Source organism: Gymnogyps californianus, chromosome 3 (genome assembly GCF_018139145.2).
Source record: "Gymnogyps californianus isolate 813 chromosome 3, ASM1813914v2, whole genome shotgun sequence".
NCBI lineage: Eukaryota > Metazoa > Chordata > Aves > Accipitriformes > Cathartidae > Gymnogyps > Gymnogyps californianus.
Window position 1 is genome coordinate 91,852,370 of NC_059473.1, and position 144,179 is coordinate 91,996,548.

Consider the following 144,179-nt stretch of genomic DNA (forward strand, 5'->3'; position numbering starts at 1 on the left):
AACTGGAGTGCGTTGTGGAGGCCACCAGGATGGTCAGGGCTGGAGCACCTGCCCTGTGAGCGGGGAGTTGTCCAGCCTGGAGAAGAGATGGCTTCAAGGGGGACCTAACAGCATCCCCCAGTGCCTACAGGGAGATTATCAAGGGGCCAGAGCCAGGCTCTTCATAGTGATGCATGGAGAGAAGAGAGATAACAAGGATAAGTGGAAACAAAAGAGATTAAGACTGGGTAAGGAGAAACATTTTCACCATGAGGCCAACCAAACAGCAGAACATGCTGCCCAGAGAGGTCATGCAGTCTCTGTCCTTGGAAGTTTTCAAAACTCAACTAGATAAATCACTGAGCAACCTGGTTTGTCCTAGTTGACGCTGCTTTGAGCAGGAGGTTGGACTAGACCTTTTGAGGTCTTTTCCAACCTGAATTTTCCTACAGTTCTAAAAACCATACGGACACCTTTTGGAGATTGACTAAAACTCTGAAAAAACAGAGGAATGTCACAAAATAGTATTGAATACACAAGTTCAGCATATACTACTTTTTTACTTAACTATAACCTAGTATATTTACTACTTATGCATAAAGTTGTATTTAAAACTGTCAGCCAACTATATGGCCTTCAATAGGTTTTCTGAACTCTTATTCCAGGGAAGGCTAGAAAAACAAAAGCTGAGCACACAAAAAAGCTCCACTTATAAAGAACTCCTTGGACACCTTATTTGTCCCTTAATCTGCCTTTTATTGCTTGCCAGTTGCATTTTTCTTTACATTTAACAAGCTCTACTTGCAAGGGCAAACAAGTTTCCTCCTAATGATGTTCTGATGGAAGAAACATAATTGCACACCATAAAATCTTAGTAGCTATTTTAATTGCTCCACAAATTATCTTTAAGTGCTGTGCATGATTTATAGTAGCAAACCGTTCCCCCCTCCAGCAGCTAAATAGAGCTGACTGGGAACTTTCAAGAAAACATTTTTTTTTTTGTAGAAAAATATCCAGCTGAAAGACAAGCCTTTTTTCAGGGAAGTTTTAATTAAAAAAAAAAAATTTTGCTGGGAAAGGTTTCTTAAATTTGGGTAGAAGTTTTAATCAGATTTAAAATACCAGGTTAATTAGATCTTAATCACAGCAAGAATACCTGAGTTGTGAGAGAGAGAGAGAGAGAGTCAATTTGTGATTTGTGTCAATTTGAGGTGACAGAAACAGGTTCAAGATCTTGCCTCATCCAGATTGCAGAAGAGCAAAAAGCTTGAACGTGGGTCTAGGCAAGAGATCTATCTTGGCTGAAGCTTTATCTTTAAATAATATTTAGAGCCCTATCTTTAAATAATATTTAGGCAGCTGTGAGACAATAAGTAAACACATATACTTCCATAATTATAGCAATTTCCACACCCCTCATCACCTCAGCATTTTATAACAGTAAATGAAGTGGCAACTTTGATGCAGAGCAGCATCATTTTTAGACAGACTACTGCTAAAAGTAGAAATATAAAAAGATTAACATTTTAGAAAGTGAAAGCTGTTTCTCTACAACAAAGCTCTACACTAATTAGGCCATAATTTATTGAGTAGGAAATAGAAATCAGTGAGGCATTAGGAAAAGCTTTTAGAAAGAGACAAACTTTGTAGCTGTTCCATCAGAGGATTATATTCTCATATAATTACAGCTTACTTATTCAGAGTTGTATATTAATGGGTTCCAATTCATTAATGAATAACATTTGTTTCTATAGAATTAATTGTTGACATGTCTAAACAACTTTGAGCTGTACTTAATGGAATCTGATCTGCTGAATGAAATCCTTAATTATTAGTACTTTATTGGGCCACTTGCAGCCTAAAGCTTTTTTGAATACAAAGTACTGAAACAATCTTGCTTTATATTTAAGTTGGATTAATTATTTTCTGAATCAGACGAGTTGACTGGGATGTAAAAAACACCTACAGAGTTTAAGCTGGAAATATATACGAATGCTAAAACAAAACAGACCTGAGAGATAATAGGTAATAGGAAGTCTAGTAATTCAAGTAAGCTATGCAAACTTCGTGAGTGTGAACTGTATGTGAGAATAAAGATCTACGGACATCAGATCAGTAGTAAGTACTACTCAAAAAATCAAACTTGGAGACACATACTTTTTTGCTGTTCCGTGCCACAGACCTTACTTAGGAGACAATGACTTTAGAAACCCCTCAAGTTTCAAACTGGAGGTATCAAAGACGAAATGACAACACATTTCAAGCAGAACTGAACGACAGCTGCTTGTAAGTTTTAAAACAAAGATAAAGTAACAATTCAAATAATAGAGGTTTCAGTTGCTATGGCATAAATAGCAAAATATGTTTGCATAATATATGTACCAAACTATGGCATGTAAAAGAAATAAGTCTAAAATGAAAGTAAATATACAAGTAAAATATAAATTAAAATATAAAGTATATGTATAAATATACATGCATATATATTTAAAAACAGAAATAAAACAAATATAATATAAAAGTGAAATTCTGAGGTAAGATTCCAATAGGGGAAAAAAAAGACAAACTGCAAAGTTGCAGAGATTGTATTTCATGCAAAATAAGTATTATCAGAATTTCATTACAACTCTGAATTAAAGCAAATTTTGATATGTCAGCACTTTCAGTTCACTCCATATTCATCTTATGCTTTACATATTTTCTTTGAAATTATTCATAAGTTAAGTTAGTGTGCTCATACTTTTTGTCTTTGTAAGTTACAAAGTTTCTGTGTTAGTGGAGGATTGTCCCTAAACTTCTGGGCAATCTGAAGCCTTCAATGTGTAAAAGTTGGTACTGGGTATAGCTGGCCTTGATTTTTAGAAATTAAAATGTAAGTTTCAAAATCTGCTTCCTTCTAAGTAGTAAGAATGTTATGAAGTTAGTGGGTTTTGAAACAAACAAACAAAAAATCTTACAAAAACCCAGATAAAAATAGAAATTGAATGCCTGATAATGAAGTTCTAATAAAAGTACAGAATATAATAGCTTCATTACAAGAAATATAGACTACTAACTCTAATCTATCAACCTTACTTTCAACATCTGTAAATGAGAATTTCCCTCTCCTGATTTCATGCTAAGATATCAGCACTGTAAAGGTAAATCTTTAAAGTGCTGTGAGCAGAAGTTACCAATAACATAACATTCACAATAATCACAGTTTTAACATAATTGCTAATCAGCTTATTAAAGCTGAAGAAGTCAGTATTACTTGTACTACTTACTTTTTTTGTATTATGCTTATTTACCTTCTGGATTTCTTGCACACTACTGAGTGAATCCATCTTCACTTTCAGCTTCTCCCTTCTTTAGTATTTCAGCTGCAGCTATTTCAGGAGACACTCTTTATTGAAAACAGGTAACTTCTATTGTAACTTTTTAAATTATCACAGATTTTTATAAAAGTTTCTTTTTTCCATAGTATACTTTGAGGCCCTATGCCCACTAAAGCTGTCCTTTTGAAGATCAAAACAAGATTCTCTTCTTTTTCTGAGTGATTTCCCCTCCCCTGAGTCTTAATTCCTTTACTGTCAGCTGCTCCCACTTACAGTTACTATTTCCTTCAGAGGATAAACACCAGAGTTAATGTAAGGATAAGATCAGTGGTGCTAGCAAAGATTTAAACAGGTGCTGGAGATGGAATCTGAATATATAACGGGACCCCCTAGCTTTGATGATCCCCTCTCCAAGCCTGGCTCATTCTTGTCTGCCTTGGAGACCTTATGCTGACTGTCATTTAAATTTACCCTTGGAAGTTTCCCCTGGGTCCATAGCTGCTACAACTTGAATAAATAAAAAACTGACAAAAGCAGCATTAGCAAAAAGTAATGATAAATATTGGTGAATTGACTGCAGACAGCTATCCTGGTGTGTATTGCAGAAGGTGGTGTTAAGACTGACAATGTTTGATACTGTCGTAAGTGATCTGCAAGAAGGAGTAAAGATTGTGTTAGTGACACTCTCAAACATAAGCAGGGCATAAGGAGAGAACTTACAAACGACAAACAAGGCAAAGAAATCAACAGGAAACATTAGTCAGAGGAATAAATAAAACATAGAATTCTTCAGTTAACAGAAAAAATAACATTACTGCCTCCAGGAAGAAAATAATCTCGAATATACTTGAGGTTTCAGCCTAGGATGATCTCCTGCCTCCAGTTGCTGAATTGTGATTTAGCTCTCACATGCCATGTACTTTGGAAGCACAGGCACTAGCTCTACTTCTCAGGAATCCTTTTATTCTGAGTTCCCTTTATTCTCCGTCCTGGGAGTTCAGGCTTTCTGGCTTGTCACCCATCTAAAGCTCTGCTCCCCTGCTTCCTCTAGGACTTTCCCTGACACCCTCTCCAGACCTTCTGAGAACCTCTGGTGACATTTCCTTCTGGGTAGGATGACGTTTAAAGCAAAGGGCACAAACCTTGTGATGGAATTTGTGAAAACACATGTGACTAGATGTTAGGCAAAGCATAACATATATACACAAATTTCTGGCAACAGGCATGTCTGTGCAAAAACCTATTTCAGTCTCTGCGTGACCTTAGAAACCTGAGGTCAGGGCAGAGAAGTTAAATCACCCATCATTGAAATGCCAGAACGGTCCCCGGTACCCTTTTGGCACTGGTCATCTAGCACTTCCCCATGTGATTCCCTACAACTCAGCCCGGGTGCTGGCACAGGCCAGGGACTATCCCACAATAGCTGCTCTGGACATGGCAACCCTGATTAGAAGACTCTGAGAGTTTAAGTTGGCTTGATGGCCAGAGGAAGGCCCTGGCGCTGGTGAGGCGGCTAGTACAGATGCAGCCTTTGAATCTTGGGCCTCACCAGGGTGGCACACATCTTGCACACCTCAGAACAGGAATTGCAGCAGGCAGCGCAGCAGGCAGGGAGCCATCTAAAGCCAACATGCTTAGCAAGGTCCTGCTCAGTGTTAGTCACTGGGAGAGTAACAAGAAGGATGTGTCTTAAATGTAACCCTTTACGCAAAATGGTAGGAAAGTACTTGGGAGCCACAGATTATATCTTTTCCGAAAATATTTGTCCAGAAGCCTTTCTTTGAAAGACTGAGCAGGGATCACTGATTTTCCACACTTGGGTGAGTGACCCACCTGGATACTGCATAAGAAGAAAGAATGAATGTCCTTACTACTGCCTTCTGGGGCCACCTTTTGAAACAAGGTACCCGCAAACGCATTTTGTGAGAAGACCTACAGATCCTATTGGCTTAGGATAATTCTTTGCACCTATGTGGTAAGTAGAGCAAATAAAACAGGTATCTACCACAAGAAGAAAATGAGGAAGGGGAAGGGGGGAAGAGAGAAAGGAGTCAAGTGCACAAAGAGGAAAGGAGAACCCAGGAATCAGTAACGTTGCAGACACACTTATTTTTTCTGGATTGTAGCTGAACTGACTGAAAAGGTTGCTTCTCAAAATTACTTCCAGCTGCTCATGACTGCAGTTGCCTGGGATCATGATGGCCTACTAAACTGCTCTCGTTCACACCCACAAACCCATCTCAGTTGAAATGAGCTACCATAAAGAGCACATTTGTGCTAGACTGACCCATTTTAACTGAAACACCTATTTCAGTGTGATCAGAGACCGGTTAGAAGAGTTTAGCCACTTCTTTCACTGAAAAAAAAGGATGCACATCTAAATCTTAATGCACAAAAAACCCCAGTAGTGTTGTTAATGGGCTTAAGTACCTAATGTATCCAGCATAATGTATGGTGTTTTTGTACAAGCAGCTGCAACATGCACAAGGAAGGCTGCAATCATACAAAGCAGAACAGGTACAGTCACAGCTAGAATTACTACTCTCCAAGCATAATAATTTTATCAGAAAGTTATTATCAAATCAGCTCACAGGATATCAACACAAATAATACTGCCTGGAAAGACTGAATCATAGGGGACAGTCAAGAGATTTAAATGAAAGCAAATGAAGAATATAAGATCTGACCAGGGACATGGAATATTAAATGGATGTATTCCTGTTTATCAACACTTGGTAGCACATTACCAAGACAACATGTAAAATGATCTGCTGTTCATCAGTCTGGAAATTAGTAAGATATTTGTTCACTTATAATTTCTAATCTTCCTTTAAAGTGCTGCTGACATAAATTCTGTCACTGAGCCTAAAAGTGGATTTGATGGTTTGGTTATGATAAGCATTTTTCTTCAAAATGTTTTTGAAAATAATCCATCCAGAAGAAATATAGAACAAAAAAGGAAAACTACATGGGCTTCTTCATCATTGTCATCTATAAGGTTTTTGTCTTTTCTGCTCTTTGGGGCAGGAGTGCTATGGGAGCTTAGGACTCATGCCTCTGCTTTTCTGTTGATTCCTGCATCATGTGTGCATCCTGAAGTTAAAATAAATTAGTAAACCAGAAACAGGAACAAGAACCCCCGCCCTAAGTTACCATGAGTAAGGAATGTAAAATCTAACCCCTAGTTATGTCTGTGTGCTTGCAGCAACCAAAATAAAGGTGAAATATCTTGCAAAAATAAAATAGGTAAGAAAATCTCAGGAAAGTTTCATTTTAAAGGTGATCACACAATTTCAGTACTTCACTCTTGTTAACTGCCAAACAGGTGCAGATAAACTCTAACTGTACGGTCTGCCTAACCAAAGCTGAAGACAAGGGAAGGTGTTAACAGTAAGGGTAGATGGGATACCTGTGTGCAGTCTAGTCACAGAATGCAACAAAGCCTTTCAGCCATCAACATTTTCCCCTGTTAAAAATGAAAGCCCTTAGTTTATCTCAAAATAACCATAAGGGCACTTCGTGTGGAACAGGATCATTAACTTAGCAGCGTAACCTTAGAGTGTAACCTGCCTCTAGTACCCTCTTCAACTTTACTAGAAACTAATGAGTGAAAAAACAGAAAGTGTCAAAAATAATTCCAGTGATATACATGACTGGCATGCATTTCTTTAACTTATTTGTTTCAGTTATTGCCTTAAGTGATTTTCACTCCACAGCATAAATTATTTTAAGCAGATTTTCTTTCTCATTTGGAGCAAACAAACTAGAAATGCCAAACAGAATCCTAAGTTCATAGTCAGTTTACTTCTTACAGTTTTGGATGTCAGTTTTGGTTTATATAATCATTAGGAGGAAAAAAGTGAAGTAGAGTATGCTGCTCAAGAGCATACATTAATATTACACAGAAATGCTAGCAACAACACCTTAGTGCAACAAGGAATTTGGAGTCAAGTGGTATCCACATGGAACAGGCTTCCTTTGTGCTTCTATTAGCTTCTAATATATGAGTAGGCTTCTAAAGGATCAAATAGTACAATCTGTTTTCTGAATAGTAGAACAAATTGCTGCACCAAAAACCTACAAAAGAATCTATTCTGTTATATTCTAATGGTGGCAGACTAACATTTGAAGTGTTGCATAATTTCTTATAAATTCTTTCTACTCAAAAGAGCCTTTTATACAAAAACAAAAAGAGAAAAACAATGTCTCCTTTGAAATAAAGGGTTTGTTTGCCTTAAAAAGCGATAATTAACAGGAAAAATTAACACTGAATGGGATTTTAGCAATCTTCATTGCCCAGTTATGAAGGGTTCCTTTAATTTTTTTTTACAAAAACATATAAAAACCTGCAACTGGCTCTGTATTTAGGAAGCAGACTATGCTTAGTTTTTTTAAGAGGACCTCTAGTGAACTGCCCTGCTAAGTGTCTGAGTGCCTGCCCTGGTGATCCAAACCAGTTAGTGCTGCAGATCCCAGAGGTGCATGGTGTTGAGGATGCTGCACTAGGTTGTGGGAACATTTTTCCTACTGCCCGTGCTAGCTCCAGCCTAATGGCAAGGACCCTGCAAGGCACGATTTGGACATGCTGCTTGGACCCTTAAAAGGATGACACACTGCTGAAGGCTTTCAGAAAATTTCACTGGAGTTCGCACTTTCTGGGAGGTCTCATCAGGGTTTGTCTTTTTCTCAACTGTCTTTTTTTTCCTTGTATTGTGAGAACAAGAGGGCCTCAGAGTAAGGTCAATGTGGAATTATCTCAGCCCTTGGAACCGTTTTTATGGACAGCTACTAAAATACATTGAAAGATTAGCTGAAAGACGCTCCATTATCTCTAAGGCCTGAAGAACCTTGATCTTGATAGGACTCATTACCACAAAAGTAACGAGTACCAGTGAGGTACCAGTGAGGAATCCTGATAGCCTATAAAATTCAGAGTCCTGAAAACAGGTACTGAGAGCCCCCCTGTGGAAAGAGTTAGTCCTCTTCCCTCCTCTCCCCCACCTCCCCGGCCCCCCCCCCCCAAAAAAAAAAAAGAGTTCAAAGGAGTCAGTCACTAAGAAAAATAGTAAGCTACAAGATTAATCTTTCATTCTTTCTTTTTCTGGCTCAAGACATATTTCCTCATCTCTGGTATGAAAAACAAAGCTCAGAATACCCAATGGCCAAAAGTAACAACTTCCCAGAGGAAGACACAGTGAAGGGCTGTGAAGGTCAGAGATGCCCCAGTATCTTCCTCAGGTAACAAAAGGAGTAGTATATAAGTGTGTTCAAAGCCTTCTGTGGATGTAAACTGTTCTTGTTAATTCTGTATGTCGAAAAGATAATAGAAAATTAGGCTGACACAGTTTTTACTTGCATTCAGCAGAAACATGAAGTAAATGCTTTACTAAATCAATGGAACTCATTTACGTTAAATGAAAACAGATTAGACTCTGTATTTCCCTTGTAATACCTTTGCTTTCAATGTTTTATCTTCTTACAGTACATAATAGTCATTTACAGGAATTTCAATTTCTGTTGTTTTCTCCAGAGTTTACACTTCATAATATTCCTCTGGCTGTACAAACTTGGCTGAATGTATCAGAGAGTAAGTTTATGAAATTCGTAGGTGTCATCATGCCGGGCTCAGGGGAGGACGGTTACTCTGGAGGACAGAGACGAATTTCAATCTCCATAGGCTGGAAAGAAGGTCTTCAAAGAACATAACTAGATTCAATAATGACAACTGCAATAAGCTATGCTGTGACAGAAGAAACACCAGAAACAGCAGCTGACAGGACGAGACAAGAAATGACCACAACTTCTTGGAGGAGTACCCAACATCAGTGCTAAAATCTGCAGTATACAGTTTCTCATGCTGTTGTGATGGAGAAAATGCTGATGAATGCATGTGTGCTGCTTTTTAAGCCTCACATGCTGAAGAGCTGTATTCTGTAAGGTGCCAAGAGTGGCCTTCATCAAGTCACGTGAATCTCTGGCAACTACAGGAATAAGAAAAGAAAGAAGACTGCCCTTTTGAACAACCCCAAAGGTCTTGTCTTGGACGATTTTCCTGGCTGGCAGAGGCTGTTTCCTCAAGTATAATTTGAAAGAGTTGTCTCAAACATGAACTCAAGCCTGGTAAGTACGTGATATGTAAACAGTGCTCTTCTCAAGGATGAGCTTCTCTTTAGTATAACTATTTTAACGGTGGGCATAACCCCAAACAATTGGGGATGAATTTGAAATCAGCAAGTTTAGAAGAAACTACGTTGAAGGAATGGCTTAATTAAAGCAAGGATGAAAACTAACTTCGCTTGTTCAATTAAAGAAGCAGGTACAGACTAAGTGAAGATACTTATAAGAAAACAGGGAAAACTAAAAGGAAACACAGTTAAGGAGGGTGAAACAATGTATATAGGGGGAGGTGATTTAAAGAAAGTCTAAGTGAAGCACACCATCTGGATGAAGTTGCAGAAATTCTATCTCAAATCAAGGCAAATAAGAACTGCAGAACAGAAAAAGACCCTTTCTGGCATGTGACAGACGAAAAAGCACAAACCAGGAAAGCTACAAGTACGTAGCTGGGCAAAACTTCTCTGAGCTCTGAAGGGAAACGTACATATATGGACAGCTGCTCAGAGAATCAAAAGAAACACTGAAGGAAAACCTCTAAAACTTCATCCTTTGCTTTTTCTGTTTTTGTGCTTAGCATTAGGAATAATTAAAAATATTTAAAACCTTGCCCTTTTTTCACTATTAAACTGAAACAGATTAAGATGCCAATGTTAATGTAGCCATATGATTATTATCCAACTGTAGTTCTTAACTACTTCTCTCTCAAGCTGATCACTGAAATCTGTGCAGGGACACTAAGGTACAGAAGAGAGTTTTTTAAGGGGTTAGAATTGAAGAAGCTGAAGTCGGAGTCAGATTTGTGGCTGTGAGGGAGCGAGGTGACAATGCCTTAGCTTAAAAACAATCTAATTTTGCCCTTGTCTTTTCCCTCTTCTCTGTGAAAAGAAGGTTAAATGATGTTTTTTTACAGTACCGATCTCTCTGCACATTGTGTCTCATTTTGTCACCCAGCCATGCGATATTCCCATACTCCTCATCTCACCTAGCACCCCCAGCAGTGTCAAAGGCTCCTGCCCATCTGTACCTCCTTCTTCATCTTCTCCCCAGTCTATATTTTGGGTTGAGCTGCTTCTCCCCTTGCTGCTGGATGCTGAGGATAGCTAAAGGAATTACTACTGTGCAAGAGCTACAAGAGGTTCTGCATGTAAATACTGTGGTTTTAGTACCCTTATCAGAAGTCACTGCTATTTTACCTCGCAGACAAGCAGCACTGCAGCGTTCCCTTGCAGTCGGGAATTTTGGAGAATGCCCTGCACTTCTGTGGTGTAAAACAAGTTATGAGTATGGCTTTCCACCTCTGAGAAGTAAACGTTGTTTTGGTCCACTTAGTTGTCCCTGCAGGCCAGACATGCTCAGGGGTTGTGGAACTAATAAAAAAGCAGAAGCTGTAAGATTTTTTTGGTTTGATGAAACAGTCATTCTGAGTCTTCTGTTCCCAGACCAGCAAGAGATCTGAAGACTAAATTCCCTTGTCTACATCAATAAAATATGAATATATATTAATCACCCCCAAACCTATAGCTTTTTAAAACAGGCTAAGCTAAACTGAATTTCAGATTAAATAATTTTATACAAATCTGATGTTAATTCTGAAATTTCAAAGCTAGATCTCTTGGAAATGGAAAGATAAACTTAATTACATTACTGATGACTTTCAAAGTGATTTACATCACTGTATTTCACAGATGGCTTTCAATCAAATTAAGGATTTACAAAGGATGAAACTTCTAGTGACAGCAGACACAGATAAGGCTGAGGAACTTGATGCCTTTTTTTCCTCAGTCTTCAACAAAGTCTCCTAGGCCTTTCTGCTTAGTGAAAGTGTTCAAGGAACTATTAGGAGTAGCTGAAGATCAAGTTCGGGTTTTTCTTTGTGAGATTTCAGCCCATATACGTCCATGGGATCAGGTGGTCTACATTTATGTCTACATCTACATTCTACTACCACAGAATTGGTCAGTGTCCTCGCAAAGCAAGGATAGGCTGTGTCTGGATAGGTTAAGAACCAGGTGGGTAAAAAAATTATTTGATGATCAAGCTCACAGTGTAGTGGTTAATGGGTTATATTTTGCCTGGATGCCTGTCACAAGTGGAGTATCACAGGGAGCTATCCTGAGATGTGTCCTGTTTAACATCTTTATCAGTGACGTGGAGGAGGTCATGGAGTGCACCCTTATCAGACTTGCAGATGACACCAAATTGGGAGTCCTAATTGACATGCTTGCGGGCAGGGCTGTCATTAGAGGGACTGACGCTGGCTGGAAGAATGGGCTGATGGAGACTATGAAATTCAGGAAGGACAAGTGTCAGGTGTCCAACCTGGGAAGGAGGAGCCCCTTGCAGTGATACAGGCTGAGAATGCCTGGCTGGGGAGCAGCTCTGCAGGCAAAGCCCCTGGGGGCCCCAGTGGGCAGCGAGCTGAGCATGAGCCTGCAGTGGCCCTGGCAGCAAGAAGCACCAACAGCATCCTGGGCTGTGTCAGCAGGAGCACAGAGCAAGGGAAGGGATTACCCCCCTCTACTCAGCACTTGTTATTCTGCATCTAGACTATTACCGCCCATTTTGGGTCCCCAGTAAAAAGATGTCGATAAACTGAAGCACGTTCAGTGGAGGGCCACCAAGACGGCTGGGGTTGGACCATCTGCATTGTGAGGTGGGTTAAGGGAGCTGGGCTTGTTCAGCCTGGGAAAGATGGTTTCAGGGGGATCTAACAGCAGCCTCTAGTGCCTATGGGGAAGGTATCAAGGGGACAGATCCAGGCTATGGGTGGTGGGAAGACTAAAGACACTGAGCATAAAATGAAACAACAGAGGTTCAGGCTGTACAAGGAAAAAAATTTCCACTATGAAGACAGTCAAACAGAAGAGCAGGTTATCCAGAGAAGTTGTGCAGTCTCTGTCCTTGAAGGTTTTCAATACCTGACTGAATATTGAACCAGCAACAGACAACTTGGTTTGACCCCATAGCTAACCTTGCTTCGAGCAGGAGGTTGGACTGGAGACCTTGACGTCCCCTCCAACCCAAATTCTCATATGATCATGTGAACGTCAGCTGAACGTTGTGCCACAGTAAACTATGAACTGTTACTCTGTATCAGCTAGTAATGCATAGACAACTGAAAGAAAAAAATAGAGATTATTACAGGATTAAAATAAGATACAATTTCATTTCCACTATTACCAACATATACAAGCAATAACTACCTCAAAAAAAATCAGTAAATCACAAACAGATTATAAAAAGATTCCAAATTAAGTTTACAAAAATATCCTGAGACAGTTCACTTCAAAAATCCCACCCATTGCTGTCATTAGTAGGCATGTAAAATTCTTTAGCGACTAGAACAGTCAGTGGAACAGCACTAGAATAAAAATTCATTTTCCCTGTCTCATAATTTTTCTACTCTCATAAAAAGAGACACTCTACCATAAAATTCTTTTTAAAACAGATGGAGACAGGTACAAAACAGTCACCTGGGAAACTAAGAACGTGGCAGAGTAACAAATTACAAAATCATAAACTGCTATTAGGCTACCAGTTAATAAGCACTGCTAATTCAACCATATAAACATACAATTCAACCATATGTGTGTGTGTATATATATATATAAAAGCTTGAACAATTTGCATTTGTGGAACATTAGCATTTTGCCAAATTCTAAAGTATATATATTTACAAAAAGGAAATCAGCAAGACAAAACAAATGTCCTTGAACTGTTAATTCTAAAACTGTAAGGGTAACCCAGGTGAAACACTCCAGGGAGCGATGACAGGTCAGGCCCATTTCTTTTTTTAGTGTTTCCTATTCTTTAGGTCTACGACATGTTATGCGCAGCACATAGGACTTTGAGATTGTTCTTTTGAGACCTCTAATCTCCACTCAGCAAAGACCGTAGTTACTTTCTCTGGATTTGGGATTCCTCTGGAGGCCACATATGTAAAAGCTGGGTGTTGATATACCTATTTAGTAAGTACTTTAAGACTTAGTTAAAGTCCAAGCTGCAGGAAGGTTTCTTCCAACCCAGTCACAAATCCTCACCTGTAATAGCTAACTCCAGGGACTGCCTCAGTCATCCTGTTTTATTTCAAAACTAAAGACAGCAATGTTTACTCAAGTTACATCTAACAGTTATTGGACAAGAGCAGAAATTGTCTGAAGAGCATGGACTTAAACCTAGGATTTCCTACTCCTAAAAACAGATAAGATATCACACGGATGGGATTTAGTTCTCGCATTAAGACACCTAAATGCATGTTTGTGTCAGTGAGCTACAGATCTAAGCTCATGCTATCATCACTGCTCAATTCAGCTGCCTAAGCAGACACATTTAGTGACAGTGCCACTAAAGATGCTCCAGGGTATCAGAGGCATCTACATGAAGAGAGAAAATGTGACACAGGACTTACAGAAGATCTGCAGTCCTTTGCGGTAGCAGCTGGACACCCAGCCCAAAACATCAGGGTACTTTGTAAGCATTTCATAGGTTAGACATCCCAACCACATGGAGACATCTAAATGCACGTCTACCTTTGTGCATCTTCATCTTGAGGCGAGTCCCATCTTGGTGAAAAACCTCTTCAAGAAACATGAGACAATCTGTCTAATAACTATTCTGGTTGCAGAGGTTATTGCTCCCACCAAAGCTGAGATATGCTTATTAATGTGGTTCAACTGCACTATTTAATTATGCACTGAAACAGAGAAGGAGAGCCCAGGCGACCAGTTAATAGCACTTTTGCAGAGAGGCTAGAGCGTGTCTAAATTGCTGCAATGGCATTATAAGGGGAACTCTCACTCTGCCCCAACACATCCAAAGCTGCATAACAAACTGTTTCAAATCCTTGTCAGAGTGCAAGTGCCATGTAGTTATTCCATCTCTGGACACAAGACCCCCTCTCTCTGTATGTTGTGAAAAAGATTTCAAAAATCATGTCTCAAGTCAGCAATTACTTCAAAATTTATCAAGGATGAATGTATTTCCCAAAATATCCATTGCTCTTCCAGTGGCCTAGAGAGCTTGCTGGTGAGAAAATGCTACAAACTGCAAAGAAGAAAATATGTGTCCCTTTGTGCCCGGGTTGCTTTACTAATAACAAAAATATTTTTTGCAAATGGATCAGCAAATATGCAGTGGTGTGCAATCCAGTGTTGAAACTGTTCTTTAGAACAGGAGTCTTGAAACAATATACATTTTGCTGTTACACAGATTCCAATATCCTCCTGTGTTTTGTGTCTTTTCTTTATAAAATACTTCTGAATGAAGCTTTTTTAAAAAACGAAAATGAAAATTATTACATCAATTAGATACTAGTTCCTTTTGTTTATTCCTTTCCTTGCTCTTTTTGTAATCATGCTTTCAGTGCTGTGGAGGGAGGTGGAAGAACTGATCTTCTACCTTAATGAAACAAACAAACAAAAAAGTAAAGCAGTAACAAAAACGGCACAGTAGTTTCTGAGTGGCTACCAAACTTACATACTTTTTAAACTTGATTTTCTTTAATTTGGCTAAACTTATCTAATTTTCTGTTGTCAATATTCAGGAACACTTGTTTTGCAAATCAAACATTTCTGTTGAAAGAAAGTTTGCTAAAAGAAAGCCTTAAACAAATGTTACCAGATGACATACCAAATACGAAGTTTAAGAAACAGAACAGTGCCCAGTGTCTAAACAAGTGTAAGAATCACTCTTTGGGGAGCCAATTCAACATCAAAGTAACTTGTTTTGTAAATATTAATATATTTTACATATATATAGAAAACAAAGGTTTATTATCTGAAATAAATGCATTCAAATTGACAAGATAAATTATTTACAGTATTAAAAAAAGTGGTGTTTCAGAGAATTTCTCTGACATAAAAATTGATCTGACGAAAAAAGTGCAAGGGGAAGGATAAGGACTAATGCTAAAAATGTTTTATATTTACAGTGAATATGCACTACTAGGAGACATAACAAAACTAAAACGTTGTTTATCTATTAGAAAAAAATGCCATTCATCATAAGTTACCCTCTAAATTTATCAAAGACATTGGATCAGTTAAGGTATTGTTGAACTTGTATTTTAAAGGCCTTTTATGTTTAAGATGATTTCTGTTAAAATATGTTACTTGAATTATTACTATGAATATAATTCCATCACACAGAAATAAAAATTTAAAAATCAGATAATACATAAATATACAAAGGGGGTTTTATCAATATTCATTAATTTTGAATAGAAAGGTTTAAAGTAATCACTAAAGGAGTTAAATTTATTAAGACTAAATCTTTGAAATCATTAGTCAACTCGGAGTGAATTAGGCCTACTGTGCCTACACTTGTGCATACACAAGTAAAGCCAAGAAGTATGCAATGAATGTAAGAAAGTTGTAAAACTGAGCACCAGATTTTATTTTGCTCAGGTAATGATTCTTTTGATTAAATCAGAAACTAAGTCTGCCCTATAAGAATTTGTAGTGATAAGTTACCAAGTTTAAAAATAAACATTTTTATTTCTGCAACCAGCCATTGCCTCTAAAGCACACAGAAGCTATACAACTCTTAAAATACAGGCATTAGTTCCCTAACTTGGAAGCTGTACACACACGTTATGTCTTGACTTTAAAATTCATAGCGCTTATTTTAAACATCACCTGAAACAACTTTCTTTGTTGCCATTTTCACGGTGTATGCAAACACCAACATATTGTTTTCCATTATTAGAAACAACATTTATTCAAAATGGCACCTGGATTATTACATTTTTTCTATACTTAAAATTGGAAATAAACTGCATTATCTCTGAAACTGCTGTATAGCATAGTAGTTTAAAGTAAATGTTTTCCAATAATGACAATTTTCCTGTCTGGCTCAAAAATTTTCCAATGCAATCCCACAACAAATACACTGTTAAAATGTAGGCTGCTTGTTTTAATCAATTTGTATTTGAGCTGAGTTCAAAAGAACACTTACTCTCCATAAATACAAAGAAAACAAAGGGAATTCATCTGAGAGATGAAGAATAATTTGATCAAGGTTCTTCAGAAATTTGATTTTTTCTTCTCCATCATAGTCTGAGCTTGAAATGTTACTTTCTTCTGTCTCATTTTGAAGAAGTTGTTCCAGAATCATGCACAAAGGAAAAATATTCTCATACTGGATAATGTCATACATGGCTTGGATCTGGGAATAAAGAAAAATCGATACATAAGCACAGAGTGAAAATGTTTCTGCAGCCCACCATCTCAGATGACAGTTTAAGGAATGTTAAAATTTGCAGTAGTATTTATATAATCAGAACGTCTATACAGTCAGTATGATTACTTCTAAGAAATGTTTTCCTTTTTGTGATAACAGCCAAACAACTAACTCTCCGTCATAGTACCAAATGAAAAGTCAACATAACCTCCTGTTCATAAGTCAGAGGGTTTTCTCTGCCTAATTATCCAAAGGCTGTGACATACAATAATGACCTACAGATAAACAACAACAACAAAAGCTTTGTTTGTTTTAAGCATATAATTAAAATCGGTGGATTTCTGAGAAATAAAATAACAAGTAAAAAAATAATTTTTTTACTCTCAAATATAGACAATCTTCTATTCAAGTGACACCTCTAGAAAGCAAATAAAAAGTCCAAATTCTCAATCTCAATAGAAAATACACAAGCCAGTACTAAATATCTGAGTCAGTTAGAAAGTGGAAGAGTCAGTTTGTCAAATAAGCTCACTGACCAAACTACAAATTCATTAAAAGCCTTACAGCTTTATCTAATATAAATTTAGCTGTCCTGTATTTGGAAACTGTAATCTCAAACTGAAGCTTTCAGAACCTCTGCCGTACATAGGGAATAACTGGTAAGATAAAAACTTAAGCCTTGGGGAGTTGTCTCTCTGGAATGAAATTCTGTGTCCTCCTTAACAGCAAAATCTACCAATAATATGAGATGACCTTGTTCTGAAAAAGGCTGCAATTACAGTAGATAGATGATCAGAACTGGAAGGTAAAATCATAGCTGCTAGAAAACTAATTATATATTTTAGAGAATGGACCAATATCTCTAATGAGCCTAAACAAGTGTTTAGGGTCTAGGCTTCGACATGGGTTTATGAATCAGTATCAAATCATTTTATCCACCCTAAACCGCATACTGCTAGACTTCCCAAAGTGTGAAATTTATTACATAATAGTTGTTTTTACAAACAATGTAAGTTATTTTTGATTCCACTAGAATCTAACAAAAAGACGGCACTTTACCTTCCTCAGGTAAGGCTGCTGCTATCTACCTCTGCAGTAGATGGCAGCTCAGGGATTGCTCACTTTGTCTTTCTAAGCTAGTAGTTCTTAAACCTAAAATCTGTGTTTGAAGCTCCCTAGGGTAATGTCTTTCAGGTAACCTCACACCTTAGGGACAACACTAAGACACCATAGCCATCCTATTGCAAAGCCTCAATATAGCAAAGTAATTTTGCTGAGTTTTCTAGACATCTTGAAAATTAGGTTAATTACTGAAAAATATTATCCCTAGTCTTGCATGCTCCAGTTCTGTCGCTCTGGAACTTGGTAAGAAAAATCTGCAGTTCAAAGGCTGCTGCCAAGAATTCGATATTGACATTCTTATGTCAATTCTTATTTGCTGACAACAGACAGCAAAAAAATATAAACGGACAATATCAAGTATTTGCATGCTTTTAAAGTCCAATTAAATAAAACTGTATAATTACGGAAAACCTCCTTCTAAAGTAGAGGTAACAAGACAGTCTGTTTCTTCAAATACCAAGCATCTGACTTGAGGACAACCATGCCTATACACCAATTGTTTTGACTATTAACTAATACTGGTGAGATGAATGTACTTATTTTACTTATTAGACTAAATTACAGCTTTCTAAGTTGAGAAAATAACTGGTATTAATAATTTCCTGAATTTCTAGGGAACAGATGATGCTAACGGCCTACAAAGTCTGCTCCTAAGACTTCCAGTGCAGGAGTCATCTGACCAAACACAGGCATCAACAAGCTGAGATAGTTATCCTTGGTTCCTGTTTTAGTCAACAGAGGGAAGCAGGGGGTGGGACTCAGTTGCTTGAATGTAGATATCTACTGCCATTTTGGATGTCCAAGGGTATCCAAGGCATGTGCGTGAGTAGAGCTTTACATAAGAGTCAGCAGCTGTAAGCCAGGAGTACCACTTTAGGGCATCCAGTGTGGTATTAGATGTCTGAGTTTTGGCAACTGAGTTGTTCCCAGGGTCTTTCAGGATGTAATTCATCCCATTCTAAACTAGATCCTCAGATGTACCATGTCCTGAAACTCTTTACAGTGATAAAGTATGATTGTGCCGAGAAAAACGACTATGTAGAAACATAAATGGAAGTTCTATGCCTTTAGTTCCTGTGATTTGGATATTAGAAGTACAACGTTAAAAGCAAAAACCTTTGTTTGATCTTAAGCGTTGGCCTTGTAAATTCACTCAGAACTTCCTTTTGCATGAGGAATCAATAGAAAATGTTTTAGAAAGGCAAATTATGTCACTTCACTTATCCCCTAACCTCAGGCTCTTCCAAGCAGTTAAGTAATTATGTTACTTTCAGTGGGTCTTGAAAAGTGCAACTAATTGCAACTTAGTAAACTATGTAATTGATTATGGATAATAGAAACCACAAGCTAATTCTCTTTCCTCTGCAAATACTACTGCAGTGAAGGAAAGTGATTTTAGCCACACAGAACTGACTTTGAACAGAAAGGGTAAGTCTGATGGCAAGGAGGAAGTATTTTTTTTGAGGCAATCGTTTTTCAGGGGACAAATGCACTTTGAAATATTGTTTTATAAAACCAGGAAAAAAAAAAAATCAGTCTAGAACATTTTCTGGCTCAAGGCTTATTAACCTTTGCAACCCATTTAATAATCTGAACAAAACATGTCTCCATTTCTTTTGTTAGATGTCTTTTGTAGCACTAATTGATGCAATTACTACCAATGGAAATTTATGCCACAGAATTTGTAGAGGAATACCTTTACTGTTACCTAATGGTGCAGTCAGATAACAGACCTATTCATCTTGCTCACCAATGTGTGTAAGTAGGTAGCGGCATATGTACGTGTACATACACACACACGCACACAGCTAGTCCATCCAGAAAGTTCAGAAGGCATGCCTGTAAAGCAAACCTTATATATAGGCTACAATTCCAGAATATACTAACTTTAAATAACTTTAACACTAACTCTGTTTTCAGAAAGAATTTTAAGATAATTACTCTTTTTACAGATCAGATGGGTGGGCAATATGGGTTTTGGACACTATTTTTTTGAGAGATCAGTCCTTGCCGATTTTTCCTCACCAAGTATTTGGAAATGTGTTTCTTAGCAGTAAGATGCATTTTACACACACCTCAGTTTTGAACTTAACTGTTGAAATTATTTTCTTATTATGATTTCTCAATCCAAACAAACTTTTCAAAGTTAAATAATTTTTAAAAAATGATTAATTATATGAGATTGATCTTTACATAAGATAGAAACAAGGGGTACAAGGATCTCCTAGTTGGATTTGATGATCTGCTAATCAGAATTCATATATTTACATCACTGAGTTCGGAATGCAGGAAGTGTCAAAAGCTTTTGGCTGAAATGAAGTCTCCAAGCTTCTCCTACATTACAGGGTGACCACCTGGAATAGCACACATATTTACTACATAATCTAAAAGCAGGGAAGAAGTTCTCTAACCTGTCTTCTGTACAATGCTATCATAAAACCCAGTACTAATACGTTAAAGGAAACTGCTCAACAATATACGCAGCAATGACAGTTAGAATGCTAAAAAGTCGTCTGTGTTCCAGGTCCCTGGGCCTTTATTATACTTCCTCTTTGCAAAGCAACAGATCAGATGGCCCTGGATCAAATTCCAAGCCACTGCTCTCTTATTGGACAGATTTGGAGTTGGGGTCTTCAGCAAAATTTTGAACAAAAAGTAGGGATCTGAAAGCACAGAATTAATTGAAGTAACCTTCACAGAATGGTGGACATAATTTCTGAAGGTTATTCAATCACATTCAGAAAAAATCCCAAGTGATATTCTCCATGTGGTTCATGCACATTTATATCATTTATTCAAATGCTCTCAATAACAGCAATATAAAAAAAGAACAGGAGAATAAATATTAGCTTTGAAGAAATCCTCTACAATTCTTAAGCCATTTCCCAGCCGCAACTAATATTTCTAGTGATGCAGTCTGTTGAGGCTGGAATTTTCACATGCAGAAGACTGATGCTACCTTCTAAGTATAGGCAAATAACTTTTATTCCTTTTATGTCTCAAAGGACCTACAGAATGGAGACAATACTTTACCAGTGCAAATACAAACTAGATGAAAAGAAAGAGATTATGTTCATGGCAACCAGTATTTGCTTCCATGCAACTCAGATACTTATGTAGGCTATGGACAAAGTGTCAGCAACACCTGTATGCTTTCTGGAATAAGCCAAAAACAGCTCTAACTCAGGAAAACTTCTTTTTGGTTTAGAATGGAATGTTGAAATGCTGTAACTTCTGACAAAATTAAAACAATTAGAATTAATCTAGACAAAAAGCTTTCCTCCTTCTATCCCTATAATTTAGTTAACACCTGTTTAGGCTTTTTTAGTCCTATGAAGATACAAAGTTTAAATGTATATTGCAACAAATAACTATACACAACATAATGCTATATAAAATACTGACATACTGATACAAATTTGAATCAAACTGGAAAGATGAGTGTTTATACACCTCTGCTGTTAAGAAAGTGATAAAATTGACACTTCTAGAAGAGTGACACTTAGCAGGAAAGTGTTCCACCCAAATCTCCTCAATCCATCATATTCTAACAGTTTTGCTTCTTGTAAATTTTTTCTTGCAACTTTTGCCACTTCCATTTCTTGGCAAACTTTTACTATTCAGCAGGGATATAACTTTTATGCTAGCAAAGTGTCTTTTATATGTCCTAAGAAATTCTATTTCCAATTTCACTGAAATATCAAGTGTTAAAAGTTGGTATTTCTCTTCTTCTACATGTAAAATTTTCAGAGAAGCAAAAAGGGAAGACTGAAATAAACAACAGGAACTTCTAAAGCCTGGCTAATACTGCTTTTCAATGGAAGCAGAGGCAGTAGGAACTGCAGCACAGCCAGCTGCTGGGCTGTGGTCACTTGCGTAGTTAAGGAAGGCGGAGGACAGAACAGAACCAAATCTGCCATCTAGCCATTTCCAGCAAAAATCCCCCATGGCCTGTCCCCTCCTCAGGGAAGCAAACGGAGCCAAAGCTCCTAGAAATTCTTTAGAGCAGGTGGAAGCAGGCAAAGAGCATATATCATCCTTGAAATAGTCTACCACCAACCAACACATCATCTCAGCAGTAGTCCCAGTACCCCTTGCTTCCTTGCAGAAGGCTACTGGTACAGGCAGGTACACGTGCAGACTGAATTCTTGGCAAGAAAATTAAAATTCATGGGCTAGGAGGCCACAGAGCGAGTGTAAGCTGATGTCCCATGTAACACAGAACGTGGGACTTTTACTCACACTACTTCAAACTGTTTGAAATGGAGCATGCCTGTTAGAAAATGTCTAAGCTTGATTTACATGTTTCTAGAGATACACAATCCTGGGTATGCTGTTTTATGGTCAATTACCCCAACTCTTTTTTTTTATTATTTATTTTATTTGCTGCCTTGACTTTCTGGAAGTAGGAGGGGTTGCTCCTTCTAGCACTAAGAGGAAGGCAGATCTGGGACTAAACAACAAGGCAGTGATAAACTAAATACAGCCATTGATGTCCACAGAAATGAAAAAATTATTTCTGTGCTCACTATGCCTGCATATATGGATGCTTCTCTGAAACTGTTTTCTGTATTTTAACACTACAGTTGTCCTAACAGTATATCATTATAAAAACAAGTCCCTAAATGGAGACATATTGACAGCATCACTTTTTAGGAAAAAAGTTTCTAAATCATCATAGTGAAAAATAAGAAAGAAGTGTCTGGCTGGAAACGCTATCAACAAGTGATCAGCATTTAGTAAATTTTGTATTTGCTAAGGTAATGCTGACAAACTTAAGTTTTCAGTAAAATCAACACTGTTTTACTCTACCTGTCCTGTCTGAGTCAGAGGTTAATGGAAATATATTTCAAGAATGACTGAATTGTTTCCCCAAGTGGCAATATATTCTCATTTTATGAACAAAGAAGATTAATTCCCACAGGGAATTCTGTTCTTGACCCTTCATTTTTCCTTTGAGAAATCCCTATCCAGGCTACTCATTGCTGTGTTCAAGTCCTAAACACAAGACAAACATTTTTCAGAGCACAGCATGTACGTTTGGATAATAGGCATTTTACTTCAAAACAACATGGAAAGTCTTTTAACTGGATGTTCTACAAGCATGTAAATAACCTCTACATGGATCATTAAAATTTACAAAACTAATAATATCCACAGTATAAGAAAGCACGCAGTAGGATAAAAGAGGTTATCTCTAATTGCTGTTTAGTGTTTAAATAACATGCTGATAAGCATCTCTAAAATATTTAAGGCAGGCATGCATGAAAGACGTTACTAGAAATCTTTTTGTTCTGATTTTAATACTACTGTATTTGGTTAAAAGGTAGTTAGCTTACAAATTGCCATGACTCAGGATTCAGTTTTTATCTGATTAGCATTTCTCTTTAATTGCTTTTTGTCTTGTGAATTGAAATGCATACTTCCCTAACATCCTTCCCAGTAATCATAATCCTCATTAACCATGTCAATGTTCACCTGCCAAGAAAGTTCAAACTGATTTACACCATCTTTCAGTATCTAAAGCAAAATTCACATCACCTACAATTCCTTATTTAAATTTATACCAATCCCCCCCAACTTTCAAAGTATTTTGATCTTTTATTCAATGGGATCTGAAATTCTAGTTGTGTCGTCTTTATTCATACTGACTATCACTTTATTCTCAAGTAGCTCCCTAAGATTCAACAATTGTGCTTACAGATCAAGACCAAACGTGCCTGCAGAAAGGGTCAAGGAATTACTAACATTTGTGAAAGTTAAATTCCAGAGGAGGGAGCATCAGCTAAACTCTTGGAACAAATGAATCTACAGCGTGTGCAGTGACTACAGTCCTCAGCAACATATTGTCAACAACACTTTAGACATCCCAGCCAGTCTCATGCTAGAGAGGTTTCAGAAGCAACAGTAAGAATCTTGCAAAAATATTGTCTGCCCAGACACGGTAATTTGGCATACCCTGGAAAATACTTTCAATAGCAAAGAGCACAAGCACTTTAAATTCTAATCACCCAAGGGGAAGACGCTTATCCCTGAGACATCTATGCATCGTGCCTCTTCCACATATCATTTAGCAGGGTCATCTGTTACTAGCCCTTAATATGACACACTGAATTACAAGAAATTCCCAAGCCATCTTAAGCAATATTATTCTTATCTAGTAATATGATTTCCACAACATATTGTAAGAAATTAAATATACCAGCAGTAGAGCATTCAAGCTTCCATCTTGGAGTAAGAATCATAACAATTGCCTTGCAAGTAACATAACAAAGACACAGAAAGCTTTAAAAAGTAAATTCTCATCTCCGTTATCCTGTTAAAGAAAGCTAAAATATGAGCCACTAAGAAATCTCATTTAGAGAAAACAACCAAAAAAATGAAGGTATGAACCTTCTTGGGATAATGGGAATTTATAAACCTATTTTACTCCAATCTACAAGGCATGAACTTCAACTGTCACTTCTGTCATATATGTTATTTTTGAAATCTATTCTAGAATAAAAAAAATTAAATTCTTCACAAGCTGAAGCATGGAATATGTTGGGTTTTAATTATTTTTTTTCAGAAAAGAATCTGAAATAGAGATTGTGAAAGTATCTATCATAGTATGGGTCCTTCCAAATCAAATGGGCTACTTAAGCATAATTCTAATTAAAAAAAAAGGTAAAGTTCTAGACCAGACAGTCGTGTGCAAAGTCACTATCAGGTGATGCCTGTAAATGTGGAATTTTCCACTTACTAGAATTGTTGTGGCTGGACCAAATTGGATTTTTACTGTTTTGGGGAAGTCAGGAAGGCTCTAAGATAAGAGTCTCCTAAATAACGTCACTAGGACAGTTTGACCTTAGAGAAAACAGTTGCGCAAAACCATAACGATAAAGAAATTTTACAACAAGCGCCTCAACCAAAACAGACTACCCTTGAAGGACATGATATACATGATCTCAGAACTGAGTATGCGCAAAAACAGAGGTCAGCCAGGGGACACAGTGAGGAAGAGTATATCCTTCATCCAGAGACCCCTGACGACCACCCAGAGACATAAACAGGCATGCACAAGAGACATTTGCATATGATAATGAGTTCATGGAAATCTGATGAATATGTATAATAAGTTCCCGGAAATCTGATGAATATGTATGTAGTGCTTGTATATAAACTATGCAATTAACATGACCGGACACACACAATAGGAGGAGATAACCCCTGTGTGTCCAGCGCTGCAATAAAGAATACCTGCTTACTAGTCCCTAGACTATTGAGTCTTTGATTTCAGCCTTTCATGGCAACACAGGGAAAAAGGAGAAAGAAAACAACAAAAATAATTCAATGAAATTTCTCAGTTACGAACACTTCAGTATTAGAGAAAGGTTTTTGTTGTGTTTTTTTTCCTGGTTGAGGAGGAGGAATTGCCTCCATTCCTGTAAACTCATAGGAAAATAGAACTGTGGGAAAGCGGAGGAAAGAGGCTTATCAGTTCAACTATAAAGCAAAAACCCCATTTTAGCTCCCTCAGATGTATGCTCCCCTCCAAAAAGGAGCCTTAATACAATTTACATTGACTTTCAACTCCAATCAGTCATAAAAAACTGACAACAGACTGTACCACATACTTTGTTCTGCCTCACCTTCCACCCCATCTTCAAAGTCCTACCTTTTATTTCTCTATCCATGTTCTGTTTAGGTTTCAGGGAGTTAAAGGATGGAAGACGGATGATAATTTAGATGTGGTTACGAATCAGCTGCTAATTACTAGTGGAAACTGAGACAATGACAAAGATGGAGGCCTTAGCACATAAGCATCCAGATTTTATGACTAGGAGGTCAAGTATCATGTCAAAGTTATTCTAACATATGAGAAAAACAACCTAAAAAAGCAGGAAGAATATAAGCTGTCAACTCATCAGTTTCCCCATTTAGTAGCTCTTGCCCATAAGAAAAGCAAGGAGTAGGACAGAAAAGAGGTCTCATATTCTTTCTTCTTTTCAAATGTTCTTAAAAGTGGTAAGGAAGCTCCTCCTGACCAGAAATCCTACAGTGCTTTGATTGCAGCTGATGCTTGAATGGGCCTTCCCAGACAGAACGGTATTCTGTTCACGGGCAGATTTGTCTGTCCTTCAAGATTTCCACTCAATTCCCCAAGTCAGCCTTATACATACCAAGCTTCTGTTTTTAGCAAAACGGCAAGAGGTAAAACATTCATAATACCACTTCACTGTCTGATGTGCACTTCTTTCTTTTACCACAAGCAAGCGTAGGAGTACCATATGCAATAACCGTATCATTAAAATAATAGACAGTTTGTTGACATAAGAAATTATATTCTCATCCTACAGGAAATGTCACAAAGTATACAGCAATGCTAGTAATCTAAGCAAGTCTTGAAAGTAAACATCATACATATAACATTTTTATAGGTAAAGAATGACACTAAGGTAATAAAATTAAGTTTTGAATAACAACAACAATAACAAGTCCTCTATTAATTAAAATCACATCAGAAAACAATGGATTGCTGAAAAATACAGCTATATTAGTTTCAAAAGATTTATTGACAGAAGTTTACTTTAGAAAATGCACAGAAGTACTGAAAATAAACATCAATCACTTTGCTTTAGTGGCTCTAACAAACACAATCCTGACAGTAATGCAAAATACATGCTTATTAGTACTTAATCATAATTCATTCATTTTTTAAAAGAAGCTTTTGAACATGCTTTTCATCTCATAAGGCTTTTTTTGTTTTTCTAAAAGCATGATAACCTTGCCTCACATTCAGCTTGACTTACTAAAATCATCTCTTCCAATACTAGGGATGGAAAGTATCAAATGAAACCAGCAACTGGCAGATGGCTGGTCCGAAAACAAATCAAAGTAGTAGGTTATCACACAACGTGCATTGAAACTGCTTGCCACAGGATATTGTGAAAGCTGAAAGCTTGCATGGGGTGAAAGGAAAGTAAACAGGTGTATGATAGTGAAATCCACTGATACACATGTAAAAAAAGTCACCCTCAACCTTAGATAGCCCAAATTGTTGGACTACTCCAGACTGGGGGAATGTTCCTGGAAACACCTCCAAACTCTTCCCTGAACGTCTACTATAACCAGTCAGAAGCAGAATATTTGACCTCTGGTCTGACAGCATGGCCATTCTTGTGTTCTCCTATCTCCCAGCCTACTTTGCTGCCCTACCCACTACCAACATTAAGTTACTTCAGAGAAGAAAAATCTCCTTCCCTTTTCCAGGCAAAGTAAAGCTTGTTTTCAGCTCTGGAAGCCTGCAACCAATGGCTCTATATGCACCCCAAACTCTTCAGTTTCAGTGAGTTCAGTTCTTCCTCCAAAGCCACAGACAGAATCCACCACTCCAGGTTCAGAATCACAGACAAAAAAAGCCTGAACAGAAGCAAATCTAGGAGGTTTTGGACTAACTGAAAATGCAATACATACTCAAAGCTTGTATTTATCTGCTGCAAAACAAGACAAAACAAAACACCTAACAACGAGCAAGAGGAGTAATTCTAGGCACTGCCGTATGTGAAGAAAAGGACAAAGCTGGTTGGAACACAAGCTGAAGATCTGTAAGAAAAAAAAGTGACATCTGCTTTCTGAATCACTTTCATCCAATGAATCAAAGTCTCTGTATACTTTTCATAAATAAAAAAGGATAATGCTAAAGAAGACAGGTTTCCTTCTAATTATGCAGTTATTTTTCCATAGTTAGAGGCTGAATATTGTATAACTGTTCAAGGCAATGTTCAGCTAAACCAGTCTTTGTCTTTGGTTTAGGAAGAAGTGTTTTATTTATCTACTTATCCTTCCCCTTGTTTTGGAAAAAAACTTATATTTTATTGTACAGAAAAATATCTGTAGGAAAATATTTGTATTTCATATAAACATAATGTTTTCACAAACTAGTTCCCTAAAATGGATTAATATTTCCCTTAGATATGACTACGAAACAAGACAACAAAATATGGTGTTTCAATGATTCTAGCATCTGCCTAAACCACCAGCTTCCCACTACAATTATGTCACCAAATCCCATAATCTCCTCCCAATTTTCAGAGAATACCATCAGTCTTCCAAATTTTAACTGGAAGACTCAAGAGGCATGGTAGGATATCATAATTTCATGAAAATTAGACAGGATAGACAAGCAGTGCTACTTTCTTATTTAATGTATTTAAAACTATGTGGAATATGTATGTAGAATAAATCTTGAGTGGATTAATAGAATTTAACAATATGAAAATGATGTTGCTTATTCAGCTTAAATATGTGAGAAATTACAGCAGCAAAATATTTAATTGAAAATCATACAAAATATAAAATACCATGAAATCATGAGAACACCACAGTGTATCTAAAAGTTTATATACATGCTGTAAAGCTTAATTTCAGAAGCAATTACTCCTTTGACTAAAACATGACAAAACAGAAAATGGAACAGATTGCTTCCTACAATCTTTTTAGGCTTTACAGAAACTAAATGGGTATGACTGTGAGCAAATATAGTTTCTCTTTCAAATTTTACTTTTCCATTAATTTTCCATTATACTCTTCTGGAAAATCCCAAACCAGTAGTTTTCTAGACATTTTCACATTTTTAATTTGTTTGTTTGTTTTTTTCAAATGCTACAGCAGCACAGTAGTGTAAAAAGACAGGTTTTTAAGAGCTTCAGAGCAGCAGTTTAGAACTTGTGAGCGTCAGTGAAACTGGTGCTGGAAAGCAGTGATAGGCAGTTCAAGATTGGCCCTCTAAAATTCAGCATGCCAGGAGCAACTCTAAAGACAGTTACTTTTAGAAAGATCCTTTTGAAACCGAACATTTTCTGCAGCTTGTGTGAAAATTGCAGCATCCTGACAGAACACAAAAAAGCAAAGTAAACTTGAAAGGGATTAAACTATAAATTGACCGACAGAAACCAACTAGCTTTTCTTTCAATTTTTGAAGCAGAAAAGAATGTAAAAAATATACAGGAGGGATTATGTACAGGAGAATACTTACAATTCTAGAAGTTATGATATCATCTGAAACAAATCACGGAAGAATTATTGAAGAAAGATCTGTGGTCTGAGCATTATTATTATTATTATTATTATTATGTGAAATATACTAGGTCATACCAAGCCAACCCAAGTCCAAGGGCTTCCTATACCTAAATCTGGAATAGCGTGACTCCCATTCAAGGTAGTTTGGGGAAAGTTCTCTGGTATGCAAGTCACAGTTTGTGCATGGCCGAACCTGTCATCTGGACTATTCTGTAAATCTCAAATGGGTCAGTCGGCAATGGCACAACTGGCCTTAACTAAAGGAAAAGATTCCGGAGAGTGCAAAGTTAATCAAAATTTGGATGTATAGCACCACCATTTTCAGCAAGCACACACTCATTTACAGCAGGCCTCATTCCTTGTGCTAGCAGGATGCCATTGAGAAATGATGAATCTGGGAATGCCAGGATTTGAAACAACCTAGAAGAAAGCTGAAGAAAATTTAGGAAGATTTACATATGGCAAGACAAGCACGTGATTTTTCACTCTTTGGTATCATTTCTTATGCCAAAGTTTCAACACAGCTCAGCAAGACTACCTAGAATTGACAAGTACTGGAGAGGTACAGGCTCATCTACCCTTCATAGAATCTGTTTGAAGGATAATGTTCTGCAGCTGAGCTGGATATCTAAGAGCTGAGTACTCTAGCAAAAGTACAGATGATTCTATCAAATGGCTGTGCTAAGCCAAAGACTTAAGAACAATAAAGCTAAAAATGACCAGAAGTGCACTCTGTTGCACTGAGTCCCCCAAAAGGAGACTATTGCACCCAAACTACAGAGATATCATAGAAGTTGAAAGCACTTAAGTTTAAAGCAGAAGCATCAATTCAAGAAATAATTAGAAACAACAGCCCAATTAGAGCTCAAAGTATGTTCAAAGTCAAAAAAGATCTGAATAAAGCCCATTGAAACAACATCTGCATTGAGAAACCTAAAAGATAGTGTTTTAGGCAAATGACTGAGGTATCTTGTGGACCTGTTAGAGAACGCTGACGTAAATGTACCTGTAGGGGCCCATATGGGACCCTGATAACATTTAGTAAGATAAAGTTTCCAGAAACAGATTGTCATTCATGTGAACATGGTACAACAGATGCATGAAAGAAATGTCATGGTATCAAAAAAACCAGCAACTGCAGCAACAGAACAGTGTGTCAGTCTGTGACACCACTGGAAGTCAAGAACACACTTGCACTTGGTGGAACTGAGTTTTGTAGAAAGAGAGTTCAAATCCACTTTTCAGCTAAGGTCATGACGTCCTCTAATGGCCTGAACCAGCCATAATATTAGGTGAATTACATCTGAAAACCTCTCCTGTCTTCCTTAGCAGTTACAACGTGCCTTGCCATTCCTTTCCCTGCTGTTCCTCCATCTCCAGCCCTTTGGCTCTTCTCTACTTTTTCCCTCCCCCATCTCAGGAAAAAAGAAGGTAAAATAAAGTGTCCCATTGGCATGACCATGTTCTGGGCCATGAGTGAAACCACACGAATCTGAAATACACAGGAGGTTGTATTTCATCAAACACCACAAACTCTTTTGCTCTTAATGTCTCTGAATTCTGAATCTGGATAAAATACAATTTTTATTTGATTTGAACTTCCCACAAGAACATGGTCTTGGAAAAAAAAATAAAATAAAATCAAAGAGTAGAAAATAAGGAAATCTGCAAACTGAAGAAAAAGATACAAATCTCTTTACATTCACTTCAGAACTATGGATGTTTTGAAGGGGACTGGACTAGCAGAATAATTAGCACTATTTAAAACACTGCATGCCACTTCTATAGAAAGTAGAGTTTAAAAATGCAATTAGAATGTGGTACTTACCTAAACAATTTCAGAGCTTAATACAGTTTCAAGAAGATTACAGAAAACATTCCCTAATCCTCACTACCATTAAGACAGCACATGACCTTTTCTGTAAAACAACAAATAGCATCGTACTAGCAGAATTAACGTAATTGACATTCAGAACAGATTCTCAGAGATGATTCTGTTCTTTCTGCAGGTGCCAGAGCACTTGCCAATTACTAAATGAGCACACAGTAGGCGAAATGCAATGCTAATGTCAGATTTACTGTGCAATCAGAATGCAGTGTTAGATATAGCATGGTATTTATTAAAAATTTGTCCTGAAAAGATTAGAAAAATTCCAACACTTCAGAGGATGACTAGTCTTTCAAAAGGATAGCTAAGCTTCAGTTTGAGACACATTTTTTTTTTTTTAAATTAAATGGTCTGGAACAAGAAATAAAGCATCTTCCCAACTGTGGACCAGATGTAATAATTCAAAATACCTGCTACTTCATTTTACACACAAAGCTATTTACAATCAGCTAATTCTATTTAATAATTACCAGTAGGCAATACATACAAGAATGTACCAATGCTTCTTTAAGTGCCTTTAGTAACACAATAGCATTCCTCTTTTCTCTTTGCTACTTTAAACAGATATAATGCTGTAAATTTAATACAATTGAACATAATTGCTTAATTTAGTAGGCAGGATTAAAACCACTGTGAAAGATATTAAAAGATCATATTAACAAATCATACTAAATACACAGGCCACCTAGTTCTTCAAAATTATTTCAGATGACTGCAGGAAATACATTAACAAAAATATGACAGAAAATCATTACAGATAGACTCATTAAAAGAGGAGAGAAGAAACAAAATAAAATCCTATCAAAATTAATGTGCACAGATCATCTTTGTTACGCTGTAACTGACTCGTAGCAAATTTCTAGTTATTAGAAGGTCTAGCCTACCTGGCATAGTAATCATAACATTATTAATGAGTGAAAGACATCAGCTGCAATGTAAAGAAAACCTCCTATTTCAATGCTCCAACTTACTTTATTAGATGAAAGTCACTATCCTGAATCTGAGCTTTTATACATTCCATTGCTATCAGTGCTCTTGTAGAGAATATGTATGCTATAGTAGAGGGAAAACTTCTAGGATAATACAGCAATTTGCAGACTGTGAACAAATAAGAAAGAGACTACTGCTACATTTTAATGGCTTTAAGGTAGCCATGCAATACATTCCTTCAAGTTTCCCTGATGACAGCGAATTAGCCAATAAGGAACTCATGCTGTGACTGTTTCTGCTATCGAACTTAACTCATTTAAATCAAATTCAGGTTCTCCTATACTATATTGGCACACAGCCATTGATTTAGAAAAGTTTTTAAGCTTTCCAGTCTGCGAACTCTTAAAAATTTCTCATTTGGTTTTGTCACAGGTCCATCTCTCTTCCTTAATACTGTGTATTTTATATTCCCTACTGGAGATGGAGGAGATGGGATTATCACCATGTAGAACTATGGTTCATTTAATGTGCCTTTCAGTTCTCAATCCTCTGGCCAATAAGAATTGAAAGACTTTGACTTCCTTAATCCTAAAGGGTTAATTAGACTTCTTCCACCTACTGTTCCCTCACTGGGATCTCAGTCCAGTGTTCAGAACTGTACAAGGTCAGCCTTGGGCCATTACCACTCTGTATGTTGCTTTACCTTCCCATGAAACTTTCCTGATAGCTATAATCTCTTTCCAGAATAAAATATGCCCCATGATTCGTTCCAAAGGTTTGTCCCCAGGTGACACAGGGATTTAGCACCAAGCAGAAAATCAGTTTATATATTTTTTTTTCACCCCAGCTCTTGAATGTCTGAGATTATATCAGAGTTATCAACTCAAATGCTCACATGCAGATGAAGGAACTTAGTGTCTGGGTTCTAGACTGATTTTAAATCCACTTCTTGGGGGGGGGGGGGAAGGAAGAACCTATGAGCTGCAGAGTCTTCTTTCCTTTTACAGGAAACTGCTCTGTTTTCAGGATCAGAAGAAAACTTAACCTGTTGTGAAAGATATTCATGAGCATCATCCTTGAAAAGCGGCAGAGTTAACAGCGGTTCAAGATGACAGTAAGGAAAACTAAATGGAACAGCTTCTGGCTCTGGTAATACAAATGTATGCACATAGATATAGAGTAAATGCACTTCTTAAAGAAGGGATTATAGCCAAAACTGGAAAAAGTAATAAATAAGAAGAGGAATGTATCAGGCCTCTTGGGTATGTCTACAATGTGAGGGTAGGTATCTTGTCAAACTTTTCTCAAACTAGGTCCTCATCTGGGTGATGCTAATGCCATTATTTCAGTGGATTCAACTCTGGCTGTACTTGCGGAACAGCCAAAAAGCATGGCCTCTCTAAGTATGATCCACGGAACTGGATTCCTCTGAAAAGTGACTGTCATTAAGCCAAGGGATCTTAATATGGTTCTAAAATCTTTAATGAAAAGAAAGACCTCATCCACTCATTAGAAAGAATGAAGTTCCCAATAGGTAGATGACCACAGAGAAAGGCATTTCTCTAGGTAAGCATACAGACTCAAACTAGGAGGTGTTCCTCATGAAAATTGTACAATGTCTTGCTCAACAGGGAATATCAGCACAACCATTGCTGCCTGTAACAACCTCGTGATGAATGAATAAGCTTTGGAAGGAAAATTCTTCTTGAAGTCAGTACAAAAACATTGGTGAGGGAGGGCAGTTTATGCAGAACTTTGAATTTGTATAGACAGCTTGATAATTAGCTGGAGAAGCTGATGACACAAATAAGTGTAACTTCTTCCCAATTCCATTGTCATGCTTCTGGGTCTTATCTCTAGAACTTAACTGTTTTATATTCACACCCACCAACTGGTTCCCATGTGGCCACAGAAGTAACAACAAACCTCCCCCACCCAAACTAAATGAAAAGTCAACCAACCTATGTTGGCATTTTTTTTGTTAATCTATCTATTCATTAGATAGCTTGAAACTGGAGACTTTTATAATGACTTTGCCAGATCTAAAATGGCCTTGTTAACAGAGAGATATTCTGGCCAACATCTGATGACAAAGGATGCATTCTCCAAAAGGATGTACAGGGATCTTATGATCAAACCAGACTGAATGACTGGCTGAAAGACCTCAGGGATCAACCTGGGAAAAAAATGTAGGCTCCTCCCAGAAGCATACAGAGTATACACATGCTCAACTGTGAAATACTCCCTCTTATGACTTTCATGAAGATGACAACTAACTTTTTAGAAGGACTTATGGCAGATTTAGCTGAGTGTTTGAAGCGTGTTGCTTCTCCTATGCTTGCACTTAGTAAACAATTGAAAAGAGGAAGGATGTTTCAGAGAGTTTCAGGCAGAATCCCCATGCTTGTGGGAAGTCAGAACTCACAAAAGCAAGTCAGTTGTGGCATCATGAGGAGCATCACAAGTCTGAAGACAAAGAAGCTTCTAAATACTGCCAAATCCCCAAGCCAGCTGGTCTAAACTGAGGTGAGCTAAAAGAATTCAAGCAATTCCAAGGGTAATTCTCCTGATATACCATGATCTTTGAATAGCAAGAATGGAAGAGATGCCAGACACAGTATATGCATCTTCTGCTGGTGTTGAAACATGAGACTGAAGACTTCCTTCTGGATACAGTAAATGGCTTTTGTTGTTTTTCTTTGGCTTTATTAGAGTTAACTGACAAAGTCACTAACAGCAGGAATTGTACAAAGCTTTGTGATCTCTTCTTAATGCTGAAAAAGGTAGTAGAACCTGAAAAGTCAGCTTTCTGCCTTCTTCACTCATCAGTTGGAAGTCATCATTGTTTGGGACAAACATATTTCATTTCACAGTTCTATTTGAACACTAAGTTCATAGTGCCTGACTTAAGACGCAGCCTTATCGCCAAGCAAAAGTGCACAACAGCAAAAAAGGAGAAATATATTCGACTAGTAGCAGGACTGTAATAATAGGGAGAGTCAGATAGTCAACAGAACATTCTTCCTGAACCAATGCTCTTTCTCACCACATCTGTACCAGATAAAAAGCTTAACAAATCAGGTGGGTAACACTTAAAATATTTTTATGGAAGTAATCCACATGCATTGTTCCTAAAAGCAACCATCATTTGAAGGTGGGAGACTACTGTGACAAGGAAATAGTTATTCCACTCATATCTGGTCTTCCCATCCTTGCCACCAAGTGCCCCATTTTCCTTCTGAAAAATTGAAACAGCTTTGGAAACATTCAGAAACACTAAGTGAGGGTTTTCAAGGAGCAATTTCAATTTTTGAATTCTTTAGCACATTTAGGACTTCTTGTATAAACTGCAGCATGTTCTAACGACATTTTCTGAGAACAAGATAAAGGTTAGAAGCACAATACTTCCTGAATCTACTCTTCTTACTCACCCTTTCGGATCCATTAGATGTGGATCCTCAGAGAAGCACAAAGTATTGGCTGAAAATTACTGCCTTAGAGAGAAACACATCTGAAGTGATATCAATAGTCCAAAGACAAAAGGTAAAGCAGAGAAAAAAAAAAGATTACAGAGAACTAGCTCATATGATAAGAATTTTCATGGAATATCCACACAGAGAAAGCAGTCAAAAAGTTCTCATGCAGGATCTGAAGATCAGGAAAGAAAACATACTAGATATTACTTTTGAACAAAGGTGTCTCTTTCTCAGATGCAATGTTTTTTTACCTTCAAATTGCAATGCCATCTAGTTCTTCCATAATGATAAAGGACAGAAAAACACTCAGTTTATCTTCTTTACATCATACTGTCCTGGTTTTGGCTGGGATAGAGTTAATTTTCTTCTTAGTAGCTGGTACAGTGCTGTGTTTTGGATTTAGTGTGAGAATGCTGTTGATAACACACTGATGTTTTAGTTGTTGCTAAGTAGCACCTATCTTAAGCCAAGGACTTTTCAGTTTCCCATGCTCTGCCAGCAAGCAGGTGTGCAAGAAGCTGGGAGGGAGCACAGCCAGGACAGCTGACCTGAACTAGCCAAAGAAATATTCCATACCATAGAATGTCACACCCAGTATATAAACTGAGGGGAATTGGCCGGGAGGGGTGGATCACTTCTTGGGCATCAGTCAGTGGGTGGTGAGCAACCAGTGAGCATCACTGGGGTTTTTTTCCCCTTGAGTTTTATTTCTTTTTTTTTTCTTTTTTCTTGTTATATTCCTTTTCATTACTATTATTATTATTATATTTCATTAGTATTATTGTTAGTATTATATTTTACTTCAGTTATTAAATCGTTCTTCTCTCAACCCATGAGTTTTACCTTTTTTCCCAATTCTCCTCCCCATCCCACTGGGAGGGGGGAGGAGTGAGGGAGCAGCTGCATGGTGCTTAGTTGCTGGCTGGGGTTAAACCACGACACATACACTGGTTTATATACTTCTGTTGTAATCCTCATTTGTTTCCTCTTTAAATCACAATCTTTCTTTCTTTCAGAATAGATGGCTTTACTAGTCTCTAAATTTGTTGGTTTTATCCAAACCCTTTCTATTCCATTACATATTTTCTGAGAAGATATTATCACATGACTAAGTCTGCTACAACTCATCATCTGTATCTTTACCAGTTTATCTCATAAGCCTAATAATATTTTAGAACAGTTGCTCTGCATGGAAATAATAGCTAAGAACCTATTTTCTGTACTTGGTAAATGACATGAAATTAAATTTAAAGAATTCACTCTTAAGGGTTAAACAAAATAATCATTCATTACAGTTATGAGTAAAAATTACACTAACTGCAATCTTCAAAATTTAGATCCACAATAGCTAGCACCACCTTGCTACACTAGCTGATGAAAGAATAATGACAAAATACTCGGAGTGGTTTTTAATTTGCTGCTCTTGCATGCGGTATGATTCATCTTAGGATTTAAAACTGTGCTTAATTGCATATTAAGAGATGGCAATATGTGCAACAAGATTTTACTAATACCACTGCATGTCATATTTCATATTGAAAACAATTTACACTGGCTCACCTATAAAATGAACTCATAACAAAGGCCCACTTCATGCAAAGTAGCACATTAATATTCCACACAGACTGTAATTGCCATTCTACTGGTTTTTATAATATACATGTCTGTAAGCAGTTTTGAATAGCAGTCAATTACTTGTTTGTTTGGAATGCTCCCCTTGCATTTATATTACAAGCCTTTGAGAAGACAGTCACTGACTGGTGGGAATAATTTTGCAGGAACATAGGTGCACTTTTTAGTTTTTTTACTTTGTGCAAGTCTGAAAGTACTTCTTTTGTGTTTGTTTTTGAAAAAGTTAACTAATTCAAGTACAGTGATTATGCCAGTAGCTGCAGTATTCAGTACAGAGACAGACAACTGGGTTCTGAATTGCTTTGGGAAGATGCAGCATGATAGTAACACCATTAGAACATACTGACACAGATGCTTAAAAGACTAATGCAAATTTGATAGTCTATTTTCAGAAGGAACTCTGGATGTTAACTGTGTGTGTAAGTAATAAAAGGAAAGAGGAGTAAATGCAATACAAATATGAATGACCTATAAGATGATTAGCATAAGGGTAGTACTTAAGGGTTTTTAGTTTTACCGTGAAACCGTGAGTTAGCAAGACTGGAAAAATGTAATGTGTCGGACAAGAGTCATCCTGTTCTGCTAACCCTTGAATGTTCTCCAAGTGTTGTGGAAACTGATGCAAGAAACAAGTGTTTTCTATGAATTACATTCCCTGTTTAGTCCCAGACTGGTTTTGCTGTGCTTGTTAATCAAATGTGAATATTATATAAGTGGTATTTCAAGTAGTATGGTAGAGAATTTAGTAAGCTGCGAAGAACAGCGCAATCTGTTAGTCTAAATCACTGATTAGGCTGTACATATCTATCATTTCCTAAGAAAGTAATTCGCTAAGAAAATGGGACATCAGCAGCACTGGTACATACTGACTTCATTTAAAAGGACACAGGCAAATGTCCTCCTTCCCATTTCCAACTTGAAATAAAAGACTCAGGTGCTTCAACTAAGGAAACCACTTTGGGTTTATAAACTGCAACCCTACAAGTGAGTTGCACAGAAAAACAAAATTTAAGAAACACCAATTTCTTTAACTTTTCCTACTTCTTAGAATAGCTGTCTCCCACTCAATTGTACTTACTCCTGTCAAGTCTCTTCTGAAATATTCACCTCTTTCCCAGCACTTTACCAGGAGCTTACTAAAAGATTTCACACTGGGAACTAGGCACATACAAGTGGAAGCACTCTGGTATTTTTTCAGTTATGTCCCTCTGTGATAAAGCACTTAGTCTTACAGTACAAAGAATTTCTGTTGTTTTTTAAAATCAAGAAACATACAAGATAAAGATATAAATATTTAATAAAAATAAGATTAATAGCAGTTTAGCTTTAAACGTAGTCAAATAAAACTGCAAAGTTCTGAAACTAGGAAAATCAACAGCCTTAGAGCAAATCATGCAGTGAAACAACAGGGAACAATTATTAAAAATGCAAAGTTGACAGAGTTGCAAAAAGCTGTGAGAAAGGCAGCAAAACCTGGCTGAGAGCAAAAAGCCAAACAGTGACGGTGACTCACTAGCCCACTCTGAGAAGTACACCCTAACTAGAAAATCACATCCATTGCTCAGTCTCAAATATTAGCTACAAGCAGGCACACAAATTAAGAACCAGAAGCAACAGTAAGAGGATAAGAAATCAGTTATTTCAGAATTTATAACTAGACAGTCCTTTTTTGTAAATTGTGTAGTATTTCCTTAAGTTTGTGACAGGCATTATTATTTCTATTTTGTGTGTATCAAACTGCAGAAGGCTGAAATTCTACACAGTCCATAAAAACAAAACAAAAAAGTCCTCCTTTGCTGCTGCTTTGCTTACTTAGAAATCAGTTCTCAAAGGTTTTTCTTTTTGCTGCTGTTGTTCTCACATCTTATGACACAGTTAGTTTACCCTCCCTAATTCCAAATTCATATCCATTCACTGGCACTTCTACAGCACAACTGCCCTTGAAGGGAAGCAAGGAACATGTAAAAACAAACGAAATAAACAAGCTCATATTTTTCAGAACAAATATTTTGACTTAAAGTTCTTACAGCAAAGAAACATAGACAAAGGCAGAGCAGTAATACTGTCTCTTTTTAAAAATAATTCCAAGTTCTTGGTGATCACGTACCTGAAAGTATTAAATAATGTAGTATGATGTTTTTACATAGTCTTCAATTTTAAATCTAGAAGGGACCACAAAGACCACACTGCCTGATCTGAAAGTTCAAGGAAAAAAAATCACATCTTTTTTCCCCACATCTTTCAGAAAGATATATAGCTTTTTCTTAAAGATGATAAACTACGGAAGTCACTATTTTTCCTTGTAAGCTGCCAGTATGTCAGCTGAATTTTCCAAGTATCAACATTACAAAGTATGCTGATGTAAAAATGAACCCATTAAAAGAAAATGTGAAAGCACTGATAAAACATTAAATAATCTATACATAGGGAATAGGAGGCAATTAATGCCACTGAAGGTAAGGTAAAAATTTATAATGCAAGTAACTGATGAGAGAAGCTAAAGGGATCACAGAATATCAGTAAGTAGCTGAGTTAAAAAAAAAAAAACCCCAAAACAACCCAAAAGTAAGAACTTTAAAGCATGTTTGGAATAAAAGTAAAACCACGGATAAAAACAAAGTTACCCTACTAAATGTAAGTAGGAAAACTATAAAGTAGTTACGCAAAAACCCAGAAATAGTTGAGTGGTTTCTCCTCCAGTTCTGAAGTAGAAGAAGAAAAGGACATTTCTATTCCATATGATATTGTAGATATTGCCAAAAAAGTGGGAATATGAAACATCATCTGCAACAGCCTAATACTTTATTAAGAGATGCTCTCAAGTTCTTTCCAGAGCACCTTTGTAGTATTTCTCACAATGAATATATGTCAAGACCCACATTAAAACATCGAACATATGTATATATTAAGCCCTAGATCACTGCTTGGAAGATCTATTTCAACAGGATATTGCATTTGCCAAAAAGGCAGCGGGGCCTGTCTGCTAAGGAATTTCCTTTGTGCTCGTAGAGTTATGAATTAACTGGAGCACAGTTCTGTCCCCTATGTTCACGCTGAATATTACAAAAATACAAAGTTTCCTGTGCAAAAAGTGTTATGTTCAATACAAACATAATATTTCATGGTTTGGACTGCAAATAAGGAGTATCAAAGGAAGGAGACCTTTCTTCTGCCCCAGAAAGATCCTGGCACTAACAGATATTTGATTAAATCACAAAATCATAGTTTACTTTTATATAGTTAATTAATTTTAAAATAGCATGAAGAAGTGGAAAAGTAAAATTTATTATTATGGCTAATCACTTCAGGGACTATAATTATTTCTCAAATAGTATTTGTAAGATGCCAATTTATTTTAAGTATCACAGTTCACTGGCTGTGTTCCTGAATACAATTGGCAGCTAAGAAAACCCGTCTATGTTTTATTTATTAACTTAGCAGACAGACGTGCCCTTACTAGATTTCACATTAATTGCTAGTATTTCCCTCCAGCAACAAAGCCCTGAAGGTCTTGTTAGAAATACGTCAACTGCAACTGGATACCTATATCTGAGTTTTTCAGATGCAATGCTATTACACTTAACTATTGAGGCTTCTGAAAAAAAAGAAGTTTTTCATTTGCCAATGATAGAAACAGTTATAATCTTATAAGAGAATTGTTCATTGCTGCTCCTGCAGACCCTTAATTTACCACAAGGGCAATTAAATCAATGTGCCTCAATTTCAACATAATTATAAAAAAAAAAAAATCCACAGACTGCACTGTCAACCTAGTTTTATAACTACATTGATACCTAAAAATTCCTGAAAATCTTGCTATTTCACATGATGCATTTGACTGCAAATCCTGACTCTCCTTAAACTTCCTACTGAAGGAAACAGGTTCCTTAGAAATAAGTCGGTCTTTTAGACTCTTAGCTTTAGGGTTTTTTGGGGTTTTTTTAAGTCTTCTTTGGAATTTGGAACTTAGCACAGGCTGATATTTTACAAATAAGATATTACTGATCAAATGACTACAGGCATCTCATCTTTGTGAACACAATTCTAGAAATCTGTCTCCTGCTGAGTCAAATGCAATAAAAAAATATCAGTGCCTTGTGCACAGATTACAATAAAATTTGCCATGTTATACCATTTCCTGCGTGTGCAGAAATTCATTGGGAGCCATCACTTCTGCACACATAAACCACCCTGAATTGCTCACAGTGAATTCAGATCTGTACACTGATAGAGGAGAAAAAAAAGTCATCTTCTTTCCTAATACTGCACTGCTTATTAGAGGAAAGAAGTGGCCATGGGGAATACATCTTTAAAGACAATGCAACAAATGAAAAATTGAGATCATCTGGGTGGAGGGGGGATGGTGGTGGTGTATGTAGAGTTAAAAGCAATGTTGTATGCTATCTGCTATTCTGACAGAATTTCTCATACCTGCAACAGTGAGAGTAAAGTGTCTTTAAGGCTGCCAGCAAGGATATTTAAAATGTCCTGCTTTGGTTCCTCTGCCCTCACTTTTCAGGCAGGAGAATGAATCAGAAAGCACCGCAGGATGATGAAAGATGTGCCAAGGTGCCGAGTCAGCAAATGGTCCTTTGGCTCTAAATGGACAACTGCTGCTTGCAGGCTTGGTGGCAAGCTGTTTGGGGTGCTGTCCCACAGGACCTGAGACTGACGGGGTACCAAGGTCATACAGAAAAGCAAGAGCCCTCCCAGTTGCTTTGCCTGTCACCAGAAAGAAGAAAAGTTTTGCCATGGCAACTATGCTACATATTTTTCATCTGTGCTATGTTTAGTACAGCTTATTTTGGCTATATCTTTTGGGGGTTGGCATTAAAAACATAAAATTTCTTCCCCATTACAACACTGTTAAGAAGAAATAAGACTGAATTGCTGGAGCAATCTCAAATACCTTATTTTTTGTAACCTGATAACCCCTCAAAATCTCCACTCAATTTCTTCTTTGAATATCTTATGCTGCAATTTAAAACTGTTCAAACAAGAGGAATAAGAAAATAAGGATGACATGAAAACGATCACAAAATAGTACAGACAACTTACACTATTAAGGTTTGTTCTTCTCTCTTTAAATCAGACATTTGCATTTGTTACTGAATATGTATTACTGTAACTGTTGCTTTCTTACAGGAATCAGAACAGAATTGGCTGATAAGAAGTTTGAAAATGCAAATAGAGTACTTCAGGTTTGCTAAATGTGGTACACTCTGTGAATAAGGAGACAGATAGAGAGAATCCTGTTTCAGAGCATCAGGTAGGAGAGACAACCAAGGCAGACATCACTGATAAGTGCAGGCAGCATTATTTAAGAGTTTATGTTTCATAAACAACAAAAAATGATGAAATCATGCCTTACATAGGGTCATAATAAAAATTACTGACACAAAGTAAGGGTTATGTGAAGTAGAAGAAAAAATTATAAATCCCTAGGTAAAAGGAAACTCAATTATACTTACATAACCAAATTCTCAATTCTTGTTTTAAATAATTATTCTATTATTTTAGAAGTACATCAACCCAGCAACTGCATAATGCTATCATATTATAAATCCAAACTTTCAATGTAATTTGACTGAAAAATGGAGTCCTCTAGTGATTTCAACAGGCTCTGGATCTGGTCTTTAACTTTTGAATTAACAGGACTAGCAGCATACAGAATGTGATTAGACCACAACATAGCCAGGACTGGATCGTTCCCCACTATCTTAACTGATACTGAAAATGTCAGAGTATTCTAAGCATTTGTAATACTTCTTTCAAATGAGTTCTAGTAAAAATTTTGTTTCCACCAGCTGAATTTCTTCCTCAAATAAATATTTTAACAAATACATAATAAATAACAAGACAAATCAATATTTAGTTAATACTATTGATTCAAGTTGATTCAACATAAAACTAATTGTTTGGACAATTGCTTATGCTTCATTCATAATTTATCTAGCTTACTATATAACTATATATAGCACTATATAACTTTATGTAGCTGTAATACTATTTCAGCATATTCTATCAATCTTGATCAGGGCTTTTTTTTTTTTTTTTAACTCTTATTAATTCTAGGAAATAAAATTCAGATAGAGAAAGCCAAAACTCATAAGCTATTATTAAAGAATGAGGAGAATAATAATTGTAAACAATGAACAGCATCAATAACAGCTTTCAGATTAGATGTATTAATAACACATTCTTAAATTCAGTTTCTGGAAAAATCTGTTGCGTGTATAGAAAGGAGTTTGGACTAAATATGACTCCCTCTGACCTCAGAATCCATGAATCAATAATATAATTTAACTTTCAAATGCATTTAAAATTGTTTGCAAGGAAGTTAAGAAGTACGTTCTGAAATTGAAATGTATGCTAAAATGCATTTTGAAGAACAGCTCTTATGATAAATAGAAATATTTAAAAATGAGCAAAGGCTGTTGAATATTATTTTGTCATTAGCATAAAACAACCCAGAACAGTACATATTATTTGAAATGCTATTCAAGTGAACACAGCTGTAAGCTACTCATTATTCAGATCCTTATACATACGTATAGCACCACTGTAACTGAGCACAACACTATAAGGTCTCGATCAATGGTGCAGTCCAGTCTTCAGCTACGTTTTTCTCCTAGTTTCCAAGACCTCTCTTAAAATTACCGTTTTCTCCATCTTTATAGATTACACAGGTGTTACAATGAATACTGAATATAAGTGGGGACATCAAAAGTAATCTGCCTGAGAAATACAGAATTCACAGGACTCCAAACATGAAAACCCCAAGAGGCTTCCTCTGACGCAAACCAGTCACTTTTGCGCAAAAATTATCTGTTTAAAATCCCTGCCAGGACACATCTAATCTACATCCTGAATTTTTATTACTGTCTGAAGAACAGAGTTTTAATCTCCCGCACTTTGACATCCTGATTGTGGGACGTGTTAGTAATTTTCTAAAATGAGTCAAATTTTGTAAATTTTCTGTAAAACCTCTTTCCTGACCTACTAGCATTAATTACTAAATCCTAATTATACCAATCCCCCCAAAACTAGCATCCACAAATTTAATTAGAATAGTACTTCAGTTTCTTCCAAAACTCAGGAGCAGAGGAAATCGCAGTGTAGTTTTGCCTCCTTCCCCCTCCCTTGCAACTGATTCAAATTTTGACCATAATTATCAATGTTAATATAATATATAAATAGGAGTGCAGAGATCAGATTCATGGCTGAAAGGGTCCTCAAGTGTTCTAGTCTCAACCCTCACCCTGAGACAGGTTCAGGTATACTTAGGTCATCCCCAAAAGATGCTCATCATGAATGTACTTGAAGATCTTCAGGAAAAGGTATCTTAATCACCAAGTATGTTTCTTCTTCTTCACTACAGAAGTCAGAAGGACTACTCCTTGTATAGCAACTTTTCACATTCTGGAAGACTATTACAACTGCTCTTCCCCCTCAGTCTTCTCTTTTCTAGATCATTTTATGGAAACTCACATTTTGTCAACAGTATCTTAAAATACATTAAACACGCACACAAAGAATCCCATGCAAATTACCTATAAAACATGAAAATGCGCTATTTAAAAATACAGTAAATCACAGAATAGGTCAAAAACTTTAAAAACAAAACCAAAACACAAATTACCAATAATCATTATTTTTAGTAAACATAATATATATTCTTGACATTTTGATCAACTGGCTCTTTATATCACAACTTGCTTAGTTATATACTAGCACAATTGTAATGAATGTTGGGCAACATTCCACACTCCTCATCATAAAGCACCTTTTACAGTTTGGCCTATTTAGCAACACTATCTATGGAAAATAGATGAATTTTGAGCAAAATATTAGTAAGTCTTCCATAATTTCAAAAGTTACACTTCAAAGGTGACTAGTAATGCCATATAGCAAATAACACAATAGTATTACATAAAAAAGATAATTCTGTAAGCAGTGTAATCTCCATGTGCCTCTTCTAGAACCACTATGGGAGCAGAAACCCTCTTCCTTTTTATTAGTCTTAAATCACGCATAAGGAAAGCCTCAGCAGCTTTATACCTTCCCTGAAAGTTAACTTCCTCTACTTTTTCTACAGTGGTATCTACACTCAGAGAAACAGACAGGCATTGTTTATAAGAAGCTGTCTTTCATATGATAATTAATTTCAAGAATCTGTGACCATGGAAAACTGTATCTTAAAAAACCCACAAAGTGGAATCAGCTCCTATGTTACAGACAGAAAATATAGGTATAAATTGCTAATTCATTAAACTCAGACACTAATCAAAGCATACCTTCCTCTAAGCTAAGTACAGCTGAGTGATTCTTGAGCAATCACCGTGTAGAATGAACTAGTGGGACAAATTCCAAAGAGTGGTCAAAGGATTCATTAGCAGAATCATGAAACATTGAGAAAATTAAGGCCTATGATTCAGACTACGTTCTTCAATATCGCAAATTAATTCTCTCATTTATTTTATATAGTTTCTTAATGTACTACTAGCTATCTGCTTTTTATTAGGAATGGCAATTTTAAATCAATACAATGACATTGCAAGCCTAATTTGACTCTCTTATGCCTACAGTTTTAATTATGTGATCACTTACTGTTTGGTTGTGGGGTTTTTTTTTCCTTTTTGCAAGGGTACTTGCTTCTGTTACCATAGAGGATGGACGATGCTCAATTAGAAGAAATACTAGTCAGTACTTTTTCTGTTCTTGCTATATGCATGGGCATAAAATGTGTAGCATTCAGTCTCTGCTCTGAATACAGAATTAATACTTTTTTTTTTTAATGACAATCATTGCTATAATTCCACGCATACCACAAACATTACTCTAACTTCACAACTGCTTTTAGAGAGAGAGGTAATGCTTTCATCCTTTTACAAAAGGATCTTTTCAATACTCAAAGCAGCTGCTAATGCCAATCTTGGCTGACTAGGACATGATTTTACAATGCCTGCCATTACACCGAACTGCATGAATTCAAAGCAAAGCTCCTACTGGCTTCTGTGAAAGCTGCGGACATTTATGCCTTCCTCTTTAAACTTGTACACATGCACTCACAGAAACAAAAATAAAGTAAAAAGCACAAACAAAAATGGCCTGAGGCAGACATCTACAGAAAAAAGTTTCAGCCTGAATGGTTAACATTTGCCAAAACGTACAAAATGAGAACAAGCTTTTATGACAGAAAATACTATCATTTACCTGATCTACAGCGTGGGTGAATTTTGTTGCGTGAGAGTTGTTTCTTTTGTCTTGTTACTGAGAGCGAAAAGTATTCTTTTCACTTGTTATACCTGAAAATTTATTCTGTTTTCAGCAGATGGTACAATAACATCTTTCAACCATGCAGCGTTTATCTGACAGAAGCACAACTCACTACTCTGATTTTGCTATCCATTTTGGAAATACCAAATGAAATCATATGCCATTTACTTTTGAGAAAAAACTTAGTGAATATACAGAATTACTTCTTATTTTTAATGAGAAAGAGTTTTCAAGCTTAAAAGGTCCTTGCCCTCTTTAGCCTCAGACTTCTGGTGCTACCTCCTCCTAAGAGTCTGTGAAAGACAGACAAGGATTGGTAAGTAACCAGGGCTGACAGAAGTAAAAGGAAGATAATTGTGATGGGGTTTAGGTGACTGGAAGGAAGGTGTGGTAATATCAATCATCTAGCAGTAATACAATGGTACCAGACAGAAATGACTAGGCAATGAGAATTCAAGATATCTGGATGGACACAGAAGCGAGGTTAATTACAGTGAAGGAACCACCATGTTGATGACACTCTTGTTAGTGGCAAGCACTGCTCTAGACGTAATATGAGTTCCCAGTAATCCTTGATGGTTTCCCTGTTCCCTGTGCGTTGCTAGAACAGCAGTACTATACCTCCTCCAGAAGCAGAAAGAATGTATGCTCTCCGACATAAGCAGACACAAAGGTTTGTCAAGCTTACAATTTAAGCTGCAAGCTTCCCAACTAAACTATGCATCCTGATGAAAAACAAAAAACAGCTCCTAAAAGACGAAAGTACTAAGGTTTCTAGAGAAATAATTTTGCTTTCTTGCTTGCTCAAGTTATTCAGACCCTTCTTAAAATTAGACAAGTTCTAAATTATAACAGTTTTTAGGAAAGCAACACATTAGCTTTTCTGTTTCCTTCATTAAAATAATAAAAAAAAATAACAGCAAAGATATGGAACATACTTTGTTCTAGCTGTTATTTAAGGTCCCTCTGAAATATCTTTTAGTCCTGGAAGACTAAGGGCTAACTTAGTAGGTAATGTGCTATCCTCCAGAACAGATTCCAGCCTCTGTTTCACCTTATTAGCTATACCTATAAAGGTTTTCTAGAGGGTGTTCGAGAAAAAGGAGGAGTTTCAGAGCATGTCTCAATACTCACCTTATGTTCCCACAAACTCAGTGGGCTTCATTATGAATTATTACCTTCATATAATAATGATAATTATTGTTCGTAACTCTAAGAGCATTACTGAAGCTCCTATAAGCCTTCCTGAAGAGGATTACTCCTTGGTAGGTAGAAAAGTGACTTGCCTCTATATGACTTAACACTTCTCTTAGGAACTCAACTAATTTGCAACTATCATCTCAACTATTGCTTGAAAATTTATCAAAATCAAAAAGTCGGATTGCCCCCCTGGGCACCAGGAGAGCAGACTTTGGCCTCTTCAGGAATCTGTTTGGGAAAATCCAACATGCTATGACCCTGAAGAGAAGAGGGATCTGGGAGAGTTAATTGATTTTCAAGGATCACCTCTTTCAAGCTCAAGAATGGTTTACCTGATGTACAGGAAAACAAAGGTGGCAGGAGGCCTGCATGTATGAACAAGGACCTCCTGACAAAAATAAAAAGGAAGCATACAACAGGGTCAGGTGAATTGGGAGGAATACAAAGACACTGCCTGAGGGTGCAGGGAGATGGTTAGGAAAGCCAAAGCCCATCTCAAGTTCGATCCGGCAAGGAAGGTGAAATGCATCAAGAAAAATTTCTACTGGTACATCAGCAGCAAAATGAAGATGAGGAAAAATGTGGCAAGGAAACCAGAGACGAAGAACACAATAGTCTCTTTGCCTTGATCTTTACTGGTAAAACCAGCCTTGAGGAATCCCACGTCCCTGAGACCAGTGGGAAAGTCTGGAGCAAGGAACACTTACCTGCAGTGGAGAAGACTCAGATTAGGGAACACTTAAAGAAACTGGACATACATAAGTCCATGGGACCTGGCAGCATGCACCTGTGATTGCTGAGGGAGCTGGCCAATGTCACAGCAGGTTCACTCAGTTATCTTTGGACAGTCATGGCAAGCAGGGGAGGTTCCCGAGGACTGGAAGAAAGCAAATGTCACTTCTGTCTTCAAGAAGGAGCATACAGGGAAATACAGGCCAGTCAGCCTCACCTTGATTCCTGGGCAGGCAATGGAGCAAATAATCCTTGAAACCGTTTCCAGGCATATGATGGACAAAATGGTGACTGAGAGTAGTCAGCATAGATTTACAGGCTTGGTAAGTGGACAGTGGGGTGGACTGAAATCTGCCTGAACTGCCATTCTCAGAGTGTTGTGATCAGAGACATAAAATCCAGCTGGAGGCCACTCAATACTGGTGCACCCCAAGGGCTGACACTGGCACTAGTACTGTTTAACACCTTTATGAATGACCTGGACAATGGGACTTTTGTATCATCTCCAAACACAGCAAGTTTGGAGATGATACAAAAGCAGGAGTGATGGACACACCAGAGGGTTGTGCTACCATTCAGAGGGACCTCGACAGGCTGGAGAAACTGGCCAAGAGAAATCTTGAGTTGCCACAAACGGAAGTGCAAAATCTTATCCCTGGCATGGAATAACACCATGCACAGCACAGGCTGGTGGCTGACAGCTGCAAAGCAGCTTGGCAAGAGAAGAACCTGGGGGCCCTGGCAGACAACAAGTTGAACATGAGCCAGCACTGTGTCCTTGTGGCAAAGGTGGCCAATCGCATCCTGGGCTGCATGAGGGGAAGTGTTGTCAGCAAGTTGAGGGAAGCGATTCCTCCCGTCTGCTCAGCACAGGTGAGACACACCCGGAGTGCTGGGTCCAGTTCTGGGTTCCTCAGCACAAAGGTGACCTGGATATACTGGAGTGGGACCAGTGAAGTCACAAAAATGATGAAGGGACGAGAACATACAAGGAGAGGCTGAGAGAGCTGGAACTGTTCCACCTGGACAAAAGAAGGCTCAGGGGGTCTCATCAATGTGTATAAATACCTGGTGGGGTGGGGGGTAAGGAAGACAGAGCCAGACTCTTCTCAGTGACATCCACTGACAGGACAGAAGTCAATGGGCAAAAACTGAAATACAGGAAATACCATTTAAACATAAGAAATAATTTTTTCTATGATAAAGGTGATCAACACTGGAACAGGCTGCCCAGAGAGGCTGTGTAGTCTCCATCCTTGGAAAAATTCAAAACTCGGTTATACACAGCCCTGAGCAACCTGCTCTAGTTGAGCCTGCTTTGAGCACAGGGGTTCTACTAGATCATCTCCAGAGGTCGTTTCCAACCTTATCCATTCTGTAATTCTATGATCATTTGATGAATTCTCTCTGTTTAAGTTAGTCAACAGGACTGAATTATAGTTCACATAATCAAATTGTGTAGGAAGAACTCAAAATGAGTAACTGAATAAGTTAACCTAAACTAAGCTCTGTTTATAATTTATTCCTATAGGCAGAACTACTACTCAGATTTTTATCTCTATTACCACACTCTCTCTCTCATATTTATCATACACAATTCCCTATAGTATTCTCTATTAAATGTAGTAGCTAGGCTTAGTAAAAGAGCTTTGATTAAATGACAAGGCTACATGAAACAGCGTTCTTTAAAACAGCAACTTCACCTAGAAGTTTAATACTCTGAAAACTCAGAAAGACTAGGAGTAACTTTTAATGAAAGAATTAATTATAAGGATGAAGTAGTGCCAAAATTATCTTGTTTCAAGACAATACACCTAGAGGTTTAATTGTGCTTTGCCAACTCAATTCAGGGACTGACAGATGCCAGGAAATTCAAAACATGCAAGCTAAATCTTCAAAGGCTACACTGTAATCATGCAACCTGGGATGCCATCGTTTACAAAAAAGGAGAAATACAAACACACACATTTTTTCTTCTATTTTCCCCATTTTCTTGCTCTATGCATTTGACTCAATTTATTTCTCCCTATGTGAATTGTTACTGGAATCAAGTGAAAATAATCCGTTCTTATATAATAGGAAGTTAAACTGGAGTGGATTCAAGAACATTATTTCCTAAAACTAGTTTTAATTCTGTAATGTAATACATGCATTTCAAATGCATACTTCAGCAGGAAAGAAATCATTCTAGAAGATATGCAATACAGATTGTGCTGCCATAAATTATTCTGTGACTATGTATGTGTGCATTTACAATTGTGGTTCAGCCCAGCAAAGGTATCTGGTTGTCAGTATTTCATCCAAGTCCAAGACTGCAACCAACAATGTCTTAATCCTAAATCTAATCAAGCCATATAAATCATATCCTGCCCAAGCATACTTCAGCTTCTCTTTCTGGAATACCTCCAACTTTAGCAAAGCATTCTCTGCTGCACAAATCCTGGACATCCAAACCTTGCTCTCTACCTTAACACAAATCCAGCAACTCACGTCACTAACACTCAGATCTAAATACACTCAGTTGCTGCTCCCTTTCTCCCTCACCACAAACCTAGCCCAGCATCATATTCCTGTATCTCCAAAGCCCCTATGAGTCCCAAAGGCATTAATAAGCTCACTTCTCATTCTTACGCTTACCCAAGCCCACCAATACATTACCTCCACCGAATTAGCTGTGGATTGAGAAGGCTACATCATCAGTGCCTACCTAGAACTGAAACCCCAGACTCCTAAGCCCTCAGCATGACAACCCTACATCTAGCTCTGTGATACCTTCTGTAAGCGTGTTCACCTTTAGCTCATCACATCCTATCTCCCTAAATTAAATCTATACCAGAAATCCTGTCAATCTAACAATGAATAGGAGTTGTTGCTGACACCAGTCCTGAAATTTGCCTCCCCCTCTGGGCACAGCATTAATAGTAGTTTGCTGCCCTGCCAGATCAAGCCTTAACCAGCCAGGTAAGTGCGGTCACCCAAAAGCTAGACTAAGTTTAAGAGAAGCTACTAAACTAGATTTAACCTACTGCATGTCTCAGCCATGCAAACCGTAATTCCAACACCTTAGCTACAAAAGAAACTCCAGGTAGCCAACCCTTTCATCCCAGACATAAACCTACTCTATTAATCACTTGTACATCAGTCAAATCCTAGCAACATGAGCTCTGCTTGTTTCAGAGCCAAACCTGGGACAGCAGCTCCTTCTGGATGTGGTGGCATTCACTGCAGCTCATAGGGAAAAACATTGCTTATCAAAGAAGAACATGCAAAGAACAGAAGCAGTTTTTCTATGCTTGATGGTATACCACAGCATACTGCAGAAGATATGCCACTGTGCACATGCTTAGTGGTTATAACGTCTCACAGCGAGCTACATAATGAGTTTTTAAAAGCACTTTAAGATTTTAGAAAGCACGGAACGAACATCAGTTAATCTTCCTGGTATTGTGATTTAAAGCAGTAATGGTTATGCATAAGCTCTATAGGTAGATAAACACAGCTTCAAAGGTATTTTTAGCAAAAAAACCCAAAACAATAAATGAGGCCCCAATGGGGCAAGCTGACCTTCTAAGTCATTAGGTACAGGACTGTCCCACATGTTTAGAGAGAGGCAAGTGTGTGCAAAGCTAAGAAATCCAAAGATATTAATGTGTCCTCTAAAATGTAAAAAATGTTTTGAAAGAAAGATGAAGTGATGATTTCACTAGTATCCGCTATCATTCCATAGTTTCCATTTACATTTTACTATATTTAACTAGGCTCTTATTTAAAGACAGTTTTAATTATCAACTGTAATTACTCTTCCAAACAAAAATCCATTATATCAGTAATTTCTAGCTAAAAATTCTAGGGCTACAACTCTTCCATTTTATGAAGATATGAAATACTAAAGCAGCAAATAAACTGCAAAGCCATTGACACAGGAACTGTGCATTCATACTGCATCTCGAAAAGCATTTAGTGAAGCTGTGTTAAAATTACAACGTAATGAGGACTTTAAACAATTCTCCAAAAGAAAAAAGAAAATCAGAAGGTAAATCTGTAACAAAATGTTACCTTGCCTGTAAATTGAACTTTTAAGAGCACATATGGTATATATGCTAATTCACATAGACAACTCCAATATTCAAAAGCATTAAGGAAGCGGTGCTTAATTTTCTGTAACATCATTCCATTTTGCAAATCATTGTCAGTAAGCAAGAATCCTCCATGAAGAAAGGAGGTTAACAGAAGCATTAAAACTACCTATTGGGAGACACAGATTAAGTTATAATCAAATGGTCTTCCAGACTAGCGGGTGTACCACATATGCCACAAAAATCAGATGCTTCTTCCTTATTCACATTCTGCTTTCAAGCATGCAAAAGGATTAACTGAGCTGTAAAGAAAGCAATAGGAAAAGGACAGAATTAACACTGAGAATAAAGAAGTAAAAGCAGCATCAACCCAGACAAGCTTTCATTGCAATTTTTTTTTTTACTGTATCAAGAATTCAAATAGGTAATTTTAATTTATAATCATGTTAATTTTGGTTTTTTTAAAGCCTGGATTTTGTGCACAATTTGAAACAAGAAGATTTCCAGGAATATTAGTTATTTACTTGTTGTGATATGATATATTCTGATTTCTGTAATTAAGCATTTTTCCTTTTCCAGTATTATGTTTCCATGAATGAGATGATTCACCAGTATTAAGATTAATAATTCTCTAGTCGACAGTAATACAGAGTTCTCCTCATGTAATCAATATTTGCTGCTTCTATTCCCAAACACACCTGAGGTTTTCTGATTACATGTCATCCTCAATTTTGCCAACCACCTAAGTGCAGTCAAAGCCCTGCTACCTTTTAGCTCTGTAAGAATCCTTCTAAACTCCTTTCTCCTTAGCACTATCATTTTATGATAGTATGAGAGGGAAGAGAGAAACCACATGAACTGCTTGTCATTTTCCAGTTCTGTCTGACACATATGCATCTTAAAATCTAACCTGTAATAGGGGATGACATATGCAGGAAAAGCAGGTATACACTTCAAATGTGTATGGCACTCTTCAAACATATACCAAGTCTCGACTGATTCTTTCACTCCTGTCTTTCGGGGAGAGATTTATGTTTTCATAAGTCCGTATCTCCAAACTATGTATATATCTGAGACAAAATGCAGATCCACTGATTATTCTATCCAGCCGTTATTTCCTTTGTTACCAGTAGCATCAGTAGTCACATAGAATAAAAAATAATCCTACATTTACCCAGAGCACTATTTTGCAGCATCTTTAACCATTCACAATTTGAAATACGTTGCAATCTGTGCTTACTAGCACAATAAAGAAAGAAATGACATCTTAAAAAGGATGAACAGATGTCCAGATGCAAGTTTAATTATTTTCATGAGGTCTACATGGTATCAATCTCTCTTATTTTACCTGGGTGAAGTATTAGTAATCTGCTGCGTTAGTAAAAGTCAACAGTAGAAACTACAAAAAGCCAAACATGCTGGATAGCCATTTTAGTACCTTGAACAACAGTGGACTGCAAAATGCACTTAGCTTTTCTAGTTGCATAATATTCTCAGCTATTTTTTTCTAATTTATGATTTTAGCCATTTTCTACCATATTTGGGAAAAATAGTATAGCTTTTTTCTAACTCATATAAAAGCTCTATTACAATATATATAAACTTATGGCTGAAGAGATTAGACATATTGCATAAACGAAGTAGACTTCTTGGAAAGAGGAGCTTATCTGAAGAACACTCTACATCAATCACATCAGACACACTCGTATTTGGAATAAAGCATGTGGTGGGTACCATACCTGCCCAGAGCATCCACTGGATACAGAATTGCTGCATGGACAAAGGCTTATGAAGACAAACCCTGACATTAATAGCTCAGTTCTTAGCACTTTAAACCTTTCTGTTATCTAGCTGAACACAGCTCCAGGCAAACTCCATTTTCCCTGATGGATTGATTACCAACTGAGCTAGTCCATCTTGACATTCGCAGTGTCTCTAATTTGCAGGCCTGCTAGAAAAAAAACGGCTCTCCAGCCACAGGAATATTTCAGCCCTTCATTTGCTTCCACATAGAGCTGTTGCTGTGTAGTTTGACATTTCAGTGACATGACTGTTTGCTATGCAGTGCTGAATGGCAACAAAAATCTTGGAAAATGCTCAAAATCATATTGCACCCATGCTCCTCCTTGTTCTTTTTCTTCCTAAGTACATTGCCTGCATAGACTTGTTAGTTTAAGAGAGCTTCCTATTTAGAGGCATGTGCATCAGACACACCATTGCTGAATGCAGGTTACAAGAAGCTCCAATACATGTATCCTGCACCCCAGTTCATCATCAATCTCTTCCAACGATGTGTACACTTAAAGAATTTGAATACCTGGGAACTAAGTCAACTTCTTAATTATCCTAACTGAAATATAACTTGTTACAAACATCTAATAAGATTACTGACATAAGTTTGCCGGCATTCAGACAGAACAATGCTTTGCATGACTACCTGTTACAACTGTTCTGTAGGATCAGGCCTTTCCTGGCATAACAGCTCCGGCCCAGATCATCCAAAAAGAGATCTTCAGAGAGATATGATGGGATTTTCCTCCCTTAACTTTAGATGTCTACAACATAAATATCTACATTTCAGCTGATCAACTTAAGTTTCCTTCCTCATAGCCAGAAGAGAGAAGCAGACAACTCTAGGACCAATTATCATAATTATGTACATCCAAAATAGGTTGGATGAGAAATGCCTCTTTCCCTCCCTTGGCTATAAAGGAAACTACAGTAAGCAAATGAGATAGAAACATCATAGAAACGTAAAGTTAAGTGAGACAAATCCCCCCATATGTCTAACTCCTTTCGCTCACTTGAGTCAAAGCTATTCTGTCGTAATGAGCCCGATTCTCAAGAATTTATGTAACATTCAACAAAGCCTTGCACGACTATCTATCTTCACGTTGGCAAATTTTTTAGTTAACCTTAGCTGCTTGGTTGACTTCTATGAGAAGTAGACAGCAGTGTCTACTACATACATCTAAACTAAATAGAATGACTCTCATCCTGTATCCCGTGTCAAAGTCTAACTGCACCATTCATTTCAGGAGAAAAGTTAGCACTCACATTTGGATTTGGACTTAATGCTTACATAAAACATTAAGAATTACATGTAACTTGGTGTTTTGATTAAAAAAAAACTATTCTGTGTACAGTTTTTGTGACAGAAATATTTTAAAGTTTTAAAAATGGAAAAATAGTGTATGGAAAGTAATGTGATATAAAAATGTAATGCTAAACAAGCTATGTATCAGCAATTACTGAATAACAGGGCTTTCCAAAACTTCACAGTATGTCTTCATTTTTCTATTTTCAAATCTATTTTCTGGTTTTTAATTTTCTTTTTCAGAGCTCTTGCAATTAACACCTGGGGGGTTAGAAATGGGCACTGAGCCAGTATGTGCTTTCCACTTCTGGTCCTCTGTCTTTGAAAAAGTTATCATAAAGGAAGATCTGCTATCATGGTGAGGAGCTTAATATTTGAAAAATAATCCATCTTCCACAGTATCATTCTTGAAATCTTAGTATCTTAAAATTGTATCTGCTCTGCAGTAGGAATCCAATTGGGGATCAGAAGATTTCTATTCCTTAGGAAGATAAGGTTCAGTTACTGTATTCTTATAAACCGTATTTATGAAGCACGAAAGGTTCCTATTACAGATAAAAATGAAAAGTACATATCCAACATCAGTAAAAATTAAAGGATCCAATTGAGTTTATATTAATATGCTTTTGCCTAGAAGTCAGTGTCCTCTTGTCAGCGAAGCACTGAAGTATGAGCTTCACTTCAAGCACATGAAGAACTTAAATGAATTAAAGCAAACTACTAACTTGCTTGAGAGTTTACTACCACAAAATTCATTTTAACTGGGTGAAAAAACAGGATAACTATACTTTTACATGCTCCTTAATTACTTTTATTTTCTATATTAACATGTGGGACTATTTGTCCAAAATATTAAACAAAATTCTATTATTCATATATTTCACATTAATTTGTCATATTCTAAGATTAACGGATTTAGTCAATTAGGGAACAATATAAAAATATGCAGAGTAATCTCTGTACTTTTCTGGTGTAGTTCATTAGATACACTCTCCTACAGTCAACCTATTTTTTTAATTTGTAAAGTTAGGGGCATAGATAGCTCTTTAAAACTGTGGGTCACAGACAGATAAGCTTGTTCCAAGAGGACACAGATATAAACTCACTAAAATCAGTCAGAATTTTAAAGTAAAAAATTTTCAATATTTATCAAAGGACATATCCACAAACCTACATAACCTGAGCTGAGCACACTTCCTATTGAAGAAATGATTGAATATGAAGTTGCATATTCTGGAATGCAAGCACTTTACAAACTATTTGTAGCTTAGCTCAAGACTTAATGAGGAAGTTAAAATAAAAATGTTGAGATATCTAGATCATTCATTTAGAAAAATTAAAAGGAACTTTGTTTTCAATCCAAGTCAGTGTTGGAAAACATCTTCAACTTTAAAAAAAAATTATACAAAAATAAAACATAGAAATTTGCTGGATGAAGAAGCTATTTTTTCGATTTCTGTTTTTCACCAAATGTTTAAAAGTTAATTGCAAGCTAACCTGAATACATGCCTCAGATGATTTCTTTATTTCTCCTACCTGCCAACAACAACAAAAAAAGAGACAAATAACAAAACAAAAAGAAAACAGGTATTTGCACACCTCTAATCATAACGAAAATTCAGAGTCCCTAATTTGATTGTCTTAAGTGGAAGACATGAAATGCCTTTGCAACTAACAGCAGTTTTGCTTAAGTAACAAAACAGGATTAGGACATTTGTCAGCTAATGAAGTTTGATTATATAAAGTATTATCCTTTTGCAAATTCTAATTTAAGTATTTATGAAGAATTTTTTTTAAAGCTGTCATTTGGTATATTTCAAACTGACATCGTATTGTTAGTTTTGATTGTAAAACAAGAAAAAAAATTTTAATCCTTTTTAGAATCACACCTACCAAAAGTCATGCTACACAAAGTCAAAAACATTCAGAAGCAGGCCTGTAAATCAGGCTGTCAGAAATACTAGAATTTAGCGTCCTATTGTGGTAAGTAGAAAGGTTTTTGTTGAGCAGTATTTCCAGAAATAATTATCACATACAGAACGTATAAGGGTTTGTAAATGAACACAATACATCTATTTGGACTAAATGCAAGAATGCATAAACTCTAAAAACATTGACTTCACAGCAAGCTAAGCAAACCAGAACTTCATTTACTTTCCCTACATGAACTGCAGCTTTTCAAAATCTTATAGTCCTACAAAGTGTCAGCTACAGATAGATGTACAGGTGACTTCAAATTCAGCCACCTTGAACCTTTCTGCTATTCCCAGAAAAAGCCCAACACTGTGTTGGGGGGTGAACATTTCAAGAGTACCTTGTCATTGTAAAATTAGTCACTGGAGTCTCCACCTAAGTGCCTGAAGCTCACTTATTCTTCTGATGGTCACTTAAATGCAAAGTGTTTTAAAAGGACTCAAAAGAAAGCCCCATAAGCTTTACTAAGATTATATGAAAGTCCTATTCCAGACTATGGTTTGTGGTTGGTTGATCAAGATGCATTAATCTTCCAAGAAATGCTTATAATGCTGGATGAGGAAAATATAAATAAATAAATTACTGTATCAGTAAAAAGGAAAAAAAAAAGAAAAAGAGAGAGTCTACCGCATTTCAGTAGCAGAAGGCAGACTGACAACTTAGTGGGAGGAAGCAGAAGCAGAGCAGGGAACTCTCCTTATGTAAACATGGCTCTAAATTCTTGAATATGAGAGAATTAAATTATTTCTCTGGGTGAACAGAAAGGGCTGTTTAAAAAAAAAAGGGTGAAAGGGAACCTTATTAAGCGTTTTGTCAGAGAATCTTTCTATGTTCCCCATTGCACAATAATAAACATACATTTCCTCACTTGCAAAGGTGGGAAGCATTTCGAGGCTCTTGGTAGTAGAAAGTCCGAAAGTCGGTACTGTGGACTGGTAACGGCTAAGATTTGCAGCAAGCACAAATGCAAGGTAATTAAAATGAAACAGATGGATGGCTGCAGGTAGCAAAGACTTAACCTGAAAAAGGATTTGGTCCTGAAGCTGAAAAGGTCAAGTAACAAATGCATTTTACTGTCCTGAATTTCAGTCCACATATACTGAGTATGAAGAAATAGAATAAATTTACAAGATCAAAAATATCTTTATTTTTAATTTTCAATAAATGAGTACAAGTCTCTGTCCCCCCGGAAATTGTCTCCTACTCCACAGGCACCTTCCCTTCAGTGCTAGATACAACTTTCTTCAGTTGCTCCAGGAAGTACAATTGAAGGTTTCCGTTTCTTGACGGGGGGAGGGGGTGGAAATCAAGCAGAATGATAGCTTTCCCAGAGGTTAAAAAAAAAAAAAAAAAGGAAAACTGCTGTACCATCAACTAGGGGTATCAAGCCACCCTAGTGAGACTGGCATTTAAGCAATTTATTATACTAGCTGACGTATAAGAATTGTTCAGGGATTAAATTACCAACTTCTCTATATTTATATATGAATCAAATCTTCTACTATCTTCCCATAAATAAACAAATTACACTGCCAGTAATAAAATAATTTGTAATTAGAAAAATCAAAATCACTTGTGTAGTTGAAGAGAATCTTTTACGGTTAAAATCACAGGATACTAATTTACTTCCATTTTCTCAACTGCAAGTTATAGAGTTTTAATCTCTCTTATTATGATCTTAAAATCAAATATATGATTCTTTCCAACATAAAGCAAAGTGAGGAGTCAAACTTCTTTTAGAAATTTTTAGAAATAAATTTTACGTACCAAATATGAAAGCAATACTTAGAATAATTACAGTATGGCAAGGTTAAGTAGTACCGTAGTAACTAACTCAGCAAAGCGCAATGTTCAATGTAAGCTTTTCGTCAGTGTGGAGCACTGGAGAGTTCTGTGTTGCCACTGGCAAAAACTCTGCTGAAAGGAGGAATGACTAATTCCGTTAAACTGGTGAGATTTAATAATGTTAAAAATAAGCAACTTGTTTAAACTTAAAAAACAAAACTGTTTTTTTTTAATTACACACTTCCCTATCCTTACATTTGTTTAAAGCCTGTTCGCTTTTGGCTGCCATTAATAACTCTGGTATGCTATTAGTGACTTAAAATAAGACACAGCTCATTGTCTAATTCTTTCAAGACTGGCCTTTCTGAAGTCTTTTCAGAATATAATTCAAACACACTAGAAATTTGGGTTGGAAATTACATGTTCCCTCTCCAGCAGTCAGAACTTACTCCCATATCATATCCTAGAGAGAAAAAGAATAAAGTTAAGACTGCTTGAGCAACACTTGAAACATTTGTTAAACTGGACCACCACTAGATATACCTATGATGAATGTTTTCTCTATATATCAGTAACTTTATTTGCCACCAAATAAAAAGCTGCATGCTTTCTTTTTATTGACCCTTCTAGGATAGTGTACAATCAAGTCATAATCCCAAGTGAAACTGAACGGTTTGCATTAGATTCATACCGCCACACACAAATACATGAAAAATCTATGAAAAACGAGTTTATTTCATACATCTCTTCTCCAAACATTAAAGGAACATCCACTTACTGTCTCTCTATTTTTTTAAACTCTATAGTTTACTGGAAAAAATTTAACCTAAGAATAAATTTTACTAAAAATATTATCCCCATTCTATTCTGCTCTTCATCTCCTACTCATTGCAGCAAACTAAATACAATTTTAAGTGTTGGATAACTTTTACATCATGAAAATTAATATTATAATGTGAAATATGAAATCTAATTCTGAAATAAAATAATGCAACTGTCTTTCCAGTTTTACATGAGCTAGAGATAGACAATTCTTTGTGGGTCCAGCTGGGTACCTAAGTTGTATTGCCTGCATAGCCAACAATTTACACGTTGCAATAAGTGTTTTAACTAATTATTTCAAATATTTTCCAAATTATACAGCATGATCTTAAAACCTATACAGTCTATTTATTATACAGTCTGATAATTTTACTTTGGTCCATAAGGAAATTTTCTTTTACTTTATATCTCTTTTTTTGAATCTGCTTTTAAAGTTAGGTGCTAGCATTTCCTGGGTTCTTAAACCTGCATATTCTATAGAATGATCCATTTATTACATTTTATGAAGCAAATAGATACAGACAAAACACTCCCCAACACCATTCTTCGGCCCTTCTCCAAAAGAAAAGATGACAGTACCTGGTGAGCTTGCAACAGCTGCTCAGCAAACTGACGTACTTCTGATAGTAGAAGAGATATTAAAGAATTTCTTAGTATGTTGTTCCTTCCTAGCAAAACCAGCGTGTGTGATACAGCATGCAGTGCCTGAAACTAAAGAGAAATAACAGTAAATTTAATCTTTCAAAATACTTCTCTGTCTTTGTCCAAAAAATTACCTTAAATAGAAATGGGATTTACATATTAAAATTTTAAAGAAAAAAAGTCAAATTCAAAATTTTAAAATATTGTAAAACTCTATTAATTACATACACATGAGATCCATGAGAAACCCACATTCATTACTTAGAAACGTTCCTTTCTCAAAAGATTAGCACTACAGGAAACTGTCATATGAACAAACTCCTCCAAAAGTGTGAATTCCCCAGGAGGCAGCTTTTCAGCATTAGCTGTCATCATGCCCATCTGCTGTCATAGAAAGTGGGTGACTACCCTGCACATACAGTAATTCTGTTTGTCACAGGTAAACAAATGAACAAGAGAATTCTTTGAAATTCAAACACATGAGCAAGCTAAGAGCTATACTGGAGTTTTCTGTCAATAGAGTTATCAGGAATAAACTTGATTAAATACTAACTGATAGAAGATACACTATATTTTCAAATTCAAACAATTCACTTTCATACTGTTGTTTAACAAGCTGTAACCAAGGCATTTCTCCTGAACCACAGGAGGAGTGATGTGAACTTACATGAGAATTATATTAGTAATTTTGGGGGTTTTTGCCATAGTCTTTTCTACTAAAAAAAAATAAAAACTGTTTTCTTTATTCCCTGAAATGGAAATGTATAGCTATTATGTAATGAAACACACTGCTCTACAAAGTAAACACGACATTATTTTGTAAAACACTACTAGAAGAAATCATCATTTCTATATATAAATGTATTGGAGTTCTTTCAAAGAAAAAAGTAATACACATTAAATATAATGACTATAATTTAATTTTTTATATGAATGTATACCCCTACAACATTAATATTCAGTATCTCCTTGTAAATGAGTATTTTTGACTGACAAAAGGATACTCTGACCCAAATTTGTATGTCTAAGAATAACTACCATGTCTTAACCACTGAAAAGCAGCCCACCGCGTCCTATTAACAATCTAGTTTACTCCTCTAGCCAGCTCATGTGTGTATACACACACACACACATATATATATATGAATAAAAATACTTGCCCACCATTTACAAGTTTGCATTGGATGAATCCTCCTGGAAATCCTTTCCAAACACACGAAGGGCAGGAAGGCAATCCAGTAGTAGTCAGCATGGATTTATTAAGAGGAAACTGTACTTAACCAATCTGACAGCCTTCTACAGTAAGATGACTGGGCAAGGTAAGTAGACAGTGAGGTGGACTGAAAACTTTTGCTGTAAAAACCATTAATTAGGCAGTTTCCCATTTAGTTACTGCTTGTCTGCCTGATCAGATGGTCAAACTGCCCTGCCAGTTGATGCAATGTCTGTTTACCAGCCTCTTACAGCTGAGGAGTTTGATCAGCTTGGTTATCATCTGCCCAATATGAGACAATCTCCTATTCACAGTCATAACAATCAAACTTTAATAAATCTTTGCTGTTAATCATCTTACTTTAGCACATAATCCCAAAACAAATATAAAAAGAAAACTATAAAAGACAGACAAGTCTTATGTTCAGAATCAAATCTACAGTCAGAGATACAAAGTAAACTCCTCCTATTAAAGAGAATTCATAAATTGTACACATATAGCTTTGAAACTCTGTGAGATTAAAATCATTCATAAATGTACACACCAAAGATTCTATAAAGATGAAATGTGAATGAAGGTGAGATAAAAATAGGTTTCTGAACAGTTAAAATGATATGAAAGGATAATGTAATGCATACACCTACATGTGATTTGAGGATACATGAATTAAAATCAGACTTCCATATACTGGAAATGTACACCCTTCCAAACAAAACAATGACTCCTCTTCATAAAAATAATCTAGACATTTACAGTTTTGAAAGATCTTCCATAGTATCTACTAAAACTTTATGACAGAAACGAAGTTTGCAACACCTGGATAGTTCTGCCTTGACAGCACACATGTTCCAAAAGGATACAACTGCTTCAAATCATTCCTCAAGGTTTAAACAATGCTAAAAAATAGCACATTTTTCATTAAAGTCCCCACTCATTTTTACTTCTTTTTATAAATTAAGGATGGATACATATTTTATAGTTCCATATTTTCAGAGCGTAACATTGAGTATACTTGCTAATTCGCCTTTGGCAAGCAAGGAAACTAGACAATCCACAGTAGTTTTTCAATGCTACCTCTCCCAAAGGACATACTAAATGTAGATATATATTTACACACAAACATGATCATAATTGTTCTTTTTTAAGGTCTCTTCTATTTGTTTACAAGATTTTTAGACAGATAGTGAAACAATGAATTATTTTTTTTTGTAGTTATTAATGCTAGCAGCTGAGATTTAACTAAAATAGGCTCTTTCAAAAAATTTCCATATCCTTTCTGCTTTGGCAAGAGTTACCATGTTCTAGTTGGAATTTTGTAGGACTAGATAACAGGGGAACTTCAAATTTAAAGCCTGAGCCTTTACTAAGGGAAGTAAATAGGGATTTTGTAATGACGGTACTTAGGGTACTTGAGATATGGCTATCAATGCCACTGAAAAATCCCACCTGCTAACTGATTTATTAAAGAGTATGGATTTAATATTGTATTTAGGTGGATCTCTTAGTATATTTTAAGAAAGTAAGGAGACAACAAAGAATTAAGGTTAAAATAATGCTCACAGACTGTATGCATTAAATGTATACAGAACAAATTTATAGCATATAAGCAATAAATCTGTAAATAGTAAACAGAAGTAAGACTGTGTTTCAGAGCAATGCTCACGTATTGCTAATTAAACTCTGGAAACATTCAAACTGATAACAGTTCAAATAGTATGCAGCTTCATTAAAGATAAAAGCATATCTTCAGCTCTCAAATCTAGCAAACGTTAAAAAAGGCACAGAAATCTTTTAATCCCTTGGGCTTGCTTAATGGTATAGAAGAAATAAAAATTAGGCTCCTCAGGGATTCTCAGGTAAAAGCAGTAAGAAAATTAGATTGTAAAAAACATATGATTAGAAATAAGAAAATAATGCAACCTTGTTCACTGTTCAGGAGCTGCACCATCTGTCCCTAACCCTCCTCCCACACCCTGCTTTCTGCTCTCTTCCCATGTTCCTCAGGATGCAGATCAAGAGAGAGCAATGTTGTGCCAGTAGCTGGGAAGGATGTGTGGACTGTCGACCTGGCTGTTGCCAGAATGAATATATAATATCAATGTTCTGCTTGCCTCAAGCATACTAATTTGGTCTCTCCTCCACCCAGCCACAGATTTTAAAGCCTATTGGAAGGTATTTTTGACCTTCCATGTCTTTCCAAGCGATTTCAAACTGGTTATCAGTTTCAAAAGTTACTAGTAGAGGAAAAGACTGAGGAGCAAAACAAACAGCACACTCCTATGAGCCTTGTTTCCCCAGGAAACCAGGATAAAAATCTTTACTTATGAATTATTTGTTCAGAATTCATTTATCACAATGTGTTAGACTTTTCTTTAATAATGGGTATCCAAAACTTGTGAGTTTAATTCCTTCATGAGTTGCACGACTCACTACACCCTGCAACTATGAAAACTGCAGCTTAGTTTCTGTTTCACTAGTTTACAGCTTTCATGCCAAGTAACAGCTCTCTTCCTCAAGCAACTGGCATATTTGGCAATACAGGACTAAGGCAAATAATTATTACAGGTATCCTCAAACTGTGAGGTGTTAAAAACAAAACAGTATTTTTGCCTTTGAATTCATGTCACCCTTGCCTTTTGCCCATTTAGTCCAACCTGACTTCCACTCCTAACTCATCAATGTCAATTGAAAAGTTTCACTTTTATACAGAGAGCATTAGTACCCCTTTTCTTATCTTACTGTCATGTTGCTTCCTTTGTTAATTTGATGGTTGTCATTTATCTCTCCTCCTGTTTATGATGCACTATTTCTTCTACCTTCAAGTCTTGGCATCTGATACATACTATTACAATTCTTTGCTCTGTAAGCCTCATCTCAAGCCCTTGCTCTGCCCTTACTCCTTCATAATCTTATTCATGCATCTGTCCACTCTTCTAAACCTGATATTCAGGTTAGCTTCACTGCTGCAAGCTGCCTTTTATATTACAGTATTTTGGTACTTTTTTGCAGAGCTTTAGCTGAAAAACATTCTGACAGGCAGTGTGACATACAACAGAGGCAGGTCTATTTGCAACATGTTTGGCTGCATGCACCAAAAAAGTTTACAAAAACCAGGCTAAAATGCAAAAGGGATGAACGATTTCTTATTTTTTATTTTTTTAAGAAAAGATTCAGGAAAGGTGAAAAAATAATGAAAATTAAACCAAGATATTTCAATATCTGGGAAAGAATTATTGTAATACAGCACCTGCATGCCGTGCAGAGGATGGAGATGGAGAAACAAATAACCTGTAGTCAGTCTACTAAATATTCTGAAAACCAGAACACTTTGGTGAAGGATGCTGGAAAAGCCAGAAATGCCAGCAGTAGATATTACGGTACTCACTGAAAGAAATGTGCAACCTACTGGCTTAAGTACAGCTTTGTTGAATTTGTGGAGCGAGGAGGGAAGTTGTCCAAGGAAGTGTACTACATGAACTCCTCCCAGTCATCTTTGTTGACCATGAAGCTTGTATGTCAGACTGGGAGCGCGATGGTGCAATTTTTTCTGCTCACAGATTGAAAATATCTTTCTTAGGTTTATTCCTTCATGGCTGCCTAAAAGTCACTCTCTGATTCACTGATCAGCAGGGTCCCTCTGGCTCCATGTATGCTTTTACCCAAACCAACACCAGCTCCCTAGCAAAACAGGCAGTATTTAGTGCATCTGCTTGCTCCTGTCCACAGGCTAAACTAAGCCAAGTCGGCTACTGCTGTCGGAGATATGCGAGAAACAAAACAAACGATGCTACTTAGTTAACGAGGCGCAACCTTGAGAAGAGAAACAAGATGACACCATAAGTCAGCCGGGTAAAGAAATACCAAGATAAGCACAAGGGCAACCAAAGAGCTACTTGAACTTTGAGTGAACTATCCTAATTAACATACTAGAAAACCCACCCTCGGGTAGGGAGAGCCCCCTACCAACAGAAAGCCCTTCCTCACAGAACATGCGGAGTAAAAAAGGAGGATGCTGCAACTAAGTGGAGATGAGGCTTGCGAGAACCAATAAGAACGAGGGTAACTAAGAGAAACTGTAAAAATACTGATAACTGTTGCTCAAAAGGTATAAAATGCTTTACCATGTGTTAACCGGGTGTGCTAGCTTTGTGGAGTTACCACCTAGCACCCATCTCTGCACAGACATGAAATAAACAAGTATCTCGACTCTGTGTGTGTTAATCGGCTTTTTTGCACATGGGGTGAAAGAATCCTGATTTTTGGGACAACAAACTTATTTCACTTTTTTTTTCTTTCAGTTTCATAGGATAAAGACTTATCTTGTCTTTCCCATTTTGAGCACCTTACATTCTCTTGAATTGGATAATATATATAAAACAATGACACCGAGTTGATGGGATAAAATGCATATAACGGACCCTTTTGTGAGTTTCTGTGGTTTTTTTTTTAAAAAACAACCAAAAAAAGCACAAACAAAAACCTCCAACCCAAAACTAAAGCACAACCTGGCTGTCCTTAGAGGAATTCAGGGCTGCAAATCACTGTCATGTTTCATTTAGTGTCTACCTCAAAATGGTAATATCCATTTCCATACACTAAAACCAAGTACCTTGCTTGTATCACTTCACCCCAATCACCTTTACAGAAAAGGCAACACTTTCCTTGAGGACACGCAAACACACAAGTCATCAGTTCATCTGAAGACTAAGTACAAGAAACTGATGTATAAAGAAATCCAGCTAACTACTGAAGACACTTGGGATCCTGCTGGCATCAGAGTTTTCACCAATAAATTTACTTTAAGCAGTGCTATCTTGGCAGAGACGAAGAACGTCTGCATCTTCTTGGGATTCATGAATTAGGCTTCTAAATATCCCATTTATACAAGAGGCTGGATCCAGTAAATGTTGTCAACAGGAAGACAGTATCAATCCCAGTTAAACAAACAGCATTCACAACAGCTGTCACTCAGACAACTCTGATGTTACTGCTGCCCATTTTTTTAATACCTACTGTAAATATTCTATTGATTATGAAGAAGCAGCTCTAGATACAAAGTCTTCCCTCCCTGAGAGATTAAAATTTATATTACTCTTGATTCCTCCTTCTTAACTAGTCCTGGTCAGAAGCCTAGAGGAGTGAAGAACTGCCTATCTGCCTGCTGATGCTGAGTTGCCAAGCCATATTAATGGATGCAGAAGACACTAAGCAACAAGTGTGAGCTCACTCAGAGCAGAAGAGTTATGGATTCAAATTTTTTAATCTGAAGACTGCTTAGAAAAAGTCACTGGATAAATTACAGAAAACAGGTATTCTTTAGCTTTTAAATTTTTAAACTAAAGAGTGAGTTGGTCATCCTTAAATAAATTCAGGGATGTAAATCAATGTCTCATTTAAGTGTCTAAGATTTACAGACAGTCCCTGCAAATGAAAATGGATTTCAGATGTTTATTTTCCAATCCTTCACTCTTCTTCCCTCTGCCCACAATGTGCAAGCTACTTTGAATACCACTTAAAGATGTCAAGTATCTGGCATGCATACCTAGGAAGAACAGAGGTACCTTGTTTAGGGTTGTAGATTTCACTGCAGGAGTTGAGCACTAAAAAGTTAGGCAAGGAATACTCAACTGTCTTTGCAACTGGCTGTAGATAACAGACTCTAGAGAGCTTACTTTTCATTTCTATCCTATCACCATAATGCAAACACACCCCCTATTTGGGCACACAAAAATATTTCCTAGAGAAGCACGACAAATTTAAGCTATGAGAAGAGGTTCATTAGGAAACAGGCAAAAGAACAGAGAAACCCTAAGATTCTCATTATTAAAGTATGTACATATATTTTAAGCAATGGTTGAGGACTACTATCAAAAACCCCTTGGGATATACAGTCACCTTCAAAAACAAGCGGATGTATGAGGTAATTTTCCCAAGACAAAAAAAAAAAGCACCATCTCTGTTAAAAACAACAAACTGAATTTTTCTGTGAACAGAAAGACAATCCTTCCAGCAGGAACAGCCCTAGACCTCTATCTGGAAGTGACCAGAACGGAACTAAAGAGCTGGGGTAAGTAATGATGTGATGGAGCTAAGGTGGTCATATCATCCCTTTGAATAACCACCTACTATGGTACCCCTGACACCAAAAAAATAGAACAATTCTAGGTCCTTTTGTTCAATAACATGGCTAGAATAACAGAAAACAAGGGCTAGATAGAATTCAAATGCTTTTACACAGGCATAATAAGTGAAGGACTGAGGCATGGGCTTTGATGTTGGTGTTCCACAGTCTCAGCTGCAAGTATCACAGAGATGCCACAGAAGCAAAATGACACTGCTAATGCAATGCTACAGGAAGTTAAGAGAGCTTTGACAGAAAGCGTTCACTGGAGAGAGACTGGGGGCAGAGGAAAGAAACAAACAAACAGCTTTTGATATATATTTCCTACCATACTCAACAAAAACAAGAACTTCCTGTATTCTTGCATTAAGGGCTCCCATATATGCAATTTGTAAATCCAGAGAACAGCAAAGGCCTATGCCATCCCTTTTTTCTCCTCCTAGCGGAAATCATCTGTAATACCCTGACTACTAGTTAATTACTTGGATAAAACCAGGCAATGACAGTATTTGTTATTAGGAAAAGAGATGGTCCTGACAAAACAGCATTAGAGGCAGGTTGGAAACCATGAATAAAATTTTTTTGCCCTAATGGTAAAAAATGATCCTGCTAACTTCATCCTGTAACTCTTCAATAATTGTAGCTTTAGTGCATGATGTATATCAGCTGAGGCTGGCTGAGGAGGGAAGGTGGACAAAAGTTTAAGAGGCAGACAGAATTTTCTTTCATTCATTCCTGTCTAGTTACTCCTATGATCCACTCTACTGAAGTAAATGAGAGTCAGTTTGGTGATTGCTTTAGACTGTAGTGATTTACAAGACAATGGATTTTGATTACCATTTGACTTAAATAGCTCTCTACATAGGACAACAGATTGCTGAGAATATTTCATTCAACAATCAAGAGATTCAAACATTGACTCTTACTAGACCATAAAATCCTGGCAACACATTTTAATATTCATACGAATGAACCGCTCTTCCACTATATAAGCAAAATTTCTTTGGCTGATGAAAATGCACCATGTCTCAAGAGCCATGACATTCCCCTTGGGACTCAATTAATTTAGGAAAACTGAAGCCCACTAATTTTATACTTGGGAACCACCAGTGACATGAATAACTATTTTTAAATCTTATTTGTCCCTGAGCAGGCAAGACTCTTGTAAACTGATGAGTTAAGTGCTGTCCTGGAAGTTGCTGACAAAAGATACTGCAAACTATGTATGGCTGGGAGAATTTATTGTCACCCACAACTAGTTGGAGCATCTTTAAACACATACTGTTGCATGTATTAAAACCATCAGAGTAAGTTTATGATTACTCTCTTCCAGGCAATTTCAGTCATTAACGAATCATACAAATTGTATCCTAGATAAGAAAAGATTCAAAACCATGGTTCTGACTAATGTGTACTTTTTCAATTGCACAAGCACACTTCCATACATTTCATTATATAATTGCCAATGAGATTCAAACATTTCTCTCTTTCTGCTTTTCACTGTACTACATTTCAACTTGTTATTTTCATGAAGAATTGTGAATCCTTTCTCACACAAACATCCGGTAAAGGCATTAAACTACTACTCATAATTCTTGCATTTGCTTTTCTGCTAAATATATCAACAGTAATATTTGAGCATTTGCAAAATTCTACATACAGACTTTTAGATGGAACATAAGAGAGAGAAAAATGAAAACAGGCAGTAAAGTCCCAAACAGGATAAGACAAGTTCCTAGAGACTATGTTCATGTCTCAGTATCCATTCAGATACTGTTAACACAAAACAACTTGAAAACAACTACCCTAAAGTTAGGGTAGCCAATTTCCAAAGGGGACAAAGGTTAAAAAAAACAGGAAGGAAAGAGCACATAACTTTTTTTTTTTTTTGCTTTGTTTGAACGGAGCAGGCAATTCATGACTCTTGACACCATCTTCGAAGTCAGTATTGATGTTTTAAACATAGCATGAGAAGAAGCAAACAACCACAGTTCACTGAAACACTTTTCTTTCCTGCCGGGTCTTGTTTGAAAGAGATTATAAGTGAGGTGTGGCAGATGGATGAAGTATTTGTTGAACAGGAACAAGGCACCAGAAAGCAGTGTCTTCTGAGAGCCCTACACAGCCTGACTTTACTCTAGAATCCTGAAGGCAATGTAGCATTGTCTTCTATTTTAGTGTTTTGATTAACTCCTTAAAACAAGAGGTCCAAGAAACAGACACAGATCCCTGTACAGATGAAGGCCAGGATCTTCTGGCACATAATTGATGTATTAGCAATGCTCCAAATTACAGTATCCGCTGCACCTAAGAGAAGTACAACCAGTGAACTGAACTTCTGTCAACAATGCTGATAAACTAGTGTGACACCACTAGGGATCACATCACATAAACTCATAATGAAGCACCCTGTGACTGTATTTGGCTATGACAGTTTTGAATACAGCTGAACTGCACTGAAAGAAGCCAGACATAAAAGTATTTTTCTTTTATCTCCAAAGTAACAAACAAGACTCTGAATTCCTTAACAATAATTATTTTGAAGTTTTACACAGCTGTATATACGAGAAATGTAAATAAGACAGGTATGAAATATCTTAATTTGTTATACGGATTTGACTTCTAAAGCTAATTCCGTATACTATAAAACTACAGCCAGCCCAAGTTCACCACAGAAGGCTTCCAGACAGGCTTCAGGACACTGCCTATGTAAAAGGAATTTAGTGTCCTCTCTGAAGTGCCCTACTGCAATAAGGTGTGCAAAACCTTCACCAGAAACGTAAAACACATGCTATTCTGAACAGCACGGGGAGTTGGGAATCCCCAGTGCCTCTGACTGTTGCATTTTTCTGATATAGGAGAAATAATCCCTTGTTCCAACACATTCTGGACAACAGAGACAAACATCAACAGAACGGCACACCTCAGTGCCAGTGAGCGAGTGACGCATCTAGGAGCAGGAGAGATGCACATTCGCTATGTCCCTGTGGAGGTGGATGGAGATAGCTGTTGTCAAATCCCAAATGGGTAGATTAAGGAAAAAAAATGTTCCTGTGCTTCCTTTCTGAAGGAGAAGAGACAAAGTTTCTACTCCACTGGAGCTGTAATTACATACCATAGCCCCTACGGAAGTTTGCCATGGGAAATGTTTTTCCATGCTTTGTCAGATAGTAGAGAACAGTCTATCTGAAACGTAGAGCCAGTGGCTCTGCAAACGGAATACAGTCTCGGAGAGTTTCCTTACAATACACTTCTGTCTGCTTGAAAGTAGGACTTGCAAAGAACCTGCATAAATAGCACAGGGGTTCTGCTGACAGCGGAGTGACTCAACATGAATGAACAATTTGCACACTGAAAGGCAATGCACCAACAGCAACACACCCATACAAACCTCCAAGAGTCTCAGTGCTGAGGACTCAAAAATTGGTGAGAAGCAAAGTGCTTGCTCCATAGATCACTATCTACGAGCAAGATGATCACTATGACTATCACAGATTTTGCAACATAGGAGAGCAACAGCTCACCTGTACCAGATTTAGACACAGGATCCTTACAAGCTTTTCTGTGGCAGCCATATAGGGATGCAAGACCATGCCAGTAGACGCTGCAGAGGCAGGCCTTTGAGCAGACAATTTAACCTCAGAGCATTCATGCTTCACCCTTAGCAGCCATGACTTGAGGCTCCTTCTAGATATTTCCAGAAGGCTTCTTCCAAAAAGTTGTGTGTCTGACAGCTGTGTGCAGACTTCTGAGCTGCTCTCCAAACATGGAGGGAGAGGAGAAAAATTAAAAAGGGAAATCCAAGAGGCTACTTTTATTTGTAGTTCTTTGATTTAAATGGGTTTATATTTTAAGTAATATTACTTTTTATTTTACCTCTCATATCTTAAATGATAGACTTTTTTTTTTCCTTTTGATACTTGTGTCAATTTGGAGTTTCAGGTCAAAAATTCTGTCCAAAGCGCACAGCTTTAGGCAACTGAATCCAGGCAGAAAAGCTCTGAGTGTATGCCTTTGCTGGTTCCTACAGCTTCCAGTGCTTTATAATTAGAAACATCTCAAACAATAGGACTCAACAATTACAGCAAGTAATTCTGCTGCTTTTTTTCTTCCTTTACATCTAATGTAGAGATAATTACCTCTTTTCCAATTCTCAAAGGTTTTTTAAGTTATTTAATTTGCTCTGCAAAATGCTGGGATTGCTTTTGAAGATGAGGCGTTAAGTGTAATCCACAGCCATTTCTCTCTTTGTTCACTTTTTGAAGGTGTTTCTCACAGCCCTTTGTCCTCCTTGACAGCTCCTGACAGTTTTATAGGTGAGGATGGCAAAGGGAAAGTTGTGTCAAATACTATAGCTGCATTGGTGGCTGGCTGTACAAATGCTTTTTGACAGTTAGTAAGGCTAGATACAACAAAATTCCCAATGTTTTTATACTGGAAGGATTTAAGCATCCTCCTGGAACCAAAATTCATAGTTTCCCACTCTTTCCAGATGACAGCCTTGTAATTAATGGTAATTTTATTTTAAACCTATAATCTTGATATTTCAATCACCACTTGAGTAAACAGTGATGATTCAAACTGAAGCATAAAGTGTCCCTTGGAGATATCTGGTACACAGCATATGAAGAATTAGTTACACAATTTCAACTACTAATTCTGAATTCTACATATTTATTTCCATATTCAATTCAGTTTAAAGAAAACCAAACCTCTAAAAAGGATTTTTCAATAAATCTTTATAAACATTGCAATTACTACACACATTTTCCCTTTTTCCCTAGAAATCTCGAAACTACCATGATTATCCCTTAATAATTGGTTCATACAATTTTTAAACTCTTTGAATCTGTTTGACTGAAGTAATGGCTGCTGATGGGAAGGACTTAAGTCAATATTTTGGTGGAAGCAAGATATAAAACATCCCATAAAAAGCCATCTGCTTCAGTGAAGTTATTCAGAGAAAGATGCCACTTGCAAGTTATGTGGACATACTCCACCCTTCCTGAATGATTTATAAAAGCACTTTGCAGACTTGAAACATCCCTGATCTATCAGGATATTTTCTCTCATTTAAGGCGTGACATCTGTCACTTAAGCTTTGCCAGGTTCCTCCAATCAACAAGTAATCCATCTCTGGATAACCTCTTGGTTGCTCTCCTACAATTAACATTATTTTAATTATCTATTAACTTTCCATTTGGGTAGAGGATGGGAAAAGGTGGAAACACTGGACATCATCAGCTATGAAGAAGTCCTTAATGGATGCCTGCTCAAGTTTTCTTTGTTCTGTACCCTGTAATCACACAAAAAACCAAAAGGAGTCACACCTGCATGACTCTATTCCTGATACCACACAAATGCTATGTAAGCTCACATCCTTTCAAAACACTGGCCAGGGACACTTCTAATTAAAAACTAAGTATCACACCATGGCAACACTGAAATAGAAAGCACCCTGGTATTAGAGACATAAGGCTCTAGTCCTGGAAAAGCATCAGTATATTAAGATTTCCTTCTGAACGCTTTCTAACCAAAATACAGGCATATCTGCCCCTGCCCCTGCCCCTCCCCCCCCCCCCCCCCCCCCCCACTTTGGTAATAGCATTTGTCTGATATTTACATTCTGGGGTAAATACTTAATACACAGTGAGTGGGATTCATTTTAAATTAAGTCAAGTAGGTACATCTGCCCACAGGTGTAGCAGATGTCTAGGCTCTCATTTTGCTAAAGGCAACTTTAGAGCTTGTCCTAAAATAGGGACCTAGTACCTGGTCAGCATTCTTTAGGCTCCATGGATTATAGGGATACGATCTTCATTTACTGTAATGGTAGTGTAGTTACATACATGTGGACACTAAATTGGTGCATCTAAGTCTCAAACAATTCCACCATCATGTCTGTTCCAAGTTATTCTAAAAGACAGAATGAAAACCAAAAATCCTAAGACAGACAATGGAATTCATTACTTAGAGGAAGTCTTGTGAAGACAGACTAGGGATATTTCATTTGAATGAGGGAACTAACAAGATGACACATGGAACAATGCAGAATGATGAATACAGACAAAATGCAATGCAGTCCTATTTGCTGTTTGTGCCGGGGACATGCTATTTCTGAATTCTTCACTCATTTGCTGATTTATTTTTAAAACACAAATTTGCAAATGTCTAGCGAGTGACAGAGATCTTCTGAAGCAAACCAACCTATTTAATCTATGTGCACAAGAAAGGATAAAAAAATTGTAGTCATTGCTTTGTGAATATCTACAATCTATCTTCATAGAGCAAGAGAAACAATGTGTTTTTCTGTCATATTTTCTCTAAAGTTGTTTTAATCTGCCTTTGTAACAGTTTTTAAAAGTCCTATACTCACGAATAGACTAGAAGAACTTGCATGCATGAGCAAGAACTTTTCAAATGCTTTAGAGCATTTATTATCCATATCACAAAAAAGAACAATCACAAAAATATCTGATAAGTACTCTTCAAAATATAATAAGACAAACTAATATTTTTAAAAGTGCATAAAACCAGGAGAATGTTACAGTATACTGAAATGGTGTAGGAAAGATGGAAGATGTTTTAAACTTACCCTATTGACACTGCTGTTTCTTAAAATAATCTGAATTAGATTTTTCTTAAATTCTTCCAGCTTCTTGAAACACTTCTTCAAAACATGATTAGATAATTTAGTATCAGTTATTAAACTGATCAAAACACAAACCGCTTCAGTAAGAAAATTCGAAACTGGAAATTTAGGACTGTTGTAAAAAACAGTCAGTCCATCAAGCAACTGAGACACTGAATTACATATGGTGAAAGAATCATTCTCAAGCTCTGTGAAGTCTGCTTGAAGAATTCCTCCTTCTGACAGTTTTCTTATTTCAAGCAGATGTTGCAAAAACTGCACTGGAGCAGTCAGAGATTCCTCCTTGCCAGTACAGCAAAGATTCAATGGGGGAACTCTTTCCAACCAACGTTTAGAAGTGTTGACATTATGCTCAGATTGGTGAAAATCAGAAGCTACGCCTAAAGAATCGAATGCATAGTCATTAGAGACATCACATCCAGAGTCTTCTAGCTGGCTTGAGTAACTCATAGGGTTTACACATTCCTGATCCAGAAGAGTTTCAGCAGAGGCATCTGGTTTTCCTAAAACACAAATGTAAAAGTTACGTTTGTGTAATACTTAAATACCTGCTTATGGAAAGTGTTGTATATCCTTTCTCCTTTTGCTTCCACGCAAAAATCATGTAATACACATGTATGTTTGTTCCCCAAGAACTTCCCATGACTAGAATTTAGCTGTAGAAGAAGGTGACATTTTTAAATTAAAGTTAAAACTTTCAGAAGGTAGTGTCTATTTGTGAACAAGATGTTTTATGCTCATAGTAATATGAACACTAATTTTGAATTTAAAATTCCTGATGGTTTTAAGTTTCCACATATATAACTTCAGTGGACATCACAGGAACAATTTAAGTGGACATCTATACTCCCATTAATTCCCAGGGAAGAAAATGCATGTAAATTTCTGGCCCCCCAAACATTTTCACTGCTTTTATTCTCAAGAACTCAGGCTGCTTTTAAAAGACAGTGAAGGTCTGTTACTACAACTGCATCAAATAAGATCTTCTCCTTTATGTGTACTCTTTCTCCCCAGGTCAGGTAAGGAATTCTAACAGAGTCAAAGTTGAACAGAACATTACACTTGAGTTTTTTATTACTTAACAAAGAAAAACATTCAGAATCAAAAATTCCTCTAGTCACCACGTATCTCATACTGTCTTCTTCAAAGACAGGCAAACTACGTTACAGAAGGTATGCATTGCATTCACACTATTAAATTATTTTCGTACACGATTGTACAATCTCTTTCATCCTATTTCACACATTAGATACATTTAAGTCAGTGCCTCTAGGCATAAACTCGGTACTAGGCGACAACAGACTCCCTCTCTGCTACATGCTACCTATGCCAAAAGATTACACTCAAAACAAGCAAGAGACATCAGAGCAGTGACATGGAAGACCAACACACATAAACATCTCAGTGCCACGAGGCAAGGCTAGAACCCCATCTGACCAACTCCTAGCTGTGACCTGCTTACTGGGGCACAGCCACAAAGTGCTTCTCCTCTCACTCTTAAAAAACATGCATATACTGTTCATATTTTCCACAAGGATCCAAAGCAATATCATACTCCTCTGTGTTTGTATTCTTAAATGAATAAAAAGATTTTATAAATGGTTTGGCCTGATGGGAAATAAATGTTATATTTTATGGCAAATTTAAAAAAGCATTTTTAACACAGAAAACATCACTAGACAGCAATCTACAGTATTCTGTACGCTAATGAAACACTACTTTAAAAGTTTATACAGACTATTAAATATACTATTTCAAATTGAATTCTGACCATTACTTCAGTCGCTGAAAACATACCAGATCATCCAATGAGGGTACTACTACTGAGATCAAAACTGGAAACTGGTTTATTTATTTATTATCGCGTTTCATGCCTTTAACATTCAGACATACTCAAAATTGAACAAGATTGGTACCAAATGACTCACAATGAAAGGGCTAACTGTAGGGAAATCAACCGACATTTCCAGGAGGTAGGAAAAGCTGGGCTTGTAAGGCCAGCCTAGCATTTTATATATTAATACTGTTCCCAAATGCCCTGCATACCCAAACTCAGAAAGCAAGCAAAACAGCAAGGCACACTTCCCATGGTCTGACTCACAAAAACAGGCATCAATCTTTCATGTCTTCTCTCCCTAGGGTTTTGAGCAAAAGACATTCCAGAAGCAAAAAATTGAAAGTTGTCTTCGGTGCTGTTTAAGGAAAATAAGCCCTTCTAGGGAATCCATCTACTGTGAGTTTCACTATGTGGATATTTTCTTCCTGTTCTTAATCCCATGGGGCAACATGAAAATTGCTCATGAGGATGTAACACCAGGAGTCAAAAGAAGCAAAGCAAGAACAACGTGCAAAAAAACACGTACGTTCACTGAATCTCTTGTTGAAGGAAAAAAACATAGCAGAGGTGAAAGAAAGGAGAAGGAAAGAGAAGAAAAAGGGAAGAACAGAATAATACAGAAATATCCGTAGGAATCAAACTTAAAGACTGTCCCCAAATAAGAGGTAGCATATTCAGTGAAACACTCCTATCAGTAGGAGACAATGTTGCATTTATGCTTAGGTTCCTACTCACTGAGATATCAAACTCCTGTCCCATGATGAGCTTCCAGAAAACCGTGTTATAGTAAGTCCCCAATAGCAGTATATTTCCAGTTGAACGAATAATACAAAATGCTTTAAAAATGTTCAGTCATTTATATGTTCTAGTTATTTGGGAAGGAACTGGAAGTTATCTTTAAAAAAAAAAAAAAAAAAAATCACCCACTGGGAAATACTCATTATTTCCCTCAAAATGTCTAGAAACAGCTTATCATTTATTTCTTGAAAGAAGGCAAACTAATCACTTTGTACTTACCTACTATTTAAATGAGAAAGCAGTCTTGATGTTCACACCATGTGGTTAACAAGTACAAAAAAAAAAAAAAGGAACAGCATTGAGCCTGTCTCACACTAACAATAATCTTTAAACAGTAATTTCAAGAACATTTGACTATACATATAGTGGAACAAGAAATACGAAAATTTAGTGTGCATGATAAACTAACCACAAAATTTTACAATGCGTTTATATAGGTAATGAAATATCTGGTCATGAGCAATTTTACAGCCTCCTTAAATATGTCACATCAGATTCAGGAAATATTTAAACTCTTAATTCCTATTTAGGACTTTAGCTCCTTACTACATTAAGATCCTGAGCTGAAAATCAGAATTGTGTGCTCTCCAAACAAAGCAAGATACGGTCACAAGAAAGGCTGAAGAACCAACATCCCTCTAAATATATCCACCACTGCAGAAAGTGTCTAGCCTGAAAATTAGCAGTTGTTCAAGGGACAAGGGAGTGACTTGCATATTGTGTATAGTATGTAAGCAAGGTTTGTAAGCAGTTCTGTGAAGCATAAGATCTCAAATGCACGTACTGCTTTGGGACCGCAGAACACAGAAGCTTTTATCAGGGGAGTGAGATGCCAATCAGTGTTATGATTAGAAAGTGTGGAGTCTTCAGCTAGTCCTGAGGAAGTAGAGCTCTGGCAAACACCAAAGTCCACCCCATCTCCCAAATGAATTCTGTCACTTCTGAATAGCCACCTTAATACAGACACCAAGACTCAGTTCAAGGACAAGAAAGAGAGGAGGAAGAGCCAGTTGCTTCATCAGGACAGGAAAACACCTTTTGTTTCTGAAGTGCCTGTTGCCAGCAGTACGGTCATAATGATTCTCAGAGCTGTGAAGAGACAAGGGAATGACCCAGCTCCTGGTCCTACCCAATACAGAATAAGAGAGGCAGCATCTGCAATATCCATGTAGCGGGAGCAGGGGTGGTAGAAGACGCTTTCTCAGACACCTGCGCTACTGGCTGCCACAGACCGGACAGTGTTGCAATGAGGAAGGCCACATGATTGGATTGGGTTTGCATGGCAATGTTTTGGTAGGGGAGGGGCTACAGGGGTGGCTTCCGTGAGAAGCTGTTAGAAGCTTCCCCTATGTCCAATAGAGCCAATGCCAGCCAGCTCCAAGACGGACCCACCACTGGCCAAGGTCGAGCCAATTAGCAATGGTGGTAGCGCCTCTGGGATAAAATATTTAAGAAAGGGAAAAGAAGCTACAGGGGAGTAGCAATTGCTGCCAGAGAGAGGAGTGAGAATATGTGAGAGGAACAACTCTGCAGACACCAAGGTCAGCAAAGAAGGAGGGGGAGGAGGTGCTCCAGGCGCCAGAGCAAAGATTCCCCTGCAGCCCATGGGGAAGACCATGGTGAGGCAGGCTGTCCCCTTGCAGCCCATGGAGGTCCACGGTGGAGCAGATATCCACCTGCAGCCCATGGAGGACCCCACGCCAGAGCAGGTGGATGCCCGAAGAAGGCTGTGATCCTGTGGGAAGCCCACACTGGAGCAGGCACCTGGCAGGACCTGTGGCCCCATGGAGAGAGAGGAGCCCATGCTGAAGCAGGTTTGCTGGCAGGACTTGTGACCCCGTGGGGGACCCACGCTGCAGCAGTCTGTTCCTGAAGGACTGCACCCTGTGGAAGGAACCCACGCTGGAGCAGTTCATGAAGAACTGTAGCCCATGGGAAGGACTCATGTTGGAGAAGTTAATGGAGGACTGTCTCCCGTGGGAGGGACCCCATGCTGGAGCAGGGGAAGAGTATGAGGAGTCCTCCCCCTGAGGAGGAAGAAGCGGCAGAAATAATGTGTGATGAACTGACCGCAACCCCCATTCCCCATCCCTCTGCGCTGCTGGGGGGAGGAGGTAGAGAATTCAGGAGTAAAGTTAAGCCCGGGAAGAAGGGAGGGGTGGGGAGAAGGTGTTTTTAAGATTTGGTTTTATTTCTCATTATCCCACTCTGATTTGACTAGTAATTAATTAAATTAATTTTTTCCCCAATTTGAGTCTGTTTTGCCTGTGACAGTAATTGGTGAGTGATCCCCCTGTCCTTATCTTGACCCATGAGCCTTTTGTTATATCTTCTCTCCCTTGTCCAGTTGAGGAGGGGGAGTGATAGAGCGGCTTTGGTGGGCACGTGGCGTCCAGCCAGGGTCAACCCACCACAATGCTATATGTAGTTCAAAATTTAAAAACTGAAGAAAGGTCCCCAACTGATGAAATTGCTGTGGAATCATAAAATGGCCTTCAAGTCTTTTAAAAAACTTAATATACCTGCAGTTACACCACGAACAGGGGTTGCAGAACAGAAAACAGGCTTGAAGGTGGCAGATGTAAGAAACAAAGTGAAGAGATTATTTGAATTTGGCAAAGAAAAAATTACTTCAGTTTCAAGCATTAGGCATTGTTTATATTCTCTCACTTTGTGAGCACATGCATGGATTATCACTTGAAAATCAAAAACAATGACATTAGACGTGTAAAGCTCTCTTAAAACTCAGTTACAATTGATAGGCTCAGTTCCACGTCCAAAAGAAAGAAATAAAAGACAATTAAAAATGAGACAATTTTAGAAACCTCTTTGATGATCCTGCATTCTGCTTTCCAAGTAGGTGTTCAGTCAATAACTTCTAAAAGGAAATTAAAACATATGTGAAATTATTCCTATTTTCTCCTATCGTGTTCACTTCTCCACTTCTGCATTTTTCAGGACTCTCTTTTATTCTTCACTTAATCTTCATTGATTGGTTTGTTACAAGCACTTTCCATGAACGATGAATCAAGTTTATTCTCTTCTTACAAAAAAAAAAAAAATCTCCTCACACATATTAACTGTTTTCTTTACCTTTTCTTCATGTGTAAGCCTATCTCCATTCTGCTGTTTTCATTACTAACCAAGCTGGCTGTTGAGAAAAAAAACAACTCACTCTCCTCCCTCATGACCTCCTATGTGTTTAGCACACCATTGTTGTCCTGATCTGGAACCAAGCCAAAATTCTGTATATATCAAAGCAAAGAAATAGTCTCACATATTTGAACATTTTGAAATAATATTGAAAAAATAATAAAAAGCCTCCAAGATTCTCCAAATGAAGAAATTTTAGAAGCTGTGTATCCCACACTTTGCTTCTGCATTTCCATGGTTTTTTTATAACCAGCTTGGAAAAGAAAGCTCTTCTGTTTAAAGCTAAGGTATTTCATGCTGGCATACTTTGTCCCATTTAGGAATAATTTCACAGACATGAATATAGAACTGAGTATCTAAAATTCTCAAATTAATTGTTCAATGCCAGGATTTAAATGCTTCTCAGAAGGCTTAGAAGCATATACTTCAATTTGTTAGGGATTTTGCTTACATAAAGCATCTAAACGTTTAGAATTCAGTAAGAACTGAGAAGGACTTTGAGGATATAAACATTTATTTTTAGGGGATTTCTGTAGAACACAGCACAAATCTTTTGTAGTTCAAGTCAAATAAAGAATACTTGCAGTAAAGATACGGAAGGATCGATAATCAGGTGACATACAGACGTGGGTCAGTTAATGCTCATCAAGCAGCTTTCACAACAAAAAAAAAAATCTAACATATGCTTTACAATATTGACCATCTCAATGAGATGACTGAAATCTAAGTTCTAAGCTAGATACGGGATATTTCAAGATATTAAGTTAATTAAAGTTACCTATGAAGACTACCTGTCTGAACTGGTAGTACTGAACTGAAAGTACTATGTCTTATCAAAAACGCTTTCCATCGTCAAACAAACTGAGCTTCGCTAAGAGACAAGAAGCATCAGCCAATGCAGACAGCAGTGATCTGGGTGCAACCGTAACGAGCTGAAGGCTGAAATGAGGTGGACTGCCTAAGAAATCAGCTAGGGTGTGCATTCCTAAAAACATCTCTTTTCTTGAATACCACATGGTATAAATATTTGGCTTTTTTGTTTATATATCCAGAAGCCCACAAAGATCTGCTTGAGGAACTCAAATCTAAGTTTGAGTTAGGTTAAGGTTGCCCAAAGAGGTTGTGGAATCTCCATTCTTAGAGGTATTCAGAAGCTGTCTGGTCATGGTCCTGCACACCTGGCTCTAGGTGGCCCTGCCTGACAAGGGGGTTGGACAAGATGACCTCCAGTGGTCCCTTCCAACCTCAACCATTCTGTGATTCTGTACTTCCAGAGAAAAATTTGACTGATCCTTAGCTCCCCACAGTAGACTTATAGGCAAGAGGATCCTAATTGCCGTGGTCACACTTCTTAACCTGTTTTTACCATATACATTTAGTTTTCCCCAAAACTATCATTCTGTTACCCAGAAGAAAGGAAATGCATCTACAGTAAATTATGAATTCCACTTGCTTTTATGAACCTTATTCCTAAAAATCACTATGCATCTCATCAGGAACTTGATTTATGCAGGGAATTTATAAAATAACAACAAACCCTTTCACTTGCTGGGACAATTGGGTTGTTTTTGCCTCTGAATGGGTTCCTTATACAGAAACCTGGACAGAAAAGAATGCTTCTTGGGTCCCTTTGCCCCAAGTATGTGCTTAGAACAGCTGTAGCAATGCCATCTGATAAGACAGACAGCATCCGCTTTCAAAGGGAGAAAGTTTCCACAACCAAAACAGACCTGTTATCCATGGAAGGAACAGTACTCTGAGATTTCAATGAATCATTACACTCCAGCTGGTGCTTTTTCCAGATTGCAAATCAACTTATTTAATTATCCTGAAAAGGCCTCAGCTTTCATAAAGTTCCCCATTGTGTCACTACAATTATGGGGAACAGATTTATCTCATCATCATATTCCAAGAGCCGTATTCCCATAAATCTGTGCTAAACACATTTTAACTTCATTTTTGTCATCTCACGTATCTGTTCTCAATTCCCTGCTCCCCTCCTAAAAAAATAAAATACTTTTTAGGTTGTGAGACATTACTTGCAATGCTGCCTACTTGCATTAGTACCACTGGTAGAAGCATGGGAGTACACTAGTACACTTAAGATGTCAAATGACAGTCCATTTTTGACGTACTGTCTGTCTGACACCATCATGCCTCAGAGAAAATGCTGAGATGACACTTAGTTAGACTGGGCTGCCCTTATGGATCTGTATGGAGAGAAGGCCACCTTTGGGGGAGGGGGGGATGGGGGGGAGAAGACAGAGGGCGGGAGGAAGAATCTCTTTATGCAGAAACATCACATCCCTAAGCACCAGACAAAAATAATCAGCTCTGGTTTTCACGGCGACGAACTAAGTGTTGACTGCTGCCCAATGGAGAATCCTCTCACCTTGAAAAAAGGAAGCTGGAAAAAGAAAAAAGCCAAAGATACCCCTCAGAGGCTGACAATTCCTCTGCAACTGTCATTCTTTTGCATTCCTTGCTTCCTGACAAATACCAGGGGGAAAAAGTGGTGACAGGACACAGCAATTTCTAACAGCAGCTCATTCAAACATACTGACCTGAAGAAATAGCTTTTACATAAACATATCATGATAACTTGGAAATTCTAGTCTATATTCCTCTACCTTACTACCATGCCACAGGAACTAAAATCTTTGCGAGTGCTATTCAGGACAGCTGTAAACAGTTCACACCATTTCATCTTCCTTCTGGGGAGGGAAGTAATTTCTCCTAATAGACTAATATGTTTTTATCATTATTATTCAGTCTGATTTGGACTGTTGCTCCCTCCACTAACAAGGAAGATTCCTTTATGAGGCTGCAGATAATATATTCACTGAGGAATCTGCGTATGTTTTGGTCTGATCTTTCTGAATTCATCTGACTGGTTTCTCTTTAAAAATGAGCCTAAAAAAAGATCTATTATCAATTATGTTCTCCCACCACTCCTTTTAACGTAAGCAGACAGAGAAACAAGTTAGTTATTTAAGTCACGGTGGAGAGTATTGCCCGTTCAGAGGTTTGAAATCAAATTATTCAGAAAAGATTTTGACTGGCTATTACTCTTCCTGCTCTCATCAAAGCAGGACTTACCTGATCCCTTTTTTGCCTACCGAGGAAATGCTGGGGCTTTAAGCTGAGCACCCAGAGTTTCTGCCTTTCTCTACTGAGCAAGAAACACCCAAGCCATGACTTACATAGAAGTGGAAAGGGAAGAGGTGGCTGAATTCTGTGGCCCAAAACAAGGCTGCTGGTAAACTGGAGTTGTGTATCATTTATAATCAGTTTTACTTCAGCTGATGAGCTGGTTGGTTCCAATTCTATATGCTTCTGCTTTTGCAGCAAGTCTGAGCTTCCAGAAAGAAGAAAGGAGACTGAAGTGTCTTCATTCATACTAATTACAAAGAAAATTGCTCCCTTTTTCCACATGTACAACTAAATGCCTCAAGAAACACACCAAGTTAAGGAGTGAAGCAGGAGACACAAAATTCTTTTTGTCTCTGGCTCTTATTCCCTAAAGAGATACAAGTTGCTTCAAATGTCTTGACACAGGAAGCAGAATTTAGGGGACACTATCCTGAAGAGACAAACACAGCCTCAGGACACAGTTAAAAATCAGACATTCATGTTAATCACATTCTGACTCAAAATGTAGCATTTCCCTAAACACGCAGACACACTATGGTAGGGTGGGCTGGCAGCCACATGCTACTGTGGAGGTTAAGAACACAGTAGGGGACTTCAGGGCATGGCAGACGAAGTTCTACCATAAATGATCTATAAAAGGAAGAAGAATAAACTAATTCTAAAAAAGGGTGTGGGGAGAGAATCTGATATTTTTTTTTTTTTAATTAGAGGAGCAAGCAGTTCAGTAAATTCCTATCCACTGCATAAGAAGGGAATAATGTGAACCAAGATTGAAGGTGAAGCTAAGGAAGAGAGAATACATACTTGATACAAGTTTTGCTAAAAATATACCCTGGATAACTGATTTGGAACCCTTCAAGCCTAAAGCAATCAAGGCAATAAATATCTATCCTCTAAATTGTCATTCCTAAAATACATGCTTGGCAAAAAAGGGTAGAGCATTGCATTTATGCCGCCTTAGGTTGGAGTAACAGCTGCAGGCTTTTCAGATCTCTTTAACAGAGGCTGCCAAGAAACAATATGATTGTTGATTTGATGAGCTGATAACAGCTAAGGAATTTGTCTTAGAGGACAGGTGCTTCAATCCATGAATCTATCAATTCATCAGTGCTTTGTAAGACCCTTTGTTTTTTCATGTAGCTCCAAAGCAAAGTGACAATAGAATGCTCAAATATTTTATATTCTTATTCTTGGAATAACAGCAATGAGTTTCTCTCCTCCTTTCCGTGAAATTTCAATCTGAATCAAAGAAAGGCAAGAAACTTTGATTAATACGAAATTTCATTTTTTTCTACCCATGGGCTTATTTGTCAGGACAATACTGGCAAGGTGAAAAATAATGAACAGCCAATTACAAAAAGATTTGCTTTTCCTCCTCCTTGGATGGCTGATGTACAGCCAAAAGCACCACCATATAAAAGGAATACCAGTATCCTTGTATTCACAAAGACAGCTGCACATTAAGTCAAATAAGGAACTTCCAGACGCAGCACAGTGAATATATACCACAGAAATTTTATAAACAACACATTAAACTGTAACAACCCATACTACCACACAGTTTACCTGTAGCAAAGCATGCTCCTCCCCCTCAGTGAGGAAACCCAAACTTTTTTAGGGTCTCTGAGGACAAAGAACTAGTCAGGTGGGACAAAAATAATTTAGACAACATATCTTTAAAAATGGATACTTTGTTCTTTCTCCTTCATGTCCTTGTGCATCCATACTGCATGCAACTTTATGTGCAGAAGGAAAACAGGCATCATAGCTTCAAAGAGCTCACAAATTTCTCACATCAGGGAAATAAAACTCCATGGGCAGTCTCAAATCATTCCTGAAGCTGCTGAAAGACCTACTATTATTATTACAAACAGCAGGTGGGAGAGGAAAGCTCTCACACTCAGAATGCAGAGCAGGGAAGATACAGCTGCAAAGTGAACCTTGGCTGAAGAACAACAGATTTTCCACACATTTTTGCTCTCTTACACCCATGTGGTCAAGAGAAACTGAAGGGGCAGACTATGCCCTACTCTTGAACAGCATGGGGCTGATGTGAACTCCCACAGATATTTCAAATGTCAAAAGGTTTTCTGTCTAACAGGTTTATCAACAGTGAAATCATAAATATAAACAAACATTTGAAGGGAAAAGTAGCTACACACTAATCCTTCAAATTAGCAGGGTGTTGGTTTTGTACCCTGGAGAAACTGAAGGAATATAGAAGGATTATAGATACCACATACTCATCTCTACTATTTATGATTCCATTAGCTAAAAACAGACTGAAATTAAAGTTTGGCTTCACTGAAAAATGAGACTTGGTCAGCTACCCAAGGTATGTTTGAACAGGCTGCTGAGACCATAAAAATTAAAAAGAGTTATCTATGAAGAGGAGCTTACTGAAGTGATATGGAAATCATGGGACTTTTTCTAAGCCAGTCAGCCTATTGCTAGGAGAATGGAGAGGGACATCTTTTGTGGACAATTCACCGTATCCTTATTAGTGAATATGGCAATGGGTCAAGTGAACATAAACTGTAGAGTAAGCATACTATTTCCCTGTACAGATAATGAAGAACGAACAGAAAATTTAGTGCAGCTGTAGACATCTAAAATTATACAATATTTATCACATTTTAGGTCTGTGAACAAACGTCACTGTGACTAGGGCAATGAAAATTAACATTCTTTGGAAGAGATGTTATTCGCCAGGGACAGTGGCTTTTCTCTGCCTACCTCGCAACTAGAAGAGCTTACTTTGGCAAGTGAGATATCAGTATTGCTCAGTTCAACAGCTTCGGGTAAAGAATCTTTACAAAGTTAGACTCAGAACACAGAAGTTGCAGATTAATTGATTTCATTTCTAGTGTTTGATATGTTCTGTTTAATCCACAATTAGAATATCCTCTCCAGACATTAGATGTTAATAAATCTCTCCTGATCATATACATCATATGCAATCAGTTCTTCACAACTTTAAGACACCTGTTGCAAACAGCAGCTTGAAAGTTACTTTTACTCTTAAATAAACTTCATGTTCGGAATAGGTTGCAGAGAACAGACATACAAACAATAACTAAGTATGAATAGTCATTAAATCACTTCTCTAGAGAGAAAGGTCTATTATAAAAAAAAATCATTAGAGCTTCTAGCTAAAGTCTAATACATCCATCTCTCAGTCAAAGTTAGAATCTAGAAATCTTTTCACAAGGCAATAAAGAAGCTACTGTTTCAGTACAAAAGCATTCCAGTAAAGCCTCATCAAGTTTTCTATCACGGAATCTTCTAAAAATCTCAAGTCATAAAGCAACTAGCTAGACATTTTGATTTTAGAGATTCCCTCAACAGTGAACTGTCTCTCTCCTTCAGCCCAGAGCATTTTGACCTCCATCTCCTAGGGGGAATATCTCCCCCGAGCCTGGAGACATCCAGGCTGCCTTATTTCCAAACTCATCCTGTGCCATTGATCTCTCAGAGTGAGAATGACTCACTCCACATGCACAAGTCAGAGAAACAGTGCTGTTTGAGCTTTTTTTTTTTTTAATATTCTTTAACTAACCGCTTTCCTGAATCCTACAATATCAGACTCACAGTATTTTATCATATGTCATAATAAACATTCACAGTATCCACAGTCTAAATACATTAACAGAGATACCAGACATACAGTCCTTTGCCTGCCCAACCTTCCCGTTATACATATTAGGGATTCATGCTTTCAACACATTAGGCTTAAATTCTGATTTTAAGCATCTTTAAAGTGGTAAGAAAATATGCAATATGTCTTTAAGACATGTTCCAAATGTAAATAGGGTACATCAATATTCTTACAAACTAGTATCTCCGAGGTTAGAGTGTAACACTTTGTATTGACAATTTTGTCTGGAATTATTCTGTATGACACATACTGATTCTGAACGTTAAAAATGTAAGTTCTGAGTAAGCATCAAATTCCCAAGCTCAATCCCATTAAAAATGAATTAAGTGTTCTACCACTTCAGGGCTTTGGGAAAAATAGAAAGCTGTACACTGAAGAATCTCGTACCTAGGTACAAGAAATGGTGCAGGCAACATGAAAGCTGTTTGTTTCCTTGCTACTGCAACATAGTCAGAAATTATTTCAGAAACTTACCATTTTCCAAGCAGAATCTGGGACAGATCTTGTTCAAAAGAAGTTCCTGACGTAATCTAAGAACTTCAGCTTCCAGCGCTTCAACTTTTGATTTCCATCCAAAATCTTGTTCGGATACAGTTTTGGCAAGGTGCTCAGTGTATTCTTTGCAACTCTTCCCTGGTGGTTTTGAGTGGATAATTGCAAAAGCCAATGCTAGTTTTGATATTTTCAAATACCAAACTTGATTTTCTCTTCTGCCTTTGATGTCTATTACATTAGAAAAACAGAAAACAAAAAAGTAACTTCACTATGACTCTATTAAGCAAATTACGCACAGTATTTTCTTGGCTTTGAAAACTGTTCAACAGTGAGACCAATTATTTTATTTCTACTGCATTCCTAAATCATCAAGAAAAAGAGTAGAAATATAAGCATCTGTGCACAATGTGAGAATAAAACATACATAAGCTGCATTCCAGCTACAACAATAAAATTCAGGCAGTGTTTGAGAATAACTGTGGAAATAGCAAGCACTTCAAATAGGCTTATCGTAGCAAATTTTTAAATGCAAATGTTATCTCCACTAAAACAAAGATGAAAACACTAAAAATACTAACCTCAAAAAAACCCCTGACAACCTCCCCCCCCCCCCCCCAAAAAAACCATCCTAAGCCCATGACTGAAGAATGCACATGGGGTTATTTATACTTAGCTTAAACACAATACATACACTTGCCTGAAAGTGTACCAAAAAGTCCCAGTGCTCAGAAGATAAAACTTCTGAGGTTGTTGTTAACGTCTGGTTTTGGACACCTGCTATCGCTGCACTTGCAGTTCTAAGTCTACTTTAAGCCTCAAGCCTGCAGAAAGGTCTATGCAGACAGCTTCAAAGTGATGCAAGTGGCTAGTAAGATAAGTGAAGACAGTTTTATCAGCTCTGTTACAAACAGTGTGGATGGGGCAAAAGGCATTATAAGAGTCAGAAAAAGAAAAGATTTAGCTAGATGATTATGACATGGGCAACAGCACAGGACCTAGGAACAGAAAAGGAGAAAATGAAATTAAAACTAATAATATCCAGCCTATCTAATCACCAAAGTTTTTTTTTTTCAAATTCCACACCATTTTCATTCAGTAGTTCACCATATTTTTTTTGTTTTACTTGAAAAAAATATTACTTCCAGAATAATAAAAAAATCACTTCCAATGCTTTTGTTCTGGCCTTGACATCTAAAAATTGTTCATAATACTATTTTTCTTGTTATCAAAGAAAACTGCAGGCTAAGCACTGTAATAAGTTGTGTTGAGTATCTCTGAAATAGTCACAGCACAGGTTTGAATAAGGTATTTTATGTCATCCTTTCACCAGATCACCTGTTATCACTAAGCTGATCTCTTCCTTTGACTGCAGAAATTCCTTGGGATCTATCTACCTACAGCTATGTTTTAAGCTACTGTTCTCCACTTGAAACCCTACATTCCTGCCCTGTGTCAGGGCAAAAACACCTAGTCTAAGCCACCAGTGCACTCTTAGAGCTAATGAAAGAGTAAGCCCTTAGAAACTGAACTATACCATCTGTACCCACTGCTTAAAGCAGTTATGCATTAAATAAACGGTACTTTTTGCAAAATTTCTTACTTGTAAAAATCTATTTCACACAACTTTTCCATTCATATCTAAGAATTCCAGTGAAAAAGCAGAAGTTAATTCTCTCAGCCGCAAAGGATCAGCACCTCTGTGGGACAACAAACTGATGTAAGACTCGTTTGCCTTATACATCAAAGGAAATGTTTTACAAATACAGAACCATGCAAGTAATTGAACTGCCTTCAAAGCTGTGAATAAAATGAAATACATGGAACCACATTGAAAGAAGACTAAGTAGTAACAGTAAGGTATCCAAAATCTTTGGCTTTGAACCTGGAAGCTGCTCCCCAGATTATCTCGTCTTCTTAATAGAAGTTTCACTCAGATATCACTCAAACAGCGTCTGTCAAGCTTCATTCTTACAAAGTTCCTTTGCAGAGCAGAGCCACAAATTAAGGCAGGCAGAAAGATGTCTTACAAATGGCTTTCAGTGATGGTTTATCATTTTGATATCTCCGGAGACTACTTTGCAAAAGCTTTCTGATTCACCTCCTTTTTAAAAGGGACAAATAAAGATTCGCTTTGTGCCTTATAACATGCTTTGTCAGTACTAGCATCTTCCTTTAAATTACATTCACGGAAGTTGCAGAAGGACCAACATTCCAGTACGGGTCAGGAGATGGTATTTAATTTCAGCGTTTCATGAATGTTCAGGTGCCTTTTATCATTAGAGAGTAACCATCAATACCTTCTTTTCTATCATGCTCTGTTTATTTCTACTCACATGACATACTATTACAAAGACAAGTCAAAGTTAGCTGTTTGACCACTGATACTTTACCACCATGCACTTTACACATCTCAGCCCGCAACTCTAAATCAAGTGATTTAGAGTCAAAAAAATCCCCAATAAAAATAATCTAATAAGTATTACACGGAACTGGAATGAGAATAGTTGAGACTGAATTTCTGCAGCTCAAGGAAATTTAGAAGTGTGAAATGCTAATTTGGTAGTATTTTTTTGCCACTTATTACCAAACTAAAGAGAGTCGCTTTTCTACTTTGTTTTAAAGGGGACTACTATATTTTGAGCAGAGCAAAAACCTTAGTGCACATGCTAATAATACAACACAGACAAGCAAAAGGTTCTTTCACCCTCAACATGCCAAAATGCTATTTACTAAAGGAGATGTATCCCTAATATATCACATAAACCATGGTATCTTACCTAATTTTGCTTTAAATCACTATCATCAAAATCTTAAATAGCATTCCACCTTAACACTTAGGACATACAGTTAAGTAATGAAATTTGGATTTTGAGGGAGGCCTTTTTCTCTTTAACATCTTGTACAGACTCACTTCTACAGTAGTAGTGCCTTATACTGAATGAGTTTAATGAGGTACTCTTACTCTGGAGAAAAAGAATCACTCCTTTTCTCGAATAGTTACTTGTAGAGATGCTGTTAAAAAAACCAACCAACCAAACAAAAAGCAGCGCAGATCACAAAGTTGGTTCTCCTTAGCAACAAGACACAATCAAAGCAGTTTTTGGAGAAGTAATTCTGTTGGAATCTCAAAATCTCTTGTTTAAAACCAGGTAATTAATGGCAAATAGTGACATACCTGCATGTATTTCCAGAAACAGTGGATTTCATAAAGATTTTAGAGAATACACAGCTCTTTCACCTCCTTTCTATTACTGTCACTACCACCATCTCTCTTTTCTTCTTTTATGATCATGAAAAGAGAAGTTTGTGGAACAAAAAGTAGGAGTTGTAAGAGCTGATTCAAGTTTCTCACAGTTCCCTAAAGGGATAACTGCTCTCTCAGAAAAAAATCACTGTAAAAAATCTCCCAGGAAATAACACATCGGATGATGTTGTTTGAAATATGGGGATGCTGGCCAACTGTGCATTAGCAAAAATTGCACAGCAATCTGTTGCTCTCAGGAAGTGCTGCACCAAAGACCACCAAATGTGAATGCATTCCACTAAAAGCATATTGGCAGCTACAGAGTTTTATCAATAATATTTTTGCTCATATCAGCACAGAAATGACACCAATGTTTAGGTAGGAAAAAAGGTTTAGAACAAAATCAGAAATTTTCCTTGATTGGGAACAGCATCAGGCCAAGAGCAAAAAGAAGTCACCAGTCTAATCCTAGCTGCTAATGCCAAAATATGTCTGACAGGAACTGAAAGGATCAAGAATTATCCACCAAAACACATCTGGTACCCAAGTTACTCAGTGAGAATAACTACTTACTAACAAAGCTCAATTTGTGCTTTTACTCAGTGTTAAGGAGGGAACCAGTAACCCCTTGCGAGCTCTGCTAGAAGCAGGGTGCAGCACCCTAACAACAGATACCATCTGGTGACACGTTTCCTATGCAAACCCCTCAATCCACAAACTGATACTGGAAGGACACTCAGAGGACAGGATCACTGTCAAACAGGATTGCATCTCCTGATTTCCGACACAAGAAAGAGAGACCTTCCCCTCTCTCCAGCCTTCTAACTCTCATGCAGGGAGAGGGTACTGAGGACCCACAGCTGAGCCGTGGAAGACTGCTGAGTAATTATTCAGCTGCCGAAATAATTAGAAAAGAAGTCATGAACTGTCCTGTACAGCTCTGTGTTAGATAACCAAGGGGAACTAAGAGGTGGTGTAAGATCCTTTGAGGACCTTAGATATAAACAGGAGACAGGATAACAGAAAGAACCAGGGTAAATCTGATTCATAAGCACTACCCTACTCCACCAACCTGCCAGTCCCGCTGTTTTGCAACTGCATTTGATGCAGCAGCTCATATTACACCATTAACTACAGCAAGATACCTTTCTGGTACGTCTCACCTTGTTTTTGACACTGTTGGCAACATGTGAAGAGAAAGTAATTCCCACTAATTGGGAAAAAAAAAAACACATTAGTTTCAGATGATCACCCTTTTGGTTCATTTTCTTCTCAGTTGGAAACTTCACATATTTAACTTCATTCCAAAGGTCAAAGGTTTCATATTATTGGTTAAAAAACCTAAACAATTCAAATCATTAATTGTTATTAAAAAACTGAAAACATCCTTTAAAGCCATGAAACTTGCATCTAAACTTAAACCATTCATTAAAGTCATTTTAACAAGCTATAAAATCTCCTATTTCCAAAAAACCTGCAACCCCACAAAAGGGCTGTTGATGCACCTTGCTAGTTAGTGATCCCCACTTTCATACTGATAACATGATGTCAAAATCTGGAAGTTGAGGTCAAACATGTGACATCTTCAAGAAACAAAGACAATTCCCTGAGCCCACTACTGGCACAGAAGCATCCCTTCCTCCCCTAGCACTCTCTTAGCTGTCAGAAGATGCCTTTCTGCCTCTTACCTCTTTGTTGTTTCTTTTTTCACTGTTAACTACACACAACTGAACAGCCCAGCCTCTGAACACACAGCAGTTGCCTTCACTGCTGCAGACAACACCAAATTAAGTCTCAACAGGAAAAAAAATACTCCTGGATGCTATTTGGCTTTTTCTACCTCATGCTAGAATTGCACTAGTGCCAACAACAGGCTGACAGGGATAACAATAATTTTCTGTCTTTAACAGAAGCGCAGGGATGATCTCTTCATTATTCTTTGCATTAGTACACATGAACTAGAGGAATCGGCCTCCCAAACAGGATTAACCTAGAAAGGGGTACAGTTAAGTGTGCAGTCAGATCAAAATGGATGGCTCCCTGAGGGAAAACCCATTGATCTTGGGATGAGCCTCCCCCAGCTCCCGGGCCCACGCCCACTGGTCTCTCTCAGCCACCTCCGGGTTCCTCTACCCGGAGCAACGGCAGCATGTGCCGCACCCAGCCGTCAAGGGATGAGCTTCTCCGTTTGCACAGGTGAATCCTCAGCTCTAGAGCTTTTAAGAAGTCTTTCGGGGGTGTTTTTGGGTAAGGGAGGTGAATAATTGGAGGCATGATCTCTACGTCTGCCCATGAAATTCATGGCTAATAATGGAAGAAACTTCTTCAAATGTCATAGACAAAACTTTATTGCTTACAACAGGACATTTATTTGTTATTCAGATCATTATCATCTAAGATTGAACATTTTAAAAATTAATAGAGTAAGACACAAAATAGACTGTAACTCATTTAACTTCCAGGCCATTCAAGGGCTCGGTTTTCTTCACATTTGAAATAGATGGGACATATAAAAGGATTTGTCAGGACAGAAACAAATTGCCATTCACCACTACTACACACCTAAAAAATTTCAGACAGTCCTAAATAATAGTATGTAACAAATATCCAAAAAATGGTTTTCCTTCTAAATTTAAGTGTATGGTCTGTCTTTAATGGCACAAACATAATAGGAAAAACTGTTCTGTTGCCATGATTTTTACTTTAACTAGTCTGTCAATTACACACTGCAGATAAAGGTGAAAAAATTACCCACATCTCTGTAACCTCATTCTGCATTATACAATAGCAACCAAGATATTGATCCATTATAATGGAACATGAAATGGGTCACAAAATGATGCGAGTACTCTAGCGGACCTGGGCTGAGCTGCAGACACATAGGGCCGTAACATTAAGCAACAATAAAATAAACTTGATTTAATTGGTATGCCTAACATAATACTGTCTTTCATGTATATAATAAATAATGATAATGGGACAGCTGCATAATCAAGATGAACTAAAGTATGTCTGGTGTTCCAATTAGGCACCTTTTATTGTAAAAATGTATATTAAACCAAGGCTACTCCACAGCGTCATTTTTAAACAACCTATACTCATAATACACAAAGTTATGTACAGTTGACATACTTACTAAGGGAGAAACTCGGTTTTACTACCACAAGCCTAAACAATACCTCTAGCACATTCTTTTTTTTCTTTCTTTTTTTAAATGTACTCAAGATGCTAAAATGATACTGAAATAATAAATATTTAAAATAAATTACGTCAAAAGCACAAGGAAACTTGATTAAAATGTAACATGATTTATTTCTTCAAACAATTGCAGCTTTATGAGACAGACCATGAAAGTCAAACCCTTAGTCATTTACAAAGTTTCACATGTGCTAATAATATTTAATTACATAAAGTATAAATTTACAGTTGGCATTTTGGACTGTGGAAAATAATCCCAGTCTTTATATACTGCCAAGTTACAACAAGAAAGCAGCCATATCTCATAAGTTTTACCTACTGCAGTGACTGCATTAGTTCTTGAATGTAGAATTTCAAAGCAGAGTTCAAAAAAAGGCAATCATGAACAGTTTGGAGGATTATACAGGGATTATTTTGCATCTCTTCTCTTCCCATGCTAAAATATATCAACTAAAATATCACCATACTTTTCCTTTTTAATTTCACATTTTCAGCCTTCACCTGAATAGTTCCATTTCCACAAGTTTTTAAATCTGCAAGATCAGTATCTTTCAGTGAACAAGTTTCTTTCAGGTAAGTTACCAGAAAGCATCTGTTGTATTTTAACAACCTTGTTCTTGGCTTTCTTACACAAATTTTACACTGGCAGAATGAAAGATGAGATTGTTCAAAGGAAAGCAAATGTTTGTAACACAAGACAAGGAAAAGAGAGAATAGCAGGAATACTAGGAATCTGGTACTCTAAAAAGCATACAGTATGCAATGAAGAACAAAGTTTTATATATACTATAGATATAACGTAACTATAACCACAATTAAATACGTAGTGCCTGAATATTAGTTTATGAAGCACTGGAAGTTGTATAAGAAAGTGGACTATGGAAGTGACTGTCAAGCATTCGTGCCAAGTCCAGTGAAGAGAAAAGTATTTTTTACACTTTAATTCAGCTCAATGACTAGTTTGTTCAAATTAAGAAAACAAACAGGAAATAAAGGAAATTAAGCATTACTTTATTCTGTTAGTCACTGATAAAAGTGTAGGAGACTGAGCACTGTGATTTCTAAATTCCTAAGGACGGGGTGATCAGAAACAATAATTTCAATTCACTAACATTAGAAATAATCAGTTTCAGGTAAAAATACTGATAATTCTTTGATAATTCTTTTGTATTGGATCTACGTATTTAATGGAACTTTGTTTGAACAAGCAGAGCACTAACAACATGTTGTGGTTTAACCCCGGCCAGCAACTAAGCACCACGCAGCCGCTCGCTCATTCCCTCTCCCCCCTCCCAGTGGGGTGGGGAGGAGGATCAGGAAAAAAGGTAAAACTTACGGGTTGAGATAAGAACAGTTTAATAACGAAAGTAAAATAAAATATAATACTGACAATAATAATAATAATAATTGTAATGAAAAGGAATAAAAAACAAAAAAAGAAATAAAACCCAAGAAAAGACAAGTGATGCATACTGCAATCGCTCACCACCTGCTAACTGATGCCTGAGCAGCAATCCACCCCTCCCGGCCAACTCCCCCCCTGTTTATATACTGAGTGTGACGTTCTATGGTATGGAATACCCCTTTGGCTAGTTCGGGTCAGCTGTCCTGGCTATGCTCCCTCCCAGCTTCTTGTACACCTGCTTGCTGGCAGAGCATGGGAAATGGAGAAATCCTTAACTTAGGATAAGTGGTACTTAGCAACAACTAAAACGTCAGTGTGTTATCATCAACATTATTCTCACACTAAATCCAAAACACAGCACTGTACCAGCTACTAAGAAGAGAATTAACTCTATCCCAGCCAAAACCAGGCCACAACATTAATTGCATTCCAGCATCTATCCAATACAACTTAGCAACAACACAGCATTCTTACTTGTGACTTGGGTGAAATGAGTAAGAAAAAAACTTCAGATTTGTAGCATATTAGAAAAGAAAACCAAGACTGAATACATGTAGACAGAAGTCATTCACAGCTTATCTTCTTCATTAATAATAAAAAGAAGTGCAACTTTCATGTGAAGGCTGCCATTTCCTTCCAAATAAACCAGTTAAACCGAACCTTTCTTCAGGAAACCACTCCTGAAACACCCGAGACCGCCCACGCGAGGCCTCCCGCCCGCCGCCCGCAAGGAGAATCCTCCACGGCGGCCTGACCCAGCCGGCCAGGGCGAGGTGCCGGCTCCTCTCACTGGATCCACCTCTGCTGTCCCACGCAAGCCCCAGACCTCCACCCAAAGACGCGGGGTTTACAAACACGAAGGATATCCCCAAACGCAGCAACAGCCGCGGCCGGAGGAGGCAGCCCGCCGACACCCCGCGACGGCGGCGGGGTGGGGGCATCTCCTCATGCCGCTGCCTCCCACCCGGAGCCCTTGCCTAGCCTCCCTTACCGCCTCCCCAGCCGCGGGGAGGCCGAGGCCCCCGGGAAACCCTAACGGCCTCGGGCCCCAACCCACCTGCAGCGGCAGCCCCGCCGCGGGGGCCGCTCCCCGGCTCCATGGCGAGGGGACAGCGCCGGGCGGCCGGCAGCCGCCCTCACAGGCGCCCCGCGCGGCTCCGCGCTGCCCCCTGGCGGGCGGCGGCGCGGCCCGGAGGGGGGGACGGGACACGAGCTCCCCGCCCGGGCCGGGCACTGCCGGCCCCTCGCGTAGGCCTAGGCCTAGGCCCAGCCCCAGGCCCGAGGGTCTTTGGTGGGAGCGCTTCAGTACAGGCGATCCTCGTCCCGCTCGTGTTTATCTCCTCGGCCAAACACGGGTGTTTCCTGCCGGTGTTGCCGGAGCCCGCTGGCTCATGCCGTGGGCCCTTCCTCCCGGTCGCGGGGCTGGGATGAGTTGAGGGATGAGAGGGAAGGATGAAGGCCACCTTGCTGCAAAGGCAAAGACCGCCTTAGTCGGGAAGGTGAAGGAAGGGGGAAGCAGGGCAGCCCCACAGATGTCTGAAGGCCCCTTGTGCTGCCTCCAGAGAGGGAGGGGAGCGTAGCTGTGGACAGGCACTGGGCAAACGTGGTCCTGCGGAGGGGTGCAGGCACAGCCCCTGGGTACCCACACTTGGTTTTCATGCTCAGCCTGCTGAGGGTCAACGTGACAGAGCTCACCATCACCTCAGTTACCTGAAAGGACCCCCCATGCTTTTACACTGGTCTATGTATGGTCTCAAATCCATGGCATTTTTACTGCTGTAAATTGCATGAAGGTCTCTTGAGCTATTTTGTTGATTAATTTTGGTCTCCTTAAACATTTCTTATGCTTGGATATCCTCAGAGGAAATTAGATCATAAAACTTCAAAACAGTATTTCTTTAACAGTAGATTGGAAATGGAAGCTGCCTTTTAGCTGCAACACTGATGAAAGCTCACCAGTTAACTTTTAAGAAATTAGTTTTGTATGTAAAATTATATTCTTTACACAAACTGTGCTGAAAAGGCTGTGTTAAGACCTTCTTGGCCAGAAATGGAGTCTCTTCAGTTGAGGAGGGTGAGGAGGGAGGACAGGAGGAGAGATAAGAGATAGTAATGAAGTCAGATGCATTAGGTGCAGTTAGGCTTACCACAATGTATCTGACGTTCTTAAGTAGAGGGGGATTGATCTTTCTAAACACAGAAGTATCTGGATGTGACAAACAATATATACTTTTAAAATTCTCATCCCCTTTTTTTGTTCTTGGATAATCTAAACAGCTTTATTTTCAACACGTTTAATTTATTCAAAAAACTATTTTTTATCAAGATACATAGTAGTAGACTTCTGAGCTAATGTACTTAATTTTTTTTAATTTGAAAAATAAATTTACTGTCCCAACTACAGAAAACTGTTAACACATTGGAACTTTCATTTTAGACTTCAAATGATAAAAATAAATTAGACTGAATAATTCAGAGACTATTTATTTTCATTCTGACAGCGCTACTTATTTCTCAGTGAAACCCAGGGGAAAAAACAACAAAACATTCTCCAGCCTTTTATTACAGTGACATATCAGCAGCTACACTTTGTTTATAATTTTCCGTGCATCTTTTATGCATGTAAGTGATGCAGATGCTTTGCAAAGTGGACAGTCATTCTGTAGATCAGAACGTCCACATTTTCACATAATCTTTTCACCTGTGACTGAAATAAAAGATTCAGAGACATCAGTGCTTTTACCTGCAAACCTGGGGTTTATATACAGAGAGCTGAATCTAAAAAGCAGAATTAGGCAGAGGCAACATTATTACTGTTCTAAAAAAGAAAGTGTCTGCTTTTTGTAAGAGTACCAGTCCTACTCACAATTGTAGGCTTACTGAGAGGCACCTAACAATCCTGAGACCTTGCCTGGAGGGATGTTTTTCGCTTGATTATTTTGTACTTAAACATCTAAGAGCTGCATAAATTTAGTTTTAGATGCACAGCCCCCCTCCCCCCCACCCCTCTTTTTTTTATTTGGAGCTAGTAGTAGTTAAAAGGAATGTCTCTTAAACTTATAAACTTATCGTGTGCAACTTTCAGAATACCAACCAACGTACACCTTTTTACAGTTTTTAGGTTTGCCTTTAAAATAAATTTAAGCATCCCAGTATTTTCAAGGTGGAGAAAAGCTGATTTCTGCCCCAGCCCTGGCCCATTAACAGAGCATCCCTAAGGACTTTTTTATTCATCCGAAAGCAGCAAAATCTGGGCACAATCAACTGCAGATTCACTGAGATGTGTGATCCTGTTCTATTGAAGAACACTTTTCAAAAATAATGTATAGAACTTGTATTAACTTTATGCACTGAATATTCCCAGTGGTTACATAATCTAACATTACTTTTTCATAAATGGACAATGTGTGTGCATATGCATTCGTGCACATGTGCAAATCCAATAAATAAAAAATAAGATACATTTTCTATTTTGATATCCAAATGTGGGATGATTAGCACTCTATGTAATCTTAAGTGAACCAACAGTAAAATCAAGCTTTGATTTGAAATAAGCAGTTTGTAGATCATGAAGGAAGCTGATTCTACTAGTTGCAGATAAATTCTTTTGATCTCTGTTTCTGAAGATGCCTTTTGATCTCAAGAACAGTCAAAGGATGTATTTGTGGCAAAAGGTCATACAAAATAATTAGCTGCTTTTATTAATAATTAAACATAAAAGCAGTGCAGGTGTTTGTAATCACATTAGAGGTCATGAATTCTCAGTATTTAACCAATCTCCATGCTGAATAATTACAGACAAGTCGGTGATCAACTCAGAACAAACTCCAAAAACACAGGCTTCAATCAATTGTTAAAAGTAAATGGATTACATTACTGTCGAACATGCAGGCCCTGCTCTTACTGGATGCCTACAGTATCAACAATTTGAGCAAACATGAAAGAATAACTTTTTGTTTGGAGAACTACAATCTGTCAGAATTCATCAGACATCTTTATATCTTAATGCGTCTCAATTTACCCGAGAGCTGGAAGCGTCTGAAAACACGTATGAAATAGCTGTCTCAACTGTTGTCGTTTGCAATTTTGTTTAGCTGCTGTGGGGCAAAAGATATACCGTCTTGAGAAGAAAGTGTGAAAATCACCAGCAGGAACATCAGTGTCTTCTCATTTGAGCTTTCATTCTTCTGTGTTACAGTGCTGTATTTAATTAAAAATAAAAATGTTGGCATCATGTTTCTTCATTACTCAGCATCATGCTCTTTTCAAAATAGATTATGCTGTGTTTGTGATGGCTCTATTTTGTATGTAATTCTGATGGCAGAGATCTGGTTCAAGTAGTCCCTTTGATCATAATCTGCAATTCTAAACAAATCATCTGATTTAGGATGTTCAGGGAGTTATGCAATGACTTCTTTGTTACTGTTCAGAAATAAAGCATTACCATCACGAAAAAAAGATAACACTTCAGCGTCTGATGCAATGAAAACCTCATTCTACAGAAGCAATACAAAAAGTTAGACATAATATGAGGAAAACAGGGAGACAAAACTTGCTACCATTAAGAGGCAACATACCATCAGTTATGACAGTATGCTCTGTTATGTATAGATATTTTACAGTGCTTTGTTTAAATGTTACCACTTATATAGCACTGTAAAATTAGATGCACACACAAGATAATTACAACAGATTCCATTCTTTTCTGTACAGTGTATACTAAAGAAAGAGAAAACCTTTCCCTCAAAGAATTTCACCATCTGGAAATCAATACTAAAAGATTCCCACACCACCACGTACGAAAAAGGGTAAAAGCATGCTAGCAAGTAATCAGGATGATGGTCATACTTTAGTGTAGAGATGTTTAAAAATGAATGTGACAATATAGCAGATGATTTTCTGCATTTGCATTTCATCATTGATCTAAGACTAACAAAACACTGTTGTGAGACCTTTTTTTCCGTTTTCCCTGGATAGGACAACAGACATCTGGAAAGAAAGAAAAATTAAAGTAAGGACATAGAAAAAGAGTTTTCATTTAATTTAGTACTTTTTGTTGTAATTCCACAAGGTTTTCTTTATGAAGTTTATAAAAAAGCAGAGAGAGGAAGAGGTAATTGCTATCAAATAGCTATCCTAGGATACACAAAATTCAGATTACACTTCTACACATGGGTCTAGAATCAAAGAGCATCTGAGCAGTCCTCCCTAACTGCCTTATAATATAGAAAATTGAGTGCATTAAAATATCCACATTATTCCGATTTAATCCTGAGACATTTTGATTGGCATTCCTCTGTGCAAACGTTGGGTGTCAGCTGAATCATGGGTTACAACATCCATTTCTTTCTATTGACTCGAATGAGTCTGGCATAAGCTTTGACGAAATTAGTTTCACCTCTTGGAACATACTCACTTAATCACACTTTACACACAAAAAATGCCAGATGCTAACCCGCTTAAGACACAGTGGTTGTGCTAGTGCTGCTAGCATCTCACCTGTCTAACCAGTAGCTTATTTTTCAGAGCTTGAAGGATACAGAGTCAATTCCTTTTTCTGTGGGGAATTTGCACCTTGTTTCCCACAGGAGCATTGCACCCAACAATCACAGTGGTGTTCTGGAAGAGTTTTGTCTCAATTCCTTTGCCAAAAATGCTCTGCTTTGGATAGAATTAAATACTCTTTAGGCTACAGGGAGCTTTAATATGGTGAAAGAGCAATTAGCTGGCAGGAAGATGAGGGCTCCAGTTTTGATCTCAGCTCCAGGTAATGTGTATTTTTCTGCAGCGAGAACTAGAATTTGCCCTACTTTCAGGTAAGAAACCAAATTACCTTTATGTGAGGGGTCATAGATGATACTATGTAATATGCTGTCTCAGGCAAGGATTCATTCCTTTGATGGAAGAGCTGTAATAGCAATATTGGTCTTCGGGATAGTCCTACTTGAAATGGGACATAGGACTGACTAGACAACCTCCAGAAGTCCCTTCAAACCAAACCAAACCAAATGCAAAACAGAGTGCTCTGCCCCTACCTTCTCCCGGACCACCTGAAGATAGCCTATAATCTGCTGAATTGGGCTGCAAGGTGAGAGAGGTGGGCTTAAACACTGACTCAGAAGTGAGTGGAGTATGTGTGCCACATTGCAGGTGAGCCCTCTGGCCACTGAGTTATCGGGCAGAAACTGGTTAAAGTAGCTACTATATGTATTTTGTAAAGATTTGACTATTCCAGACCTAAAATCAGGAGACGTTTTGGAGGCTGTGACCTGTATGTGGACATACATGCTCTGATCTACACTGGAAGAAATTGCATATGGTCTGGCGGTCTTACACATGGGTAAGAATTTTGATTCCCTCAAGCAGCTCCTCGCTCGGCACCTGCCTTTGGCAGTATCATTCTTCCCAGGATCCTTGGTAGTAGTGCTGAGAAGTCTCCTACTAAGAAATATCCACAGTCTTTGCACTGCATAACAACACGGAAGTTGTTTTCTGGACCTAACAGCGTATCTGTGCTATATTGTGGCACTATCCAGGTCATGCACTGTGCAATATCAGTCTGGCTGCGCCGCACAGCTGGTGTGAAGCACAAGGAAGCCCTGCGCATTAGGAACTCCACACTGATTGACCAGGCACCAAAGTACTCTTCCCCCTTCAGTCCACAAAGGACAAAATAGACATTTCCTCATTTTGTGGAAGCTTATATTGTTTACACACACTCACTTGCACAGAGGCGCACACATAACTAGTGATGAACAACAGACCTATTTTTATAGACTAAGCAGTCCAGTTTAGTCTTCAAAATTAGGATAACTTCTCCCCTCAAAAGGACTGTACTGCACTGCTCTCATAGATGAGGAGAGGGAGGGCCATCTGCTCAGCCATGTAAATTGTCACCATTTCATTCACTTAAAAGGAGTTTTGTCAGTTTGCTCTAGTTGTAAATGTGTCCCACTGAGTTTAACAAGCTTAAACCATTAATTCATTCATTTTTCCTGGTGTGAAATGTAGGCTTCAGGTTAAATTATTAAAAATGTAGATTCCTGGAGCCCAGAATTCCTTGTATCTAGCAACTACGGAAAGGAGATTGGAGAAAGAAAAAACACTCCTCAGAAAAACTTAAATATTTTAGGCTAGTGAAACAAATTTCTAATGCAATATGTAGTATAAATAGAATAGGTCATATATAGAGGTATACACACATAAATATATGTATACACATTTAAACGGATAGATAGGTAGGTAGGTAAATAGACAGATGGACAGACAGGCACATAGTTAGATACAAATGACAAAGTGAAACAGGTTGTGGTAAAAAGGCATAGAAAGTAATTTTTTGTTATCTGATTAATATGTTTCAACTATAGCAACTGGCTTCCAAAGATAAAACACTTTGTCTCCTCCACATGCAACTTTCCTTCCCTCAGAAAAATCCCATCACATGTCCTAGTTCAGTGGTTACTGAGCTTTACAGCTGAAGGGTTGAACATATTTTAACAGATCAAGGGAGCTGCAATCAATACTGTATCTGCTTTGAAACTCTTATCCTGTGCTTCCTGGGGCTCCTGGAGCCCATCAGGGAAGGGCAGCAGACCTGACATAAATCCTTTCTTCCAGCAGCTGGGCTGTTGTTGCAGAGAAGAAGAGCATCTGCTTACAGCATGAGAGGGTCACATTACCATGGTTCCCATGCCTGAAATAAAATGGTGGTGATCTAAGAATGTGAGCATCAGTAGATACAAATGAAGATGCCATTTAAAGCTTGCATGGCATGACTCAAGTGACACAATTTCAAATTCAAATAAAATCCGTACAAGTTATGTCCTGATGTAGCTGTCCAGAAACCTGAAGGTCCGCACGTGGGCCTCAGGCCGCAGATCAGAACCACAAAGGCTGTGCTGTGCATATTTTAAGGGGAGAAAATTGCACGTGCCCGTAAGTCTCCACAAATATCCATTCCATAGGAAGACTTAAGAGGCAATCACCCATCTGCCCAAATGTGTGTGCTGTCTTTAATCATGTTTCTGCTGAATGAGTAGAAAACATCAGAAGAAAATTTTTAAAAAAATTAACAAGATTGCCAACTGTGTAATTATTAAGAAAACTAATGATTAGAAGGAATTGGCTGCAATGAAGGTGAACCTAAATTTTATTATATCTGTAATTTTGGAACTAGACCGGTTTGTCACAACTTACAACATCACTAAAACCCTCATTAGAGGGAAGGACACTTCATTTAAATCCATGAAAACTACTGTATAAGTATAGTTCATAAAATGAACGAAATTCAGTTCTAACTAACTAAATTCTATTTAGTTTAGTTCTAACTATATTCTAGACTTTTGTTGAAATAATTCACTATTTGATTTTTCAGCTATGGTATGTAAAATCAATGCACAGTTTTTCATTTCAACTGTAACATTCGGTTGCTCTTTACTATAAGCTCAATTGGTTGAATAACTTGAGATCTTGAGGATTTGAAGAACAATGAAAGAAAAAGCAGCGAGTCAGCAGAGTGAAATTCTTATGTAGGTTACTTGGATAATTCATATCTGAGAATAAAGAAGTCTGAGTTCTGTGGAGTACATGTGATACTTGATGTCTGTGCTATATATATAATTTCCTTAAAGTCTGTAAGAAAGTTAAACTGAAGTTTAATCAGAAGTTTTGCTCTGTACTGATCTGTGAGAACCTAAGGTGAAATTGGACCAAGAAATGTATTTATGGAGATAATCCTCTTGTATTCTCATATACCGTGCATTGGGAAGGGAGTTATTTTCCAATAGCTTTTATAATTTTCATTCCTTCTTCAACTCTACTATTTTATTTATGCTTTATCGCCACATTCTACATGCAGATACGTGCATGACTTCATTGAGAGTCATGCACGTATGCACATATTTCTCTGAAGGGAAAATGTGGCCTTTAATAAATATGTAATGTGGCACAGTTATGATTGAGGTAGGCAGTTTTAAGATGCGTAACTTGATTATTTCAAAAACTGATTTCTTCAAATATGCCAAAGGCAGGTATATCTCAAGCTAAAAGTTACATGAATTGGAGTGTAAAAGGCAACTTAAACATTTTTCAAATTATGCAGAAGTCTGTTTGCTCATATTCCATAACTCAGAACCAGCCAGACTGGATTTTTACTACACTTTCCTAATAATTCATATTTGGGTAGTGAACAAACATGAACAATATTAGCACAACAGATCATGTTCTTAAACCGCTAAATGTCATAATAGAAATACCTTCTCAACCATAATTATGGCCATTGCAAGTGAGATGCTATAAGAAGTAAAAAAAGATGTTTTCCTCTTTGTTTCCTCATTTGAAATGTTTGTTTAGGTAGCCCTCAGAACACTATTCCTTGCTATTAAATGTCTTCAAGGAATAATACTTTAAATGCTCCAGACTGCTCAGAGTTTTTGAAGTACTGTCAAAGTTCAAAGAAACCTATGTTGCCACTGGTGTTTCTTCATATGCTAAGAATCCCTCTCTTCCTCAGAAGTAATTACTTCTACACTTGTTTTCAGGGCTAGAAATTGTTCTGGCAATATTCATGAAGACCAGCTTGTCCTCACTACTTTTATTTTATTTGTGGAAAACAGATCAGATGATAGACTGAATGCTCTGGGAGTTTAGTTCAGTTTAAAGTTGATACCGAGCCAAGGAGATGATCCCAGTGTCCCACAGATCGTTCCTTAGACTGTCAATCAATACGATTTCACCTGGGTCTCCCTATCTGGTAACTCCAGTAGCAAGTAACACCAAGGGTGGAAGCACACATCAGTTGAAAACATAACAAATGCTGCAATAGGTGAGACCAAGGGTCCATCTAGCCCACTTTTGTCTCTCCTACAGCAGCAATGGGAAAGGCTGTTAGAATATTATTTAGAGATTGCTTGCTGGCATCTGTTTTCTCCATTGTGTGTTGTTTCAGCTCGTAGACACTGTTTAGCCCTTCATTACTGCCATAGCAGAACATCCTTCTATTTTCCTCAGCATCTTCATGGTGACAAAGTGCCATTGCTTAAATTTTATTGAACAGAGTGTCACAGGGAATCAACCAGAGAGTGAGAAATTAAACTTTCGTCTCCGGCTTCTTTACTAGCACCCTATCTAATAAAGTCAGATGTCATATTTGACCCATGTGATTAACAAAGATATTAATTAGCAACTAACTTGGACAGAAGTCTTGCCAACTCTGTTTAACCTAGCTGCTTTCATAGATATTCATTTGTTTAGCCTTCTTCAGTGCGTATTTATTTGTTTCCAAGGGTTTCTTATCTGTTATGTTCAAAGCAAAACTGCGAATTATACAGATAGTGTTTACTGTTCTAGGTAATGGTTTTTAACCAGAGCTCGTTTCAAGTGTTAGTGATCATATTCAAGATGACTTCAGCTAATCTTCCATAGGAAATAGGTCACCTGTTAGCCATTAGACACTCCATTAGCAGTTGAAATAGGTCAATAGGAGAAGATAGCAAACCTCTTTAAATTTAGATAGTAAGATGAAGAAACTATCTTCAATAAAGTGTAAGGGAGGAGTTTAGCAAAGCTGACAGAGAACTTGAAGCAACGAAGAATTTGGAGACATCAAGGGGAAGTTGGTTTCCACCAATTTGCCTTTCTCTCACAAAAGTGGCTGCTTCCCATTTATATTGCCCCTAAAGCTCGTTATCTGTAGTCTAAATTTTACAGGGCCTTACTTCACTCTTTTCCTGGAGGGCTTATTTCAATGGGTTGAAATTACGGAGTGGTGTTTTCTCCTTCTTTGGTGAGATGACAGCTGTAAGTCAGACTGTGGCCATATACAACATCACTATTTATATTTTCCAAAGACACTGATGCAACAGAGATGTTAATTCAGTTTTCAAAAACTGGGTGCTTAGATAAATTGATTATAAATTAAATAAAGTAGGTTTTAACATGTGTCCAAACCACTGTTCCACAATCCTAAGTTCTCTGCATGTTTGCAGGACAGAGTATTTACATTTTTCTAAGAGAATTCCCAAATAGAGATACTACACCATTTGTAACTGAAAAAATTGCTATTGAGTACTGTGTCAAATGTCATCCTATACTGATTTTCTGTGCTTAAATTACAGTTTCATGAGTTATACGCAGTAAGCTTGCACCACAGGGCTAAGAAAGCCCCTGTGAAATATCTAAGTAGCTCACAGAAACCTTGCAAAATCCTGTCAAATATATGAAACCCTAAAAGGATCATTCAGATGTCCCTGAAGGAATTCAAAGATGATGTAAATGTCCTTGAAAATAAAACTTTATAATTGAAAATCTGACAGGTCCTTCACTATAAAATCGTAAATGCAACTCAAATCAGACTTTTACAAGGGCTTAGACAGTGAGTTTTCAAAGCAAATCCTTGAAAGGAAATGTTGAGTTATTAATATCAGAAAATTGTGAACAATGGATTGTTAGGTGACTAAAACAGTTCAAGCTAAAAAGAAAAAAATGATAAAAATGTGGATTTGTATTTTCAATTTAAAACAATGAAATAAGAAGATCTTAAAATAATTTTGAGCTTCCACAAAACTCACAGGGAAAACCTGTGCATTGGAAATTTTTCCATCTTCATTATTTTTGCTCATATGATAAAGGTAGTGTTGATTTTTAATTTCTAGGATCACTTAGAAGCTAAAGTGTCTTGCATAATGATTAGATGTTGCTTTTTGGTAAGAGTATATTGAACGATCGCCTAACAGTTTCAAAGAGAGAAAAAAAAGTAAGCAGTCTTCTGCTTAGTAGCCAACTCTCCAATACTCCCGTTGTAAATACTACAAAAACTGTGTTGCTACAAAAATTATAAAGGTAAATACACCTTTGATTCTGAAAGATGTTAAAAATATTTGGTAGCTGTGGTGGGTTGACCTTGGCTGGATGCCAGGTGCCCACCAAGCCGCTCTATCCCTCCCCTCCTCAGCAGGACAGGAGGCAGAGAAAATAAGATGGAAAAAAACTTGTGGGTCAAGATAAAGGCAGTTTAACAAAGCAAAAGCAAAGGCTGCGCACGGAAGCAAAGGAAAACCAAAAGATTTATTCTCTACTTCCCATCAGCAGGCAATGTCCAGCCGCTTCCCAGGAAGTAAGGCTTCAGTACGCGTAGTGGTTGCTCTGGAAGATAAATGTCATAATAACGAATGCCCCCCCCGGACCGTTCTCCTAGCTTTTATTGCTGAGCAAACGTCATATGGTATTGAATATCCCTTTTGTCAGTTTGGGTCAGCTGTCCTGGCTATGTCCCCTCCCAAGATCTTGCCCACCCCCAGTCTACTGGTGAGGGGAGGAATGCTGGAGAGACAGCCTTGATGCTGTGCAAGCACTGCTCAGCAGTAGCCAAAACACTGGTGTGTTATCAACACCTCTCTAGCTACCAATACAAAGCACAGCACTATGAGGGCTGCTATGGGGAAAATTAACTCCATTTCAGCCAGACCCAATACAGTAGCATCTCATTTTAAAGTATGTTTTTAAATCTTTTCAAACAGGTCATCATGTCTAACATGAAAAAACCCCAAAGCCTCATAAAGTCTTCTTGTTTAAATAGTCACTAATAATAATAACTGAAATTAACACCAAGAGTCAGAAACTGGATAGAAGGAACTGTAGAAACTTTCTGCATAGAAACTGGAAACAAGAACCAATAATTATTACAATTCTTTTTATTGGTTTTCTTGATGCAAGTCTCTGCACAGTATGTTTAAGCACAAAAATATGCTACTCACGTATGATTGAACTGATAAAAAAAATATTGATATAAATTTTTAAGATCAAAGCAAGGGTCCTTTCTTTCCAAAAATAAAAATGCTGCTGCAAAGACATACACCTAAATAACCAGTGAGGTGAAAAACAGCTAAAGCTGCTTTTTTGATACCATTTTCTAGGAGGGTGATCTTCAATCACTTCAATCATGGGTCAATGAACAAAAAGGAAGTAAGTAATTTCACTGTTGATCAGTACCTGCCATCTTTACTTGTTTGCCCTAGTCTGCTGCCAGTCTCACTGAGACTGAAATGTAATCCTGAAGGACCACAAGTGACACAGTGGTTTTGACTTCATTTCTGTCATTGAGATATAACACTATATAAGGTACCCAGATTTTCTGAAGATTGTAGATTATGTGTCTCTTCAGGTAAATGTTTTGAAGGTCAAGGAGTTGCTTGCAATATCAGTAGATGGGCAGAATAGACTCTTTTTTCAAGAAAGGTTGCTCATAGGTTTCATTCAGCTCCTTCCACATATCCTTTAGAGTGCTGGGCCTTTGGGTCAGGGCCCAGGAAACTGGTGTGTTTCCTTCTGAGGCCAACAGAAGGACCTGCTGCTTTTCAGCTCTTAGCAGGAATCTACTAGGCTTCTGTGTAGTTGCTGGGCCAGGCAAGCAGATAACCTAGGCAAATGGACACTGCATGTGCAAACTGATTCACGCAGTTTTGCATGTACAGCAAGTCTCAAGCATCAGGCACCTGGGTTTGGACCCACAAATGTTGGCAGATGGAGGACAAGTTGTAGGTCTCCTCAGTTACTCACTCTATAGTTAGCACAAGTGAGATATTACTCACCATCCTCATTAAACTCCCCTTAAATTCCTTGCAAAATCTTTATGACAAGTAAGGATCAGCCAGGAATCTCCTGTGAAATTAACAGAGAAGGGGAGGAGGAAGGATACAGAAATCTGAAAAGTAATATGAAAATTGGGGTGGTTTTACTGATATTTTGGAGGCAAGCCAAACTTCTCATTTGGATTCCTATTTGCACAGTTTAGTTTGTCAGTCTTCCTTTTACATCCTGTAAAATAAGAGATTAATAGGAAAAACAAGGGCACAGAAAAGAGTTATAAAAGTGCTGAAGCTGACAATCCAAGTGTCATACAGGTCGAGTTCCCCAGGCAGTAACTCCCTGCTCCTGCAGTGGGCAAGCCTCTCTGCCTTCAAAGAGCGTCAGGAGAGCCATAGGATCCTTTGGATCCAGCAGGATCTATTCCATAGCTTTCTCTGCTAGAAGAGAGCAGTAATGTTCATTAAAGGCAACCTTTGTTGGTAGATTGGATAAATTTTACTAGTGAAATAAACTGAATGTAAATGTACAAATAAATATTGTACCTCTGTTTAATAGGTGGAGGTAAGAGCTTCACAGCTAAACACAGCAGGCCAAATTCTGGGGTTCCTGAAGTGCTAAAGCTTCTGCCAGGTTTGGTTAGAGTTTTCTATAAGCTGTAAAACACAAACTGAAGAAAGTCTTCAAGATTTGATTCATTGTACCTGTTAATATCCCACACCCTTTCCTTCTGCACTGCTCTCCCTATGAACGAAAATGCAAGTTGAAGTCAAGTTTTCTGGCAATTACCTTTCTGAGGACAAACCAGCAAACAAAAGAACCATCAACGAGCCATGCAGAGGCTCTCAGGAAGTAATTTAGGAGCTTGAAACTCTGCCTGAAAGGAGTTTTTCCTTTCTCATTGAACTGATCGCTTCCTCCTTTGGTATCTCCTCCTTTGCCCTGCAAATGAAACATCCAGTCGTGTCTTGCCAGAGAAACTTGATGGATGAAACAATTTGATACTGGAAATGATCTCTACACTGCTAGTCAAGCTCTTTTTGTCCCAAATGGATTCTGCATATGGCTGATTTTCCCCATACAGAGTAAGAAGTAAACAGAGACTGATAGATATTGGCTTTCCATCATCTGAACTGTCGACTGCTGTACATTAAGAAGTTATCTATGCCTTTAATTGTGAGTAGGAGAGGGATTTAGAGCTTGCAGGAGCGTAATTGTTTCACAGTAAATCTACAGATAAGCCCCTCTTCCTTACTGCCCACACACAGTTCCACTGACTTTAAAATATTAAATTGTCTCTTTCCCTTCAAACGCTGGTGCCTAAAGCAAGATCTATTATCCTGAAGCCTTCTTTGTAGCTTAGACTCTAATGAGATGCCGATATTGCAAACCAATAACGAAAATGAGGAAATATTAAAATGAAGCATAAGGCTGCCTTATTACTGCCGTATTTCTTTACTGCATTAATTTTGAAACATGTTTCTATGTTCTGTCTAATCCCAGTCTTAGTGTTAAAAGTTTTGATAATTGACAAGTTTCTTCCTCATGTGACATGTTCCTGGAGACAAGGTGTAAGCGTGTGGGGGAAGGCAAGGGAGGGGATGATTTTTATCTTTTAATGTGCCAGAGACTGTGAAATTTTCCTTTCAATTTACTTAATCAGATAAAACAGCCTTGTTTTGATGTCTAAATCTCAAAGTTTGGTGAATTGCTAATTCCTTGTTATGGATGGGTTTCAATTTGAGTGAGCAAAGCTTAAAAATAGCTTAAGAAAATCAGGTGAACGGTCCTGTGATTAACTAAATATCTGCAGTCCCCCTGGGCTTGTCTTTGTTTCTTTTGAGCTCCAGAAATCTTATCTTGTTTGGGTGGTGAGGATACAAGAATATGTGCCTATTTAGAAAAAAGTACTTGTGTAAATGAGCTAATGAACAGTCATAGTTGCTTGTATTCCCCAGCCTGCCTAAGAAGACAAGTGATTTTGCTTATTGATATCATTAATAGAAGAGGAATGCACACCAGAAAAATTTCTCTGTTTATCCATCCTCTGTTCACTGACAGTAGTTTACACTGCAGTAACATTGCTCACGGATGTAATATAAAGTGATTTCTCATTTAGGGTGAGTCTGATTGCGTTCTTTGAATCAGTGGGTGATGCAAGGGAATCATGATATAAAAGAGACAAACACTGCTTGCACCAGCCCCAGGTAGGACATGCTGTTCCTGTCCTACCTCTCTAAACAAGCAGGACAAGTCACATCATGCTGGTCACATCCTCAGAGAGTTCATGTGACAAGAGTGACCAGGTCAGGGGACACAGAGATGTGGATGGAACTGCAGCTCATCTCCAGATGGGCTTCCTGCTGCAAAGACCCGATAAGCCTGGGTATCGCCAATGAAAGCCGGTACAGTTTCTGAGTGAGCTAATGCCTCCTCTGTACCCTTTGTCACACAAAGCAGCCAATTATCCCAGTGTCAAGGATATTTGGCATTTTTACAGAGATACACATGACTATAGATAGTTTATTTTTGCCTTGACTTCCATTTTTTATTCCTACTATCCTCTTTCTTTCTATTCATTTCGTGAAAACAAATCTCTTAACACATACAAAGAGGCATACTGAAAAATAAAATGTCAGATAAATTATAGGAATAAAACATTTTGACATTGTGCAACTTCTTTTAAAATGAGAGGGTGCAGTAATAGCATTTGGCTTGGTATTTCTTCCAACAAAGAGGTAATCTACTTTCACAGCTACCTTATACGACAGGATGATGTTAAAGGAATATTTAATAATCTGTGGGATTTTTTGTGCTTGACACCTGTCTTTCCATTTTAATTGAGTTAATAGAATTCTCCTTTGTGTTCTATGTGTATTTCAGTAACCATTTAGTGCTAAAATTTTCAGGTAGAACTTCAAATAGCTCAGAGTAGCATTTTGTCTGCTGAACAATGATGAATAGACAATGCAATTCTCTTTCTTTTCCCTTCATATTTTTCTAAGATGATGAAGTGGAGTGTATACTGTTACAAAACCAGCAGAAATGACAAAGTCAGGATGTGATCCCAGTATTCTTTATGAACAATGCAATCATATAACTCAATGAATGTACAAGCCTAAGTAGAAAAATGAGAAGACTTTGACAATAGCACCTGAGATTGGCTTGACTCCATATTTGATGGCCTCTGAATCCAAGCAATTTTTGTGTGCTTAAGCAAGTATTCATAATGGCACTACATTTTAAAGATAATAGTATTCATATTATTCTGTGGGTACTTGGCTACGCGGAACAGAAATATATCTACATAGTGAGAAAACAGGCAAATGTAGGTTCAATAAAGCGTTAAGTGGTATTGCTAATGACAACCACAAAATAAGGTGGTGGAAGAAGAAGGGAACTGACCACTGACATTGTTCAACAACCCGTAACAGTTAATATTAGTCTTGAAACACTGACTTGTGGACTAGCCAGTAAATTGCATAAATTACTTAAGGGCCTTTAACATTAAAGTGTTTAATGATTTATGTAGTTTGCAAAACGCAGCATGTCACATCCTAATGCAATACTCAATATGTTATGTGTAACCATCTATCCAGGCTGTTGTTGCTAAATTTTCCTAGCTCCTGGTTGGTATATGAGAGAATAAAATTCCATTTCCTTATATAATTTAAGGAAACAAAATGAAAATGTAAAGCTACATGGAAACCATTTGTTATTTTGATGTTGAAATTTCTCTTGTAAGAGTCTATCTAGAGCCAAGAGTTTTCCCAATCCGACACCAGGGCTGTTGGTTACAACTGGTTGTCAAGAAGCTGACTAACAAAAAACCAGATAGTTTCTGATCGTTATTAACTTTATTCACTTAGCTTATATTTAACTTAGCTTAATAGCTTTTCAGTTTTATTGAGCACTGCCAAGTTAGTTAATTGAGAAAAAAGTCTTTTAGAAGAAATCCAGTCTTCTAAGAATTTTGGGAGTTTCAGACATTTCAATGACTTTCTTCACTGGTGCTTAATTTGTTTGTATCAATCAGTCATATTACTGTACCTTGATTCTTGCCACTGATCTCAAAATGTTTATAAGCAGATCAAAGAAAATCTTCAGGTTCTTTGTTATTTTCATTACAAATAAATGAAATCTGAACTGATGAAGCTGGCTGTTTACTGAAGTGGTACGTAACTATGGAACTTCATGCCTCCAAGACTTTGGTTTAAATCTAGTTTTCACCTACAGCAGTTAAAAAATTAATTGATGATAGATAGGAGAGCTATGTTAGTTATATTGGTGGTCGCAGTAAAAGAGGAACATTTTAAAAAAAGATATCCTCACCTTTTCAGTTCAGTATGGGCATTTACATGTTCTTACGTCAAACAGTCCCTCTTTTTAATTTTGGGTGTAGATATTAGGAGTCTGACTGATGTTGTGTACGTATTAGAGCACGTGTGTGGACATGTATGTGTGTGTGTATATATATACACATTCACGCTCAGACAATTCGTTTTGCGTCTTCTGGGATGGATGCAGTGTAAGAAAGGAATTTTGTATCAACTAACAGGAACTTTCTACAATAAAAATACAGAAAAGTTACTGGAACAGAAACAACTAGGGATGAGTTTTGCAACGTGCTGAAAACCTTTACTCTGATACATGGGACTGGCGGTCTGCTTAGAGTTGTATATGTCTGGTACAAGTTTGCTGAGCTAAAGCTGGAAACTGCATTTTGCAGGATCAAGCAAATCCCAGTGAGATTTTGCCAACAAAGATTTGACTCATACAAATTGATCATATATACTCTGAGATCTTTGTCAGCTGAACATTTTTACAGCAATAATCTTCTTGCAACAGGAATCAACGTAGTCACATTGTCTCAGAAGACAGTACTGATTAACCACTGGAAAAGGCAAAGGATATGGAAGTATTTAACCCGGAGAGCTTTTTTCCTCATTTCAATAAATGGTCCTTATGCTAACCCACCTCTGTCACTAATCAGCTCAAAACCCTCCATCCACAAAACACAAAGGGGGAGGCAGAGTTGGTCTTCTAAGGATTTTAAGGAGAAACTATGGAGGTTTTTATTCTTTTTTTCCCCTGCCTTTCTCTCCTGTCCCAGAGAAAGCCCTCATCTTCTCCCTCCATTCCTGAGTTCTTTGTTCATGAGCAGAAGAAAAGGTTGATCTAAACATACTAAGAGACATGCTTCTATATTTATTTCAGCTTTAAGAAGAAAAAGCAATGCCTGATCAAGGCTTCCACTTCAGTGAAACAGAGGTTTTTCACTGACTTTTAAAACTGTGAGATCAGTCAAAACAGCTCCATCACAAAAACAATAAGGTACAGAAAGTGTATTTGTAAAAAGTAAATGCTAGTGCTAGAAAGCAAGCGAGTAACTTTTTTCTCCAAAAAAAAAGAGCTTAAAACCATTCACTATACTGGAAGGGCTTCACAATCACATCCTGGTAGCAGACGTGCCATTTGATGAAATGTTTTTAATCAAATTTCAAATTATTTCTTATTTGCAAATGAAAGATATGACCTTGGCTTTCTATTCAGATACATCTTTAACATAAAGAATCAAAGAGTAGTGACATGAGAAAAAAAGGTTGAGAAAGTTTAATATGGCACTAAACAAGAACTTCATATTGAACACTGAAATATTTAGCTGATGTTTTTTGTCCCACTTGTGAGGGACTGGAAGAGTTAATGTCTGTCAATGTCTCAAACATTGTAGCAACCAAGGTGCGGTCTGCATAAGGAAGAGTGCAGTTAGCAAGAAGTTGGCTGGCATGGACACAGGGGGTGTGCCGGAGGGTGTGCAGTCCTGTGTTCTGGCAGAACCAGCCCGATAACCCACCACAGATGGCCAGAGGCCACACAAAGCTTATCTGAGGCGGCGGCTTGTAGCTCCCTAGCAAGTCCCTAAGACCACCACCCCGATAAATCGCAGTAGATAAAGAACCCTCTGGGACACTACCATATCTGTTGAGAACTGTCTTCAAGAGACGTGACTATGGACGGAGATTTAGACTATAAAAGACACAACTGCAAAGAGCCACGGCGCGCGCCCATCACCGGAGGATTGCCACGCTCGTCGCCGACATCGCGGGATCCAAGGGTGGTGACTGTCTCTTTTCTTTTCCCCCTTTCTTTTTTTTTCCATATTCCTCTCTTTTCTCTCTTCTTGTGAACGTTTTGCTGCAACCCACGCTGCCCACCGTTATGCCTTCCGCAGTTTGGATTGTTCGAATAAAGCGTTCAAAGTGATCGTTTGGTGTCGTTTCACCTTAATTTAGCCCGGGGGGATCTCAGAACCTCTACGGCCCTCTGGTCTGTCCGGTCCGGGTCGTAACACCACTGATTATCTTCTTCTGTGCAGGTTATGAATGAGATGGATTTACTCAGTGGTTCACTTATTTATTATAAAGCACTTCATGTAATGAGAGCACTGTTCTTCTATGCTATATGGCTTTTAAATTGATCAATACTCAACAAAATTACTTATGTAATATTACTTTAAATATGCTGATTTATGAATCATATCAGTTTCAATTTCCCCTTTGTACTTATAGACATAAACATACTTCCAGCAATAATTTTTGAGAAATGCAAATAATCTGCTTCTGCTTTTCTTGGTTCCACCTTTAATTTTGCTCAGATAATGTTAGTGTGGTTTTATTTATTTTATTAATTTTCAAAAATCAGTATTTATAGTCCTTTTGAGTTAGCTCAGTCTGGGCTTGAGCTATTGGCAAACTGGTGTAAAACAGTTTAGAAAGTTATTTCATTAGCTTCTAATGACAATATTTCTTCATCATTGAGAACACTTTTTGTTTGTATTGCTCTTGCATCTTATAATCTGCAAAAGAAATTTGGAATATTAGGACCGGATGCTGGGAGGACCATGTGCAGATCTTTCCTTATGTAGAGCAACTCACTTGCCGAGAAAGGTTCTGTTAACGCTAAAGTGATTTTGGTGCACATTAAGGTCAAGCTCTGTCTCTGCGAACTCTTGAGACCTAGCAGTGCCACATGCAGTTAGTGTTAGCCAACTGATGTCCCTGTAGGTGGAGGACAGGCACCTTTGGAGAGCGGTGAGGTCCACCCGGAGCTTCAGCTCTGAGCACAGCTGTTCCCGTCTCCTTCCATTAGCTGGGAAGGGAACAGACCAGTATCTAGATCTCTAACCTTTAGAAAGCTAGGGTTAGGTGAGAGGAATTGCAGCCTTAGCAGCTTAACACATTACTGCAGACCTTGCCCCGCTGAGGTACAGGTACAGCCGGCAGTGCGGTGGTACCTCAGAGCAGCAGCTGAGAAGATGCTGACTTGAGCATTTGGATGGAGGGGGCAGGCGGTGATCAGTGAGGGTGGCTCGCTGCTGTGCACCGCAGAATCTGTGGGCACCCCAAACTGTCCTGACACCAGCTCCTGTGCCAAGGTGTTCGAGCATGGGAGGACGTGCACTTCCAGTGTGCACCGCTGGTAGCGTGTGTCCAGACTCTGGCTTGCTGGCTGAGCATGGGGCTGCTGTGATGGCAAAAAAAGGGCTTGGGGTGAACATGGCAGGTGGGTGAATAGATGCAGCTGGGTCACAGTTAGTGATGCTGGGGAGAGAGCTGCAGAGACGGATTATGTATCAGTATGAATGAACATAACGGGTAGGTGGGGAAGGAAAGGGCAGTGACACGTTTTTTCCTGCACACATGCACGGCCTGATGGAGAACCAGGAATTGCTGTTATCAGCACCCAAGCTATCTTCAAAGACAACTCAGCAAATTAATTTGAAATGCCCTGCTATATTTTCCCAGTGCCTCTTGCTCCCAGAGCACACATTAGGACCAAAGTTCATTTTCTCACACTGAAAAATCCTGACACATATGGTGAAAAGTACTGCTCACTAGGATTTCATTAAATAACTAAGAATTCACTGTCAGAGCTGAAGTTATTATTCAAGAGTTGTGCTCTCATGAAAAGGCTTTTTCTCATCTTTAAATCTTCTTTTAATGCTGTGGTTTTTATTCAGTTTGTTATAAGGAAATTACATGAGTTGTCTCAATAAAAGTTTAAGCAGTCTTTATTCTGTAACTAAAAGAATGCACAACAACAAATAATTCCGAAGATACATATCAAGTGTATGCAAAATCTACAGAATTATCTCTTTTGAAGCAATTTTTAAAAACCGCTTAAAATCATACAATGAGACATAAGTCTTATAAAAGAAACAGGTAAAATGAATTTAAAATATGCAGAATGAACTTCTTAATTTATGCTTGTTTGTGAACATTTACTACTAAGAGATGTTAAAACAGAATAAGTAATATTTACAAACAGCTCGCTCACTCTCCTCTTACCACTTCCAGCATTTCTGTAATGGAGATAAACTTCTGAAAAATTATTATTGTTTTGTAATGAGTTGTTTGGGGCTAAATTCAGGCATGGGGTAAGTGGTACTTTTAAGTCATTGAAATTGCAAGCATGTATAACTCTCATGAGGGTTCTGGTCCTGGGTTGAATTAAAAAATTGTAATCCCTGTTTCACGTCAATAAAAAAGTGAGATGTCACATTCAGCAAAGCTCCTAACGGTCATGTATGGCACCTGGCTTCTAATACCAAAATGGTTGTGATAAAATATAAACCATATTCAGGAAAAAGAATGTCATATAAGAAATCCTGCTGTTCCTTACCCTGTCTTCAAGACAGACAGTTTCTCTGGAGTCAGTGCAGGAAGCTGTAAATGATGACACAGTGAAAGGCAAGGTCTCAACCAAGTGTATGGAGGGAAAAGTGGCAGTTCTGTTCACTCGGTTGTAGCATGAAGAGCAGGATGGCCATCTCTACGTGGGCTCACGTACCTTACCAAGGCTTTGTGGAGAAATCTTGGCCAGCATTATAGCTAGGGATGTAGTTCCCAAAATAAGCTCACGCATACGTGCTGTTCAATATAGCACTGAGGAGATGGTCAGGACTCCCTGCTGAGGAGGAAAATCTTCAGAGTAATTCAGCCCAGGCAAAGTCTGAGTACCAGCTATTTTTCAGTGATTTAGAGACCCAGGTTTCACTGGTAATAGACAAAGAAGGGATGTTGCCAGTTTTTATGGCTTGATAGAGCTTAACTTTTTTGGCTTAGCCCAATTTATAGCACAAACCATAATGTCTTACCAGATATGCTATGTTAAACCCTGGAGACTTTTGTTGTACTGAAGCATGAGAGTTCTCAGGAAATTAAACTGTGCACCAGACGGAAAACAGAAGAAACCAGAAGTGTCAGCAGTGCACAGGCCAGTGTAATAGCAAAGGAGCGGGTATCTGTGCCGGGCAGCACCCTCCCTCCCTCTGCGCCTGCTCTCCACGCAAGTAAGGGGCAGTCCAGCCTCTTCCTGCACTAAAAGCATTTTTGAATTCTGGACCAGGTTCCACCTGGAAATAGATGGGCATGCACGGCACCTACAGAGAGCATGTGGTGCAGGCTCTCTGGCCATCCCCACTGTAGCCCCTGTCTTCAAGGAGTCCTCAGAGGCCACATCAAACTGATTCTTGATCTACACGTGGCTCATGAGCAATGGATATGTCACCTCCAGCCTGAATAAATCTCTCCAGCTATGGTAGATACGTAGCTTGCCCCAAGACCTTGCTTGAATTCTCCCAAAAAAAGAGAACGCCCTCCATCCCTGTGCACCCAGCACTGTCTGTTGTGTCTCTGTGGCCTTGGACATTTCTGTGACATTGGCTGTGCTGCACGCGCGGCCAGCTGCCCTGTGAGCCATCCCCGTCCCTGCACCAGGTGGCAATTCAGACAGCTCTGTGTCTTTGTGAGTAAGGTGAACTTCTTCTCAGGCATTAATATCTTCCTCACAAAAAAGGATACGGAGGCAGGACTTTAATCTCTTTGTATTGACAAATTAGGACAGGCATAGGTGATCTGTTAGGTGCTACCAGGAGGTGAACAAATTAAAATGTAAGAGTCATGACCGTGTCAGACTTTCTAATCTAATTCTTGCCTTGAGCCAACACGTGAGCAATAATTATACTCTCTGGTGAGCTGCTCTATGGACATGAGTAATTATAATCCCTGATACAAAAAGGATGTATCTCTCATAATGAAGCACAGAAGTAAATAAAAATAAAAGGACTAGAACTAAATGTTCAGAATGTCATTTATATGCTCGGCTTTAGCCAGTCAGCTCAAGTTTTACATAACAAGGAAGTCTGCATGTGGAAATACGGCCTTATAAGTGGAGTTTGTGTGAAGAGTAGTCATTAGAGATATTTGTCCAGCACCTGAAAAGAAAATGGTTATTCAGTTCAAATATTTCATTAGGTAGTAATCAAAGTGAGAAGTTTGCAAAGATACACTGCTTATAAAGTTAAAATACAATTCTGTGCTCACATTTCTGTGGTAATTAGCTCAGTAACATTAAATAATGCAATATTCCAGCCCTATTTCATTAAAATCCTAGAGTACTTACCAAAAAGTAAGTATAAAATTATAAAATTCACATGAGTAAATGTAGTTAGTTGCTGTAGACTCCTCTTAGAGTCAGTGCAGATCTAGGGAACAACTCAGTTCACCCTAGAGCAGATGTCTTAAATATACTGTAGATATGTGTATTTAATCAAAAGAAACTACCTTCGCAATATAAAAAGTTTAGACTTAGAAATCTGATCTCCATGCGTTCAGATTTCATTAAAATAAATCTGATACCAAACTTTCTAGGCATCCACAAAATGTATAAAGCTTACCAAGCAAAAAGCGGCAGTGGAAACCCATGCTGGCCACTCAACTGTCAAGACAGATTTGGAGATCAGTCAGTTCGGTTCAGTCTGATTTTTCTGTTTTTGTAGGGAAATTGAATACATGGCTACACAAATTCACATCATTTCCAGCATTTCCACGTTTCCTTACCTGAAAGAACATGGCACTGAGACATGTGCATGGTGGTGTCGTGGTTTGACCCCAGCCAGCAACTAAGCACCATGCAGCTGCTTCCCCCTTCCCCCTCCTAGTGGGGTGGGGAGGAGGAGGGAAAAAAAAAGTAAAACTCATGGGTTGAGATAAGAACAGTTTAATAGCTAAAGTGAAATAAAATACACTGCTAACTAAGAATAATAATAATATAATAATAATTGTAATGAAAAGGAATATAACAAAAAAAAGGAAATAACACCCAAGAAAAGACAAGTGGTGCACAATGCAATTGCTCACCACCCGCTGACCAATGCCCGAGCAGCGATCCGTGCCTCCTGGCCAACTCCCCCTGTTTAGATACTGGGCATGATGTTCCATGGTATGGAATATCCCTCTGGCTAGTTCGGGTCAGCTGTCCTGGCCATGCTCCCTCCCAGCTTCTTGTACAACTCCTCGCTGGCAGAGCACGGGAAACAAAAATCCTTAAGTGCTGCTTAGCAACAACTAAAACATCAGCATGTTATCAACATTATTCTCACACTAAATCCAAAACACAGCACTGTACCAGCTACTAGGAAGAAAATTAACTCTATCCCAGCCGAAACCAGGACAGGTAGAAATCCTGGTTCCACTGAAGTCAAAGGGAGCATTTCCTTGACTTCAGAAATGTCAGGATTTCACCCAGGGACAAGGATGGTTGTGCCATGTCACCACAGATCTGCACAGGGAATGAAGATAACCCCCCAAACTTCAAAACAAAACCAAACAACCCTGCCTTGTCTGGCGGGTTCTTCATTTCACATTCTATCAAGGCATCTGCCGGCAACTCTGTTGAAGGGAACAGGGTGTCTTGTGCTTGAAATGTGAACAAAGAAATGAGTGCTGGAGTTCAGTGATGACTCACATCTGGCAGCACATATTCCTGTCACTTCTGAGCGGCACTGCCCTGCTCTGCTCCACGGAAACATTTTAAAAGATGTGGGAGATATTTTATATGGAGAAGCAAAGCACTCTGTACGTGAGTCAGAAAGATCTCATTATTTTATCCCTTATTCAAATTACTCTTTAGATCAAGATTGTATTAATACTCATAATTAATTTGGCCTTACATAATGCTTTTAATCCAAGTATCTCACAACACTTCTTGAGCATTATCTAATTAAGCTAGTCACAATATCTCTGTGATGTAGTCAAGGAATCTTGACTGTGTGGCTTGTTTCATCCACCGCCAAGAAGCAGTCACCTCTGGGGTCAAGTAAGGCAGCTGTTCAATAATGCATAGCGGCATTGCACCACACTTTGGGAGAGGAAGTGAGAAATAGCATCCCTAATTGGAACTATAGGGGGATTAAGGGAGGAAAATGTAATTATCTGTAATTTCAGATTTAAAGGTGATAACTTGTCTTTTCCTCTGAAGATTGTCAAAGGCTCTTTAATGTCCAGTTGTTTTTTTTAGCTCATGGTACAGATGTGTCATAAAATACCACAGGTCCTCTGGTACCCTCTGGTAGGAGTCTGAGAGGAGTGCCTTACCATGTCATGATTTCATGACCTATTTTACTTTGAAATTCTGTATCTACACATAGCATTTACTTGCCCAAAGTAAATAGCTAGTGTGATTCTTTGATTGAAACCCGTAAGCAACTGCCAATATTTAACATTTCTCCCTACAAGGCTTATTTCAAGTAGTGGTATTATCCCCACTGTACAGAAAGAAACTGAAACACTGGGAAAATAAATTATCTTCCTCTACATACTGAGAAAGACAGTGATTAAACGGTCATCAAATCTTATTTTCCAGGCCTGTATTAGTTTGCTAAGCTCTCACTCATCCTTCTTTCTGCCTGTTAAAATATCTCTAATGTTCAGTCTGTATGACAAATTCTTTCTGTATTTTTGATACCCTTGATTAGAATACAGCTTGAACACAGAATCTAAAATATTCTGCCCAACAGGAGAGCTTTCTTATATCCATTCTCATTTGTTGCTCTACTAAAACAAGATTTAAACAAAAAAAGCTACTAACCCCGTTGACGCAGAAGCTCCCCAAGTGTCTTTTGGACAACTGCTCCCCAAAGCAGGAGCACCTCGTTTGTGCCTACTGCTGCTTCAGCCCAGACCCATCCCCGTGGGGAAATGCAACAGGCACCAGTCACCCAGGGTGTTCAGGGCTTCACAGGCTGAGGCGTGCGGGACACACGGCTTAGGGAGTCTGCCAGAGGGGGACAAATGACTTCACATGCAATTCCATCTTCTCGGGAAGGGGCAGGAGGAGCAATCCCATGGACAGGATAGTCCCTGAAAACAGCTCTAAACTTTTCACAGGTTCTTGCAGCCAGATCAGGCTGTAGTGGTCTCCTGTAGCCTCCTCTGTAGCATGGAAAACAGCAGATGTCACTAAGGAGTTTTTGCATAAGATAAAAACCTGATCTTAGTTTAGATGCTGAGAGACAAAGGATCCACTGTGTCTCTACGTAAAGTATTGGAATGGAAAATTACACTGAACACTGAATAGCAGAGACTTTACTGAATCTCTGGCCACTTAGTCTCAATTATAAGAAAACATGTCCCTTGTAGGTATTTATAAACAAGTTTGCTGAGACTGGGGAGGAGCCTGAGAAGCCCAGATATTTTTGCCAGGGCCTAGAAAAGCCAAGAGGGCCGGAAAATTCACCTTTCTCCATCCTGCTCATAGTATAGCCATTTGTCAGCCCTTGGCTTTCATGTGCATATCTTTTTTTCCGTTCTTCTGTAACAGAATGTGTATTCTTATGAACGAAGAAAATGGAGAAAAAAGATAAGGAACATGCTAAGGATTCCTGATGATTATTAAATTTTGAGAAAGCACAGCCACTACTGTAACACCTGGAAGATACAGGTCTTAAAACACAGAAAATTATATAAAAACATCTATAAACCCAGTATTTTTACTATCTAGTAATGATATAGTCTGCAGTGACTTATACCATCCTCCATTTTATGAAAACTGTGAGAACTGATGTACATTATTATCGTCAAGGGAGCAGACAGCCGACATGACCATTCCCAAGATGAAAACACCTTTGCAAGATGACCCTTTAAGTAGAGCTCCTATGAGGGTGAAAATTCCAGTTCTTGGATGATTTCATTTCTCCCCAAATCTTGATGCTTTCGGATACTTTATGAAAGAACCATTCTAGAAAAAAGATAATCCATCAAAGTTCATTTTTTCAGTTTTCTGATTATAGAATAATTACAGTTTTGAAACAAAGTAATTCCTGAAGGGAAAAAATACAAAGAAATATTTCAGTCTGCAAAAGTATTGTAAGAAAAAGTTCTGACATGCTCAATCTATCTCTATGTTATTTGGGTTAAAATTAACACAGTTTCACATTTCACCAGAGCAGAACATCTGTCAAAGTTTTAATAGCTTTTGTTGTGTTCTTTAAGCAACTTCATTCACTTTAAATAAAAAAAAAACCCAAAACTCTTTATTTCAGAGAGAATTCTTTAAAAAGGAAGTTAAATTCTCTTTCCAATTACACCCAGAAGTATCCACATCTCCTTCACAGTAGATAATAAATTCCAGATGACTGTATTAATCGTGTTCACTGTGGTGTGCATCATGAACAGCTGTAGCTTCACGGTCACGGTGGCTGCACTTATATTTTCTTTGTAGAAAAATGCATGCCCTTTCTCCTCAAGAGAGAGGAAGAACATCTCTAGAGTCAGCTACTAATAGTTGAAAAATGCTGAGTTCAACACATTGCAGGCCAAGGAAACACACATTGGCAGGGGGATGAAGTTAACTTCAGGGGGCTAAAAGTTAGAGAAGTCAAGGTTGAGCTCTTCACAGTGGTGAGGGATGTGGGCTCCTAGGTGATTCATCTCACTCCAAATGAGGTACCTAATTACACACCTAATTCCCTTCCCTAAGTCAGGGAAAATAATTGCATGTTGGAAATTCCTGTTATTCTCTGCTGACACTAAAGGGAGCGAAAGGTAACTAATTCACTTCTTGATAACTAACTTTGTCTAAATTTTGGTGAGATGATCCTACCCTAAGTGCCTACAATTATCTTCAAATACTATTTTTAAACTGCTTATGGATTTTGATAACCGTTCCTAAAACCAACAAGAAGCCATCCAGCCTGGGCAAGTGCCAGGGATTACATGCTTAAGGGTGATGCTAAGGCAGTGACATTAGCAGTGCTAAGTGTGCAGCAACAGTGTATTATAAACTCATATTTCAGGTTTAGTTCTTCATATAATATTGCATTTGAGTGAATGAATGAATAAACGTGTTGTTTCAATATTGCTATAACTGTACCTGCTGTTGTACATAAAGTGGATGAAACATCAAAGCACAGTGGATATAACAAAACACAGTGCCATAACCAAAGCAGAATGACCAGATCTCTTGGCTTGGCACAGATTTGTGAATACTTTGCTATATGCAAAGCATACGAGACCTTTGATCTTATTTGCATGAATTTATACAAGAAGTGAAAGTATTATTTAGAGCCAGGTTTAGGTTTTAAATGTGTGTGTGCTAGTGCAAAAATCTAGCTGAAGCAATCAGTTGTTGTTAGAAATGTTAAATGAAAGTATTGCTGCGTGTCATTGCTCTGTTAGGATTTAGAGGCACTTAGGGGGAAAAGTGTAGACAACCAGCTGCACTGATACAAAGGGACTGAACTCTCCTCTTAATGGTATTGACACATCACGGCTGGCAGAATAGCAGAAATACCTACATTAAAAGTTAATTATTTGGGTATCTCCATGTTGTGTGGCAGTCTGACATAGTCTAAGTTGCCTTCAGCAGGACCGCACAGACGTTACAGAGGAGACAGTAAGCCGGTTCTTATAATTTTACAGCATATTTTTTGCTATACTGCTCAGATCTGCTTGGCTTTACTAGCCAAATTCAAAATGCATGAAATGTCAGTGATTTCTCTCTAGTTGTAACCATTTACTCCAATGGCAAAATTGGATCACTGGTAGAAAGGGGAAAAAACAGGTGATCGGGGAATGTAAACAAGAGAAAAACAATGGAGATTCTCCTAGAAAAATGTTCAAGAGAGTTATTTGCACTGAAACAATAAAGGGCATCTCAAATGCTAAACAGTTCAACATCCTACCTGATAAACCATACTTAACCGACTGTACAAATTAAGCCTATTATAAATAAATTCAGACCTCACCCCTATACAGCATTAATCAAATATAGAATCAAGACAGACAGAACCCCAAGTACAAAAGGAAACTTCTTGTTTCTCAGTCATACTTAGTCAACCAGGAGAAAAGATGGCCCTTAATGGCATGCCCTGAAACGTCTAATTACATGAGAAACTTTGTATGGTTTTTCTGGACTTTTAATTGGTCTCCCAACTGTGTGTGAAGAGAGCCAAATGTTTTAATAGATTAAATAATAAATATCAAGATAGACTGTGTTACAGCATGTACAAGACCATGTTGGGTTATTGTTAATGTGGATTTAAAAAATATGGCAGTGCAGGGAGGGATTCAGCCCTGTGACTCCAGACTGTCACGCAGATAAGCTATACTCATTTCTTTGGAAGTCTTCCTCATAACAAGTTGGGTACCTTGCCATCCCACAAAACAGAAACAGCAAGATGTGTGTGATAATAGATTTAGGGTCACTAAGAATTTAGCCTACATAAATGACATGAGAGGAACAATGGCCGGTAACTATAGCAACCAATAAAACCCTAAGAGAAGAGGGGAATGGACATTACACATCCGCATGCCAAACTGAAATGTAACAGTGTAACTAAAAGATTAGCAATATATTGCGAAGTTCTAATCTACTGAAATAATGTTTTATTTATGTTATTAAAAGAATGAATGTATATTTAATGACAGAGATGTAGTTAAGTACCTAAACAGTAGCAAAACAACATATAATCAAGTTCACAAACTCTTGTTAACAAACAACAGACACAGAAACTAAGCATTAAGTTAGGCAAGAAAAAATCAGCAAGAGCAAATGTGTTTTTCAGTGTGCACTGAATTCAGAAACTTATCTAGAGATATAGAATCTGTACCTCTATTGCCCAAAACCTTGTATAATGTTTCCCTCTAGTAATACAGGCCATAGGAAAGCATTGTGGTTCTGCTATTTTGGTCAATCACATCATTGTGATCATGCTGTTTAACCACATCAAATTTTGTGCTGCAATTAGAAAAGCTGTTCCAAAACGTTGTTGCTCTGATGCTTAGAAACCTTCTTTTCAGGATAAATTTATTAATGGCCAGTTTATACCCATTTGTTCTTGTGCCAGCAGTGGCTATTAGTTCAAATAGCTTTTCTCTGGTGTATTAACACACAATATTATAGACATGCAACATTTTGTTAGGCCAAGTTTCTCTCAGAAGACAGAATCATAGAATGGTTTGGGTTGGAAAAGACCTTTAAAAGTCATCTAGTCCAACCCCCCTGCCATGGGCAGGGACACCTTTCACTATATCAGGTTGCTCAAAGCCCCATCCAACCTGGCCTTGAACACTTCCAGGGAGGGGGCATCCACAACTTCTCTGGGTAACCTGTTCCAGTGTCTCACCACCCTCATTGTAAAGAATTTCTTCCTTATATCTAATCTAAATCTACCCTCTTTTTGTTTAAAATGGTTACTGTCCTGTCCCGCTCGGTGGGTTTAGGGAAAGGTAGTTTGATATGCTCTGGGCGGTGCACGGGAGAAACAACAAAGTTCTCAGGAGGTTTAATCAAAGCAATTTTACTTCCAAACTTTAAAACTTTCGGACCGAATAAGGCACTTGGCAAAACTCTGACTGGATTTCTTGATTAGGCTTACAATATATTTCAAGAAGAGGAAGGGGGGGGGGAGAGAGAGAGAGAGACAGAGGGAGAGAGAGATTTCACCAGTCCGGGTTCCAGCGTTGGTCCAGCCAACGGGGGGCATGTCTCTGATCTGTGGGCGTCTTCTTTTCCTCTTAGTTCCCCCCTTTTTGGCACTTGCCTTCTCCTTGTATTCTTATCCTTCAATGTGGACTGCCTCTTATTTTAATTAGCCTCGCTTGCTATGTAAATTAGCACGCATGCTTCTTGCAGGCATCGGGGGGCAAGACTTTTTGGTCTCAAATTGAGTCGGCGGTTGCGATCTCCCCCTGCCACATTTACCTTTCCCCTAGTTACTGCTGGCTTCTCCGCTTATTGGGCAATTACTGCTGGCCTCGCAGCTTCTTGGGCAATTCATCCAGCCTTTGACAGGCTACTCCCTCTTATCAGTCTTTAGCTCCTCTTCAAGGATCGTAAATTGGGAGTGTTTGAGACATTCTTCGGACAGGTTCATGGGATCTAACATCCTCTCCTGCACCCTTATCAAGTTTTGTCTCCTGCTGTTATCCTTCAGAACAACTAGCGCTTTGTTCCAGGGGGCTACAAGTTTGTTTTTTTCAGTTGGTCTCCTACAGTTACCCCTTGTCCTACCACTACTAGCCCTGGTAAAAAGTCTCTATCTTTCTTACAAGCCCCCTCTAAGTATTGAAAGGCTGCAATAAGGTCTCCGTGGAGCCTTCTCTTCTCCAGGCTGAACAACCCCAACTCACTCAGCTTTTCCTCATAGGAGAGGTGTTCCAGCCCTCTGATCGTTTGATAACCTTTCTTTCCCCTAATTATCTTAGAAGTCTTTCTCTGCTTTTCAGCATGTTTAATTCACTTGTGTAACCATCCATAATGGTACATTACACTCCAGGTAAACTCTTGCTAGAGTGCTGTTTAGTACTTCCGTATTCTTGAGCATATGTTTTCTTTTTGTATGGCTGCATCACATCAATCTATCACAGGATCACTACCAGCTATAGATTTTTTTTCTGGTCTATTGTTCCAACAGGTGAGCTAATTTACTGCAGAAACTCTAGAAACTACTCCTTAATCCTTGGCCTTGTGTTTTGTGCTACCGAATGTTGTCCCATTTCTCTTAACTCCATCATCAACTCAGCTCATCATGGTGCAGAAACCTATATCCCAGTTATGGTTGTTATTCCATTATGCTTGTTATTCCTGTACATGTGGCTATCTAGTAATAACTGAGCCTTATCATTATTATTTATACATGTCCTCCAGCATATACCTGGAAAACTGTAATCCCAGTAATAAGAATTTACTAGAAATATAGAGATCTCTATTCATCTGTCTTCAGGATCTGTGACAGTACTTCAAGGACTGCCTCAGTGAAATCTCTTTTGCATTCCTTCCAGAACACAACTGACCAAAATCCTTTCTGTTTTCATCCATCTAACCTTTATTTCACTGCTGGTTACTACCATGGTGATTCTCAGCCCCACCAAATAAATATTAGCTTTCCTGGACAGCACACACCTATTTTCCATTGATGATTGTAATTTCATTATGCTTCTTGTTGCTGTACAGGAAAGAATCAGGTGATTTAAAAAGATCCAGACTGATCAGCAGTATTTTACACGTATTTCCAAGAATGCAGAAGGATACAAGAAATGAAAGACAATGGGCGATCATGGCCATAAGGTCTATTGTGCTAAATTGAAAGCAAATCCTGTTCTGCACAGGTGCAAAGTGTTACAGAGGTGAAATAAGCATGTAGAAGGTATAATGCCTAAAATGATAGTGCTTCCCCTTTTGGTTTGTATAGTTAGCCAGTATGACACACCTTGTTAGCTATCTTTGCTATCTCCTTATCTCTGTTCACAGGGGAATCTGGTTGAATCTCTGTTTACGGTGGTCCATAAAGGATTTTTTTTACCTCTTAAACAGAATAAAAATCTTATGGAGCGAGAAAATTTACAGTGCTAGGCCTATTGCCAGCCAGCGGTTAACCCAAGAGCTCCCTCTCTGGGTAGTACTACAGATGTTTTCTGAAACATCTGTGGTCATTTGTCCCTGAGGTTCCTAGTGCTCATTGCCCAAATACCGGGACTCTCTACAAAGTCCACTCCCTGCCCTTTCATGCAGATCCTAGTTACCACCTGTATATGGACTGTAACTTTGCAAAAACCCTGGCTTTCAGGCACTGCCCCCTCATGCCCATTTCGGGCACTTCTACCATGAAAGAGCTAAATTGCATCTGATGAGGTTGTCAGACCCCACTCCCCCACCCCTCCTTGGAGATTTTGTCCAGCTGCAGTTCTGCAATGCATACCCAAGCACTCAGTAGACAAGATGGTTATGTCTGTACCAGTAAATGTACCAGTCCCAGGGTCCACTCACTAATCCCCAGGCCAACTGGCTTTGACTGGCTGTGCCCATACTGTTCTTTTTTCTCAGCCTCCAAAACGGGGCAGCCACTTCCAAACTGCCTGTTGTGAATGGACCCTGGCACCAGCCAGCCTGTGCTGTGGAGCTCCTCAGGAGGGTACTAGTTTACTCAGGACAAAATGTGCCAGGGACTGGTTTAACAATTCATCAATGCATACATTTGATTGCGTCACTTTAAATTATCATTCAAGACAGCCACAATGATGCTCATACTCTCGCTATTGAAGTTACAGCACCCATATGCACGTATTTTCCTTTGTGCTCCTGAGAATTACCCCTTCTCAGGGTTGGATATTAGAAGTAGTGCCAAAACCTTTATTTGCAGTTATTAGAAGGTCTGGGAGCTCAGGAACGTCTAAGATTATAGCTCCTGAAGTACAGAGATTTATGCCTAGCAATTAGCATTTTTGTGTCCCCAGATGTAACCTGTCACTGGCATACAGGCCACCTGCTTGTGGTGCAGAGGCCTGTGGGCTCTGTTCCTTTGTGCAATGATTTCCAGAGCCTAGAAAAGTTTCCTTGTATTTCAAAAAGTCTACAAAGAAGTACAACAAAGATAGCCTCATTTAAAAGTGTAAAGAGCTAGAAAGTAACTCCTCTACTCTTTAAGTGTCATGACAACTGCACTGCTAGAGGCAGAGTTGTACTATTGGAAGTCTTCCAGGGTGGAGAAATACGATAAGAAATAGGATAAGAAAAGTAGCATTAGAGAACCACAAAGCCCCATATTACTCACAGGATGCTTGCTCTGCAAGATGTCCTAAGGAAAGAAGATTGCTGAAGCGATGGCAAAAGCGGGAGGCAGAAGAAAGCTGAGCTTGGGGGAAAGAAAACTAGTATCAGCAATCCCAGGAGCTTCAAAATACTTAGATATATTGGCCAAGTTGTCCTGTTCTTATGCTGAAGGGAGAGTCAGACCATGGGAATTCAAATAAGGAAATTTTGAAGCAGTCAGAAAGGGCCATGAGAAAGCAAATTATAGATAAGAAAGAAGAAAGTTATTCGGAAATACTATTTTGCATGATAATGGACAAGCCAAATAACATTCTGGATGAAATCACCTTACACAAATAGGGAAGGTGAAATACAACAGCCCTATAATTGAACACAGTCCTAACTAAGATGACTACTTCTGATAAGTATTCAGCACAAAGGATTGCATGTTCATAAAAAAACCAAGAGAAAACACATCCCAGAGACACCTACATGTGTGATCACTGTTTAACCAATCAAGCAGATGAATAAATCAAGTGAAGATTAAGTATATTAAAATTCTTAGCATTAGATTAGAAAAAGAACAGAAGAAAACTGTTTACAAGAGAATAGATTTATTCCTTTGGAATAAGAAATACGAAGGAGCCTTCTTCGTAAAACCATAACAGTTCTAACTAGCAATACATAGCGTAGTTCTGCAGGTAGTTATTCTGCATTTAAATTAGATGTATGCAGCAGTTAGTAGTTGCTATCAAAACAGGATAAGCCATCTAGGTAGTGTGACAATTTGTTTGCTATTTCCTATCTAGTTGTGTATTTGCTTTACTGTATTTTAGCTTTCATTCCATATCTCCACAACTCTTGCCTTCTTCAAAATAAATATAGGTAGATTGAGGCAGAGGTATTGTTTACTGGGTGCTTATTACAGGGTGGCTGTCAAACAAACTGATCAGGGTTTCAGAAACCATAACACAACTAATCTAGATCAAGGCACAAGGTCACATAGTCAAATTAAACCTCGTTTCCTGTGGTTTTCAATGGTTACCTCTGGGCTTTCAAATTAGACTAGACAAGGAATCCAGTTATTGCAAGCCTGTCACATTACATATAGATATTACTTTAATTGAAGTACCTGTCCACTGAAAGGCACTTTGTGCATTAGAATAGTTTCCAGACCTTCACATTCTGAAAGATACCATTTTTTCTCTATAGAAAGATTGAAAATATATTATTTCAGTCTGAGATCTTGGTAACAGAGGTTCCAAGAAAATAGTTCTGTATGCAATAAATTGGAGTCTAGCATAACTAGATATTGTGAAAGCAGAAGATAACATAAAAAATCTAAAGTCAAATTGTCAACACATTGAAACAAAGGGTTATAGCAAAAGATTTTTTAATTATTTGTCTGCATTTCCCCAGGTTTAAGCAGAGTTATTGTGCGCAACACAGTATTCACAAAATTTTATACACAAATAATAAAGCAATTATATAGTGATTATAGAGTTCTAGACAAAATGGAAAATGTCACAAATACTATGACTACTTAACATAATATCAGTGTAAAAATGCATTATTTAATAGGTTCAGAACATTCACTCATGGCCATGGAACAGTTATGAAATCCTCTGCTCTGGGCTTGGGATGGAGATATATATGTCTGTGTGTGTACACACACGCATGCACACACATACTTATAACTCTGTGTGTGAATGAGGAAATGGGATGTTCTTTGGGATGTTCTCATTTACCTTTTAATCAGAAGTAAACAGTAACACACAAGTCATGTAGGCTCTTAAGAAACTATTAGTGTTTGAAGAAAACAGTAAGCATGCATAATTAAAAGGTGGTGTAATAGTCATTAAATTATCAACTAGAAAATATATTTGGACATGATAGAATTTCACTGTAATTATGGAAACAAAAGAAAAATAGTATGGAAGTAAAACAGAGTCCTAAAGAGAAAGACATACTATTGCACAATTTCAATATTCAATTAAAAAAAAAAAAAAAGGCAGAAAGAAAATAAACAGAAAAAAATTTAATCTAAGAATTTCCTGTATATTCTTTATTATAAATTCAAATTTTCTTTTTTAAAAAAAGAAGAAGAATGGATACCAAAAATATTCCCTTGTACTTAGATTAGGAGCCTGTTAACATCTCAGATAGAGCTCTCTTAAGTATTTGACCCTGGTTTAAACTGGAGAAACACGAATTGTAAATCATCTCAAGTGCCTGGCCAAAATGGCTATGACCTTTAGCTCACTTTGAATCAATTCAGACTAAAGAATTAGGATCTCAGCCTGCAAATAAATAAACAAGTAACAAAATGTGATGACCCAAGATTATTTGTGCCTTTCCCACAGTACCAAGGAGCCTTTTTGGATGACCCTGCCCAGCTCTCAAGAGTGGTATTTGTGGTAAGTGGAAGCGGGAGACAAAGGAAATGCTGTGAAGGAGGAGATAAGGAGAGAGCACCAAGAGGGAAACAGGGAGTCAGAATCCAAAAAAAGCACCGTTTTTCCAGGAATTGAAGTAGGTCTCTAGCTACAGAAGGGTACTCAAAATAATAGTGTAGTATTGAAATGTAAGGTGTCCATTAGATACCTAAGAGCAGAGGCCCATGTTCATAACTTAGTACTTTACAAAGACTATTACAGTGAAACAGGAAAAAAAAAAGCCAAAACATTTCTGTGAGTCAAAAACACATTCTTAGGATGTTTGGAGTTTTTTCCAAGTTTCTTGATGATCTAAGACTAAGTCCAAATGGGGAAAGCAGCCCATGGGAGAAGACATAAATCAGTCCCAACCATAGTGCCCCAAAGTGCCAGGATAAAAAAATATAGTGACTATTAAGTAACTTGAGGGTTTTCTTCTTTGGGAACACAGTAAAAACTTCTTGCTTAAATTAAGCCCAGTATTTTTATAAACGATGTGCAGAGTTGATTGGAAATTTTTCAAAATTAAAACCCAACCAAACAACAACCTCCAAACCCAAAAGCAGAGGTTGAAATATTTCAGCTTGCCATTGGGAGATGAAATATTTAGTTTGGGGCTGGGTTACTGTCGTGGTTTAACCCCAACCAGCAACTAAGCACCACACAGCCACTTTCGTCTCCCCCCTCCCAGAGGGATGGGGAGGAGGATCGGGAAAAAAAAAGGTAAAACTCGTGGGTTGAGATAAGAACAGTTGAATAACTAAAGTAAAAATAAAATATAATAGTAACTAATAATAATAATAATAATTGTAATGAAAAGGAATGTAACAAAAAAAAAAAGAAACATAAAACCCAAGAAAAGATAAGTGATCCACAATGCAATTGCTCACCACCCGCTGACCGATGCCCGAGCAGCGATCTGCCCCTCTCGGCCAACTCCCCTCTGTTTATATACTGGGCATGACGTTCCATGGTATGGAATACCCCTTTGGCTAGTTCAGGTCAGCTGTCCTGGCTCTGCTCCCTCCCAGCTTCTTGCACACCTGCTTGCTGGCAGAGCATGGGAAACTGAAAAGTCCTTAACTTAGGATAAGAGCTACTTAGCAACAACTAAAACATCAGGGTGTTATCATCAACATTATTCTCACACAAAACACAGGACTGTACCAGCTACTAAGAAGAAAATTAACTCTTTCCCAGCTGAAACCAGGACAGTTACACAGCACTGAGATGGTTAAGTTTCGTAAATTGAGTGCAAATAGAGTGGAGGCACAAAGACCAGCTCTTCAGGAGTCAGTGCAGCAGCTCAAAATCCAGAGTAAAATGGAGGAAGATGAAACTAAAGGCTTTGGTTAAGCTCACAGTGAACCCAGTATCTGGAAATGTCAAGAAGTGTTGTTTAGCTTAGAATGACAAAACAAAACAAAAGAATGGGATGCTGTGAAATTTTACTTCCGTGTAAAAAAAAAGTCAATATTTCTTTTGTCTGACACAGCACAAATTTTGAAATCCTGGCATTTTCACAGGATGTAAGTATTAAATTTCAGCCAATTCTGATAAGTAAAAATGCTCCATACTGTTATGCAAAGGATGTGTGTGCAATGGTGTGAGAGGAGAGCCACGTAAAGCTCTGAGATGCATGTCTTGATGCTTGCCTTAGGGTGGAGACCAGAAGACCAAAAAGCTCTTTCAACTCAAAGCCAGATTTTATTAAAACCAAAATAATTAACCTTTTGAAGAGAGAAAACTTAGAGTGACTAAATAAGACAGAGCAGAAATAAAATTATATATAAACAAATCTCCATCCATCATATACTTACAGGCAGGTTCTTGCTTTCTGCTTGGTTACTGTGATCACAGTAGGTTTTGATTTGCAGCCGGCTCCCTCTGATCCCTAAAAAATTTCTCTCTGCCACTGTGGGGTTGAGTTATGGGTGAGTCAGGTCCCTGCTCCTTTCAGTACTATCTCCATGGGCTACAGCTCCTGTCTTGTTGCCATGACTCTCTCACCCAGACACCTTTTCCTTCCTTGGGGCAGGGGACCATCTCCCAGCCCCCTGGAGGCACCACCTGAGCCCACCACTCTCTGCTGAAAGGCACATCACGTTACAGGCAATCTGAGAACAAACTGTCCAGCACATGCGCCACAATCTGGTTTTATTTAGTTTTAGAATCTGGTATTTGGACCACAGAGCTATACTGTTTGGCAAGATGACAGCCTTCTGATTTAGTGAGTAGAAAAGTATCATTTATTTGACTATATGAGAAGAATGTTTCCTCTTTGTGAATTCATTGCCAATATTAATGAGCTTTTTCTCTGTATGAGGTTTTTTTCCTCTCTCTAAGAAACTCTTCTGATAAAGTCTTTCAGAAGTTTAAAGACTTTATTTAAGCTGTGTTCAAAGTATTTAACAGCTTTTACATCAGCATGATAAATGTTGACTTTTTAGTGGATACCATTTTTATAGCAGCAAATTAAGGAAAAAGTTTAAGAGCTGTCACCTCTAAAGGAGAAACAATTTCAATTTTATTCGAAATAGCACAAAGAAAATTGCCTGAACCAAGAAAAATAATGCAGATATATACTGATGATCGTACTGGCAGCTTGGAGGTGATGAGAGCAATGATGAGTGCCAATATTCTGCTCGTGGAAGGAGGCACTGAACAAAAGACTCAAAGACAGAGAGGTCTCCCTGAAGTACTCACCACATGGTACATCCAGGAAGATGTATTGAACCAATGTAACCTATGCCCAGTTCAGGCCACTTAACTACAAACAGTTAATTACAATAAAAGCTGCAATTTTTGCTGAAGAAATTGGTTACACATATTAAAAATATTTTCTTGCTATTGTATATAACATATATATAAAATATATATAAAAATATTTTCTTGCTAAGAATACTTCAGCAGTTATCTGTAACTCTTGTTCAGTACACAGACTAGAGCCAATACCATTATGTATAGACATCCTTAGTGAGACGTTGTACACGCAGTATTTTCAAATTTACAAAAACAAAGAAGAATGTTTCCATGACATTATTCACATAAGTAAATTTAAACATCTGAGTGGAAATACAGTCCCAAATTGGGAACATATTTGTGCAGTCACCAAAGTTACTTGCAAAATCAAGTCTTCATTGACACAGATTTCCATTATAAAGGAAAATGATGGTATTTCTATATAGAAACAAGCTCACTTAAATAGCTGTCTGATGATGAGATTTGTATATCTAAAAGCAGGAATGAGATAGATGCAGAACTCAGTCTTCATTAACATCTTGCTCAATGAATGGACAAACCTTTTGTGTTTTCTGAGAATATTTCTGGAGTGTCTCAGAGGATGCAGCGTTAGTTGGATAAGGTACCAGAATTACTTTTAAACAGATTATGAAAAAAGACATTAGAGTATGAAAATGACCATGAATGGTAACAATTTGGTTATTTCACTGTTTTGTGGAGTCATTAAAAAAGAAAATGTTGTGTAGGAAGTCCAAGTAATTAAAAGGTATATAAAATGGACATATGGTGCTAAAACCTCAAGATAAATCTAGATAAGAGGTCCAGGAAGAAAATATTGAAAGAATAATTGAAAAAGAGCTATCTGTACAGCCATCTGGTTAAAAGCATTAGTCATGTTTAGACTACATCCAGTATTGGCTTGAGCAAACAGCAAACCTATGCTCTAGAGAGAAAACAAGGCAAGCACGTTGTAATTGAGTAAAATGGCACATAGGGATAGATTAGAGAAGCTTCCACTTTTGTTGTACCTAATCCTGTCAAGAGATCCATGATGACAATAACATTTAATAAACAAGTAGCAGTCTTCACTTACTAAAAGTCATGTTCTTTACTGGATTTTCTTCTAGTGGCCTTCCATCAGGAAAATCTTCAGGAAGTCTTCTGAATAAATGAAATATTTATTCAGAATGGTACTCTGTTAGAATAAAAAATGAAAGTTGATTTAAATTGTCTTTCTATACATACAGAGAAAATCTACACATTCAAGTGGAAAGGGTTTCATTAATAAAAGAGGAAAATGAAGTCACAGATTTAAAAAAAAAAACTCTCTATAATCAGTTAAAACCTCAAAATCCTTAAATTGCTAGAGAAATTTTATTCTCTCCTTGATTCCCTGTTTTAATAATTTTAAAGCCAGAAGGTTCCCTTTAGGCTTTCTAGCATTAGCATATCACCCCAGGCTTTATGTGAGACCCTTGTGTTTCTGTGGGTGTTGTCAAAACCAAAATACATCCACATTCCTGGCTGCTTCTGAGCCTGGACTTGCCATCTGCATCTGACATTTGCCTAGGCCTTTATGGCACATCTACTCAATGCAGTGTATTGCCATAGAAAGATCACCAGGCACTTCTGAATACCACTGTCAAGCAGAAGCGCTCATTCAGATCCTGCCATCAGCCACATCGGTGCTTTTTCAGAAGGACTAATTCATGAGGGTGGAGTGGCCACTATGCTTCGGCTTACAGACTAAGCTCAGGTATCTGTGTAGCACTGCGCTGGGCAATGTAGATGTATTGTTTACTTTCCACAGTCAATGGGGAGAGATAGGTGCTTCCCAAAGGCAATGCACATTATCTGCCTTCATGCTTATCTCAAGATGGGTTGAATCACCCTCTCAAAGACTGTGCTTCAGTCTGGGTCCTCCAGGACCTTTCCAAAGCTTAGGAAAGCTTATCCCATTTGAAAGGAAGGGAAATGATGTGCAGAAAATTATTCATTGCTTAGAATGAGTTGGAGTAGAGCTTTTTGTAATAAGATGCTCTGGCAATTCAAAATGGGAAAAAATGGTAATTGGACAGGAACACAGCAGAGACCTGTAGAGATCAGCATACTGCAGTGACACATTTTGACCAGTTGTTAAACAAGGAGTATGGACAATTGTTACCCCTTGTAAAAATGACATAGGATTCTGTAGGCAAACTGAAGGAAAAGTGTGATCTAATGTTTTAATTTGCTACTTAATGATTTAATTTTTTTTTTAATCTGACAACCCATTCTGTTAGTCTTTAAGACTGTTCAAACTGATGGCTTATAATCATTAATGAAACTTTGTTTAAATGAATAAATATGTCAAAGTACTTTAATGCCAAATCAACACTAAAGCATAAGGAGTCATTGTTTTATAGGCTGTTTGATATATGCCAGTGTGCTTTAACATGTTCTCTGATAAATGAAGAAAAATGAGAGGCCTGTGTAACAATTGAGGGGTCCTGAAGAAAATCTCACCTAAATGTCAGAAGTATGTTTCTGCCAAACAAGATTGCTGTAACTGAAAACATTAGTAGTACTGAGATCTCCCATACGGATATCTTGTTCTCAAAGATCAACATAACACCATGTGGCCTCCCTTCTAATGACTGCACAAATGACTTGCAGAGGGGAAGCTTATCCTCTGAATGCAGTCAGTTTCCACAATGCCTACATTTTTTTCTATTGAGAAATAAATCAAAAGCATTGAATTTTCAAAAGCATTTATTCTTATTCAAATACAATGTTAATGTCTGATAAATATATATTTTTATTAAAATAATTCTAATCTCTTGAATTTGTACTTTGTGAATTGGTTATGGAGATAATTGTAACCATAATTATATGTCCTCTAAAGCCTTATGACCATAGGGCTCAGTGAGGGTGATTATGCTAGAAGGGAGATCATGTCTTCTTACCTATTTAGCAGTCTTTCAAAATGCCAGGAAAATATTTTATAGAAGAAGGAAAATTAACTGATGTTATTTATTTAGATTTTGAAACTGCCTTTGACAAAATCCCTCACATCGAACAGATAAAGAAATTCAGCAGGATCAAGGTAAGAGGCAATTTGTTGCCATGGACTAGAAACAGGCTGAGTCAAAAAAAGGTGACTGCTGAGGTACAGCAAATTTATTCATAAGGTTTGTGCAGTTATATATGTATAGCAGTGTTCTGAGGAGGGTGACAAACAGCAAGATAGCAAACCCAGGCAAAACTAGAGGGACTGACATGGGGAAATAGGCAGTGTAGTGAGGTGGCAATATGAAATTCAATGCTACAATAAATCTGGATGCAGTCCTAAATTACTAATCACAGCTCTCTAAGGATCACTGCTCAACAGAGATAAAAATCAGAAAGTAAATATTAGGCTACAAAAGGCTGGTGTGAAGAATAAAAAGGAAAAGATCATAAGCCCATTTATAAATCAAGATACATTTGCTGTGCTAGGAATACTGTCCTCACGTTAGTCTATCTCAAAATACAGTCTTTCTAAGCATGCAGATGGGAGTAATAAGAAAGATTAGGAAGAGACTGAAAAGTCTGTACTAAGGAAGATGAGAACTGGAACTCTGTGCTTTAGAGACCTCCTAACCTACCTTGTCTTATCCAAGTGAAGGCTGGTGGTGATGAAGATAAAAGGAATTTAATTTTACAAATAAGTGTGCTTCTGCCCTTCACGCTTCTGACACAGATTTTGGAGGAGAAGGAATATGCTTTTTAAACAAGGAAAAAAATGTGAGGATCTATAAATATTAAATCCAGGCTCATAAGGAAATCGGAATTTTTCTATATAGAAGGTGGCATTTTTCCTTCTGAAGAACACTTAATCATTCTCCATATAGTAGTAAGCACCATGCAGAAGCAGCATCAAGTGTAAAATACGATGAGTCCCCATTAGGACTTGCTTATGAAGTAGCTGCCTATTTGGGCAATTCCCTGAAGGTGAAGAGGGTGAAGAAACCAAACTTGGACCATGCAGAAGGATCATGGCAGGGACCCACAGATAGTCATGAAAGGTCGCACTCTGCCATTTTTACACAGAGATGGTCTTGTGTATTTTGGCTAGATCTTGTGTCCCCCATGAACTTCCTAATACCAGCATACACACTGTTTCCTGCCCCTAGGTCATGTATCTACCAGCATCCCACAGAGAGTGCGACTAGCTGACAAACTCTTGAAGAAACACATGGGGCTGACTTCCTTTTTAATCTCTCTCCCTAAACACTGCTGATATCTTCCAATCCACTCCAGTTTAGTTTATCCTCACACTTGCCCATTAAAAAAAAACCAAACCTCAGAGTTTATTTCACTCAACCCCTTCTTGCTTGTTCCCTCCCCAGCTAGCACAAAGGTCAGAATGAGGTGAGGTCTTTTTATACAGATTATCATATTCCTCACATGAGGGGGAATGAATCAAATGCAAGAGATCTTGGGGAAGGCAGGTGGGGTTAGGGTCCCTACCCTGGATGTCATGAGCTGGAAAGGCACTCCAGTGGCTGAAAATCTCTTTGGTTGCTATGGTATAGCTTGACATCTAACTCCTCAATTTAGGAGGAACAAATCCAGGCTTCAGTCCTTATTTTCTGACCCAAGCATCATATAATTCTTCAGTGGAAAATGAAGCTTCCCCTAAAAACAAACTCAGCTGCATTTGTGAAGAGCTTTGGGATCATTCTAAACTAAAGCTGCCTACCCAAATCTTGTTCATTGTACACTCATTTTATAGTGCAAGGAAAGTCACATGAAACACATTCCTTTTCCCACACAAAATTTCCCAGCCTTCCTTCTCCCCATTGGCACTATTTCTACTTTAATTCTCAAATAGTTAAAACAGCCTCCCCTTTTCCAGAAGAGCAGTTCTCCTCCCCAGCCTGAGTCCTCAGATTCAGATTACAAAATTAACTGGGAAGAGGGTGGTGTAAATGACATGGAAAATATAGTAAGTGCATTAATGCTAGGACTGGCTAGAAAACTAGTGACATCTTTATGCTACATCCCTTCTGTGCTTCATTTTCCACTGCTGCGTGCTGCTGCTAACCTTTCTCCTGTGCTGCTCAGAAAGTGCCCATATTATCTGAGTAAGGCTCTGAGCCTTAATAATTTAGCTCATTGGTTTGAGCTGGCACAAAATGTGGCAGAACTGATGGCAGAAATAAGACAAAAATAGATTTGATGGAATTAATGGAGCACTTGTGGGCAGAAGTTGGCTTAACGCATTAAAGATTTTTTTTCCTAGCTTGACAGCGAAATGCAGGACTGTATCTACAGGGGATGGAGTTAACAGAGACTGATAAATCAGTGTAATGCAATAGCTAAAACCACAGCTACATGGGGAAGGGCCCAGAGAGATCCAGGGCTGTATAACACTTGGGCAGTGCTCCTGGAGGTGCTCTGCTTAGGGACGGTGATGAAACAGGCAGAGGCAAGTGTGCCCATAAGCAGCCATTTGCTGCAAGCCACTGAAAACGTGCTCTTTTATTCCCACTGGAGCACAGGACAGAACAGGACTGAGCTATCCATCCCCTGTCCCCTGGATCGACTGCCCCATAGGTGTGGTGCATGCGGCATTTGCCTTTCTGTGAGCCACCGCCACAAGGGATGTGGGGACAAGGGTGAGCCATGGGCTTCTGAAGCTCCCAGGTGGAATCAGTGATCTCAGGTGTCGTATGGCCCCATGAAAATGTGGGGAAGGCCTCCAGATCTGTCAGATTTTGCTCGTGATCAAGGCAGGAGCAACACATGACTCCGTTCTTTTTGGGAGAAATTTTTTTGAGAGGGAGAGGGCTGACTTAATTTTTGAGGGAAGTACCAGGTTGTCTTGTGGGAACTCCTAAACACAAGGTTGCCCTGTCTGAGTACAGCTTGATATCCAGGTTGCAAGTTCATCCAAATAAAAACAAAACTCTTCAGTTCTTATATAGTTCTATAAGTGAACCTGTCCCACATGCAGATTACCCTGCAGAGAGATTTCCCTCTTACCTTCTTCCCCTGGGTATCAGAAGCAAAAAATAGTATTTCTAGCTTTAAGGAGTTGCAACACATTTCACTAGTTTCAACTGTGACTCCCTGAGCTGCAGCTCCAGCATGGCCAGTACCCAGCCTCCAACTTCTGGGTGACTCTGTGCAGCTTTAATGCAATACCAAAGAAGCTCAGGGATGTTTTTTCAGGGAACGGTGAAATCCTCCTTCATGCGAGCAGTCAGCTAAGAGAAGAAAGTTGGGCTTTGAAGGAGGGAGTTCTGTAGATCTACCCCTTCATAAATCATGCTTTCAGCATCTTTTATTCATCATAACTATCAAAGTAAAAAGGAAAGAGAATCATATAATAATCTAGCCTTCAGACTGAGAATCTTGAACAAATTCACCTTGGTAAAATACCCCATCCATGCTGTGGCACAACACATCAGCAGGCTGGCTGAAGGTCTGGCCAGTATGGCTGAACAGGCAGTTTGAAACACAGAACATCAAATACCCTCTGTTTTGCTGCTCTTGAGTACCCCTGTCGTATTCTCCTCACTAAGCAACAGTTATACAGGTCTGACTAAACACCATGGAAACTATTTTCCTGAGGTTTCCCGCAGTGTTTGGAACAGTTTGTTGTACAACACACTATCTCTAATTGCTGGCAAGCAAAATTACTTTGAGCAACAAAAAAAAAAACCTAAATCAAATTTGAGAAGGTAATTAAAAGAGTCAGAATACTCAAGAGAAAGCCTTCCTTTTTATTTTTATTTTTGGTGGAGATAGAAAGCATGGAGGAGATTCTCCTATCTATTTTAATTATGAAATAATGTTAGAAATGAGACCTTAAAGGATGCTGCTGGGGAAAAAAAAAAAAAAAAGCAAAGCAGTAAAAAGTAAAGACTTTCTGTTAGCAGAAACTAAAACTACAAAATGCAAAACTTCCACTACAGAAAAGCTGGACTGATGTAGTGATGATACCTGGAGGAAGCAATGGCTTAATTGCTTCATTTTGATAATGAAGGTAGATCTTTCATATTTACCTATTCATACTGAGAAAATATTGTCCATCAAAAGCTGCAATTTCATATAGATCAAAACATGTCACAAACATGAGAGGTGTATAAGGGATCAAGATTTGTTTTGTGAGGAAAGGGTGAGTGAGAAGAGGTTCTGCTTCTCAAGGAGAATGCAGGTCACCACCTACACAGAAGAAAGAGAAGTAGGACTGGCATGCTAGAGAAAAGCTGGTAGCATTGATTCTCCCATTTTATTCCTTTCGTTGTCCACAAGAGCCTGTATCTACATTCTGTATCTGATGTTAAAAGTCTGCCTAGCAGATGTGGCAAACTACTGATGATGTAAACATCTTCCAGTGGAGTCAAGGAACACCAAAGACGGACACAAGCATTTATTGAACAAGAGGATAGATCAGAAAACAAAAACATCATTCTCCAAATACACCCCGAAATCAGAAGAATTATAGGACCCGTGCCTAGGACAGAACACCTTTCTTTCGCTGGCTGAGGCTTCTGGCTATTTGAGTAAGTTGCACTAGTGGGTAATGCTTCCCAATTTGACTGTCTCTCTGTTCCTTATGAAGAGAGTCCAGAGGGTAACAAAAGAGAATTTCCCCCCACCCCAGGTCTATGACAAGGTCCTTTACGATTCATCGTGCTGTGCTTCAGCACAGGTCACAGCTGTGAGGTCACAGGCTGAGTCCGTACATGCAAAACCCAGAAAGATTAATTTTACTGCATAAGAAACTCAAGGGCCAGTGTGATTCATCATCAATCACTATCGGTTCCTGTTTACAACAGAGCTTTAAAAAAACTTAGCAACAAAGAAGATATGATGTAGGATGAGTTCCTGGTCTCTGACAGTGAAATAAAAGATTTTGGAAAAGTTAAAAGACTTCAAAGGAAGAGGTTGAACCTCTGAGAAAGTCCCCAATTTGGCTGGAGAAGTGTTTTTGACAGAAAGGTAGGACACATTCGGAGAAAAAAAGAGGTCTTAAGAATACGGCAATGACAACTGTACTTGCTAACCAACAATTTCAAGCATATTTTGATGCCAAAATTGTTGAATGCTGCCTAAATCAAGGCATTCTGAAGATCAAAAATGCCCATGGCAAACAATGTCCATTGTAAGTACTCAATGCCTGTGCCAATTAGGATACTTTTCCAGCAACTGAATACCTAAATATAGATTTAAGTACACATGCTTAGAAAAGCTCACCAGTCTACATTTATGTAGAACCTAATTCTGCCACTCTTAGTGATGAGAGGTAGTAGCTGAATCCATGAGAGTGATCTTATTAAATAAATTTTGCTTTCAGTATGAGTTATACTCTTAGGATCAGGTCCAAAGATATTACAAAAGAAATATCAACAAATATTTATTAAAGCAGAAGAGCATACAGAGGAGCATCCAAAGCTTGTTGTGTATTTGTAAACTGACATGCAAGGCAAATGAAAATAAATCTAATCCAAGCCCAAAGGCAAAACTGGCTTTCTTATTGATACAACAAAAACAATGACTAACAAGCCACTACTCTGGTCTTGCATTTCTAGAACATGTATTTCTGAAAGCTTGGCATCACTGAATTGCTCACAAAACACTGAAAAACAGAACTTGCCAAGCGACAGTTTGCTGGAGTGGGTTTGGGTTTGTTGGGTTTTTTTTCTTTTTTGTAGTACTGATGAAATAAGTCTACATCAATGACCCTGCTATCTTGTAATCCTAGATGTGTTACCAGGCAACCATTATATGCAACAGCACCTAGCTTGCCCCCCTCTAAAAATAACCCAAACCTTCCAAATCCTTCCACTCCATGCACTAATGAAAGTGGTATCTTTCTACTGCTAAATGCTTACTCAAGTATTTTCCTTAAAAATTTCAGGGTGGCAAAATGCTGGTTATCCTTTCCTGAACATCCTGCTCTTCAGTTCACAATGTGATCAGTTAACAGATTCTAGCTGCATATACTTATATTTTCATTCAACTACATACTTCAAATGAGGCTATATTTGGAAACTAAAGTAAATTATTTAGAAGCTAGTAACAATGTCAACAAATGCAGTATGAGTCAAAAATGTATGAGATCTGGATGACTATACAAAAAAATTTATCACAAGCCATATATACTGCTGTATCTTCAATGCTATGTAACTCTGAAACAGTAAATTAGAATCATAGAATTGTTTGGGTTGGAAGGGACCTTTAAAGGTCATCTAGTCCAACCCCCCTGCCATGGGCAGGGACATCTTTCACTAGATAAGGTTGCTCAGAGCCCTGTCCAACCTGACCTTGAACACTTCCAAG

At 38.0% G+C, this 144,179-nt stretch overlaps 1 protein-coding gene across 1 annotated transcript; it reads right to left on the reverse strand.

Annotated features, from left to right (window-relative positions):
- Window positions 1-16,325: 16,325 nt before the first annotated feature.
- MEI4 (meiotic double-stranded break formation protein 4) lies at window positions 16,326-96,335 on the reverse strand. The gene is made up of 5 exons (XM_050894951.1): window positions 96,293-96,335; window positions 87,368-87,616; window positions 74,238-74,797; window positions 60,246-60,377; window positions 16,326-16,577 (listed from the first exon to the last, which is right to left on the reverse strand). The coding sequence occupies exons 1-5, from the start codon at window positions 96,333-96,335 to the stop codon at window positions 16,326-16,328; spliced, it is 1,236 nt and encodes a 411-aa protein (XP_050750908.1).
- Between the last annotated feature and the right edge of the window lie 47,844 nt (window positions 96,336-144,179).

Coding starts and splice junctions, on each gene's coding strand:
- MEI4 (XM_050894951.1), bottom strand. CDS start 96,335: ATGGAGCCGGGGAGCGGCCCCCGCGGCGGGGCTGCCGCTGCAG. Junction 87,617..96,292: donor CGGCGGGGCTGCCGCTGCAG/GTGGGTTGGGGC, acceptor CTAATGTAATAG/ACATCAAAGGCAGAAGAGAA. Junction 16,578..60,245: donor AGCTGTTGCAAGCTCACCAG/GTACTGTCATCT, acceptor CTTTATTCCCAG/ATCCAAGCCATGTATGACAT.